This window comes from Rhinopithecus roxellana, chromosome 12 (genome assembly GCF_007565055.1).
Source record: "Rhinopithecus roxellana isolate Shanxi Qingling chromosome 12, ASM756505v1, whole genome shotgun sequence".
Taxonomy (NCBI): domain Eukaryota; kingdom Metazoa; phylum Chordata; class Mammalia; order Primates; family Cercopithecidae; genus Rhinopithecus; species Rhinopithecus roxellana.
Window position 1 is genome coordinate 118,999,718 of NC_044560.1, and position 128,558 is coordinate 119,128,275.

Sequence of the window (128,558 nt, forward strand, 5' to 3'; positions counted from 1 at the left end):
CTGGGATTACAGGCTTGAGCCACCGTGCCCGGCCTGCATCTACAAATTTTGTGCTTTTATTTTCATTTAGCTCAGGATGGTCGTAATTTCCATCATCATTTCATATTTGATCTCAATTTTATTTGTAAGTGGTTACTTAATTTTCATGGATGTGGAGGATGTATGAATTTCTTCCTGTTATTGATTTCTTATTTAGCTCTGCTGCCATTAGAAACAGGGTATATGTTATTTCAATTTAAAAATTAATGTTTTCTCAGGCCGAGACGGGCGGATCACGAGGTCAGGAGATCGAGACCATCCTGGCTAACACGGTGAAACCCCGTCTCTACTAAAAATACAAAAAACTAGCCGGGCGAGGTGGCGGCGCCTGTAGTCCCAGCTACTCGGGAGGCTGAGACAGGAGAATGGCGTAAACCCGGGAGGCGGAGCTTGCAGTGAGCTGAGATCCGGCCACTGCACTCCAGCCCGGGCAACAGAGTGAGACTCCGTCTCAAAAAAAAAAAAAAATGTTTTCTCTATGACCACATATGTCTACTCTGACAAATACTCAATGTGCATTTGAATGTGTGTGTATGGCTGTTGGGTTAAACTGAATACACAGACGTATAAATTTTAAATTATTTAAACTTTTTAAATATACCGTTGATTTCATATCCTATATAGCCATTTCCTGTTTTATCGATTGCTGCTATAGTCTTCATTGTTTCTTTCCATCTACTTTGCAGCTGAATAGATCTTAAGTAACAAAGTGGAAATTAAGATCACTGATGATGGTATTTTCTATTTGATTAAAGTTTGTATTAGTGTAAGTTTCTCACTCAGCTTCAACTGCACCTACAAATTTTGTGAATTTTACTTTACTTCAGCTCAGGATAGTTGTCATTGCCATTGAAATTTACTATTTGATCACAATTTTATTTAAAACGGTTAATTTCCATGGATTTGGAGGATTTATGGATTTTTTCCCATTACTGATTTCTAACTTAACTCTGTAGCCATTAGAGAAGGGGGTGTATGTTATTTCAATTTTAACCTTAATGAGTTTTGTCTGTGATCCCACACATCTAACTCTGGCAAACACTCAGTGTGCACTTGAATGTGAGTATTCAGTTGTCAGGTTAAACTGAATACATAGACATATATATATATATATATATATATATATATATATAATTTTACTGTAGTCAAATAAGTCCTTATCATTTGAAAATCAGTTACTCTGTTGGTTCACATTCAAATTATTATTTAGTTCATAACTTCCATAATACATAGTGCATTGATCTTGCAGAAAATAGAGAACATTGGCAAATGAATCTGAAATTTCAAAACATTTATTGAACAGAAATACAAACATAAGCCCCAAAGAAAACAACATGACAAACTTTAAGTAAAATGTAATTTTCCCCTAATTAATATAACTGCTTTCTGTTCATGGTTTGCAGAATGATGGATCTTTCCTTTCTATCCCTTTGTACCTATGTGTATCTAGCAGAAAGGTTCTTAGTTCTGGCTATGGGCGCACAGAAACTTCCTATAGATGATTATGTTCAAATGTTTATTTACTTTCCCCAGAATAAATTGGGGCACTGGCACTGTCTGGGTGGATCACAGGACAGATACTCAGGAAGCTCGGATCATCTTGAGTTTCAAGTTTATGAGAAAAAAATGGACGCAGTGGCTCGCTAACAGGAATTTTGTTGAATGTGTAAATATGGCACCCATCACTAACATTGTAAAAGGAAATGGACCTCATACCTACATCCAGAAAAATCCCCACTCTGCGCAATTGGGGACTCACCCAGAGAGGAGTCAAAGGCATAGTGCTGGCGGCAAAGACCTTTCCTTTTCTGCAACCCACAGTCCAGAAGCCGAGTTCTGAAGAAAGTACAATGTTCCCCTGTCGATTCACAGATTCCTTGCACACGCCCACATCCCACACTTTGCTGGTGCCCACGTCCACCTCCCAGTAATGGCGGCCGGAAGTGAAGCGAGGGACGCCCAGGACGCACAGTGCGGAGTCGAACCTCTCAGCTTGCTCCTTCCTGTTCTGTCTGAAATTCCCACACCGGACACGCCTCAGGTCTTCAGAAATGATGAGATAGTTGTTGACTGTGTCCACATCCAAGGTCATATCCACTGTGGAAAGAAGACCCAGTAGTTCAGCAAAGACACACACTAAAGGCTCCCTCCATCCCTTTACTGCAAACACCTAAATATATTATTAACTTTTACTTCCTTTATTCTACTTTCCCAAATCAAAGTTTTCCCGTCTAGCCACCTGATGAGGTCAAGTTTTATGTACAGAAAGTTCGAATATAATAATTGTAACAAGTCCACCTTATTCATAGTAGAAATTCCTTTCGAATTAAGTTAGTGGATAATTTGATAAGCATTTTTTTTCATTTAGCACATAAGATACATGAAGAAAGACAGTAGCTTGCTCTCCAAAGTATTGTACAAATTTGCACAGATTCCACGAAAACCTATACACAAAGGCGAGAACTGTTGTTTGTGCAGCATAGAATATTTAGATGCCAGATTTCTGCTAATGCTCATATTTTAAAAAACGGTTGAAAGCTGTTTTTCCAGTTCCTTTTATGGGCTATAGCACGTCATATAGATTCCTTACCTTGAAACTTCCTCATCTTTGGGTTCATTGTTAGAATAGATTTCAGCTTGGGCTCTAGTTCCTTGATGATGGAAACCAGCGCCCTCAGCTTGTACTTGGGTTTGATGTCATTCTTCTGAGACACCACAGAGCAGAGGCGGCACAGTAAACCTTCCCCATCGGGCTCCTTCTGGAGTGAATTGAGGCATTGGAGGCAGCAGACATATCCACATTTCAGTTGCACGGGTTCTTCAAGATCTTTTAAACAGACAGGACATCTAATGATTTGTTTGAAGTGTTCAGCCATGGCAAATGTCTATAGAAAAAAAATAGGCATGGTATTTAGAATTTCTGTGAGCCAATAGTGAATAGCCAGTAGTACTTGGGACCTTTTTTATCTTTACATGCATAGAGATGGCTTTGCATGATATTTACAATCACTACTACTAGTGATGAAGACGTAACATAAATACAAATATAAATGATTTGGTGCGCTGAACTTCTAATATTTGTAATACCCATTGGAATAAAGGGCATGATTCACTGAAAGACTTTGAATTGACGTAGTGAAGGGGTCTACACCTGAGCTTTTTGATATGGTGGCCACCAGCCACATGTGATTAGTGAGGACCTGATTTTGTGGCTTATCTGAATGGAGTTGTGGTGTGAGTAAAATACTCTTATTTTTGAGACATAGTAAGAATAAGAGAATGTAAACTATCCCCCTGAGAACATTGAAAATTGATTACATGTTGAAAGGATTGTATTTATGAGATAAAGTTTGTTAGACTTGTTTCATTATGCTTTATTTGACTACTAGGAAATAAATGTATAATTACCTGTGTGGGTTATCATTCTGTTGGACAGCTCTGGACCACATTTGAAAATTCTCTACTTTCCCAGCTGTCCAACCTGGATGTCACTTTAAGAAAACACTATAGCATGACATCACATCCAGAGCACAAGACACAAGCATTAATAAATAAGTTTTACTAGGTAAGAGTGAAAATATTCTGCATAGCAAAAAACAAAGCAATGAAAGCAGCAAAATGTCAAGGCCACCTGCAGAATGGGAGAAATTATCTGCTACCATATGGATAAAAATAAATTAGTATCTAAAATACGTAAGGAACTTATTTAAGGCAATAGCCAAAAAATTCCAATATTTAAATGGGCCACAGACCTGAATTGACATTTCTCTGAAGAACAGATACAGATTGCTAACAGGTCCTTAGAGTGTGCTCAACTTCAGTAATCATCAGATTCATGAAAACAAAAACTGAGACAGGAATTCTGGGCAGTCACAGGAGAAACAGGTATCAATTACTAATTTCACATAACAGCAAGAAAGGAGCTGTTAAATTAGCTATAAGGACAAGGAGGAGCTTTGGTCTTAACAAACAGGATGGAGCTAAGCAGGCTGAGATGGGCTGGGTCCAACATGGTGTTTGATTTGACTCAAGCCCTACCCCAGATCTAATTATCTGCTCATTACCACACTAAATCACTCACCCACCAGCTCCAGGATAGGTCTGAGCATGCTGACATTTAGTATGAAAATGGGTGGCACCCCAATTCTAAGAAATCTCTGCCTTTTCCCTAGAAAGTCTCCTGTTTATTCCATCCCCTACTTAGAAGACCTCATAAAAATAGAAAGCCCAAACGCTGTTGGGCTCGACTCATTCTCAGGAGCACACCCTCCTGCACTTCTCTCCTAACTGTGTACTTTTGCTCTGGAATAGAGCTTCTTGCCTTTCACTTCATCCTGACTAGTCCCTGAATTTGTTCTACGGACACCATTAAGAATCTGGAAACAGGCTGGCATCTCTGTGGCATCCAGAGATCCTCCTGAGCCCTCCAGCAACAAAACCGTGATGAGATACTACCTCCCCTTGCTAGGATGGCTATGATCAAAAAGACAAAACGTAAGTGTTGGTAAGGAAGTGGAGAAAGGGGAACCCTTGTGTACTGTTGGTGGGAGAGAAAATTGGTACAACCACTACAGAAAATAGTAGGGAGGTTTCTGAAAACATTAAGAATAGAACTATGTTCCAGCAACCCTACTTCTGTGTTTATACATGAAAGAAATGAGGTCAGCATGTCAAAGAGATATCTGCACTCTTAGGTTCTCTGCAGCATTATTCACAATAGCCATGGAAATAACCTCAGAGTCTGTGGGAGAAAAAAGGATAAAGAAATGGTGATATATACAATGAATTATTCCACCATAAAAAAGAAGGAAATCCTGGTATTTGCACCAATGCAGATGAAGGCTGAGGGCATTATGGGAAGTGAAATAAGTGAGGCTGAGGGAAGTAAATACTGTATGATCTCAGTTACGTGGAATCAGAATTGACTGATCTCATGGAATCAGAAAATAAGAGTAGAATGGTGGTTGCCACGGGTTGTGGGAAGGGCAGAATAGGAAAACAATACGAACTCCATAGGAACATTGAATAAGCCAGTGGCTCCACCTCCATTCACCATTTCATAAAATCTGTCAAATTCTGATGAAATTCAAAGAAATGAAGATTATCATTTCTCTAGTCTTGGTATCAAAAATCTAAGTCTTATCTACTGCTGCCAGGGAAGGGGTCCTAGTGTCCCCAAAACATACCGTGTGTATGTTACATAGTTAGCATCACACCACACTTGTGGAATCAAGAGATGACTGCATTCCCTCAGAATCTCATATCTGCCCTTTGGAAAAATGAATTCTATAAGATTGAACTCACTTCTTCTTCCCAAGCTTCTCCCTCTGCTTCCAGTGGCTTCTGCGGACAGCTCAGATGCAGAGTGAGAGCTCACTGCTATGGGCTTTTATAGGAGAGGGTCTCTCCACCCACCTTAGCCACACCCTCCCCCTCCAGCGTAAGCCAATCGGATTTTGATTTAATTCTGGCATCAGTGAGATTGTTACTATTGGTATAGAGTTTTTACCAGAAAGGGAGAAGATTGTATTTTAGAGTTATTTTTTAACTAATAAGGAAAAATATTGCCATATAATCATTTTAGTTCAGATCTTGAATGTTATGCCTATTGATGGTAAGACTTGGAATTAAGATTAATTGAAATTTTAAAAATTGGGGTGATATTTAAAAATCTTTTTAAATAAATGGTGCTACTTTCAGTTTTTCATTATAAATGTAAAATCTTTTCACGTTTCTGCTGAAAGAGTGAGTAAACCTATTCAGAAGCTGTTACTAATAGCACATTCCAGAGATCACACTCATTTCTCAAAAGTTTTTCTCCATAATGTGAAGATTCTAATTAAGACAGTTAATGAAGAAAGCCCGAGACTGTTTCCCATCAGCCAGTGCAAGCCCCGTTTTTTCTTTTTTAGTTACAGGCATCTAAAATAAAAGGTAAAAGATACTGTTATCTTACTATTTCCCATACAGTCACAATATGTGTAAAACGAGATTCATTTCTTTTTTAAAAAGTGTTCAAAAATGGATTCCTTAAGTATTAAATGTAGCATGGGTGATCAGAGTTGATGGATAAGAATGCAAAATTGGGAGACTGGAGGTAGGGTGGAAAAGGATCTGATTACATCAAGATGATTACGTTAAGTGATCTTTAACGTAATCATCTCCGCAGCAATCATTCGAAGGTGATTGGTGCACACTCTGCTCATTTCACATTCAAGGCCAAGGCAGCTCTCAATTCCTTTTGTCTCACGCAGGCAAACTGAGAAACAGAAAACTATAAGTTGTGATGAATGTCTTATTTCAAATTCTTGCGCATGGCATTTCTTCATTGATTGCGAGCTGCAATAATCTGCCACGTGTATGTCTAGATATACACACACATATCATATTGTGGCAGGAGAACAGGGAACTGGGGTGACGGGGGGGAGGGGTTCAGCAGGTGCAGCCAGCTTGTATAAGTAAAAGAAACAGCAGGTGCTGCCAGTTCCTACAAGCAGGAGGACAGCAGGTGCAGCACACAGGCTACCTTCTCCCTCCCACGATAACAAGCCATTTCAGCCTCTGACTGACTTCAGGCTGAGTCTCCACTTTGGCCCCTGATTGCTCGTGGACCAATCCTTCACAGCCAACTGGAGGCCTGTAAATGGCACTGAGGGGTGTTGGCAGGTTCCTTTCGCTTGATAGAAACCCTAATGAGGGTGGTTCCTGAGCTGCTTGCTCAAACCCGCTCCTACTCTGTAAATTGTCTTCAATAAATCTGTGCCCACCCCGTGGCATTTTGTTCGATTCCTTGTCCAATACACCAGGAACCTGGACAACTCACATGTAGGGCCTTCTACTGGGTAGCGGTATCTATACATACACATACATATAGGAGATCATTATTTCTTCTTGCATAATTCTAATAATCTTTCTTTTACAAATCCTTTTAAAATATACTCACAATTTGGGGGCTAGCAATTCTCTGGCTTGTAATTTTATTGACTCTTGCTCACGCACCACTCTTCTCTCACATTTTTTCCTTTTATTTACTTTGAGCAAATCATGAGAGAAACATATATTGTCTTTGGGAACACCAGATGGACTCAGTTGGGGAAACCAGCCAGCCCATTGGTGGATCAATTTACCTCTGGAATATTCCGCCAAAATATCCTTCAGCCTGGAATTACATTTACGCTCATGTCTTGGGTGAGGAATTCTTCCATGAAGAATTAGAGAATAGCAGCCAGGCGTGGTGGCTCACTCCTGTAATCCCAGCACTTTGGGAGGCTAAGGCTGGTGGATCACCTGAGGTCGGGAGTTCAAGACCAGCCTGACCAACATGGAGAAACCCCGTCCCTACTAAAAATACAAAAAATTAGCCGTGTGTGGTGGCTCATACCTGTAATCCCAGCTACTCGGGAGGCTGAGGTAGAAGAATCGCTTGAACCCGGGAGGCAGAGATTGCAGTGAGCCAAGATCGTGCCACTGCACTCCAGCCTGGGCAACAAGAGTGAAACTCTGTCTCCAAAAAAAAAAAAAAAAAAAAAAAAAAGAATTAGAGAATAGTATATTGGGATTCCCAGCACATTCATGGGGTTGAGCCCTGGAGGTCAAGGTTGTAGTGAGCTACAGTCATGCCAGTGCACTCCGGCCTGCGTAACAGAGCAAGACTCTGTCTCAAAAAAACAAAACAAAACAAACAAAAACCACAACAAAACGCTGCCCAATTTTTAAAATTTCATTCATTCCCGATTCCAAATGTTATCACCAACAGGCACAATATTTAAGATCCAATCTAGATGTTAATATGGCAAGATGTTGTCCATAATAATTAAAACAAAACAATCTCAGGATACAACCATCTCTTTTATTTGTGGCAAAACCTCTATACCAACAGTAAAAATCTCACTTGTGCTGGAATTAACTCAAAATCTGACCCGATTAAAGAAGAGAGGCAGGATGTGAATAAGACGCTCGGGGAGACCCTCTCCAATAAATGCCTTTGGAGGCAGATCTCGCTCCTAGTATGAGCTGTCTGTGAAAGCCAGAAGAGAACCTACTGGAGAAGAGGTGTGGAATTTATTTTTACTTTTCAAATTTCTACAAAAGGGCAGAAATGAGAGAGTAAGTTCTGGGAGTAATGTATTCATTCGACAAGTGTTGTCTAAGGTCAACTCTATGCACACGGTACGTACTTGTGGACACGGGGTCTCTGCCCCGGCGGCAGTAAGTAAAACTTAAAATGTCAATACACAGGATACAGAAATGACAATCTTTGTTTTCCTGAATAGAACAAGAATGCTGGTGACTTGATGGTGAAGAGCATTTCAGGCACTGACTTACCCAACATCTCAGGTTCTGCAATGGGTTTATTTTTCCCGTATGCTGTGGGTTTTGTTTTCCCATTTTCCACCTTTTTCCACCATTGGCAACCACCATTTGAATTCTACTCTATTTCCATGTGTTCAGTCTTTACAGATCCCTCATTGTTGGGGAACAGTCTCAACATCACCCATAGGGTATCTGAAGTCTGGTGGCGATAAAGGAATGAGAAGAGACTGGTTAAGATTTCATAAAGGTGGGAGCCAGAGGGCAACATGGAGACTGCAAAAGGCCCCGAGCTGTGATCTCCACACTATTTATTGAGTACAATCACTTAGATCTAAGAAGCAGATGTTCAGGGCGAAACAGTGAAAGGGAGGCGGTGGGTCATAGGTGTAATCCATAGCAATGGAGGTTTAAATGAATATCCTTTGTGCTCAAATAGCATATCTTTAACTTATCCGAGAGTAGCTAGTGGGAGCGGGCTTAACTAGGAGACTGCAGGTCAGTTCACATTCCAATGCTTCAAAGGAATGTCTTTCTCCTTGAACACAGTGTTTATAGATAAGACAGCAGGTCTCGCTCCGAGCCTGGGAACATCATGGCAATTAGGGAAATAATGGCTTTCCTCCTCAGAGCCCTCTTGTGGCTTTCCACAACGTATTGTCCCATGTTTTTGTGGCCAGTTTATACAGGTACCCCACAAGCCCTTTTCCCACCCCAACGTGAGTGCGATCATACAGTATTTATCTTGCTCTGTCTGATTTATTTCATTTAGCATGATGCCCTCAAGGTTCATCCATGTTGTAAATGACAGGATTTCCATTTTTATATGCCTCAATTTCTTTATCCCTCTGCCAACAGACATTTAGGTTGTTTCCATGTATTGGTTATTGTGAATACTGTTGCCATCAATGTGAGAGTGCAGATGTCTCTTTGACAAAATGATTTCATTTCCTTGGTATTTATACCCAGAAGTGGGGTTCCTGGGTCCTATGGTGATTCTATTTTTAATTTTTTGAGATTTGTATTCTTTTCTGTACTGGTTGTACCAACTTATATTCCCAGCAACAGTCTCTGAGAATTGCCCTTTCTACACACCCTCACTAACTCTTCTGTCTTTTTTATCATGGCCATCCTAACAGATGTGAAGTGACATCTCACGGTGGATTTAATTTGCATTTCCCTGGTGATCAGTGAAGTTAAGCACTTTTCTGAGTACCTGTTGGCCATTTGTGTTGTTCAGAGCCATTTTGACTCAGGTTCTTTGCCCATTTTAAAGTTTAAATTTGCCCAATTGAAAGAAAGTTAGTTGTTTTTGTTTTGTTTTCTTTTCGCTATTGAGTTGTATGAGTTCCTTATATATTTGGATATTAACATAATATCAGATATAGGTTTGGAAATATTTTCTTTCATTCTCTACGTGCTCTTTCCATGCTGTTGCTTATCTCCTTGGCTGTGCAGAGGCATCTCAGTTTGAAACAGTCTAACTTATTTGTTTTTGCTTTCAGTGTGGTATCATGCTACAGGTTTTGTGCCACATCTTGTTGGACAGCTGCGGGAGTGGAGAGTCTACAAATCCAGGCCAGAGACGTCCATCTGAAACATAACATGAACGACATATGTAATTATAAATGTATTTTCTAGTAGCCACGTAAGGAAAATGAAACGAGTCTAGTTAATTTTACTCACACAATGTCACCATTTCAACATGCAATCTAGTTTTAAAGGTTTTCAAAAAGATAGGTTACATTTTATTTTTCTCATTATGTCTTCAAAACTGAGTGGGCATTTTATGTTCTTAACACATTTTAATTCAAATAAGCCTCATTTCAGGTGCTCAGTAGCCACATGTGGCTGGTGGCTGTTACATTGGGCACCTCAGGTATAGACCCTTTCACCAATGCAAAGCCTCATGGAATCAAGTCCTTTATTCTAGCTGGTCTTTCTTTTCTTTTCCTTTTTCTTTTAAGACTTCGCTCTTGCTGCCCAGGTTGGAGTGCAATGGTGCGATCTCGACTCCCTGCAACCTCTGCCTCCCGGGTTCAAGTGATTCTCCTGCCTCAGCCAACCGAATAGCTAGGATTATAGGCCTGTGTCCCCATACCTGACTCATTTTGTATTTTTAGTAGAGATGGGGTTTCTCCCTGTTGGTCAGGCTGGTCTCGAACTCCCGACTTCAGGTGATCCAGCTGCTTTGGCCTCCCAAAGTGTTGAGATTATAGGCGTGAGCCACTGTGCCTGGCCTGTAGCTGGTCTTTCAAATATTAGAAGTTCATGAATGTAAGTCATTTATATCTGTACCAGCCTGGGCAACATAGCCAAACCATGTCTCTACAAAAATTAAAAAACACTACCCAGGCATGACGGTGCATGTCTGTAGTCCTAGCTACTTGGGAAGCTGAGGCAGGAGGATCGCTTGAGCCCAAGAGTTCAGGGTTACAGTGGGTTATGACCATGCCACTGCACTCCAGCATGGGTGACAGAGTGAGATCTTGTCATTAAAAGAAGAAAAAGAGACGAAGCAAAATAAGTATTGGAGAGAACTGGGGAAATGGAGACATTGTACCCTGTGAGGAAAAGGAGGCCGTTGTATTCTTTTGGTGGAAATGTAATTAGTGTAGCCTATTAGTGTAGTGTAATGTGTACAATTACATAATTAGTGTACACTAATGTAATTAGTGTAATTAGTGTATGGAAAACAGTATGGAGGCTTCTAAAAAAATTAAAAATGGAATTACCATATAACCCAGTGACTCCACTACTGAGAATATATCAAATGGAAATTAAACCAGTATGTTGAAGAGATGTCTCTTCATGTTTATTGCAACATTATTTGCAACAACTAAGATACAGAAACAGCCCAAGTGTTCATCAATAGATGAACGCATAAAGATTATGTGATATGTGTACACAATGGAATATTATCTTCAAAAAGGAGAAAATTCTGTCATTTACAACAACATGGGTGAATCTAGAGGACATTATACTACATGAAATAATCAGACGCAGAAAGACAAACACCACATGATCGCACTCATATGTGGAAAGCAAAACAAACAAATAAAAAGTTCATTTCATAGAACCAGAAAGTAGCTTGAGGTTCCCAGGGGGTAGAGTGAAGAGGAACATTGGGGAGGTGCTGGTAAAAGCAAACATCCCTGCAAGCATTTATCCTTTGTGTCACAAACAACCCGATGACACTCTTTACATTATTTTAAAATGTATAATTCAGTTATTATTGATGTTAGTAACCCTGTTGTGCTATCAAATAGCACATATCAAATAGGTCTTACTCATTTTTTTCTATTTTTTTTTTTGGTACCCACGATCTGTCCCCACCTTCCCCAAATTCCCCTATCTTTCCCATCCTCTGGTAACCATCCTTCTACTCTCTAGATCCATGAGTTCCATTGTTTCAATTTTTTAAATTGCTTTCTTGAAGCTTTCAGTGGAATCACTTCCTTCCTCAATTTTAAATAATTCTGGGGCTGGGCGTGGTGGCTCATGCTTGGAACCCCAGCAAGCTTGTAACCCTCAGCCTTTGGGAGGCTGAGGTGGACGGATCACAAGGTCAAGAGATCGAGACCATCGTGGACAATATGGTGAAACCCCGTCTCTATTAAAAATACAAAAATTAGCTGGGTGTGGTGGTTCACACCTGTAGTCCCAGCTACTGTAGAGGCTGAAGCAGGAGAATCGCTTGAACCCGGGAGGTGGAGGTTGCAGTGAGCTGAGATTGCACCACTGCACTCCAGCCTGGGTGACAGAGCCAGATTGTCTCAAAAAAAAAAAAAAAAAAAAAAAAAAAAAAAAAAAAAAAAAAAAAATCTGATGTTATTGCTCTATATTCCCAATTTATGGGACTATTTTCAGAATATTCCTTCCTCTCTTTTCAGAAATGCTTCCTCTGAGTGCAAATTATCCAGAATAAAGAACGGAAGTCTTCCTCCAAGGACAGGCACAGAAGGGAGGGCTTCATATAGACAAATTAGAATACACCTGTGAAGGTTGCAGACATCAGGGATATCGGAATTTTGAGGTGGGGAAGATGGCTTCAAATGGGGGTGTTTTCCAGACTAAAAAGACATAGGGTCCAAAGTAGTCAGAATGGTTGAATTTTAGATCATGGGATGACAAGACTTCTGATGGAATTATGATGGTCATTATTTGGAAATACGACACAGCACTGAGAAACGTGCCCAGTTGGAAACATAGTAAAGAGCACCCATGACCTCCCTTCAAGTTTTTATTCCACAGCTGATTATGACTTTGATTCTGAAGTTATATTAAAAAAAACACACATAAAAACTTTTAAAGTCAGCTCTTTGGCTACCCCATCAGGATCTTCACATAATTGCCAGAAACAGTCATTCCTCACCAGAAGTGGCTGGGGTGTTTTGCAGTAGGGATACAATGTTTTCCTCGTCGGAGAAGCCCCAGACTGTCATGTAGACGATTTCACTGATACTACAGATGCCGTAATACTGCCGTCTCAGGCCCGGGAACCCTCTCCCTGTAACTATCAACTTGGCTTTTCCTGACTGACGCTTCTCTACACAGCGTTTGTTGCCATGACCAGCCAGGTGAGTGCTTCCTTATGGTTAGGGCAAAAAAAAAAAAAAAAAAAAAAAAAAAAAAAAAGAGGGGTTTCACAAAGGAGAGCTCCTAGATTTGGTCAAGCAATCACATTGGGCTGGACAGGGCTACCCTGCCCAGTTCTGAGCTACCCCACCCACGGCCTGGCTGGACTGGCAGGGGGCCATGTGCTGGGGAGTGGTCAGAATGGGGCCAGAATGTTCAGGTTCACGGCCAATCTCTGTGCCCTAAAAACGCTGACGTTGAGAGAAAGAAAGATGGGTTCTTCTTATAAACTAAGCCAAACGTGGGTGGTGAGAAGCACTGAGCTTCTCTCAGCTGTTAAAGAGGCGTCTGCTTGTGACATTGGACGGGGCCCTGGGATTGGAAACCACTGGTGCTAACCATGTAAGCCTTGGGTTCTATGACACACGTGTTGGGACAGGGCATGGAGAACGTAGCCTTCCTAAGTAGGATGCTGAAAGACAGGTTCCTTCACACACAGAAGGCCCTTAAATTACTGAACTGAGAATGGGCCAGGAAAACCTTACCACAGTCCCAAGGGAAGGCAGCAGAGCTACTTTCTGGGCAAGGATCCAATTGGAAAAAATGTTAAAAGTAACTAACACCCGAAATCAATCCCATGAGTGTGCTGGGAATCCTAATATGCCATTCTCTAATTCTTAGCAGAAGAATTTCTCACCCAAGGCATAGGCATAAATGCAGTTCCATGAAACGGGGTATTTTGGGAGACTTTGCTCGAGGCAAATCATTCCACCGGGTTAGAGTTTTCCGCAATCGAGGTTCCTGCTGTTCCCAAGGAGAACATAAATCCTGCTCATGATTGGTTCAAAATAAATACATGAAAGAAATGTTAGGGATAAATGTCCCTTGAACAAGAGTCCACAGAGTTGACAAATTGGAGAATAACCCCTCCCAAAACTGTGAGGACATTTTAAAAGGATTTGTAAAAAGAAACTAATCAAAATAATGAGATATGAAATAAATATCTCATATATGCATGTGTTGTGTGTGTGTGTGTGAACACAAACATATGGCAGGTTGCTATAGCTCCCAATCAATAAGCAAATGTAATGTGCAAGGATTTGTAATAAAATATGGGTCACAACTTAGAGTCGTGTGTTTTTACATTTGCCTTATGAGACCAAAGGAATTGAGAGCTGGGAATGTGCCTTGGCTTAGGGTTCAAAATAAGAGTTTCTAGCAAACACCAGAAACGATTCCTGAGAAAATGATTAAACGAAAGACCAATTAATTTAAACACCTAAATGTAACCAAGTCCCCTTCCATATTACCCCCAATAAGCTAATTTTGCCTTCTCACTGGTCAAAGTCTGAGACTCATGTAATATCAGGAACATTTTTGTACATTTTTCAAAAGAGAAATGAATCTAATTTTACATATGTGGTGATGTATGCAAAGTAGTAAGATTATAACTCTATCTTTTACTTTAATGTTGGATAATCTCAGTAACAGAAAAAACAGGACTTTTATTCGCCGACTGATGGCTAGTCAACAGTTTTGGAGTTTTCTTATCAGATTTCTAAATAAGAATTTTCACACTATGAAGAAAATTGCTTTGTGAAGGAGTGTGGTCTAGAAAGTGTGATTTTCATGAAGGTTTCTGAACAGGTTTAACTGACTTCCTTGATTGAAATGTGAGGAGATTTTGCTTGATGATTAAAAACTGACACTAGTCCCATACATTTTAGAAGAATAATGTTGCTCAATGTTAAAAATTCCAGTTGCTTCTTACCACCAACAGACATAATATTCAAGATCTAACCTAAAAGGATTATATGGCAGTATTTTGTTTATATTAGTTAGGAAAAAATCTCAAGATACAATCATCTCCTTTCACTGTCAAGAAAATCTGATGCCAAAAGCATGAAAAGTTCTCCCTTATGCCAGAATTAAATCAAAGCTAATTGGATTAAAAAGGAGGGACAAGGTGGGAATAAGGTGGGTGAATAAACTCTCTCCTATAAAAGCACCGTGTAGGGCATTCTGTCTCCACATTTCGGTTGTACCTGGAAGAATTTGGAAGCCAGAAGGGACCTTATAGGGGAAGAGGTGAGTTCAAGCCTGTGGAATTTATTTATACGACTCAGATTTCTGCAAAGGACAGAACGAAGAGAGTAGTCTGGGAATGAAGTCATTTCCTAATTAAGTGTTGTCTGAGGCCAGCTGCATGCCACGAACATTGTATAAACCTGGGGACGCTGGGACCTCTATTCCTACCGCAGTAGGTAGGACTTTGATTTTCTCTACCTGGGCTCAAAGAAATGACAATCTTTCTTGAATGTCATCAGAATTTGGTAGACTTCATGAGATGGTGCATAGAGTTTCTGCCACTGACTCATTGAACCCCCAGATTCTGCTATGGATTTTATTTTCCAAACGTCCCCTCCCTCTGGCGTCTGGGAAGCACCACTTTGATTCCACTCTCTGATTTTATGACTTCAGTGTTTTTAAGTTCCTAGTAAGTTAGATCATTCAGTATTTATTGCTTTCTATCTGACTTATTCCACTTAGCAAAATGCCCTCAAGTTTCATCCATTTTTAAGGATGTATAATATTTCATTGTATATATAGCACAATTTCTTGATCTATTCTTCTTCCAACATTATCGAGTAAAAGGGATTCGCTGTCCAATGCTCTAGGAGTGAATAGGATGACATGGAGATTTTTGAGAAAAGAAAAGCATTACATTGAATTCAAATCCTAGGCGGACAGGAGTCGAGCTCTAATCTGTCGTCTCACACTGGCTTCAAATCAGCATTTATTATAAAACGTTCAGAGGGCCTGGCATGGTGGTTCATGCCTGAAATCCCAGCAATTTGGGAGGCTGAGGCAGGCGGATCGCTTGAGCTCAGGAGAAGGAGACCAGTCTGGGCAACACAGCGAGACTCCATCTCTCCAAAAACACAAAAATTAGCTGTGTGTGGTGGTGCAGGCCTGTGGTTCCAGCTAGTCAGGGAGGCTGAGGCAGGAGGATCATCCGAGCCCAGGAGGTTCCAGGCTGCAGTGTGTACAACATGCAGTGGAAATTCAGGCTGTGATGTCAGCAAGCTTGTTCTGCACAGACTCCAGCTGGCCATATTGATTCCAGTCAATTTCAGCCAGTTCTTTTGTTTCCTAAACAGCGGGAGTTTCAGTGTTTCAGCAAAGTTGTTCCTTTTCTTTTTTTCTTGTGAGACAGGGTCTTGCTGTTGCCTGGGCTGGAGTACAGTGGCGCGATCTTGGCTCACCGCAGCCTCTATCTCCTGGGCTCAAGTGATCCTCCCACCTCAGCCTCCCGAGTAGCTGGGGCTACAGGTGTGCCACAATGCCCGGCTAATTTTTAAAATTATTCGTTGGACGGGTCTCATTATGTTGCACTGGCTGGTCTCGAACTCCTGGGCCCAAGCAATCCTCCTGTCTTAGCCTCAGAAAGTGCTGGAATTTGCAAGTGTGAGCCACTGCAACCAGCCAAGTTGTTTCCCTTCTTATCTGCCATCCTGCACACTCAAAAATTTCTGTTAGTTACTGGTTTTTTTTTTTTTTTTTGAGACGGAGTCTCGCTCTGTCGCCCGGGCTGGAGTGCAGTGGCCAGATCTCAGCTCACTGCAACCTCCGCCTCTCGGGTTTACGCCATTCTCCTGTCTCAGCCTCCGGAGTAGCTGGGACCACAGGCGCCCGCCACCTCGCCCGGCTAGTTTTTTGTATTTTTTAGTAGAGACGGTGTTTCACTGTGTTAGCCAGGATGGTCTCGATCTCCTGACCTCGTGATCCGCCCGTCTCGGCCTCCCAAAGTGCTGGGATTACAGGCTTGAGCCACCGCGCCCGGCCGTTACTGGTTTCTGTAACACTGCTTTTTTTTTGAGATGGAGTCTCGCTCTGTCACCCAGGCTGGAGTGCAGTGGCGCGATCTCAGCTCACTGCAACCTCCGCCTCTTGGGTTCAAGCGATTCTCCTGCCTCAGCCTCCTGAGTAGGGACTACCGGCGCCTGCCACCACACCTGGCCGTTCTTTAACTCTTTGGGGCACAATTTCACCAACAGAAACTTGGGTCCTTTCCATGTTTTGCATATTGGAAATAATGCTGCAATAAACATGGGAATGCAGATATCTTCTTGACATAATTGACTTCATTTTCTTTGTGTGTATACCCGGGAGTGGGATTGCTTGATCATAGGGTAGTTCTATTTTTTAATATTTTGAGGAATCTGTTTTTTATACTTGTAGTACTAATTTACATTCCCATCGATAATGTACCAGGATTCCCTTATGTTCACCCCCTCAGCCACACTTGTCTTTTGGATCACAGTCAATTTAACAGATGTGTGGTAATATCTCATTGTAGTTTTCATTTGCATTTTCCTTGTCATGGGTGAAGTCGAGCACCTTTTCCAGCACCTGTTGGTACATACAAACACATTCAAATGTGTTCTTTACAGAAATATCTATTTGGGTCCTTTGGACATTTTTGTTTTGAGAGACATAATGTCAGTCTGTCGCCCAGGCTGGAGTGCAGTGGCATGATCTTGCCTTTGCTCGTTTTATAATTGGAATGTTAGTGTTAGGGTTTTCTTTTTTTTTTTTTTTTTTCCTAGTATGAGTTCCTCATATATTTTGGATATTAACCTAATATCAGATATATAATTTGCAAACATGTTTTCCATTCTGTAGGTTTTCTTGTCATCGTCTCCCTTGTTTCCTTCACTATGCAGAACATTTTTTGACATAGTCCAACTTATTTTTGCTTTTTGTGTAATATAATGCTGTAAGTTTCATGCCACATCCAGGTGGAACAAATACTATGCCATGGGGGTTTTCGAGAAAAGAAAAGCTTTATATTGAAATTCAACTCCCAGGGAGAGTATGAGGAGTCCAGCTCTAACCTGCTTCTCATACTGGCTTCAAATCACCATTTATTAGAAAAGGTTCAGAGGACCTGGCATGGTGGCACGTGCCTGAAATCCAAGCACTTTGGGAGGCTGAGGCAGGTGGATTGCTTGAGGTCAGTAGTAGATCAGCCTGGGCAACATAGTGAGATCCCATCTCTCCAAAATACAAAAATTGGCTAGGCTTATTATGGAGGTTGACGGTCTCCAGTGCTGTCCAATATAAGCATAATGTGATCAACATACATAAGGATAAATTTATTGTCTAACAGCCACATAAATCAAGCAAAATGAAATAAGCCTAAGTAAGTTTAACAAAATATAAGCATTTCACATGTAATACAGTTTTAAGATTCTCTAACAGATAGTTTACATCTCCTTTAGGTCTTCAAAATTTAGTGTATATTTTATACTCACCACACATCTGAATTTAGATAAGCCCCACTTCAGATGCTCAGTAGCCACATGTGGCTGGTGGTTAGCATATTGGATAGCTCAGCTGTAGACCTTTTGCCACTCAACTCAAAGCCTCATACCAACCCATGGCCTTCATTCTAGTGAGTATTTCCAACATTGGAAGTTCCGGGCCCTGATCATTTATATTTGTACTTATATTGTATCTTCATTCCCTAGTACTAGTGCTTTACGAAGAGTAGGCGAGGATGTCTTCATGCAGGTAAAGATGAAAGTGTCCCAAGAAATTTACATGAGTCCCATTCCACTCATGTAAAATCTAATCCCATGTCTATTCCCAGGCAGTGGCCATGGCTGAACACTTTAAAGCAGCAAGCAGTTGTCCTATCTGCCTGGATTATCTTGAAAACCCCATGCACCTGATATGTGGATACATCTGTTGCCTCCGATGCACGAACTCACTGCGGACGGGGCCCGATGGGAAGGGGGTGCTGTGCCCTTTCTGCCCGGTGGTCTCTCAGAAGAACGACATCCGGCCCGCTGCCCAGCTGGGGGCGCTGGTGTCCAAGATCAAGGAACTAGAGCCCAAGCTGAGAGCTGCTCTGCAGATGAATCCAAGGATGAGGAAGTTCCAAGGTAAGGAATCTGCACTACCTGCTCCAAGCCCAGAAAGGGCCTTGGAAAAAGCAGCTTTTAAATGTTGTTCCTTTCAATACGGGCATCAGCTGAAGTCTGCAACCTACGTTTGTGATCCCAAACATCAGCGGTTGTCAGCGCTCAGTATATTCACAGGATCTGTGCCAACTGATAATTATGAGAGCAAACTATCGTCTCCTCCTTCATCCATCCTATGCACTAAGAGGGAGAAAAACCTTTAATCAAAATATTGAATAACTTTAACAAGAATTTTTACTATGACAAAGGTGGGCTTGTTGCAATTCTATTCATACAGTCTGTACGTAAAATTTGACTTAATCGGGGGGCCAGGGAAATTCCTAAGGAAAAAATAGGATCTGAGAATGAACGTGGAACAAAAGAAATGACAATGAATAAAATCTTTGGGTCTGTGCAGTAGAAGGGCAGAGGGAGTCTTTAATGTACGTCTTTGCTGAACTACTGGGTCTTCTTTCCACAGTGGATATGACCTTGGATGTGGACACAGCCAACAACTATCTCATCATTTCTGAAGACCTGAGGCGTGTCCGGTGTGGGAATTTCAGACAGAACAGGAAGGAGCAAGCTGAGAGGTTCGACTCCGCACTGTGCGTCCTGGGCGTCCCTCGCTTCACTTCCGGCCGCCATTACTGGGAGGTGGACGTGGGCACCAGCAAAGTGTGGGATGTGGGCGTGTGCAAGGAATCTGTGAATCGACAGGGAAACGTTGTACTCTCTTCAGAACTCGGCTTCTGGACTGTGGGTTTGAGAGAAGGACAGATCTACTTTGCCAGCACTAAGCCTCTGACGGGCCTCTGGGTGAGCCCTGGTCTACACAGAGTGGGGATTTACCTGGATATAACAATGAGGGTCATTTCCTTCTATAATGTTGGTGATGGGTCCCATATCTTCACATTCACTAAAATTTCTGCTACCGAGCCACTACGTCCATGTTTTGCTCATGCAGATACAAGTCGTGATGATCACGGATACTTGAGTGTGTGTGTAATTAATAATGGCATTGCCAGTTCCCCAATTTATCCTGGGCAAGGCAACTACACACTTGAACACAGAAAACATCCACAGTAAGTGGCCGTGTGCTCGTGACCAAAGGCGAGAACTTCTCTGCTTAGTCCACTTATGGTTCAAAGGTATGGAAGAAAAATGTGGGTCTTTCAATGAATTCTGAGCTCTACTTGTATTGCTGATGAAAAATTGCATATGAAATATAAAGTAGTGTCTTTTTTTGTAATTCATGCTTATGTTTCTTTTACAATAAACGTTTAAAATTTTCAGATGAATTTGCAAATGCTTTTCTTTTGCTTTGCTGTAAGATCAAGTAAATGTGTTATGGAGGTTATAAACTATATAATAATATAAATGTGACCCCCCCAAATTAATTGACTTTCTAAATGACAAGGAAACACTGCCTGTTAAACTGGTAAAAGTATGTGCCTGTATGTGTTCAGTTTTACCCAACAACTGGAAAACACACATTCATCTCCAGTACACATTGAACATTCGCTAGCATAGACAGATGTGGCCATAAGACAAATCACATTGACATGGAAAATTGAAATAATATACACGCTGTTCTCAAATGCCAACAGAATTAAATTAGAAATCAGTAACAAGAAGAAATCTGTAAAATCTCCAGACATGAAAATTAAACATCCACTTCAAAATAAAATACAGATCAAAGGCAAACTTATAAAGGAAATTATAAAATACCTTGAGCTAAATGAAAGTAAATGCACAATATCACAAAATTTGTAGATGTAGCTGAGGCTTAGAGGGAAATTTATAGAAATAGACACTGATAAAATCAGAGAAAATACCATCATCCGTGATCTAGCTTCCATTTTTAAGTGAGCAAATGCAGTGACAAATTAGGTAGAAACAATACAAAATGAAAACAAAAGACCATAGTAGCAATCAATGAAACAGAAAATGGATATATGTTATGTAAAATTAAAAAAATTTAAGACATGTTTTTTCAGGATCAAAGTAGTAAATCTTCTGTTAGACTGAAGGAGAGAGGAAGGGATAAATTAAAACAATGAGTAAGCAAGAGAAAAGGAAGACAGGGCAAAATCAAAGAGGTAGAGAAAGAAGAGACAGAAGCCCTTTGTGATGGCTCAGGCCTGTAATCCCAGCACTTTGGGAGGCCAAGGAGGGAGGATTGCTTGAACTCAGGAGTTTAAGACCAGCCTGGGCAACATAGCAAAACCCCATCTCTACACACACACACACACACACACACACACACACACACACACACACACACACACACAATAGCTGGGTGTGTTGGTTTGCACCTGTGGTTTCAGCCACTTAAGAGGCTGAGGTGGGAAGATTGCTTGAGCCCCAGGAAGTTGAGGCTGTAGGGAGCCACGATCATGCCACTGCACTCCGGCCTGCGTTACAGAGTGAGACCCTATCTTCAAAAACAGAAAAGAAAATGTGACATATATACACAATGGAATAGTATTATCCATAGAAAAGAAGAAAGTCCTGTCATTTGCATCTACAGAAATGAACCTGGAATACACTATGCTTCGTGAAACATACAGCCACAGAGAGAGATATCACATGATCTCATTCACATGGAGAATCTTAAAAAGTGATCTCACAGAACTAGAGAGCCAGACTGGGTGCAGTGGCTGATGCCTATAATCCCAGCGCTTTGGGAGTCTGAGGCAGGTGGGTCACCTGAGGTCAGGCGTTCAAGACCAGCCGGCCAACATGGTGAAACCCCACCTCTCCAAAAAATACAAGAACTAGCTAGGCATGGTGGTGCACACCTGTAATCCCAGCTACTCGGGAGGCTGAGGCAAGATAATCGCTTGAACCTGAGAGGTGGAGGTTGCAGTGAGCTGAGATTGTACCATTGCACTTCAACCTGGGGGACAGAGTGAAATTCCGTCTCAAAAAAAGGAAGAATAAAAAGAACTAGAGAGCAAAATGCTGTCACCAGGGGCTGGGGCAGTGAGGAGGGAGGGTTAGGGAATGGTTGGCCAAGATACACACAATTTCAGCTAGGCAGGAGAAATAAATACAACATGGCAACAATAGTTAATATATTGTAATATTCTTGAAAAATGGTAAGGGAGGCAATTTTCAGTGTTCTCATAAAAAAGATGACAACTTTTCGAGGACATGCATATATTACCTAACTAGATTTACCCATTTGGCAATGCATCTACATTGCAAAACACCACGATGTACACAATAATTACATATAATTATTCTGACAATTTAAATAAAACAAAATAAGAATCAACGTTTACATGTTAAAGATGTTCCATTTTACCTCAGTGAGATCTCAAAAATTGTAATAAAAAATAGTTCTGTTGAAACTCTCTCGTGAATTTTCCTTTCAGTTATTGTACTTCATTGCCCCTAAATTGCTTACTGGTTCCTTCTTAAATTTTCTCTTTATTCATATTCTCTATTTGATGAGGAGTCATTCCTCTGGTTTTAGTTCTTCTGCCCTTGGTTTTCTTGAGTTCTTTGTGCACATTTAAGACAATTGAGTATTTGGAGAGGAAGCCCAACGTCTTGGCTTGCTCATAGTGTTACTTTTTCTTACGACTATTATACTTCCTTGTGTGCGCACCTCATTTTTGTGTGAAAAAGTGGACGTTTTGTGTGGCAAACCCTGGAAATCAAATTCTGTCCCCTGAGCAGGCTTTTTTTGTTGCTGCTGGTTGTGAGTTGGAGTCTTGTTTCATTTTTTGTTTTGTTTGAACCTTTGTAAACTCCCGTGTAAAGGTTTTCCTCTTTCTTCTGCATGGCCACTGAAGTCTTTGCCTTCTGGTCTATTAACAATTTGATGGAAATAAAAAAATGCCTGAGCCCAAACCCAAAATTCTCTCAAGCTCTTTGCCATGGGATCCCTCTAGGGGGCCAGGATTTTTTCTGGAGACGGAGTCTAGCTCTGCTGCCCAGGCTGGAGTGTAGTGGCGCGATCTCGGCTCACTGCAAGCTCCATCTCCCGGGTTCACTAGCCGGGATTTTTACAACTCAGCCTTCATTTCCTGCTTGCCTGGAGCCTCGGGATCATCAGGGGTAAAACACAGGGTTTCTCAGGTTTTTATAATCTTGCATCCAGTAGTGGGACATGCGTGATGAACTCAATCCTCGGTATTCCTCAGTGCTTTTCAAAGCCCTTATTATCTCAGGTAATTCTTCCCCCAGATTCTTCCTTAACAGGCTCTTCATTCTGCCATCTGTTTTCCCCGTTAGCCCTTACCTAGGCAACTTCAGCAAGTCTGTTTGTCTTTAAGTGCTTTTAATGACACTGACACCCCCAAGAAACCGGCTTTCGTCTGTGTAGATCTGAAAAAGGTGGCATAAAGGCAAGCCCTTGTGCCAACCCTTCAAGGAACCACTAAAATAGATGGAGGCACACAACCACAATTCTTTGAGAACAAAGATCCTTCATCCTGTGGCATCAGCTGGCCTGGGAATGAGGGACGTCATGTTCTCAGCAGCCATCAAGCTTCAGAGTGGGCAAGAGTAGGCGGGTGAATTAAAATGCCACAACTCAGCCGGGCACAGCGGCTCACGCCTGTAATCCCAGTACTTTCAGAGGCCGAGTTGGAAGGATCGCTCAAGACCAGCCTCGGCAATATGATGAGACCCCTTCTCTACTAAAAGTACAAAAAATTGGGGGGGGGGGGCATGGTTGTATGGATCTGTGGCCTCAGCTACTGGGGAGGTTGAGGTGGGAGAATCACTCGAGCTCAGGAAGTCAAGCCTGTAGTGAGCTGCGATTAGTGCCACTGCACACCGGCCTGGGTGACAGAGTGAGACCCTGTCTCAAAAAAAAAAAAAAAAAAAAAAAAAAAAAAAATTGTGATGATCTTATTTCAAAAACATGTCAGAAAAATCAAAGAATATGCCCAGTTGAAACTACAGTAAGATCCTTTGATTCACCTTCAAGGTTTCCTTCCACAGCTGATTATGACTTAATTCTGAAGTCAGAGTTTCGAAAAGGAACATAGAAAACTCTCAGCCCTTTTCTTATCAGGATCTTCACATCATGTCCAGAAGTTGCATTTATCAGAAGTGGCTGAGGTTTTGCATCGGGAATAAAATATTCTCATCAGAGAAGCCCCAGACTCACTGAGGTAATGTCACTGAATACTACAGATGACAGGATCATGGCATCTCCGTGGAGAGATCAGGTCCAGGAGCCTGTCTCTAACTAGGGACTCAGGTGTCCCAGCTTATGGTGACTGACACTTCCCTGTACAGAGCTTTTTGCCAAGACCACCCCAGTGAGTGCTTCTGTATACTTAGAGCAAAAGGCAGAACATAAAGATCTCAAACAGGAGAAGAGCTCAGAGCTGAGGATGAGCAATAGCATTGGGCAAAATAGGTTTACCCCTGCCTGGCTCTGAGCCACACCATCCATGCCCCGGCTGGACCAAGACAGTGGCACATTGAACCAGGTGCTTGCCTTGAGCTCCTGGCTCAATGTGGGACCAGAATGCTCAGGTTTACTGTATATCCCTGTGTTCTAGAAACACTGTCAAAGGAATAAATTAGGACAGTCTCCTTAGAAACTGAGCCAAGAATCACTTGAGGTCAGGAGTTCAAGACCAGCCTGGCCAACACGTTGAAACCTCATCTCTACTAAAAATACAAAAATTAACATAGTGAGGTGGCGGGCGCTTGTAGTCCCAGCCATCCATTCCCCACATGGCTGAGGCAGGAAAATTGCTTGAACCCGGGAGGCGAAGGCTGCAGTGAGCTGAGATCGCACCACCGTACTCCAGCCTGGGTGGCAGAGCAAGACTCCATCTCAAAAAAGATTTTCAGCACGTAAAGACCCTAAAACCTACCCAATCTGAGTACGTATCCCCTCACCTATGGAGGCCTATTAGGTACAGCCACCAGATGCTTAGCCATGGGGCATGGTAAATACAGTGTCAGGGTTGGAAACATTATCAGAGGATGCCCAGTTCGACTCCCTGTTCTGAAAGAAGGTGAAAAGGAGAGGCTTTTTCTGAGGCCACACATCTCTTACATTTCTCCACAGCTTAGAGAAGTCACCCTTCACCCCATGGAACACACACAAGTTTGTGAGCAAAGCTGGCTGAGAGAGAGGGAGATACGGAAACGAATGCCAGTTATGGCGTTAGGTAGATCCGGGATGAACATGGTGCAGCAGGACTACAAAGCCAGGAGAGAAGAAGAGATAAGGATTCCATTTCAGAGGATTCCTAGAGATACCTTCTAACAACTCTCCCTAGACCAAAACAAAAACAATAACAAAAACCAAAAACCAAACCAACAAAACCACCAAAAACCAGAACAAAAAACAAGCAACCAACAAATCATGAAAGGATCCTAGTTTCTTTCGTGTTACTCCACAATGCCCACTGAGAAAAGAATCATGCCTCACACTTTTTTCCAATGCATTTTCTCATTTATTACGTTATATAATCCTTTAAATACTCTTGAGAGAGTGTAGGAATTTTAAGAAATGGTTGACTGGATCAAGGTCACACACACACACACACACACACACACACACACCCCAAACAGGAAAATTATACCCTTAATTCTCTTTCATTCCAGTCACAGTAATAATTTATAACAAATACGGTTTACATAGAACATGATCAAAGGCGTTGCCTGGATGCTGTATTTGACATTCTCATGGCTGTAGACATTCTGGGAAATTTAAAAAACATGTAATCCAAATTAGAATTAGGTATTACTGAACCTGGCTGAGAAGCAGGTATCACACCAATTTCTCTGCCTTCCTTTACAGACCAAGTTTCAGACAGAAAGATCAAATCGGGTTTTCTTTCCTTGACAGTCATCACCATCTGCTGGGTTTCTGCGCTCACGTTGTTTAACGGAAGCCTGAGGGAAAGCAGAGGGCGAACTCTATTAATGCTCCATGTGAGGTCTCGGGTTTGTGGCATCAATGACTAATTCCCCACATGGCATCCTTTGGGCATTCTTGGGAGTGTCTCAAGCCATCTGAGGAAACAAAAATCTGCTCCAGACTAAAAACCCTGAGAACGCGATTTCTCCGTTAAGTATTAGAACGTAAGGCAAGATTTCCATTGGGAGAACCGTTTGAAGTCATATTAGCAGTAACCAACACTACTGTGCGCTCAGTGCTTTACATGCATCTCACATTACATCCTCACAATGGGGAATGCCATCCAAGACTTTATAGGTTCCAATACTGAGGGATCAAAGTTTCCAACTGAAATATGTTTACAGGCTGGACCCAGTGACCCACATCTAATCCCAGCAAGTTGGGAGGCTGAGGCAGGCAGACTGCTTGAACTCAGGAGTTTGAGACCAGCCTGGGCAACACGCCAAAGCCCCATCTCTACCAAAGATATAGAAACTTAGCCAGGTGTGGTGGTGCGTGCCTGTGGTCCCAGCTATTTGGGAGGCTGAGGTGGATTACTTACACCTGAGAGGTCAAGGTTGCAGTGAGCCATGATCTCACCACTGCTCTCTAGCCTGAGAGAACAAGACCCTATCTCAAAAAAAAGGAAAAACAAAATTTGCATAGCTAGAGAACAGAAGCACACACCACCGCCTATGCTCACGTTTCTTTCTCCAAATCGAAGAGGGGGATTCAACCACTTATTTTGTGCCTTCTTTATATGTGAGTGTCCCAATTAGCACGTAGGTACAAATACCTTTATAACCTGAAATACAGTCATTTCTGCAGTTTACTTTTGAGCACCTATAATATTGAAACAAACATATCCCTGGCAACATGGAACTCATGTTCTAGTGGAAGGAATTAGATAATAGAACAAATGCATTATACATTTGAAGGTGAAAAGAGCCCTGGGGGAAAAAATAAAGAGAATAAGCAATTTGGAAAATTTGTCATGTTGATGGATTTTTCCATGCATCTGAAAGTTGGACTCCATATCCACATTTATGAAAAAAATCATCATTTGGAGATGACAAGGGAAAATAACTCATCATAGGGTCTCCAGCATATTGAGTCTGTGATCTCATTTAAGCTTTAAGAGTTCTGAGATAATTATCCCCGTTTTCCATTGAGAAAAATTGGATATGAGAGGGAAATGAGTTACCCCGCCTGTATTTTATCAATGGGTCACCAGGAAGCTTATACTTCGTCTCGAATGCTCAGTCACCTGAATATGGTTTTCCTTTAATAAGGCAGGGAGAAACAGAATGCTAGATATTGCCAGATGTTTCTACATATGTGGACAGTGTGAATGGAAACTGATAGGCAGCTTCTAAATGGCTTCTAACAATCCTCACCTTATGTCAATCATACCCTTGTATCAGCTTCCCCTCTAGCGTAGGCAAGGTCTGTGATTTGCTTCCTTTGAGAAAGAGTGTCGCTCTGTCGCTCAGGCTGGAGTGCAGTGGCGTGATCTTGGCTCACTGCAAGCTCCGCTTCCCAGGTTCAAGTGATTCTCCTGCCTCAGCCTCCCGAGTAGCTGGGATTACAGGTATGCACCACCATGCTGGGCTTTTATATTTTTAGTAGAGATGGGTTTTCACTATGTTGGCCAGGCTGGACTTGAACTCCTGACCTCAAGTGATCTACCTGCCTCAGCCTCCCAAAGTGCTGGCATTACAGGCATGAGCCACAGCACCCGGCCATATTTGCTTCTATCCAATAGACAAATACGGTGAGATGTCACTTTTTTGGCAGGCCCACATAGAATTGCTACTTCTGCCTTGCTAACAAACTCACTCTATTGCCTTGAAAAACTTGACAAAGAGTTGCTGTTCGAGAGTTGGAGAGCGAGTCTGTTTGGTGTTTCATTGCCGATAACTGAGGGCCTCTTCCAGCCAACAGCTGTCAAGGTACTAAGACCCTTAGCCCAACAGCACTACAGGAACTGAATTCTGCCAACAACTACATGATCTTAGAAGCACGCTGATTTTTCCTTTCCCAAATAGACCTTCAGATTTGACCCTAGCCTTGGATGACATCTTGGCTGCAGCCTCATGAGAGATCCCAAGGACGACCAGCTAAGCCGGGATTGGAGTCCTGACACTCACATAGACTGAGATAATCTGTCATTTAACCCCCAAGTTGGTAACATACTTGGCGACAGTTAGCTAACACAGAAAGGAAGAGGACTTTTCTTTATGAGAGGAATCTAATGGATCTGGAAACATGAAATAGCAGACTGAGAACTGCCTATTTTTCTTCTCTGGTAATGAGGGGCACATCCAAATGGAGGAAAGCAAATAGAAAATATTCAAACATAGAACCCTTTTTGTCTACGTCAAGTATAATATCAATCGTCATCTTTTACTCATCATTGAATATGCCCTCTGCTGTAAGAACTAGCCATACATTTTCAGTCTCCCAAAATGAAAGACTTTTTTTTTCTTTTTTGTATTTGAAGTTGGTAAGAGGGTTTCTCATCATCTCATAAGTCCTAGACCATCTCAACACATAATCTTCCCCATCACAGCTGGGCGTGGTGACTCATGCCTATAATCCCAGCACTTTGGGAGGCCAAGGTGGGCGGATCACAAGGTCAGGAGATTGAGACCATCCTGGCCAACATGGTGAAACCCCATCTCTACTAAAAATAGACAACATTAGCCGGGCGTGGTGGCAGGCACCTGTAGTCCCAGCTACTTGGGAGGCTGAGGCAGGAGAATCACTTCAACCTGGGAGGCGGATGTTGCAATGAGCCAAGATCAGCCTGGGCAACAGAGCAAGACTCAGTCCAAGGAAAATAAGCAACTTACCCAATTATCTGAAGTACACAGTCTGGGAGGATCAAGCTCTCAAGAAGTTTTACAATTCCTTCATCACCTAGTTGATTTTGAAGTATGTTGAGTCTTTCCAGTGTTTTGTTGGTGGTAAGAACAGAGGCAAGAGACTCACAGCAAGCACCAGTTAACATGCACTCTTCTAGCCTGTAACAAAGATGCACAGGTAAGATGGGGCCAAATCCTTGAGGAAAAACAGCAGATGAGATGGGTGAGAACCGGACGTCTACTAAATCCCTCCCCTTACAAGTTTTGGGCAAAAGAACTAACTGTGCCATAACAGCCCCATTTCAAACATCCGAGGTATCGTATTTCCCAATCCACTTCCTCTTATGCTTTACTTCAGCTGTTCCTAGCTAAAAACAAGGATCTTTCTCCACCAGGCACCTACCCAATATTCACCAACATACAGTCGGGATGTCTCAAACCACCGCATAGCAGCTGCATTCCTGCATCTTCTATGCTGTTGCTGCCAATCTCCAGGCTCCTTAGTGTTTCATTAGTAGCAATAACTATGGCAATATATTGACAGATATCGTTGGTAAAGAAACAGCCAGACAGACTGCAAAACAGAAACATGAGCTCGAGTCATGACCACCTGTCTCCAAAGGTTTATTTCACAGAGTGTTAAGCATTTTTGGACCCGTCTTGTGACATTCATGACTAAGGGACTGGTTACAGAAACAAGAGCAGTGTTAACATCTGCGGGTCACTTATAACATACCAGGCATTATTCAAAACTCCTAATGCACATTAAACTCACAATGACCGCAAGGCTCTTATCCTGCTTTTACAAGCAAGGAAACTGAGGCCAGGATGTTTTAAGCATTTTGCCCCAGAAAGCCACACACATTCAACCCACACCTTTGCGATACTGAGCTTGAATTCTGAAGAATTATGTTAGGCAACCTCCTCTGAAATTCACATTTCTACCTTTCAGTACTCATGTCAAAAATCCAACATTGAGGAGGGCTAAATACATTCTTTCTAGAAAGAGAATTTTACCAAATGGTCCTTCCTCTCAAAGCAAGCAAAGTACTCACGATTGTCCATGTTCTCCCATGTGACGTGTCATCTTGTTTTTCCATTCACATCTCCCCCATTGTCTGCTCCTACAATCCTACTTCGTTGCCTCACCACACTGGCTGGCCTTCATGCTGATTCTCGAGCATAGTTGGCTGTTTCTATGTTAACAGCTCTGCACTGACTATTCATTCTGCTTGGAAGCCTCAGTCTAGTGATCTGTATCACTCCATCCACAACCTTCTCCCAGTCTTTGCTCAAATGTCTCCTTGTCAATGAGGTGACATTGACCTTGCTTAAAGATGGCCACACCCTACCCTCGCACTCCCGATTACGTACCCCTAGTATTGAATAAAAAGTTTCCATAGCACTTTTTACTGCCTGATACGGGAGTTGACAACCTTTTTCTATAAGGGGCCAGATAATAGTTTAGGCTTCACGGGCCATGGTGCCTCTATCACACCTGCTCAATTTTGCCACTGCAGCACAAATGCATTCATGAAACACATGTAGATGAGTGGTTATGTTCCAGTAAAATCTTGATAAAAACAGACAAAGGGCCAGATCTGGCCCCGGGTAATGTAATTTGCTGACCTCTGGCCTAACAATAGGTAAGTTTCTTATGTCCCCTAGTGCCAATACAAGATCCATTAATACATGGATATTTATTCTGTTCACTGAGGCATCCCAGCCACCTAGAGGAGCGCCTGACATTTAACATACACTCTACTTTTGTTATAGAATGTATATTAAATACTGAATAATCAGAGATTAAAGCAGATTCCAGAAAATCCTATTTTTCATTGAGTAGTTATGAAAGCTGGGTGGTACATGCCTGTAGTCCTAGCTACTCAGGAGGCTGAGACAGAAGGATCACTTGAGCCCAGCAGTCAGACTGGCCCGGGCAATATAGCAAAACCCTGTCTGTAAAATATATAGGACATCAATGATGTGCCAACCACATCCATACTTTCAAACTTAGAGGAAAATAAAGGCTGATAAATAATACGGGGCTTCACCTGCCCTATGGGAGCTCATAGAGAGGGTCCCTATCCAGGTTTGGGTAGGTAATAGACAAAATGGACAGTTATACTTAAGATAATTCTTGAAGGATGACAAAAGAATGTATTTGGAGTCTACAGCAAGGTTCAAACTATGGTCTGAGAGCCAAATCTAGACAACTTTGTTTTTATAAATAAAGTTTTATTGGAACATAGCCACACCCACTTGTTGACATTTTTCATGGCCTCTCTTGAGCTATGGGAGAGTTAAAAATAGTTATGACAGGGACATTATGGTCCACAAAGCCTAGAGTATTTACTGTCTAACCTGTTATAGAAAAAGGTTTCTAACCCCTATTCTACAGTATGAGTGAATTTGTCTCAACCTACTAAGTACAAACTAAGGGCCATGGGAAAAAAAAGGAGGGTGGGTTATATTATTTTCCCAAAGGCAGTTTTCCCTAAACTACCTTGCCAAAGGAAGCAAGATTCTAGAAAGAAGAGATATCCCTAGAATTTCCTATTTCACCTGCCCATTTGTACCAAATGACAATGGTAACAAGGATTTAACTTATAACGAGACAGAAATAAACTTAAAATAAGATACCATACTGCTGAGCATATTCTTATACAGTCTCGTAAGCACTTCAGGAACTCACAAGCCATAGTGTTGCTATTTTATAAACAGGAGATGCTTTTAGGATATCAGTTTCTTGTATTTGAGCCAAAAAAATAAAAAGACATTTGAGGTAAAACATTTTCAAAAGAGTCCAAATTAAACAACTCCAACGAATTTTTTAAACAATTTTTTTTCAGGCAAGTGGGAGGCTCATTACTTCTGAGAAAATATGAGAAGTTTGATTATTCAGCATCATTGATGAGGCACACTCAGAAAGCTGTAGTGACTTGTTACATATTTTTTTCTGGAAGTTGCACCAGAAGCCATTGCATCATGCCTAAGTTAGAGGACTTTGGCCAGTACCAGGGGCTTGGATATGGCCACCACCCCCAGTGCATCCCTTTTCCAATAAAGCTATTTCCCAACAAAAAGATGCCCCTATGATCGCCCACCCCAAAAGATATTCACTGCCTCAGACATTGTAAGCCAGGCCAGGGCGGGATCTTTGGGTCCCTTCTTCTGTGGCATTTTCCCATACTATGTCCACCTGGGAGCATGGGGAGGAGCCTGGTCCAGGCACCCTTCTCTATGTGATAAGGATCAGAGATTTTGTGAACTCTGCTCCTTCTGAGCTAAATGGTTTCGCTAATGAATCTTAGCGTGCTTTCATATCTTGGAGAGCCCATGCTCCCATACCCCTCTCACCCATGATGCCATCATTGGAATCTTATCCCTATCACCAACCCCACCACCCAAGGCCTTACTGCAGTAGAAACACGGTCATCCAGGACAACTGTGGGAGACTTACTACAGCTCCTCTAACTGACAGGTTGGAAATATCAAGGGAAACGTCACATGCAACACTCCGTAGTTTCGTAAGTGATTCACACACAGGTCTAGTTGTTTTAGGGTTGGGCTGAGCAGCAGCACTCTTCCAAGGGAGCTGCAACATTTTTCAGTGAGACAGCAGAAGACTAACCTGCATGGGGACCACACACACACAGAAGAGTGAGTCAGTAACGCAGTGTGAGTGCCAGACAGGGGAGCACCCGAGACCACCCACCCCACGCCCACGAACGCCTCGATGCCCTCTGTTACCATTGCCCAAAATCTCTACCAATGACTTTCTTATTTGGAAAAGGAGATTAACAGTACCCCAAAGAGTGCAGAGGACAACATATAGAATGGATAATGCAGAATAGGACATGAGAAAAATCGAACTCCAACTTCCACTAACAGAATAACCTTACAGAAGTTACTTCTAGAACTTGGATTCTCCCATTGTTTGATCAAGTATATTTGGATCAATTGAATCCTAAGATTTTTCAGTTTAAAAACTCACATTGAAAGAGTTACTTTGTTATTTATAAGTGAATATAGGAACTGTTGAAGATTGTTTAAACCAGGAAAAAGTAAAGACAGATAACACACCAGAAGCCCTTTTGGAAGCCCATTTTGTGGTATCCTGTTTTGTCTGTCCAGGTTTAGCTTGTTGCCAATATATGGAAGTTTATTCAATCCTAATCTGGATTTCCAGCTTCTATTTTTTTCCATTATTTATTTTTAAATAATTTTTAAAATAGAGATGGGGGTCTCACTGTGTTGCCCAGGCTGGTCTTGAACTCCTGGGCTCAAGTGATCTGCCTGCCTTGGCCTCCCAAAGTGCCGGAATTATAGGTGTGAGACACCATACCTGGCTAATCTATTTTTTTTAAACCGTTTTCTGTTTGCCCTGGGAATACTGCATTTTTCTAAACATGGAGAACATTTTTCTAAAATGCAGTGAGCTGCATTTTTTTCTAAACACGGGACAGGCTAAAAAGTTGGAAATAGGCCAGGCATGGTGGTTCATGCCTGTTATCCTGGCACCTAGGGAGGGGAAGATGGGAGGATCACCTGAAGTCAGGAGTTCAAGACTAGCCTTCAACATGGTGAAACCCTGTCTCTGCTAAAAATACAAAAATTAGCCAGCATGGTGGCACACGCCTGTAGTCCCAACTGCTCTGGAGGCTGAGGCAGGAGAACTGTTTGAACCAGAGAGGCGGAGTTTGAAGTGAGCCAAGATTTCACCACTGCACTCCAGCCTGGGCAACTCTGTCTCAAAAAAAAAAAAAAAAAAAAAAATTGAAAATAACCAATTTATTGGTTGGAAATACTGAATCTTGGCTCTGGTATGGGAAAAGGGTAGACTAGACCAGAGGTTGGCAGCAGACCAAACCTAGTCCCTCCCTGCTTTTGCATAGCTGCAAGCTTAGAATGGTTTTTGTGCTTTAGAATGATCGGAAAATGTATATGTAATTCTATTAATTTGGGTTTGACAAGTGAAATGAGCTATGTTTCCCTTTGTATACTAATGCGTGCTTATTTTAAATCAATATGTACAAGTTAAGACTAAGAATGAGCTAGAGAAGTTTCCCTGTTGTCCTCGTAGAAACCAGTACTACCAACTCATTTGCATACTATTTTCCAGCTGTCAGATTTGGTCGCGACCATAAATTTGGCCTTTTACCGGCATTTTCCTCAGACTACTGATTTCTTTCATGTTTAGGCTTAGAAATTCCTTGCCTACTTAAAATATGTTACCAAAACCAACATTTTTTGCTTAGTATATCGGGATTATTTTAAATACAGGTATGAACTACGAAAATCTCCACACCCAACAATCTAAGGTGATGAAGATGTTCTAAAAGTTATATCGTAGTGTTGTGCAACTCTAAATACACATTAAGAAAACATGAAATGTGTACCATAAGTGGATGAATTTTCTGATATGTAAATTATACCTGGAACCAGTAATAAAAAAAGACAAAATCTAGCAGGTTTTGTCTTGTAGATGTGAAATGAAACTTGTAGATACGAGATGAAAAAAAATACCTACTTGGAGTCTGATTATTGAGCCAATGGTCTGTCCTTTTCATGAGATCTTTTACAACAAAATTAGCTCATATTGACAATCACTTACTGCATTCATCTAGGGCCAGATAGATCCTAGAACAATTTGAGATTTTAAAAACACGGCTGGGACTCTGTCTCAAAAAAATTAAAAAAGAAGATAAAAACATATATAATGCGATATTATATAATATGAACAGGAGTTTGTGGTGTTACCCTGCAATCAAACAAGTATTTTTACAGAAAATATATAAAGAATATTATATCAGTTTGTGTGTTTTAGAATCTAGCAAGTCCTAAAAAGGGGCTAAAGGGGGCCAAGAAAAACACGGGCCAAAAAAGGGCAGAACAAAAACAAAAGATGACCTACTGCATTCTTGTCTTTTTGGAATTTGGAAGCGTGAATGGGGAATCGTGTCCTTAAATACACTGAACTGCTTACTCCGTTTTGTTTTCTGACCATGTTTTACAGATCTCCACCCTTCGTTTTTGTACCTTTATGCCTCACTTGTCCCACTTTTGTGCTGTCTTTCATTGTGTTTGCCTCGCCCGAACCTTCTGGAAGACTGCCTTTCTAGCAACTTTCCCAGAGCAGAGACAGAGCTTACCTACAAGTAACCCACAGGAGGCACAGATGCAGGGAGAGCCTGTCTTCCACCTTCTTGAAAGGAGACTCAGGAGAAAAAAAAAATCCTATTTCAAGGCAATCTAGCATCACACCTTTCCTTTGCTTTTCGTCCTTTTCATCCTTGTGTTCTCAGTTACGTCTCATCCCACACGACACCCAGTTCACGTGTTCATTGTGAGAACAATATAGGTTCCCTGCTCTTAGAAAGTCAGTTGCTATGGCCTAGGTGCTGTGTTTGGAATGAGGTGACTTTTTTTTTTTGAGACAGAGTTTTGCTCTGTCACCCAGGCTGGAGTGCAGTGGCGCAATCTCGGTTCACTGCAATCTCCGCCTCCCGGGTTCAAGCAAGTCTCCTGCCTCAGCCTCTCAAGTAGCTTGGACTACAGGCACCTGTCACCATGCCCAGCTAAATTTTTTATGTTTAGTAGAGACAGGGTTTCACTGTGTTGGCCAGCCTGGTCTTGAACTCCTGACCTCGTGATCTGCCCGCCTCGGCCTCCCAAACTGCTGGGATTACAGGTGTGAGCCACTACGCCTGGCTGTGACCACCATTTTTAACTCTCTCTCCAAAGATGGACGTTTGGTTGTGTTATGACCCCACTGTCCAGATTGAGAAACTCAAACTGAAAAAAAATCCAGACACATTTCTGCCAACGTTTCACAAATCAACTGTCAACCCAGAGGATGAACCCAGACCTACTGAACTCCAAAGACCATGCTTTCGGCTGCTTTCCTGTCCCTTTCCCTGCCACCGCTCTTTGATCGTGTGTTTAGACAGTCAAGTCAATCTGAGCTGCTACGTGGTGAGCTTGTCTGAGCCAACTTACGCCAGGGATGTAAGAGTGCAGTTGGGATGGAGCAAGGCATTGCACAGGATGTTCACCCCATCGCTCCTCAGCGGATTGTTGGTTAAAGTCAGTTTTCTCAGACTCCCGCCGTTGACAAGGAGCGAGGCGATTTCTCCGCATTCGCTGGCTCGCAAGTCACATTTCATCAAGCTGTAAGAGGAATCCAGAGATGAAAAGAGGCTCCCCCGTTTAAGCCATCCCCTCTTTTAAATTAAAAAAAAAAAAAAAATCAGACCCAATGAAGCGAGATGATATCTACTTGGAAATCAATAGGTCGCTCTGCTTCTAACCTTCCTCTCCCCACGCCGGTTCTCAGAGTTCACCTTTGGGCGAGGTTACAGATTCAAGAAGGGCTTTGAGTAGGCAGTTCCTTCCTCTTCCGCATTCGTCTCCACGCGGCTTCCAGGGTGATGGTTCAGAACGGGAAGTCAGGGATCAAGCAGCCCCCCGACCACGGGATGTGGGTATGATCACATTTAGAAATCTGATCGAGATCCTCAACTTACCATCACATTTACAAGGACTTCTGATGTTTTTCTGCATAACCTTGGGTGCCCCACATGCTCTGGTTCTCAACTATCTGTCTACTTTTTTTTTTTTTTTTTTTTTTTTTGAGATGCACAGATACAACCCAGGCTGGAGTGCAATGGCATGATCTCGGCTCACTGTAACCTCCGCCTCCCAGGTTTAAGCGATTCTCCTGCCTCAGCCTCCAGAGTAGCTGGGATTACAGGCATGCATCACCACACCTGGCTAATTTTTGTATTTTTAGTAGAGACCGGGTTTCACCATGTTGGCCAGGCTGGTCTTGAACTCCCAGCCTCAGGGGATCCACCCTCCTCGGCCTCCCAAAGTGCTGGGATTACAGGCATGAGCCACTGCACCCAGCCTAACTATTTGTTACTCATTCTGTACCATCCTCCCTGATCTCCTCACTCTCCCTCAAGTCCACAAGCACATTTTTACTTTAGTGTCTAGTACCCTCATTCTCACTTAGTGATTTTCCCCGTGGGACCCTCTTTCAAAAAAAAAAAAAATTTTTTTTTTTTCCTTAAATTATCCAGGAGTGGTGGTGCACATGACTGCAGTCCCAACTACTTGGGAGACTGAGGTGGGAGGATCTGTTGAACTCGGGAGTTCGAGGCTGCAGTGAACTATGATCATACTAATGTACTCCAGCCTGGACAACACAGCAAGATCCACTTCTTAAAAAAAAAAAGAGAAAAAATAAGTAAAATAAAAATAAATGATCTTTCCCCAGATAGCTGCATGGTTTGCTGTCTCGCTTCCTTCAACTTGTCACTCAATATTCTCTTCTTTAATGAGGACTTTGCTAACCATCATTCAACTAATATTGTCTACCATGTTTCAGGCATTGTACGAAGTTCCTGGGATACAGCAGAGAACTGGAAGAAATACGATGGAATTCCAGCATTGTAAAGACAGGGCTGAACGTATAATGTGCCTAGTAGATGATCAGTTCTTTATAGAAAGTAAATCAGAGTAGGTCAGAGAAAGAAAAGGATGTATTCTACTTCCTCACGGGTCAACCGCTGAGAGAAGTCTGAACTCCTGTCTCACTGAGCCATCGTACCTGGCCTGTGTATTCTATTTTGAATGAAAATGGAAGCCATTGAGGGTTTGAAGATTCGAGGACAGAAGAGGCACAAGATCTGACTTAAATAAGGTAGAATTTTAGCAGAAACTTGAGAGAAGAGGGCAAGCTCTGAACCTCTACGACAAGAGAATTTCTGTTAGAGGAAATGAGTGGAAAGCGTCTGAAACAGGAGGTTTGGTGTTTTAGACATCTACCACAGACAGTGCAGCTGCAGCACGGTACATAGACAGGAGATGGGGAGAGGGTTAGCCGGGGCCACCCAGTGTGAAATGGTCTATTCTACATTATTTTTTGAGACAGAGTTTTGCTCTTGTCACCCAGGCTGGAGTACAATGGTATGATCTCGGCTCACCGCAACCTCTGCCTCTTGGGTTCAAGCAATTCTCCTGCCTGAGCCTCCCGAGTAGGCATGCACCACCACGCTTGGATAATTTTGTATTTTTTTTTTGAGACGGAGTCTCGCTCTGTCGCCCAGGCTGGAGTGCAGTGGCCGGATCTCAGCTCACTGCAAGCTCCGTCTCCCGGGTTTACGCCATTCTCCTGCCTCAGCCTCCCGAGTAGCTGGGACTACAGGCGCCCGCCACCTCGCCCGGCTAGTTTTTTGTATTTTTTTTAGTAGAGACGGGGTTTCACCATGTAGACCAGGATGGTCTCGATCTCCTGACCTCGTGATCCGCCCGTCTCGGCCTCCCAAAGTGCTGGGATTACAGGCTTGAGCCACCGCGCCCGGCCAATTTTGTACTTTTAGTAGAGACGAGGTTTTGCCATGTTGGCCAGGCTGGTCTCAAATTCCTGACCTCAGGTAATCTGCCCGCCTCGGCCTCCTGAAGTGTTGGGATTACAGGCGTGAGCCATCGCGCTGACCTGTGTATTTTATTTTGAATGAAAGTGGAAGCCATTGAGGGTTTGAAGATGAAAGGACAGAGTCATAAGATCTGACTTAAATTGCCATTATCCTTAGCAAACTAAGGTAAGGACAGAAAACCAAATACCACATGTTCTCACTTATAGATGGGAGCTAAATGATGAGGACACATGGACACAGAGAGGGGAACAACACACACTGGGGCCGACTTGAGGGCTGAGATTCAGAGAAGGGAGAGGATCAGAAAAAGTATCTATGAGGTACTAGGCTTAGTATGTAGGTGATGAAATAATCTGTACACCAAACCCCCATGACACAAGTTTACCTACGTAACAAACCTGAACATGTATCCCTGAAGCTAAAAGTTAAGTAAACTAAAAATAGTCTACCCTTGTAATAAAGCTGCTATATCAAAATATAAACCTATGTTTTGCTTCAAACACAGACACACACACCCCCAAAACAAAACAATACAAACTAGATGAGAGTTGCTCTTCTACACTCTCTTTTCCATGTAGCAAGCAAAGGTACGGACGGGTAGGAAGTTCTGAAGTACTGCAGGTAGGTGGGAGATGGGCTGGTCTACCGTGCTTAGCAGTAAAGGAAGCAGGAAGGAGTCAGATGGATCTACTCTCACAGACCTAGAAAAGGTGTCTAAGCCAAGCCACAAGAAAATCTGTATTTGAAATGCCTATTTAAATATCAAAGTAAGAGGCTGAGGCGGGCAGATCACATGAGGTTGAGAGTTTGAGACCAGCCTAGCCGACGTGGCAAAACCCTGTCTCTACTAAAAATACAAAAGTTAGCTGGGTGTGGTGGTGCACCCCTGTGGTCCCAGCTACTTGGGAGGGTGAGGCACAAAAATTGCTTGAACCCAGGAGGTGGAGGTTGAAGTGAGCCGAGATGGCCCCACTGCACTCCAGCCTGGGTGACAGCAAGACTTCATCTCATAAATAAATATCAAAGTTGATATCTCTACAAGTACTTCATTGAGTCTGAATCCAGGAGAAATGTTTATAAATAAGCACCTGAGAGTCTTCATCACACAGAGGCTACTTAATGCCATGAATAAGAACACGTAGAAGGGGTATAGAGAAGACATTTAGAACCACTTGGAAATACCGCAAAGATCAGAGTCCAGGAAGATGAAAAATAAGCAAAGACAGCTGAGGAGGAACAATCAAGGTTTGGCAGAAACCAAAGACCCAGAGGAAATGTGTTCCAAGATGAAAGGAGTTTGGGATGGGGAGGCATTGAGGTAGGGGAGAAGTTACCTACAAAGTGGCAAGAGTTGGGATTTAGCTGGGAGAATGTGATATGGAGAAAGGATGCTGAGTGAGATGGAAGGCAATGACTCTCAAGAACCATGGAATCTGAAATATGTCAGAAAGAAAGTGAGGGGCTGGGTGCAGTAGCTTCCAGCACTTTGGGAGGCTGAGGTGGGTGGATCACTTGAGCTCAGGAGTTTGAGACCAGCCTGGCCAACATGGTGAAACCCCATCTCTACTACAAACACAAAAATTAGCTATATGTGGTGGCAAGCACCTGTAATCCCAGCTGCTCGGGAGGCTGAGGCAGAAAAATCGCTTAAACCCAGGAGGTGGAGGTTTCAGTGAGCTGAGATCACACCACTGTGCTCCAGCCAGGGCAAAAAGAGTGAAACTCCATCTCAAGACAAAAACAAAAACAAAAACAAAAACAAAACAAAACAAAAAGAAAGGGATGAGGGAGGTGAAAGGGTGAGAAGCTGCTGCTCAAATGGCGGAAGGACCCAGTAGGATTAAAGGGTGCGAAGATTTGCTTATAAGACAAAGTAGCTTGAGAATACAGGAGGCGCTGTTAGAGCATGAGGTCCTTGAAATTGAGAGGACAAGCGAAATGCACTTATTGGAGATGAGGTCTAGCAAGTGGCATTATCCAATATTGAGTCACTAGCAAATAGTTACTGAGCACTCAAAGCGTGGCTAGCACGACTGAGGCACTGGATTGTTAGTTTTACTACATTTACATTGGTATTTATTATTTATTTATTTATTGAGATGGAGTTTTGCTCTTGTTGCCCAGGCTGAAATGCAGTGGCGCCATCTCAGCTCACTGCAACCCCCGCCTCCCGGGTTCAAGCGATTCTCTTGCCTCACCCTCTTGAGTAGCTGGGATTACAGGCACCTGCCACCATATCTGGCTAATTTTTGTATTTTTAGTAGAGGCAGAGTTTCACTGTGTTGGCCAAGCTGGTCTCAAACTCTCGAATTCCTGACCTCAAGTGATCCACCCCCTCTGCCTCCCAAAGTGCTGAGATTACAGGCATGAGCTGCCAGGCTTGGCTAGTTTAAATTTAAAGGTTGATTTCAAATTATTGGAAGACTTAAGTACGTTTAGGACATGGGCATGTGAATTAGTTCTCTCAATTGTAAATTTTATGAAATCCATATGGAGGTCAAACAATTCTGATGAAAATGTGCCTGAGTGGTGATGTTCTCTGAAATACTGGGTTCTGCAGCCTTTATACAAAACGGAATATAAAATCACATCAATAGCTTTTTGTACTAATGACATATGGATATAATTTGATATGCTTTGTTAAAATACTGTTAAAATTAGTTTCAAGGCTGGGCATGGTGGCTCACACCTGTAACCTCAACACTTTGGGAGGCTGAGGCCTGTGGATCACCTGAGGTCAGGAGTTCGAGACCAGCCTGACCAACATGGAGAAACCCCCGTCTCTACTAAAAATACAAAATTAGCTGGGCATGGTGGTACATGCCTGTAATCCCAGCTACTTGGGAGGCTGAGGCAGGAGAATCGCTTGAACGTGGGAGTCGGAGGTTGCGGTGAGCTGAGATTCCAACATTGCACTCTAGCCTGGGCAACAAGGGTGAAACTCCATCTCAAAAAAAAAAAAAAAAAGAAAGAAAATTAGTTTCACTTGCTTCCTTTTACTTTTTAATGTGGCTACTGGAAAATTTCAGTCTGTGGCTTGAATAATTTCCACTGGACAGTGTTTTAGGGTTTGACTAGTAGTCTGTACTTCAGAATGACCAGAGGAATTAGATCATTAGAGAAATATCAGTCAAGGGAGGGAGAAGCCATGTTATATGAAATATCAATGTAGAAATTCAACTCAAAAGACAGGAATAATGTTGGTGAGAGAAATCACATGCTAAAAAAAAAAAAAAAAAATTGAGGAATGAATGACATGAAAAGGTAGGAGCAGGTAGTGTTATTGAAGGGGCACCTCTCTCCACCAACACCCAGCCATTCCCCTCACATGCACTGAGGTTTCAGCCGAGCAACGCCTCACCTCAGATGACTTATTTGGCATGTGGGCTTGTCCAGGATCTCACGCAGAAGTGAGAACATATTTAAGGAAATGGACGTACAGTTGAGGCCCAGGTATATCACGCTCCGGTTACGAGCCAAAGCCTTGAGTAACTCTTCAAAACCGGAAGCAGTCGAGATATAGGACAACCTGTGGAAGACAAAATAGCAGGAAAGCACCAGTGAAGGTTCAAACATCTTCTCTGCAATTTCTCCTGCCTGCCTCACTTCCTTCTGTAACAAAGATTCTCAGTGGATTACGTCCTCACACGTGGCTCCCGATCTTAAATTTTGAGTCAGGTCAGAAGACTAGTGCTAATTCCAAGGTCAGCTTGTTGACTTTGAAGTAATCCCCTGGGTCTTTACTGCTGTGTTCACCTCATGACCTTTCTGAAGCGGGACCCACAAGTGGGATACTCAGAATACATCCACATGCACAAAGATACTAAGATACATCCACACGCACAAGTTTAACCATGTTTTTCTATACTGAGAGCAAAAGCCAAAATATGCTGATGGCTGATACAGCCACAGGATCAACCACATGTAAATTATTCAGTTTCAGCAGTTCTAGCCAGAGCAATCAGGCAAGAGGAAGAAATAAATGGCATCCAAAAAGGAAGAGAAGAAGTCAAACTATCCCTGTTTGCAGATGACATGATTCCATATCCAGAAAACTCCATAGTCTCGGCCCCAAATCTTCTTCAGCTGATAAACTGCAAAAGTTTCAGGATACAAAAAGAGAAAAATAAAATCAACATACAAAAATCACTAACATTCCTATACACCAAAGACAGCCAAGCTGAGAGCCAAATCAGAAGTGTAATTCTATCCACAATTGCCTCACAAAAAATACCCAGGAATACAGCTAACTAGAGAGGTGAAAGATCAAAAGGAGAATTACAAAACACTGCTCAAAGAGATCAGATGACACAAACAACGGAAAAAGCATTCCATGCTCACGGAGAGAAGAATCAGTATTGTTAAAATGGCCATACTACCCAAAGCAATTTACAGATTCAATGCTATTCCTATCAAATTACCAATGATATTCTTCACAGAACTAGAAAAAACTATTTAAAGTTCACATAGAATCAAAAAAGAACCCCAATAGTCAAGGCAATCAATCCTAAGCAAAAAGAACAAAGCTGGAGGCATCATGCTACCTGATTTCCAACTATACTATAGGGTTATGATAACCCAAACAGCATGGTACTGGTACAAAAACAGACACATAGACCAATGGAACAGAATAGACCGCCCAGAAATGAGGCCACACAACTACAACAGTCTGATCTTCTACAAAGTTGACAAAAGACAAGCAATGGAGAAAAGACTTCCTTTTCAACAAATGGTGCTGGGATAACTGGCTAGTCATATGCAGAAGACTGAAACTGAATGCCTTCTTCACACCACATACAAAAACCAACTCAAGATGGATTAAAGACAAAATGAAATGCAAAACTATTAAAACCTTGGAGAGGCTGGGCACAGTGACTCATGCCTGTAATCCCAGCATTTTGGGAGGCTCAGGTGGGTGGATCACAAGGTCAGGAGTTGAAGACCAGCCTGGCCAACATAGTGAAACGCTGTCTCTACTAAAAACACAAAAATTAGCTGGGCATGGTGGTGGGTGCCTGTAGTCCCAACTACTCAGGAGGCTGAGGCAGGAGAATCGCTTGAACCTGGGAGGGGAGGTTGCAGTGAGCCAAGATCATGCCACTGCACTGGGGAACACAGCAAGATTCTGTTTCAAAAAAACCCAAAAAACCAAAAAAAAAAAAAAAAAAAACCAAAAAAAAAAAAAAACAAAACAAAAAACAAAAAAACAAAAACTAGGCAATACCATTCTGGACATAGGAATGGGCAAATATTTCAACCTGAAGATGCCAAGAACAATTGCAACAAAAGCAAAAATTGATAAATGGAATGTAATTAAACAAAAGTGTTTATGCGCAGCAAAAGAAACTACCAGAGTAAACAGACAACCTACAGAATGGGAGAAAACCTTTGCAAACGATGCATCTGACAAAGGTCTAATACCCACATCTATAAGGAACTTAAATTTACAAGAAAAAAATAACCTCCTTAAAAAGTGGGCAAAGGATGTAACAGTTTTCAGAAGGTGACATACATGCAGACAACAGGATAGGAAAAAGAACTCGATATCACTGATCATTAGAGAAATGCAAATCAAAATCACGAGATACCATCTTACACCAGTCAGAATGGCTACTATTTAAGAATCAAAAAATAACAGGCCGAGCGTGGAGGCTCATGCTTGTAATCCCAACCCTTTGGAAGGCCAATGTGGGTGAATCACTTGAGGTCAGGAGTTTAAAACCAGCTTGGCCAACATGGTGAAACCCCATCTCCACCAAAAATACAAAAAATTAACCTACTTGGTGGTGCATGTCTATAACCCCAGCTACTCAGAAGGCTGAGGCAGAAGAATCACTTGAACCTGTGAGGCGGAGGACCAGTGAGTCAAGATCGCGCCACTGCACCCTAGCCTGGGTGACAGAGCAAGACTCCACCTCAAGAAAAAAAAATATATGTATATATATATATGTGTGTGTGTGTGTGTGTTCTATAAATAAAACTGATCCTGGCAAGGATGTTCCCATTGTTGGTGGGAGTGTAAATTAATTCAACCATTGTGGAAAGCAGCGTGGTGGTTCCTCAAAGAGCTAAAAGCAGACCTACCATTTGACCCAGCAATCCCATTACTGGGTGTATACTCAAAGGAAAATAAATTATTCTACCAAAAAGATACATGCACATGAATGTTCAAGCAGCACTAGTCACAATAGTAAAGACATGCAATCAACTTAATGCCTATCAACAAGATTGGATAGATGTGATACATACATACCATGGAATACTATGCAGCCATCAAAAAGAGTGAGGGCATGTTTCTGTTTTTTTTTTTTTGCCGGTGGAGGGGGGGCAGGAATATGGATGGAGTTGGAGGCTCTTATCCTTAGCAAACTAACACAGGAACAGAAAACCAAATACTGCATGTTCTCACTTGTAAGAGGGAGCTAAATGATGAGAACTCATGGACCTGAAGAGGTAAACAACAGACACTGGGGTCTACTTGAGGGGAGGAGGGAGAGGATCAGAAAAAAAAATAGGTACTAGGCTTAGTACCTGGGCATACAGTCTTACAGTCTATATACAAAATATGTATGTCAAACCTGTGACCCGAGTTTACCTGTATAAACAAACTTGCACATGTACCACTGAACCTGAAGTTAAAAAATAATTCATGGCTGGGTGGGGTGGCTCATGCCTGTAATCCCAGCACTTTGGGAGGCTGAGACAGGCGGATCCCAAGGTCAAGGAATCGAGACCATCCTGGCTAACACAGTGAAACCCTGTTTCTATTAAAAATACAAAAGTTAGCCAGGCATGGTGACGCGCACCTGTCGTCCCAGCTACTCGGGAGACTGAGGCAGAAGAATCATTGGAAGAGTCAGAGCAAGACTCTGACTCAAAAAAATAACAAATAACAATTCACAGTTTCATTGAGGAAAAAAAAAGTTGTCCTAGAGCCCCCCCACCACCACTGGCTCTCACTCCCCACCCCGGAAGAACGTTTCTCATCACTCCCTTGGAGTTGAAGCAGGACATCAGGGCAACAGCTTTGGTCATTGTCTCTAAGGGCCAGCTAGAGAAAACAGGAATCTCCAAGTCAACATTAAAGGAGACAGACAGGAAGGGAAATGTGGAAGCTGGCCAACCCTTGGAGGAGTAACTGAGGACTGAGGATCCTATGGTAAATCCAGACGTAGAACACATGGGCAGCCCTTTTAATTTACTTCCAAGCCTATGTGGCTACTTGGTGGAAGACTGGATGTTTTCCATGTTGCTGTATTTCCAGAGTCCTTTACCCAGTGATTCTCTTGATCCCTATTTTACACCAACAACTTCTCTCCCATGTCTTTGCCCTGTGTTGCAACAAAACTGTTTAAGGTTTTTTTAAAAACACACACACACACACACACACACACAAAATGGAGTCTCACTCTGTTGCCCAGGCTGGAGTTCAGTGGTGCAATCTCGGCTCACTGGAAACTCCGCCTCCTGGGTTCAAGCGATTCTCCTGCCTCAGCCTCCCAAGTAGCTGGGATTACAGTTGCATGCCACCACACCTGGCTAATTTTTCTTTTTCTTTTCTTTTTTTTTTTTTTGAGACAGAGTCTCGCTCTGCCGCCCAGGCTGGAGTGCAGTGGCCGGATCTCAGCTCACTGCAAGCTCCGCCTCCCGGGTTCACGCCATTCTCCTGCCTCAGCCTCCCGAGTAGCTGGGACTACAGGTGCCCGCCACGTCGCCTGGCTAGTTTTGTGTATTTTTTAGTATAGACGGGGTTTCACCGTGTTAGCCAGGATGGTCTCGATCTCCTGACCTCGTGATCCACCCGCCTCGGCCTCTCAAAGTGCTGGGATTACAGGGTTAAGTCACTGTACCCAGCCTAAAATTCTTCAGTTCTCCTCTCCATTTTCAAGTAGGCTTTGCAGCTCTCACTATCCTTCCAGAACTGTTGTTGGCCAACAATGACTTCCACCTTGCTAATGTCATTCGTCAATTCTCAGTCTTCAGTCTCCTTGAATAAGGACCACCATCTGACACAGTTGACCTTTCCTTCGTTAGTAAACGTGCCTCACTGGGATCCAAGGATACCACACGCCGTTTACTTTTCCTTCTAGCCTAATGACTCCCTCAAAGGCTTTCTCTAGTTTCTGCTTTTCTCCCCAACCACTTCATGTTGGAGAACTCCGGGCAACAGTCTTGGGATCGTTTTGCTTCCTGAGCAACATTCCTATCCTTGGTGAACTCAGTCCTTGGCTTTAAATATACATGTGTGTCATACACATGTATCTATGAATGACACTCACATTTTACCTTCAGTTCAGAAACATTCCACACTGCTCTTTGGACACCTAATAGACATCGCAACTTTAGCTCAGACAACTTTAGACTGACCTTACTCAAATTCTTGCTCCCGCCATCGTTTCCCATCTCAGCGGCAATTCTCACGTGGCAGTTTCCAAAACAAAGATCTTGGGGCCATTCTTCTATCTCCTAGTCTAGATTTAATCAAGGAATTATCCTTTGTCAACATACGCCCCGGAGTTGGCACCTCACCAACCTCTACTATTCATACCCTCAGAGGCACCATTGATCCGTACCTGGCAAACACCAAGAAAAGGAGCCTCCTCTGAGCTTTCAGATTCTGTCCTACGGTCCCTGATTGGCCATTTTTAAACATAGTATCCAGAATGAGCTTCTTAAAATACAAGCTAAATTATGGCGTGTCTGCTCAAAACCTCTCAAAACTCCTCACCTCTCTCCAGAAAACCCAGTCCCGACACTGATTTACAACACCGTGATCATGCCATACATACTTGTGAGCCATTTCCGTCATACCCTTCCTGCCTCACACTGGTCTAACCACATAGGTCTCTGAACACAAAGCCTTAGTTTCATGGATCCCCACCCCTCCCAGGGGATGACCAACAGTTTATTTGGCTCATTCTTTCACCTCATTCAAGCCCTTGCTCAAATCTCACATTCTCTATGGCACTTATTTCTACGGCTTGTACCCTCCCATACCCCTGAATACCCATTTATGCACCCTGACCTTGCCATTCTTTCCCCATAACATCGTTACCCTAAAATACTTTAAAATGCATGTACTTATTATGTCAGCCTATATTCTGTCTCATCAGATAGCAAGCAAGGAAATTTGTCTTTTTTCCCCATCGATATATCCTAGTGCTTAGACAAGCACCCCAAACAAAGTATGCATTCTTCTCGAATGAAAATAAAGCTAACTCCTGGGCTTCCGGAATCCTAAGATCATATATGTTGATGTGTACTGAATAATTTAGTGACATTTCCTATAGAGCTATTATAAACTCAGATAAATACTCATTTTCCCAATGACTGTTTAGGCAAGTACAGCTGTTTTTCACCTGATTCTAATGCATTCCCTAGGAAAGAAACTGCTAGACTCCTACCCTGACCCATTTTTGCTTTCTTCCTTAGGATAAATCCAGTTGTTACTATTTCTTCCTGATTGCAGGAGACTACTTTCCCAGTCCACCTTTGCAGTTATATGAAGCTGCGTGAAGACAAGGTAAACAGGTCAATGAGATGCAAGCAGAAGTGATACAAGAAAGAGTTTTGAAAAGGCTCCATCAAGGAAGCTCCTGAAGCTTCTAGATCAACCTTTCCTTCTCCCTTCTGTTGCTTCCTGCCTTGAAGGCAGCCATGATGACTGGGACCTCAGATGCCATTGTGGCCCAAGGTCATCTTTATCATAGACACACTAAAGATGGCTGAGAAGTACAGAAGGAGCCTAGGCCCCGAAGAGCCTGACCTGAAAGTGTGTTTTGTATATTATCTTCTCCCAGAGAAAGAAAAAGATCACTGTTATTCCTGGGGGATCCTCTAAGGCAGAAGTTGATATAGTACTTACTTGAGTGTGCGAAGTTTACAGCTAGAATGCCCCAGGGCTTTAGAGAGGGCAGAAGTTGATATAGTACTTACTTGAGTGTGCGAAGTTTGCAGCTAGAACGCCCCAGGGCTTTAGAGAGGGCAGAAGTTGACATAGTACTTACTTGAGTGTGCGAAGTTTGCAGCTAGAACGCCCCAGGGCTTTAGAGAGGGCAGAAGTTGACATAGTACTTACTTGAGTGTGCGAAGTTTGCAGCTAGAATGCTCCAGGGCTTTAGACAGAATCCTTTCTGAAATATCATTAAGGTCACTGTCAAAAAGATGCAGCTCCCAGAGGGTGTCCATTGTACAAAAAAGAGAGCAGATCTCTCTCCAGTAGACAAGGCTCTTCATTTGACTACATAAAAGAAAAATTGAGTTTTCCAATGGAATCGATTCAACTCCAGCAATTTGTAAAACACGTATCTTTTGAGAGTGTCTGTTGTCTGACCCAGACTTAATACCAGGCAGCAAGAAATAAAGTAGGGTCAAGCATGAAAAAACAACATTCAGATCCACTAAAGTAGTTGGTGACTCCATATTCAGGTAAGATACATCTGAGTGCAGGGCCTTTAAATACAATACTTTAAAACTTCAATATTAAAAATCAATGTTGCATGTTTTGTGCTATCATGAACATTCCTATAATGTAACAATACAAGGTTTATTTCTGTTTAATCTATACAACAGATCTGAAGAAATTAGGTTAAACCACTGGTTTGCAATGAGGCAATTCTGCCCCTCAGCCAACATTTGGTGATATAGATTTTTGTTGCTGTCACAAGTGGGGAAAAAGGGACCCTACTGGCCACAGGAGAGACCAGAGATACTGCTAAACCACTTACAATGCGCAAGATAGACCCCCCCACAAAGAATAGCTGGCCCAAAATGTCAACAGTGCTGAGGCTTAACTCAAAGTTTGAGTTTAAACAGAAGCAGAGAGATTTAAGTCACTGGTCTAATTAGAAGCGCGATTGGAAATGAAGTTCTTCATGGCACTGAGTTTGTCTTGTTCTGGTCGACAAGCTCTAGAATTATGGGCAGGTCTTAGGAGACAGAAAAGAGGATTTATTTTTTAAAGACTCACCTAGCAGTTGGCCTTACAAGTGGCTCTTTGTATTCAAAGATGCGCTGAACACTCAACTTAAATGTCCTCAGGTGACAGCAGTACTCCAGACAGTATAATGAGACCATCATATCCTTGTTTGATTGAAGGTAAACGGTAACCTCCTTGAGAGGGTTCACAACCTTCTTCACAAATTCTTCTTCCTGATTCTCAAAGAGACAGTAAAACAAAGACCCATGGTGCGTCAACTTTTCCTGGTCTCGGCCCAAATGCTTCATGTATTCCACCGAGTACCTCCTGAAGCTCTCTACCATGGGTAACTGGTAGCCAAAGGTTGTCTCAAGAATCTTTCTCCTGTTTTCATTTAGAAGACCAAAAATGAAAGTAAACACTTGATTAAAGTCACAGTATTGTTCTCTCTTCTCTTTGTACTCTCTGCTGCCCGAGGGGATCAGACAGTTGGGTACTGCCATCAGAAATGCAATGGCTGCACAAAACTCCTGGACGTTCAAGTGTATGAACTTGTAACGGTCTTTATGCGTGCTGCTTGGCAAAAGAATATTCACGGCCTGCAACACAGAGACATCAGCCTCGGTAAACCCAACACATCTGAAGTCTTCACCACTGAAATTGAGGGTGCTCAGAAACAGTCCTCCTGCAGCCAGCAAACACAGACGTTTTAGGAGACCTAGGTGATACTGATTGGCAGTGAGTCTAGCCTCTGAGGTCAACGCATCAGCAAGAAAGTGGGCATGTAGATCAGTGGGTGTTTCACAGCAGTGTTGGGGGTCATGCCCCTTGTCCATCTGCCGATTCAGGACAGTACATGTGATCCAGCATAGGATGGCGACTCGGCACAGACTCGTGAGTATTTCATTGTCATGTACAAGCATGAGGGCTGTCGACGCTCTCTGGCGGTCGTTAAAGAAAGAGTGAAAATATAGCTCCCTCTTCTCATTTGACAACTGCAAGGTCACGTAGCAATCTGTGGTTTTCAAGAACACTTTGATGTTTTCCTCCCTCGTGGGCCTTGAGGAGATGAGGAACCAGCAACCTGGAGCCATTTGTCTCTTCAGCAAACTGACCAGGAGAATTGGAATTGGAACTTTCTGGGTGCTGTTACTACACAAAGCATGTTCATTGACATTTAACTCGAACCTTAGGTTGTCCACGTCCTCGAGGATGAAAAGGAGTTTCTTGGGATCAGACAGGATGTCTGCAATGGGAGCCTGGCCGTCAGGCCAGTCCTTGGCGATCAGCTCAGCCAAGCTGCTGTCGGTCATCTGGTTTATTTCGTGAGAAGTGAGGTGAACGACGTACGAGATCATGTTCTGCCACATCTCGCCGTTGATCCACTTCATCACAGCCAGGTTTATAGTCATAGTTTTTCCAGATGCTCTATCTCCCATCAGGAACACATTGAGATCGTTGGCTGAATAACAGCTAGTAGAATCATAGGCTAATTGAAGGACATAGAACACATCTGATGCAACGTTACAAAAAAATTTATAATGAAATTCTCCAAAAGTGTGATTTTCCCATTGCAGGGTGACTTTTCTCCTCATGAGAGCCTTGCATGCCTCCTGATTACCTAATCCAGTGAGTATGGGGCAGAAAATAGAACAAAGATAGAAGTTCAAGATGTAACAACAGTTTTAGCTTCTTTTCATGTTTATAGGAAAAGTGTAGTAGAAATTTTTTACTTACTATATCACAAAGATATAGGTACAAAGATATTTACTATCATGTTGATTTGTTTTTGAGATGGAGTTTTGCTCTTATTGCCCAGGTTGGAGTGCAGTGGCACGATCTGGGCTCACTGCAGCCTCCACCTCCTGAGTTCAAGCGATTCTCCTGCCTCAGCCTCCCGGGTAGCTAGGATTACAGGCATGCACCACCACGCCTGGCTAATTTTTTGTATTTTTAGTAGAGAGAGGGTTTCGCCATGTTAGCCAGGCTGGTCTCGAACTCCTAGCCTCAGGTGATCCACCTGCCTCGGCCTCCCAATGTGCTGGGATTATAGGCATGAGCCACTGCACCTAGCCCATGTTGCTTTAAAGCAAAAGGGTTGAATAAAACCTATTCAACCCATACAATGGAGTTGACAGATCAGTTTGAGCATTGCTCTTTATCCTGCAAGGGCTTTCCTCTCGTATGTTGGCATCAAGGACATATTTCTTTCCTTTTTGGGGGTTCCCTAGCATTTTATGTAGCCTTCAATTATAATGTTTCATTTCACAGCCAGTTTTTCCTTTGAGGCAATAACTCGAGTTCAGGGACTGTTTCCTGGTATGTATTCAGCTCAAAGTATCTACCTATTACATCTTGGCCTGTCAGTCATGAGTTACACATTCATCTTTCCTTCTATTTTCTTGTTTACGCATATTATTACTTAAATCCAGATCATTTAATGAACTACTTAAGATAAATGAAGTGATATATGGAATAAAGTTAAAATGTATCATAAAGGGAGTCTTATTTCTTGAGAACACACAAGATTACACTCCCACTGCAAAAACAAAAATGTTAAGACATAAGTATAAAGCTATCATAGAGGTATGATACAGAAATGATCCAAATAAATGAATTCCTAGAAGAAGATGACTTCTTCCTCAGTGAACAGATAACTGAAAATGTTTTTATCCCTGGGTAAGGGCAGGCAGAAGAGGGAGCCTGGCAGCCTGGAAGAACTTTAATGGGATAAATAAAAGCCAGCGATTAACAGCTGCAGCAGGGCTGGTGTGGTGGACCCGAATGTACTGGAATGTGACACACTAGCTCCCCGCCGCGGAGATGAGCCTGATGGATAAACGGACCTGATCCCACCCTCAAGACTACCAGGGCTGCCCAGTTCCGATTCATCACATCCCAACAGACTGGCAGACACAGGACTTTCTCCTTACTGTTTTTGTATACGATGTTCAATATACAATAAAAAACAGATTCAAAGCAGAAAACCATGATGATGATGGTGAATATTGTTCGTAATTATAAACCATGATTTATAATCAAGAAAAAAATCTTTGGAAGATGTCTATTTAGGTGTTTTTTTTTTTTTTTTTTTTTTTTGGGCCAATTTACTGATTGGGTTATCTGTTTTCCTGTTATTGAGTTCCTTATATATTTTGGATATTAGTTCCGTATCATACATAGTTTACAAATATATATTCTCCTAGTCCAGGGGTCTTTTCACTCATTTCCTTTGCCATTCAGAAGCTTTCCAGTTACACACACACACACATACACACACACGAGAATAAGTATGTGAGACAATAGATTTGTTAGCTTCATGTCAACATTCCGCAATGGAAGCATATCTAAACATCACATTGTCCCTTATAATTATGCATAACTATTTGTCAAAAGTAAAATAAAAACTGAATAGAAGCATACGTACATATAACCCAGCTTTCGGAATTAGGAGGTAATAATTTTATAAGTTTCATAATATATTACATATATATCCCCATATATTATGTATATAGAGTATAAGAATCAGATGGATGCTCTGTAACTTAAAATATACACTCTGCAAAACAAAGAATTCACTGGAATGGTTGAATGGCAGATGGCACACACAGAAGAAACGATGAGGGGCACCAGCACAGATCAATAGAACTGACCTGACAACCACAGCGGAAAAACAATCACAAAACCAATCAGACCATCAGGGAACTGTGATACAGTATCAAAGAGTGAGTATAAAATACACGTAATTACAGTCCCAAAAGGAGAGGAGATGAGAAGGTATTCAACATCACGAATCAGAAATGCAAATAAAAATCACGATGAAATATTCCCTTCACACCTGTTAGCATGGATATTATCAAGAAGACAAAAGGTAAGTGTGAGTGAAGATGTGGAGAAAAGGGAAGCCTTGTGCACGGTGTGTGAGGCACTGTCAATCAGAGGAGTCATTACGAAAAATGATGTGGAGGTTCCTCAAAAAATTAAAAATAGAACTACCCGATGACCCTGAAGCGCTTTCCTGAGAATGCTTTGTGGTCAGAGAAGCCTGTCAAGGACCTTTGTATTTTCTACAAACTTAGTTCAAAACCTTAAGTTTATTCTTCAGTCCATTCCTCCCTCGTCACTTTTTATGATGAACAAAACCACCACCACCAGGCTGCATCTTTATTCTCTCCCAAAATCTCCTTATCTTCTAGTTCATAAATGTGCATTTTCTACTGTTATTTCGGGGAACAACCTTGCTAAACTTTTCACCTGTTAAGGTTCCCACCTGATCAAGTCCACTGAAGGTCAAAGGCATGTTGAAAACTTATTAAAATGGTAGAGGATGGCCAGGCACAGTGGCTCACACCTGTAATCCCAGCACTTTGGGAGGCCAAGGCGGGTGGATCCCTGAGGTCATGAGTTTGAGACCAGCCTGGCCAACATGGTGAAACTCCGTCTATACTGAAAATAGAAAAATTAGCCCAGCATGGTGGCAGGAACCTGTAATCCCAGCTACTCAGGAGGCTGAGACAGGAGAATCACTTGAACCCAGGAGGCGGAGGTTGCAGTGAGCCAAGATTGTACCACTATACTCTAGGAGAAAAAAAATTCTAAAAAGCAGAGGAAAGAAACTATAGGTGAAGTAGTTTCTTGACCCGTAGTTTCCTCTACCCTTTAATTACTTGACTTGTAGTTTCTTTCCCCATTTAAAACTTCGAGGCCCATCAGGCATCTACCAATTCCCTGTCCCACATCCAAGGCTCCATTTGAGTTGTTTTTCCACTGGGAGCAATCTATGTAAGTACTAAGACCTTTTGTATTTACTACTGCGATATGTGAAGCCACCCCAGAAGAGGTACTGGGTTAAGAAAGTGAAGAAAAGAAACCACATCTGACATTCTCTTAAATATCTGCAATTTGAAGAGTAGTAAACAGAGCAGGTGAACATGTACCTCATGAGGAAGTGACAGCACAACAGTCTTGAGAATAAGATCATCAAGAGAAGCAGGAAGGATTTCTATTTTCTCAGGGCACTGGGCAGAACAGGAGGGGAAGGGCATTGCAATGTCCATGGAATTGAGAAACTCACTGAGTGGACTCAGCCCTGCTATTGACATTTAAAGGGTCTCCATGGAGGACACAGCCATGGTCTCTAGGAAAGACATCTCTCAAACTCTGGTTCACTTCCCCCTGCCATTGACACCCTCAGCAGATAGTGGTAAAAATGTAAAGGGTAACAAGAGATTACAATGTGGCCTAGGAAGCATGTTCAGGAGACTTTACGCCAGACCGATATCAGCCTGTGGCCTGTTAGGAACTGGGCCCCACAGCCGATGGTGAGTGGTGGGTGACTGAGCCCTCCTCTGTATTTACAGCTGCTCCCTATTGCTCACATTACCACCTGGGCTCTGCCTCCTGTTAGATCAGCGAGAGCATTAGATTCTCACAGAAGAGTGAACCCGATTGTGAACTGCACATAGGAGGGATCTAGGTTGCACTCCCCTTATGAGAATCTAATGCCTGATGATCTGTCACTGTCTCCCATCACCCCCACATGGGACTGTCTAGTTGCAGGGAAATGAGCTTATGGCTCCCAGTGATTCTACATCATGGTGAGATGTAGAATTATTTCATTGTATATTACAATGTAATAGAAGTATATGATAAATGTAATACATTTGAATTATCCCCAAACCATCTACCCCACCCATTCTGGTCCATGGAAAAATTGTCTTCCTTGAAACTGGTGCCACAAAGGTGGGGGACTACTACTTTACACTCTACCAGGACATGCTGTACATTTTGGACACAGTTGTCCTTGATAAGCTTGAGCTAGATAAGAAAAGAGAAGTGAATGACAGGATAACCGTGCAACATAAAAGTAAAAAGCTACGAATTCTGGAAGAAAACACTCAAGGAAGGAAAACAAGTTTACCACCACGTCGAGGTACTTAATTTTTAAAATATCTAAAATATAAAGTGAGGCATGGTTAGAGAAGATGGTGGACCAGAAGCTGGTAGCATGTACCGCTCTCACGGAGAGAGAATAGAGTGGCAATACCAACTGTTCTACTGGATTATCTAGGACACATGAGATTCATCAAGGAAGCCACACAACCCATGGAGAACAGAAGAATGAGACAGGACAGCCACCAGCCCAGGACTGGCACACAGCCCAGGAAGGCCCCCGACCACAGGGAGATGGTGGGTGAGCAAGAATCCCCATGGATCGTTATTTTACAGTATATATCAAAACATCAAGTTGCACAACTCAAGTGTATGTAATTTTTATTTGCCAATTACATCTCAATAAAGCCAGAAGCATGTAGGTATGGAAGGAAAAGGTCCAAGAAAATTGTATGGCCTCAAAATAGAGAATATAGACAGAAAGATCAAATTCAGGTTACAGGAAAAAAAATCCTTATAGAGTATATAAATATGGGTGACAAGTGTTTTAAAAAAGGAGACCATCCTGGCTAATATGGTGAAACCCCATCTCTACTAAAAGTACAAAAAAATTAGCTGGGAGTGGTGGCGAGCGCCTGTAGTCCCAGCTACTCAGGAGGCTGAGGCAGGAGAATGGCGTGAACCCGGGAGGCGGAGCTTGCAGTGAGCTGAGATTGCGCCACTGCACTTCAGCCTGGGTGACAGAGCGAGACTGTCTCAAAAAAAAAAAAAAGTCACATTGTCTACCTGCTACTACTAATAACCTAGTTGATGTTTAGGAGTCTAGTTAAATATTAATTCTAGTTATATTTTGAAGGTGTGGTTTGAAATGATCTTTTAAAAAGATTTGTCGTAGGTATTTGAGGTTTATAACATGGTGTTATGGGGTATGTATAAATGGTAAAACAGTTACTGTAGTGGGATACGTATAGATGGTAAAACAGTTACTGTAGTGGGTGAAGCAAATTAGCATTATCGCAGTTACTTTTGTGTGTGACAATAACTGCTAAAGGATACTTATTTAACAGAAATCCCTAATACGATTTTATTAACTACTGTCCTCATGTCTTACATTAGATCTCTGGACTTGTTCATTGTACATAACTGCTACTTGTTGGAATGACCAGTTTAATGAATCCTTGTTTCTTGACTTATTAAAATACGGAGCCTGTAGTGCTTTACATTAGAAGGCATATAAAAAGCAGCTTTGCCAAGGCTCCATACCTGTTAAACACAGCTGGGGTTCGAATGCCAGTATAGGCAACTCATGTGTCTGTGCTCTTAACCAAGAGAGTGTCTGAGCAGCATCAGGCAGAGAGGTTCTTGGGTTCTCTCCTTTTCCCACCACTGACCCTACCCAGGAAGCAGGTAATAGAAAGTGTCATTTGAGGCACTGGCCTGTCACCATCCACACTACATGGGGCTTATGGCCTCACCCTCAGGAAAATGGAGTGTATCAACCTGAGCAAATTGTAGAGTTCAACAGCTGACTCTTCATCCGAGAAGACACCTGACTTCAATGAGTCCCCAGACTCATTGAAGCAAAAAACAGTAACAACAACAACAACAACAACAACAACAACAACAAGCACCAGGTTATCTAAAAGGACTTACCATGTGAAGGTTTTTATAGATCATACCTCTGTTTCAGTATCCTTTTTTTTTTTTTTTTTTTGAGATGGAGTCTTACTCTGTCGCCCAGCCTGGAGTGCTGTGGCATGATCTTGGCTCACTGCAAACTCTGCCTCCTGGGATCAAGCAATTCTCCTGCCTCAGCCTCCCAAGTAACTGGAGCTACAGGCACCCGCCACCACGCCTGGCTAATTTATTGTATTTTTAGTAGAGAAGGGGTGTCACCGTGTTAGCCAGGATGGTCTCTATCTCCTGACCTCGTGATCCACCCGCCTCGGCCTCCCAAAGTGCTGGGATTACAGGCTTGAGCCACCGCGCCCGGCCTCAGTATCACTTCTTTATCCATTATAGATTACTTCTTCCATTCCAATTGTTCTCCTATCTAGATATGCTGATATAACTCACTTGTAAAAACCTTGGACAGATACCCATGAAAACTCATAAATCCTTACTCCTTCAGCAGGAGCCCCACAATAGGGATGGCTTAAGATGTTTTTAACCTTATCCAAAAATGCTTAGGTGAAAATTTGATAAATCAAAATGGGCCTTAGTATAGAGTGTGACTTTTTTTTTTTTTTGGATACAGGGTCTCGCTTTATCATCCAGGCTAGAGTGCAATGGCGCAATCATATCTCACCACAGCCTCTGCCTCCCGGGTTCAAGCAGTTGTCCCACTTCAGCCTCCCAACTAGCTGGGATTACAGGCACATGCCACACCTGGCTATTTTTAAATTTTATTTGTAGAGACAGGGTCTCGCCATGTTGGCAAGGCTGGTCTCAAACTCCCAGCCTCAAGCAATCCACCTGCCTCGGCCTCCCAAAGTACAAGCGTGAATCACTGCACCTGGCCTGACTATTTTTACACATTTGTATCTGTGACTAGAAAGTTCCTGAAGGAGATAGCTATTAATGTTAGGTATAGCTCAAGGTTGTGGGATTCCAGGTGACTTTAGTTTCTTTTTTTGTACTTTTTGAATACTGTATGCTATGTAATATATTTTTTCTGGTTGTAAATTTATATGGGAGAAGATGTGAAAAAGCAGTTTTCAGCTTTCAAATAAGGTGGGTAAGTGAAGCATGCTAGCCAAATTTCCCTACTGCTCACTGTATTCTGCCTCAGACTCTGTATCCTCTCATTTTGTGCTGGAGGTTTAAATCTGGGACCAAACCTGGACCTGGTCCACGAGATGGTTTTACTTAAATTTCAAGCCATTTTTTAATTTGGAAATAGCTGCCAACCATTAAATGTTAAAAAGAGGCAGACACTCCAGATCTCTGGTTTCGCATCACATCAGAAGGGCTGGTAGTCCTGGGGCCTCAGTACCATTTTCAAATATCAACAGCAGTTTAGTAGATGTTCAATCATTTGTTTTAGGCTATGACTGGAGACAACCTGAAATCTTTTTCTCCATATGACCAATTAAGGGACAGTAGTAAACCTGAACATATATTTTACCTAGAGCTGGGCAGCCACTTTGTACATTTTCAGTACCTGCCTGGCTAGTTCCTATGAGTCTTTCTAGATGGCTAGAGGATATACAATGGATAGGCCCAGGCAGAGTGGCTCATGGGGTCAGGAGTTCGAGACCCGTCTGGTCAACATGGTGAAACCCCATCTCTATTAGAAATACAAAAAGTTAGCTGGGTGTGGTGGTGGGTGCCTGTAATCCCAGCTACTCGGGAGGCTGAGGCAGGAGAATTGCTTGAACCCAGGAGGTAGACGTTGCGGTGAACTGAGATCAGGACACTGTACTCCAGCCTGGGCGACAGAGCGAGACTCATAAAAAATTATATATATTTATGTGTGTATATATTATATATGATATATCATATAAATATATATGTGTATAAATATGCACATAAATATATATAATTTTTTACATACAAATGTATACATATACATTTATATACATATAAAAATATATAAACATATAACTATAAACATATATGTATATATGTATATTTATATAAACATATATGTATATGTATTTATATAAACATATAGAAATATATATTAAGATATAAATATAAATAGATATATAAATAAAATGGGTAGAAAAGACATGACAAGACAAAAAAGCCTGGTATTTAAAGTCAGTTATGTCCAGGCCTGGTGGTGTGTACCTGTCATCCCAGCTACTCGGGAGGCTGAGGCAGGAAGATTGCTCAGGCCCAGGAGTCAAGGCTACAGTGAGCTATGATTGCACCACTGCACTCCAGCATGGGCAACAGAGAGCCTGTTTTTTTTTTTGTTTTGTTTTGTTTTGTTTTTGTTTTTTGAGATGGAATCTTGCTCTGTCGCCCAGGCTGGAGTGCAATAGTGTGATCTCAGCTCACTGCAACCTCCACCTCCCAGGTTCCAGGTTCCAGCAATTCTCCTGCCTCAGTCTCCCGAGTAGCTGGGATTACAGGTGTGTGCCACCACGCCCGGCTAATTTTTGTATTTTTAGTAGAGACAGGGGTTTCACCATGTTGGTCAGGCTGGTCTCAAACTCCTGACTTCAGGTAATCCACCTGCCTCAACCTCCCAAATACTACTCTCCATGATCTTTACACAGAGCCCCTACTTTTCTGTAGCTGGATCTTATGGTAGGAGGGTACCCGGGGTGCTAACTCTCCATGATCTTTACACAGAGCCCCCTACATTTCTACAGCTAGATCTTATGGTTCTAGGACAGAGCTCCATGCTGGGAAATCTGCTCTAGCTTAAGTACCTTGAGTCTAATCCTTTGGCTGGCTACTTTCACATAAGCTGGTTAGCATAATAGAAAATAAAGGTAGAATCAGAAAGCCACAAGATAGAACACGACCCTCATCCAATCCATCCCTGGTCCCCATGTGACTTCCAGTTCTGAAGACAGGTTCTTTGGGCTGGAAAAGTCATGTATCAAAACCACCAAGCTAAACAATTGCATCAGCAAGTAGACTAAGGACAAGAATAGATGCTTCTCAAAAGAAGATACACAAATGGCCAGTATCTGATAGTCCTTGAAAAATGAATATGAAAAAAATGCTCAACATCACTAATGATCAGGGAAATGCAAATCAAAACCACAATGCAGTCCCGCCTTACTCCTGTAAGAATGGCCATGATAAAAAACAATTAAAAGATAGATGTTGGTGTGGATGTGGTAAAAGGGAACCTTTTACACTGCTGGTGGGAATGTAAACTGCTATGAAAACCAGTGTAGATATTCCTTAAAGAACTAAAAGGAAAACTAACCATTTGATCCAGTAATCCTACTACTGGGTATCTACCCAGAGGAAAATAAGTCATTATACAAGAAAGACATGTGCACACACGTTTATAGTGGCACAATTTGCGATTGCAAATGTATGGAACCAGCCCAAATGTCCATCAGTCAACAAGTGGATAAAGAAATTGTGAACACACACACACACACACACACACACACACTACTCAGTCATAAAAAGAAATGAAATAATGGCATTTGCAGTAACCTGGATGGGATTGGAGACCATTATTCTAAGTGAAGTAACTCAGGAATGGAAAACCAAACATTGTATGTTCTCGTAAGTGGGAGCTAAGCTATGAGGATGCAAAGGCGTAAGAATGATACATTGGACTGCAGGGACTCAGCGGGACGTGTGAGAGGGAGATGAGGGATAAAAGACTACACACTGGGGACAGTGTGCACTGCTCGGGTGGTGGGGACACCAACATTTTAGAAATCACCACTAAAGAACTTACTCATGTAATCCAATACCACCTGTTTCCCAAAAACCTATTAAAAAAAAAAAAAAGGCCCAACACCCAGCTTCCTGTGAAGTGCCCCGATTTCTACCCACCCTTCTTATGACCCCACTCACGATTTCGTCTGCCAATGATCTTCATACAATGATCTTCCTTACGCATCATTAGAAATATGCTGTATAGCATATTCCATATATACTGTCCCTCATAAGAGATTGGCAACAAGTTAGCCAGTTCTTCTTTTGTCGCCCTTAAATTAATCAGTGGAACCTGTGGCAGTTTGAAATCCAGAATCTTGCGTGCCAGATACTTCTTAAAACTCTGAAATTCCTTGTCACTGAGATTCTCCAGATACCACAGCAGGTCGAAGTCAGTAGAATTCGATTCCGCCATCTTGGTTCTCCAGGGAAGGCAGACTTCAGAGAGAAGGGGTTTTGAGTCGCCAGAAACAGGAGATCTAAAAAACAGATGTGGAATCAGACAGTCAAACCACATGGTAATGCCAATTCATCCAAAGCTGACATCCTAGAAAATTCCTGTGGTGTGATAGAAGCTCCTTTCTGATAGACCATCAATGATAGGTCTGAACTCTTTCTGTCTGGGTCAATGGCCTTGTCAATCGATCTTGGTAAATTTCTAGGTTCTGTTAAGGTAGAATATCAGTTGTGTTAGAAGGCAACATTCTTATGGTAAAAGTTATCCCTGATTAGCAAATAGCATATAGGTTGAAAATTGAGTATCATATAGAAACTTTGGAGGGTGTTTCTTTTGAAATTGTCACCCCTGTGCAGATTGGAAATCTATGCTTATGGTCTGTTACAAGATAGGCTGTTGTATATGAAACTGCTCTATGCTAGAATAATCTGTATAGCAATCGGCTGTATTTACAATGACTATACTCCTTGGAGGAATGTCATTGATACAGATAAGGACTCCTAATGAAGAGGCAACTGTTATAATAAGCAAATAGGCTGTTTGTGGTCTTGTATGCTGCTGAAAAGAAATCTAAGTTATGATGTATTCTGTTCTGTCTCGTTACTATATAAATGAGGCAAGGACAGTCCCTAGGTTATTTTTTTACTGTAGGCTGAAACCTGTTAGCGCATAAAGCCCACTGGCTTCAAACTTTTTTTATACATCCAATTGTTTCAAACACAGCCCAAATAAGCAGATTTTTAGTCATGTACAGCCTGCCTGCTTTGCATACCTCACAGAACTGCTCCCAGCATCTGCCAGCAATAGGTAAGTCCTCAGGGTCAAGATGACTGCAAGGTGTCCTGCCCTTTGGAGCTCTCGGACCCAGGAGCTGCTCCTCCCCACTGTACTGAGTGGTATCGCCTACACACAGACACACAGACACATACACACACAGACACATACACACACAGACACATACACACACAGACACATACACACACAGACACATACACACACAGACACACCCACACAGACACCCCCACACAGACACCCCCACACACACAGACACACACAGACACCCCCACACACACAGACACACACAGAGACACACACACACCACACACCCCACACACCCCACACAGACACAGACACACAGACACAGACACACGCACAAACACACACACACCCACCACACATGGACACACCACAGACACACACACACACACAGACACACACACAGACACACACACACACAGACACGCGCACACACACACATGCACACACAGACACACATACACAGACACACAGACACACACACACACCAGACACACACCAGACACACACACCAGACACGCACACACACACACGCACACACACACGCACACAGGTCGCCTCTCCAATTCTACCCCACCTCTGCAGGGGTTCCCCATCTTCCTCTCCTTCTGAGTAGGGACCCACACACTGCAGTCCCTGGACAGGCTGGGGACATGCCCCACACACAACCTGTGAAAACGCCACCCAAAAAGCATGTGTGCAACTGCCACCTTTGGTTATCTTTTCCCTTGACCAATTTCTAAACCCTGTGAGCCTCCTACACCTGTAAGTTTCAATGTCAGTCTAATCCTGATATCATTACACTCAGTTATGAGAAGTTGAGATTGTAGAGTTGTGACTGAAGAATCCATACCAGAGCCTTGACCCAACACTGTCAAGGCACTCAGTTGATGACGAAGGTGGAGAAAGAAGATCTGATCAGATATGAGTGGATGTGGATTGGCCAACGTCTCCATGGGTTTACTGCAAATGCTTTGACGCAGAGAACAAGGGATAAATAGTCCCTTTGGGGGAGTAAATGCCTTTTGGAGAATGGCAGGTAACTTCGAGGCTAGACTGCTCCATCTCCAACCACGAAATAAACCTAACTATATACTCAACCGTCACTAGGTTGTTGGATGTAAAGAAATCGCCGGCGAAGCTGATAAGATGTACCAAATACAAAACAGAGAGTCAGTGGTATTGTAGACACACTCAATAGTGATGCCTACCTGAAGGGGATAAGTAGGCACATTAAGCTTGCAGACCTCACATACCGGGTACCGTGTTAGAGGATAGAGCCACTGGGTTGGATTGGACTCCACCGTGGCCATGAAGTACCTGGAAAGATACTCATGATCCGCCAATAAAGGGGTAAAAAAATGAGCCTATGGCACCTGAGTTTTGCAGCAGGGCTATGCAAATCCCCAGTGCCCAACAAGGTAAAAACTATGACACCATCATTCCGGAACATTTTCACGTCCCCTAAAGTAGGGCCTGTAACTAGTAAGCAGTCACTCCCTGTTTCCCTCTCCTCCCCTAAAGGAGCTTTTAAATGCATGGTTGAACTGGCAGAAAAAAAGAAGGAAGTCAATGAGTTTCAGAAGGCAGACATGCACCCAGGGAGTTGCTTTAATGTTAGGTCAGGTGAAGTCGAGCAAACTTTGGCAGCCTAGAGCTCAGTTTTAAGAAATCATACACAATTCTAGGGCAACCCTGGGGCACACTGAGGTGGGAGGACAGATGAAAGACCACCACTCGGTGGCAGGGGAGAGACAAATGAGAAGGTTAACTAGAAAATCCCGCTGAACAGAGGGTGGTGTGGAATTCTTACTCTGTTCAGTATCGGGTCTGAGGAGGAAAGGGCAAACAATGGTACCCTTTGAGTTCCTAAACCTGAGCTGGACTTCGGAGAGTCATCATTTCATAGCTTTTCGTCTCAGGTTTATTTTTGTATTTTGGACCTAAATGCACAAACATGCTAAGAAATCTTCCCTAAACCTTCGTTTTCCAGAAATGTCTTCATCTCTCAACTCTGAAAAAAAAAAAAAAAAACATTACATGAATAAAATGGAACATGAAGCCATAAAGACTGGTCCTAGGTCTGTATTTGCTGGACCCAGAAAGATATTTATAATACACTATTAAGATGAAAAGCAATGAATGGGACAGTTACCCTGACATATGTACATACAGGCGTCATGTCAGCTGAAGCCAGGATTTCAGGGTATACAGAAGAGTGTTAACATGACAGGTCTGAGACTGCTGTCTTTAGATCTGCCTGCTGCATTGGCCACTGGCTAGAATCTGGAACGTGGATGTGGAGGGCGCCCTCCACCCCCATTCCCAGAGCTGATAAGAGTAGCTCACATGCCTGTATGGCTTATACAGACAACATGGCTTATGCTAAAGCTTTGCTGTCCCAGAAGCCTGGAAGCTTGCGTTTTCCTTCCATCTAAACAGTGAGCCAATTTTCTCAGCACCGTTTAACGCATGTTTTGGAATATGCTAGGGAGAGGATGCCTATGTGACCAGTTCTCTCTCTCTCTCTCTCTCTCTCTCACACACTCACACACACACTCACACACACACACACACACATCCGAGCACTGAGTTTGTAATGATCTTCCACAGCAGACAACATCTCATGTGTTTTTCACCACTTGCTGCTGGGGGAATTCCGCATGTCCTGGGTGACTCTGCCGGGAGAGGACGCTCGGGAGCCTGGTTTCCTCTGGATTTTGTCCCACGTGCCTCTTCGCTTTGCCAATTCTGCTTTGTAGCCCTCACTGTAATAAGTCACAGTTGTGAGCAGGACTGTGCCAAGTCCCAAATCATCCCACCTAACCCAACTAGGGGATGGCATTCAACACCTGACACACAGGGTAACAGGAAGTAACCTCACAACATTGAATGACGTCCTCCTAAACTCACATGACCATCTCTTACCTTGCAGCAGGCAGTCCCATTAACGTTGTTAGTTATGGGAGATTTGCTTTCAGGTCTAATTACTCCCTTAAATTGAAGTATCCATCAGGGCAGGGCCACTGTTTCTCTTTCTCCCCAGTGTTCTCAGCCTCTGCATCCATAATTGACCCTTAGCATATTTGCTAAGAGGTCAGTTCTTTTCATGCTCATATGGTTAACAAGATTGCCTTAGTTGGCCGGGCACAGTGGCTCACACCTGTAATCCCAGCACTTTGGGAGGCTGAGGTGGGCGGATCACCTGAGGTCAGTAGTTCCAGACTAGCTGAGCCATCATAATGAAACCCCATCTCTACTAAAATTACAAAAAATTAGCCAAGCATGGTGGTGGTGTGGTGGGCACCTGTAATCCCAGCTATTTGGGAGGCTGAGACAGGAGAATCACTTGAACCTGGGAGGCAGAGGTTGCTGTGAGCTGAGATCATGCCACTGCACCCCAGCCTGGGAAACAGAGCAAGACTGTCTCAAAAAGAAATAAAAGATTGCCTTAATAGTCTCAGTGGAATTTCTCTTCTCTCTCACCCTGAAATGATATCTTTATGTCATGACTGAAGATAAAGAAAAATTTTGGAACTGAGGCTTAGAATTTTATCAGACTGCAAAATTAATCATTAAGTCAATTAAAGTAGATCTGTACTCATGGAGAATACTCATTGCAACAAATTTTAAATCCCATGAGAGCTGCTATGTGTGCACATGTGTAAGGCCACTGCAACCCCAATTAAGTACATAATAATTATGGTATCACAAATCCACACTGATATGAAATATGCATTAAATGGTGCTGAGAAAATGGGCTCACTGCCTAGATGGAAGGAAAATGCAAGTTTTCCATCACTATGCAAACAAAATTCAGTAAATAAGATTGGGTGGTATTTTTTAAGGTATGATTGGGACTTAATATTTAACTAAGAAATATTTAATCATGCCCTTGTTTCTGATTTTATACTTATAGAATAAGGAATGTTCCATAAGCTTTATGCGTCGTGACTCTGGGGCTTAATGAAAACAGATGTGTGTCTGACCTTTGAAGAAAAACATGTAGACAGAATCAAGGGATGAAGATAACGTAGAAAAAGAGACAAGGTTTTAAAGTTATTGGTTTAAGAACTCGGTTCACAATCATTGAGGAAATAGCAATTAGATATAAAACTTTAAGAGACAAGAAGTTATAAATGGCTAACACGTGTGTGTACAATACTGGCACCTTGGAGTTCAGTCAACAGCAACTTCCAGCAATCAATTTAAGAAGCATTACACTGTGGTCAGATGAGGTTATGAAATGTTGGTGTAAAACAGTGTTTTACCTTTTGGGAAAAGTAATAGGAGCTTTTAATACACACTGACTCAACATTGCTTTTTTTTTTTTTTTGGAGGAACCTATGAAGCAGAGTCACTAGGCATAAAGCTCATGGAATACTCTTTAAATTATCCTATATAATAGTATAAAATCAAAAACACCTGAAGCCTGACAAGGGCATGATTAAATATTTCTGGTGCACTATTATGTATTATCAACCCACTTAAAAATCATTCTTTAGGGCAGGCACGGTGGCTCACGCCTGTAATCCCAGCACTTTGGGAGGCCAAGGCAGGCGGATCACGAGGTCAGGAGATCGAGACCATCCTGGCTAACACAGTGAAGCCCTGTCTCTACTAAAAATCCAAAAAATTAGCTGGGCGTGGTGGCACGTGCCTGTCATCCCAACTACTTGGGAGGCATGAGGCAGGAGAATCGCTCGAATCCCAGAGGTGGAGGTTGCAGTGAGCCGAGATTGTGCCACTGCATTCCAGCCTGGGCAACAGAGAGACTCTGTCTCAGGAAAAAAAAAAAAATCATAATTTAAAGAACACAAGAAAAAGCTCATACAACAGTGTTTAGAGAAATGTGAACTGTTTGAGTCTAAAGGTAACTCCACTTTCTTAAACATATTAGAGGGAAATAAAGTTGACTCCTGAACTCAGAAGTCAGTGGTGCCAGCCCCGAGGCAGCCAAAAATCCAGGTATAACTTTTGACTTCCAACACTGATAGGCTACTATTGACCAGAAGCCTTATCAACGAAGTCAATTAACACATCAGTAGACGAACATCTGTATTGTATGCGTTCACGACATATCTGACTTTAATTTTTTAAGTATTTCTAGGCTGCCTGGTTCATCTACAAGTTGTCATACATCTCCCCCAAAATTCTCCAATATATTTATTTTTGAAACTTCATGTATAAATGGACCCGTGCAGTTCAAACCTGTGTTGTTCACGGGTCCACTGTGAATCCGTTAAACACATTTGTGTGACACAAGTGTTTTCTTCTTTTAAATCTTGTGTTGGTGTTTTTGCCCCCTAAGTGAACACAAGTAGATTAGGGATTAATAAGCCTCACCAAGTCCAACCCTTCCCCAGATTCTTCCCTCCTTTGACTTCTATTTCACCATTGCCTTTCTCTGAGGCCTGTCCTTGTAACCGAGACTTATTCTGAGACACTTCTGAGTTCAGGAGTCAACTGTATTTCCTTCTAGTGATATGTTTGTCTAAGAAACTGGAGATACCTTGAGACGCAAACAGTCCGTATTTCCCTAAACACTGTTGTATGAGCTTTACTTGTGTTCTTTAAAGTAGGATTTTTAAGTGGGTTGGTAATAATGCACCAGAAATATTTAATCATGCCCGTCTCAGTCTTCCGGTGTTTCTAATTTTATACCATGACATAGGATAATTCAAGGAAAATTCCAGAAGCTTTATGCCTAGTGATGGCTTCATAGCTTCCAAAAAAAAAAAAAAAAAAAAAAAGCAATGTTGAATCAGTGTGTGTTAAAAGCTTTCACTACTTACTTTTCCCGAAGAGCGAAACACTGTTTATGCCAACATTTCCTACACTCATCTGACCACACTGCAATGCTTTTTAAGTTGATTGCTGGAATTTATTGTTGACTGAGCTATAAGGTGCCAACTGAACTATGAGGTAAGCTTCAACACCTGCACAAAAGCTGCCACAAGTCGGCATTGCATCAGAATAGCTGATCACCGCACAGCTGGACACTTCAAGCACCTTTGACCAGACCTTCTCAAGCACTGAGACACAAGGGAATCACCTGGGGAGTCCTCAAAAACCCCAGTGTCTGGAAATACAGACACTGATTAGAGACTTTGAAGGTTGGGCCCAGGAATCAGTAGATTGTTTCAGTCCCCACTGTAAATTCAGCACACGAAGTTAAGAATCAATTTGTAAACTAAAAATAACATGTTAAGACCTCCCCATTCCCCCACCCAACCAACTGAGTGGACCCCCTTCCTCCTGGCCAAGGGGACCTGAGAGATACTTGAAAAACAGAATTATTGACCACGGCAGGAAGGGAGGTCAAACCTCCTCCCATCTCTTTCCTTTGATAGCCAGCACAACTCACGGGCATTAACATTAAAATAGACCTCAGGGCCAGGTGCGGGGGCTCACACCTGTAATTCCAGCACTTTAACAGGTCAGGAGTTCGAGACCAGCCTGGCCAATATGGCAAAACTCCATCTCTACTAAAAATACAAAAATTAGCCAGGTATGGTGGCGTGTGCCTGTCATCCCTGCTATTTGGGAGTCTGAGGTGGGAGAATCGCTTGAACCTGGGAGGCAGAGGTTGCAGTGAGCCGAGATTGCACCACTGCACTCCAGCCTGGGTGACACAGCGAGACTCCATCTCAAAATAAAATAAAATAAAATACAGCGCAGAAGATGGACAGAATAGATTCTTTGTGGCAATAAGATACCAGATTATAAACAAGACCTAAGGCAATGCCAGGCAAGGATTAAGTCTTTCTCATGTGAAAAAAATCTCATGAAATGGCTAAGAAGAAAAAAACAAGAAAAACACCTAGTGTAATGTGGCTTATGTTCCAACCTGACTCTGGTATCACATCACATGACAGACAGCAGCCCAACCCCCTGCCCCAACTGAAGCATTCCTTTCTACTGACTCCAAGTCTCTGGACAAAGCTTAACTCTTTCAACCAATTGCCAGTGAAAGAATCCCTGAACCCCCCCATGACTTGTAAGCCCCCACTTCGAGACATCCCACCTTTTCGGGCCAAACCAATGTACAATCTCCATTTACTGATTTATGACGTTGCCTGTAACTTCTACTTCCCCCAAATATACACAAATAGTTGTGACCTGACTGCCTGGGGACCATTTCCTCAAGGCTTCCTGTGTGCGCGTTTTTCCCTGGGCCACGGTCGCTCACACTGGCTCAGAATCAACCTCTTTAAAGTATTTTACCGAGTTTGGTTTTTCTGTTAACAAATCAATACCTTAGAGTTGAGCATTCTTAAAAGCAGGGAAGCTACCTGAGTGATTAAAGTAACCTTTCCTCCCGCCATTTGCAGCCACATGGGTGGAACTGGAGATTATGATGTTAAGTGAAATAAGCCAGGCACAGAAAATACATGTTGTGTGTTACCACTCATGTGAAAGCTAAAAACGTTGACCTCATGAAGGTAGAAAGTGGATAGTTACCAGAGGCTGGAAAGGATGTGAGGACGCAAAAGAAGTTGGTTAATAGGCACAAACATGCAGTCAGATAGAAGGTTCTAATGTTAACAGAGAAGGCTGACTATAGTGAAGAATGTATTATTTATTTCAGAATAGAGAGAAATTGAAATGTTTCCAACACATGGAAATAATACTTGAGGTGATGGATATTCTAAATACCCTGACTTGATAATTACACATACTATGCCTGTAACATCCCATGTACCCCATAAATATTATGTATCAATTTACATTTAAAAAAATTCTTGGCCAGGCCTGGTGGCTCACACCTGTAATCCTGGCACTTTGGGAGGCTGAGGTGGGCAGATCACGAGGTCAGGAGATCAAAACCAGCCTGGCTAACATATTGAAACCCTGTCTTTATTAAAAATACAAAAAAATAGCTGGGCGTGGTGGCGGGCACCTGTAGTCCCAGCTACTCGGGAGGCTGAGGAGGAGAATGGTATGAACCCGGGAGGCGGAGCTTGCGGTGAGCCGAAATTGTGCCACTGCACTCCAGCCCGGGCAACAGAGCGAGACTCTGTCTCAAAGTAAATAAAAAATAATAAATAAAATAAAAACATTCTTTTTGTCTCTAACACTTTATACATCACATGGAAGAATGGCATCTATATATAAGGCTACGATGATGAGTTAGCTACGTTTAACCACTCCACCCACGGCGCACATACACTTCAAAACACCATGCTGCGCACGATACATGCAATTTTATCTGTCACCTTAAATAAGTTTGCAAAAAAAAAAAAAAAGCATGACACAAGTTTTCCCATGTGAACTTGAAAAAGGTCAAACAGCTTGGCCTGCCCTTAATAACTTTAGTCATTGTATTCCCCCACCATATTATTTCCAGCTCCTAACCAAAGAGAAAGCTAAAGAACCAATATAATGTCATAAAAAAGACCTTAAAATTCAAAGAAACAAATCGGCCAGAAAGGTAACTCACCAACCCTGCCACCAGGTCTCCTTGGCTGGTCGAAAGCAAACAAGCCAGGAAACGGGAAGAAAAAGGCAGTGCCTGCCCTGTGATTAGCCAGCTGGTTCCTCTCTTGATTGGTCAAGGTGGGTTCTTGATGACCTTTACGATGGAGGGGAAATACTGCTGCACCTGCGTGTTTCTGCCCCAGATGCCCCAATTACCTTTCTCCACCCAGGACTAAACAGGGTCTGCTGATTAGAAGACAGTGCAGACCCCGTTTATGATGTTGGAGCTCATGGGGCATCTGACCAAGAACCTCCAAAACAATTGATTTAGGCAGTGCCGGGGGAAAGAAGTTCTCCACCAATAATCTCCATTTTGGATAACCATCTACACAATAAGCTCCACGAGGGGAATACGCTGTTTAGTCTACACCACCACCTGGCAAGGATCCTTTCAAATCTGAGGGAGGCCATAAATATTTGTGGAATGAATGCAACCAAAGGGATGTTTAACAGGTGATAGAATTTGCAGAGACACTTCCTAGATCCTCCACCCAGGGGGCCCGTCTTGGCGGCCTATTGGAATCACCTGGAGGCCTTTAATGATTGCTAACTCACTGCTATGTACAGGTATCTGCTTTGGTCAGGAGGGAGAATGCTCTGGGTATGACTGATCAATATAGCTCCTCATATTGAACAGATTAAAGAAAAACAGGGGCATCTTCATAGGTGCGAAAGGGGAAATATAAAAGAGTCTACATCTCTTCATGCTTTTAGATAGTGTCTTTGTAAATTAGGAAATAAAAACATTTCCTTCACCCAGTAAAGCATTCCAAAGAAGCAAAAGCCACCAAAAATCTCATAATGGATGGGAAAATGATGAAAGAATATCTTTTACAATAAGACGCAAAACAACCCGGCCTCCTTCCCCACTCTTGTTTCGACATAGTGCACCTGTTCACTGGGACAAGAAAACGGATCTGAAAGAAAGAGGCGAAATTATCATACTGGAGATAATTTGAATATCCATGCAAACTCTCTCCCCTTAAATCTATTGATAGGCTGGGCGCGGTGGCTCAAGCCTGTAATCCCAGCACTTTGGGAGGCCGAGACGGGCAGATCACGAGGTCAGGAGATCGAGACCATCCTGGCTAACACGGTGAAACCCCGTCTCTACTAAAAATACAAAAAAAAACTAGCCGGGCGACGAGGCGGGTGCCTGTAGTCCCAGCTACTCGGGAGGCTGAGGCAGGAGAATGGCGTGAACCCGGGAGGCGGAGCTTGCAGTGAGCTGAGATCCGGCCACTGCACTCCAGCCTGGGCGACAGAGCGAGACTCCGTCTCAAAAAAAAAAAAAAAAAAAAAAAAAAATCTATTGATAAATTGTTAGGATTCAAAGCAGATTTGGTGAATATAAATCAACATACAAATCTGATGGTATTTCTCTGAAAAAAACTAATTGGAATTAAAAATTTTAAAGGATGCCATGTGCAGTTCCAAGAAAAATATAAACTAGAAATAATTCTTATAAGAGATTGTAAACCTTAATGAATGTGATATAGAATGTTACTGCCATATACAAGATCCTTATAAATGAAGAATAGCATTACATTCTTATACAGGAATTATTATTAAGAAGATGTCAATATGCTCCCAAATAGACCTTTATATTCAGGAAAACAATAAAATCCCAATAGAAATATTCATATCAAAATATAATTCTGAAATGTATGTGGAAAATAGAAGGGACTAGTACAAGCCAAGAGACGCCTGAAGAACACAGGTGGGTGGGAGGTGGGAATGTTGATTGAACTGGATCCACCCTATAAAGATTTAATTAAAAACTATGGTAATTAAGACTTATTGGTTAGCCAGGCACGGTGGCTTATGCCTGTAATCCCAGCACTTTGGGAGGCCGAGGCGGGCGGATCATGAGGTCGGGAGATGGAGACCATCCTGGTTAACATGATGAAACCCCATCTCTACTAAAAATGCAAAAAATTAGCCAGGCGAGGTGGCAGGTGCCTGTAGTCCCAGCTACTCAGGAGGCTGAGGTGGGAGGATTACCTGAGCCCGGGAGATGGAGGTTACAGTGAGCCAAGATCATGCCATGCACTCCAGCCTGGGCGACAGAGCGAGACTCTGTCTCAAAAAAAAAAAAAAAAAAAAAAAAAGACTTATTGGCACATAGATGAACAAATAAATAGTGATACAAAACATAGAACCCAGAAACAAATGTAGGCAAATATGAAAAGATGGTTTATAACAGATTTCTGGGCAGTAGAGTAGGTGAACCGTTCATTAAATATTTCATTTGTATTTAAATGGCAAAAAAAAAAAAAAAAATGGATCCCTTCTCCCTACCTTAGAGAAAAGTCATGACAAGCGACTTAATATTTCTGTGTGAAATTCAAAACTCGATCCTATTTTAAAAGACAATATTAGATATCATCATGAGTTAGAGCAGGGAATGATTTTTGTCAACAAGGCCCTCACATTTATAAAACATGAAGTACATTTGGATCAATTTGATTTCATTTAAAATAAAAACTGTTCAGTGAATGGTTTTTACGTAAAGAAAGCTACAAACCACAAACTGGGAGGAGATATATGAAAATACGTAACTGACCACACCACTCTTTCAGAATATGTCAAGCACTTCTGCATGCAAATGAAAACAGAAAACAACCAATAGAAATATAAGGAAAACAATGAAAACGTATTTCACAAAAGAGGCAACAAATGGCTCACAAACACGAGAAAAATGCCCATGTATATTAATCACATAAAAGCAAATGAAAACAACAAAATACTTTTTCCAACCAATATTTGGGGACTACTTTAAAATGTTGACAACATCAGGAGTAGGCAGTGAGGTGCAGCTGTGGGAATATTCACCTGGGCCTGATGCTAATATAATTGGTGAAACCACTTGTGAAGAGGCAACTGAAGTCACCTGTGCTCAGGGACCCAGCCATTCCACTCAAGTAATCCAAGAGTCCTGTGGGCTCACGGATGCATGCAAGAAGGTTCAAAACAGCCTTGCTCATATTGGCAAAAACTGAGAAATAACCCAAACATCTATCAGTGACAGAATGGGTCATTAAATGGTGACCGATTCATACATTTAAATACTGTGAGGCAAGACCTAGAAACGAACCGCAGCTAAAACAAATTACCATTGATTAATCTCAAAAACATAGTCAAAAGAATCAAGTCACAGAATGATACATCATAATTTGAAGATGAGGAAAACAAAACATATCTCTTAGGGGAACGTATATCACTGGGAAAAATAAAAAGAAAATCGAAGGGAATGAAGTTCACTTCACAACTGGAAATTCACTTTGGTGGCAACGCCCGAGGGTGGAACGGGTATGCTGTTACGGCTACAGGAGTCTGCAAAGGTCCCCATCATGTCCACTTCTCAATCTAGATTCTGGATCACGAAGACTTGTGTTATGATTACGGTAATTCCTTAAAGTTTTCATTACGTTTTTCTACACTCCTTGATGTGTATATTTCAAAACCAGGGTCATCACGATCATCATAACACTGAACTCAGGATTCTTACAAGGAGGAAGTAAACTTGTGGTTGTAAAAGGATAGCTCCTAGGACACTGAGGTTTGGCACGAACTCAGATGACTGTAATGATTGTAGGGAAGCTGGAATAGAAGGAAAACCATGCCCAAGGATGAAATGTTAACCTCGTGTCTAAAAAACTTAGCACCTGTTCTGCCTATGCAGAAAGAGAGTAGCCGATATCCATTAAGTTCTTCTTGCAGGCCAGGCACAGTGGCTCACACCTGTAATCCCAGCACTCTGGGAGGCCAAAGTGGGCAGATCACTTGAGGTCAAGAGTTCGAGACCAGCCTGGCCAACATGGTGAAACCCTGTATCTACTAAAAATACAAAAATTAGCCAGGCATGGTGGTGGGTGCCTGTAATCCCAGCTACTCAGCAGGCTGAGGCAGGAGAATCTCTTGAACCCGGGAGGTGGGGGTTGCAGTGAGCCAAGATCACACCACTGCACTCCAGCCTGGGCCACAGAGTGAGACCGTATCTAATAATAATAATAATAATAATAATTTCTTCTTGCACGATAGGTTTAGTTACGGCAGAAAGATGTTGTGCCACATGGACATCCTTCAAGGAGTTTAGGATGTAGGAAGGAATTAAGCATTTAAATTATGAACCGAGTCACCTCAACTCTCCAAATGAACCATTTTGGAGAGATTGGTGGAGCATATCTGCAGTCGGGAGCCCTGGGAATCCTAAATAGGAACCTCAGCCTGAAACATCCCCCGCTCTAGAGGACACCAGGAGCCAAGGTCTGGAACAGGCCCTCAAGGGGCGGTGGGAGTTTCGCTTCACGTCTTTTCTGGATCTGTTCATCAAAAGCCCTCCTGAGCCAATGGGAAGGGAGCAATTCATTGGCCAATCAAATGGCACCAGCGCTCTTTTCCTCCCGCTTCCAGCCGCCAATCATTAAGACCAGGAAGGCGTGGAGCGGTGAGTCAGCGCGTCGTGCTGGGCTGTGCTTCTCCTATTTTCCTTGGTTACTTTGGGTCTTCCTTTTCTTTCTCCTTTTTCCCCTGTCTCCTGTCTTGATCCTGACTGAGCACAGCCAGGCCTCTCCATCCTGTTTACCCAGCATTTTCCTTCTCTGCGGTTAGTGGGGTAGATGAACGCCCTGTATTTATAAGGTGCCTCCCAGTGGAGCCTGAGACCTGGGAGAAGAACGGGGAGTGGAGGTGGGGGAGACTCGTCACGAAGGGAGACCTTGGAGCTTCGAGAGTGGGAATGTTCTTATTAGATTCTTCATCTCTGTTGACACAAACATGTAGGAGAAGCTGGAGGACATAGACGGGGATGAGGTAAGGGGGGCCCTGCCCATGAACGGTGAGACCCAAGTCCACTCTGCTCTTGTGAGCTTGCTGTCTGACCTAGGGCAGCAACATCTTTGATACTGTAATTCCAGGATGTGATTTAAAAAGGAAATCACACTTTTAGTTGACTCACACTAATTGTGTATATTTATGAGATGCAGAGTGATGTGTTGGTACATGTATACGTATCATTAAATCAGGGTAATTAGCATATCCATCTCCTCATGTATCGTTTCTTTGTGTTGGAAACGTTCAGAAACCTCAGGTGGGAGGAGGGAGAGGGTCAGAAAAACATAGCTGTGGGGTCCTATTCTTAGTACCTGGGAGACGAAAAAAATCTGTACACCAAACCCCTGTGATACGAGTTTACCTATGTAACCGGTGTACATGTACCCCTGAACCTAAAATAAAAGTTAGAAAAACCCTTGAAAAGGCACAAGATATCATTAACTGTATGCAACCTACCGTGCTACAGAACACCAGCGCCCATTCCTATCCCCAGGTGTAATTTGGTATCCATTAGCCAACCTCTTTTCATCCCCCTTCTCCAAGGATGCCATTTGTTTAGACTATGAAATAAACGTGTATAGAAAGAGTATCTATCTTTCTATATCAATAAAAGTTGGTTTTTACTGTTAAGGGTTGAATTGTGTCCCAACCCTGAAAACACACACACAAAATCAAAAACAAAAACTAAAGTCCTAACGCCTTCATAGGGTGACAAAATAAGGTTGTTGCAGATGTTATTAAGATGAGGTCATACTGGAGTGGATAGGCCCCCTAACTTAATGACAGGTGTCCTTGTGAAAATGGCCACATGCAGCTGGGTGTGGTGGCTCACGCCTGTAACCCCAGCACTTCGGGAGGCTGAGGTGGGTGGATCACGTGAGGTCAGGAGTTCAAGACCAGCCTGGTCAACATGGTGAAACCCTGTCTTTACTGAAAATACAAAAATCAGCTGGGCGTGGTGGCAGGTGCCTGTAATGCCAGCTACTCACGAGGCTGAGGCAGGAGAATCGCTTGACCCAGGAGGCGGAGGTTGCAGTGAGTCGAGATTACATCATTGCACTCTAGCCTGGGTGACAGAGCGAGACTCTGTCTCCAAAATAAAAGGAAAAATGGCCACAAAGCTGGGCGCAGTGGCTCACGCCTGTAATCCCAACACTTTGGGAGGCCGAGGCGGGTGGATCACCTGAGGTTGGAGGTTCAAGACCAGCCTGACCAACATGGTGAAATACAAAAAATTAGCCAAGTGTGGTGGCACAACCCTGTAATCTCAGCTACTCGGGAGGCTGAGGCAGGAGGATTGCTTGAACCTGGGAGGTGGAGGTTGCAGTGAGCCAAGATTGCGCCATCGCACTCCAGCCTGGGAAACAGGAGTGATACTCTGTCTTAGAGAAAATGGCCACATGAAGATAGAGACAAGCAGAATGGTATGTGACAGTCAGAATGGAATTACATAGCTGCAAACCAAAGAATGACACAGATTGCCAGCAAACCACAGAAGCTGTAAGAGGCAAGGAAGGGCTCCCCTGGGTTTCAGAGAGAGAGCACTGCCCTGCCAACACTTTGATTTTGGACATCTAGGCTTCAGAACCATGAGGCAGTAGGTTTCTGTTTGAAGTTACCTAGTTTGTGGTACGTTGTCATGCCAGCCCAAGGAAACTAGTACACTATTAAAAAAAAGTGGGGTGATTTTACCCTTAGAGAACAGCTTCGAGAATATATCCTTTACTTAGGCTCACCAGATGTTAAAGGTTTACCTTATTCAGTGTCTCTCTACACTTACGTGTTTTTCCTGATCCGTTCAAGATGTGTACACATTGTACAAATTTACACCTAGTACTTTACCCTAAATGCTTCAGGGTTTATGTTCTAAAAGTAAAAATAAAAGTAAGCTCTTTTGATAACCACACTATATAAAACAGGAAATGAATAGTACATTATCTAATGTACAGATCTTACACTTAATGGACTTTTTAAAATTTTTGCATTTGTTTTCACAAGTGGACTTAACATGCAAATTCTTACACTAAGCCTGTTGTGTTTTGTTTTAAGTTCTGGGATACATGTGCTGAATGTGCCTGTTTGTGACATAGGGATACATGTGGCATGGTGGTTTGCTGCACCTATCAACTCATCATCTAGGTTTTAAGCCCTACATGCATTAGGTGGTTGTCCTAATGCTCTCCCTCCCCTTTCCTGCCCCTGCCACAGGCCCCGGTGTGTGATGTTCGCCTCCCTGTGTCCGTTTGTGTTCTCATTGTTCAACTCCCACTTATGTGTGAGAACATGTGGTGTTTGGTTTTCTGTTCCTGTGTTTGCTGAGGATGATGTAAACTTGTTTTCATTATCCCACCTATGCCTCAGTTTGAGACTGTTGCGTTCTGTCTCACGTTCCCACACATACACGTGCTTATGCTCTCTCCCATACCCACACCGTGCTCTCTCTCTTAGATTCTGGAAAAAAATAATTTTTATTTAAATTTTGAAATAATTTGCTGATGAAGACGTTTGAGCCTGAAGTCTTCTCTGGGGAAAGGATTTCACATGGTTTTTGTTGTTGTTGTTTTTGAAATGGAGTCTCACTCTGTCGCCCAGGCTGGAGTGCAATGGCCGGATCTCAGCTCACTGCAAGCTCCGCCTCCCGGGTTCACACCATTCTCCTGCCTCAGCCTCCCGAGTAGCTGGGACTACAGGCACCCGCCACCTCGAAGCTTTCACAACTTCACACACAAAAAACAGATGAAAGTTGTCATTTTCTAAGAATTTATATATTTGAAAAAAATTATCAGTTTTATTGGCATAAAAATGGTAATAGGCTCTATTTTTGATATCTGTAGGATACACAGTGGTGTCTCCTCTTCTGTTCCTGGTATTTGTCGCTCATGTCTTCTTCATCAGACTTGTTGGGGCTTACCCAGTTTGTATTGTCAAAGAATCTACTTTTGACCGAGTCTTGTATTTTAATTTTTATTTCATTGATTTTTTTCTACTTTCTTTTGCTGTGTTTTGCTTTTTAGCTCAATGTATAATTAGCTTATGAATTTACAACCTTCCTTATACCTTTGAAGTAGCACATTTTTCTAGGTCCTGATTTAGCTGCATTTCACTCACTTTATATGTAGCATTAAATATTTAGTTCAAAACCTTATATTCGATATTTTCTCTTTATTCATAGGTTACTTAGAAGTATGTTTCTTAATTTTGGAATGTCCTTCTTTTCATTGTCAATTTCTGACATAAACTGTGATCCAGAATATTCTGTGTAACTTACTTGAAATATGTTGAAGCTTGCCTTGAGGATCAGCATATGGCTGACATTGGTAGATGATTCATCTGTCTTAATGTATTTTTTCCATTCATTGGATGAAAAGGTCTATGTCCACAAGGTAAAATTTATCCATTGTCTTTAAACCTTTTATTTTCTTTTTAACTTGTTTATTTAATTATGAGAACAAATTTATAAAATATCCATGATTAGGGACTTGCCTAATTCTTCTTATGGTGCTGATGGTTGGGGGGTGTGTGTGTGTGTGTAGACATATACACATATACACATACACACATACATATACTCATATATACATACATACACATGTACATACACATATACACACATATACACACATATGCACATACACATACCCACATATACATACATATATGCATACATATAAGCGTGTGTGTGTGTGTATATATATATATTTATTTTGAGATGGAGTCTTGCTCTGTTCCGGGCTGGAGTGCAGTGGTGCGATCTTGGCTCACTGCAGCCTCCGCCTCCCAGGTTCACACCATTCTCCTGCCTCAGCCTCCCCAGTAGCTGGGGTTACAGGTGTCTGCCACCACGCCTGACTAATTTATTTTTTATTTTTAATTTTTTTTGGTATTTTTCATAGCGACGAGGTTTCACTGTGTTAGCCAGGCTGGTCTAGATCTCCTGACTTCAATGATCCGCCCACCTTGGCCTCCCAAAGAGCTGGGATTATAGGCGTGAGCCACCACCATGCCCCGCTGACCATTGGTATATTTTAAGGCCATGTTATTGTTGCATGTATGGTTGTAATTGTTCTCTCTTCCTGGTAATTTGAGCCCTGTGGTTATGCAGCATCTAGATTTATCACTAATGTTTTGGTTTGGGGTCTGCTCTTCTCATATTAATATTGTTAAAACAGATTTTTTTTTTTAAAACCTGGAATAATTTAATATTTTTTGCCTCTAATTCAAGTCATGCAATAAATGGAATGGATAGAGCTTGGTGAGTAAGGTTGGTTATAATACCTTATGCATGCATGACATGCTATTTTGTTCAGATTTCCCATTTAAAAAATTTTTAAATTGACACATAATTGTACATATTTATGGGGTACGGTGTGATATTTTGACACATGTATCCATTGTATAATGATCAATTTTGACGTATGTATCTATTGTATAATGATTATATCTGTTTCTTGAGACATTTATCATTTCTTTGTGGTGATACTCAAAATCTTCTAGCTATCTTGAAATATCCACCACACTGTTACTTGCTTTAGTTACCCTGATGTGTAAGAGAACGCTAGGACCTGCTCTTTCTAACCGTCAGTGTGCCTGTTGACCAGTCGCTCCTGGTCTCCCCTACTCTCCCATCCCTTCCCCAGCCTCTAGTAACCGCTATTCTACTCTCTACTTCTAGAAGTTCTTTTTAGATGCCCCACATAAATGAGATCATATGGTAGTTTTCTTTCTGTGCCTGCCTTATTTTACCTCATGTCCTCCACGTTCATCCAGGTTGCCACAAATGGCAAGATTTCATTATTTTTTATGGCTAGTATTCCATTGAGTCTATATACCACATTTTCTTTATGCATTCATTTATTGACGGGCACTTAGGCTGCTTCTATATCTTGGTTATTAGTGATAGTGCTGCAGCCCGGGCACGGTGGCTCATGCCTGTAATCCCAGCACTTTGGGAGGCCGAGGTGGGTGGATCACCAGGTCAGGAGATAGAGATCATCCTGGCTAACACGGTGAAACCCCGTCTCTACTAAAATTAAAAAAAAAAGAAAAAAAAATAGCTGGGTTTGGTGGCGGGCGTCTGTAGTCTCAGCTACTTGGGAGGCTGAGGCAGGAGAATGGCGTGAACCCGGGAGGTGGAGCTTGCAGTGAGCCGAGATCGAGCCACTGCACTCCAGCCTGGGTGACAGAGCGAGACTCCATCTCAAAAAAAAAAAAAGTGCTGCAATAGACATGGGAGTACAGATATCTCTTTGACATCTGAATTTCCCTTTTTAAAGATATATATACCCAGCAGTGGAATTACTGGGTTATATGGTAGTTCTATTCTTAATTTTTTGAGAAATTTCCATACCGTTTTCCATAGTGGTTCTGCTAATTTACATTCCTACCAGTGGAATGTAAGAGTTGCCTTTTCTCTGCATCCTTGCCAACATTTGTTATTATTATTTTAGTAGTAGCAGTTCTAACTGGGGTGAGTTATGCCAGATTTTTTTAGGTTCAAATTTGCTTGTTGTTTAGTCTTTCAACTTTTGTTTTTTTGTTCTTAGTTACCTCTTTAAAGAGCAATTATTTGGTTTTTGTATTTACTCTTACCAGCTTTGCCTCTGTACCATTGAGGCAATTATTTTGTGTAATTACTAGTAAGAGTTTAAATTGACCATCCCTTTTTTATTTACCCTATATGTTCTAGGTTCTTATTTCTGTCTTTGTTATTTTTTGGATTAGTTTGACATTTTTCCTCTTTATCTACTTTGGCAGGCATACTTTTTTATGGTTCTATCAGAATTCTATCAGTGGGTGTATCAGAATTTCATATCAAAGTTTTACTTCTGTCATCTTCCTGGAGAAGAACATTAGATCTCTTGATGTCCTTTTTATCTTTTTTTTTCATTTTATTTACGTTCCAGCTGTGATAAATTTTAATTCTATTTTCTGTCTCACAAGACTGACTCCATAAAACAACTTTTCTTCTAATTCACTGTGGCATCTCTTAATTTTCACCTGGAATAATTTTCCTTTTCTCCAGTGGTCAATTTTCAGAATTTCCTAGAGTGTAAGTCCTCTGTTAGAAAATTTGTCATTTATATGCAAATACCTATTTTTACTTACTTTATTTTTGAGACGAAGTCTCACTCTGTTGCCCAGGTTGGAGTGCAGTGGTGTGATCTCGGCTCACTGCAACCTCCGCCTCCCGGGTTCAAGTGATTCTCCTACCTCAGCCTCCCGAGTAGCTGGGACTACAGGCACCCGTCACCACGCCTGGCTAATTTTTTAGATTTTTAGTAGAGACGAGGTTTCACTGTGTTAGCCAGGATGGTCTCAATCTCCTGACCTCATGATCCACCCGCCTCAGCCTCCCAAAGTGCTGGGATTACAGGCGTGAGCCACTGCGCCTGGTCTTATTTCTTAAAGATTATTTTATTCTGGTTAGACTTGAGTCGGCAGCTATTTGTTTTGGGCACCTTCCATGGTTTGCTGCTTTAGTTTCTTCTTTCTGTAGTATTTGATAGGTCAGCTGTCAACATAATGGCACAACCTTTCGAACAAATTATTGCCCTCCCCTTGCCTTAACCTCACTCTGGAATGCTTTCAAAATTTTCCCTTTTGTCTAATACCTTTATGTTTTAATGTCATTAAGTTTCCCTGTAATGTGTCTAGGTATGGGTTTGTTATTGATACTCTTGGACTTTATTGGGCTTCTTAATTAGTAGATTGATTTTTTTAAATTGGTTAATAGAAACATCCAGGTCAGGCACAGTAGCTCATGCCTGTAATCCCAGCACTTTGGGAGGCAGAGGCGGGTGGATCACCTGAGGTCAGACGTTCGAGACCAGCCTGGCCAACATGGTGAAACCCCGTCTCTACTAAAATTACAAAAAAATAAGCCGGGCGTGGTGGTGGGCACCTGTGATTCCAGCTACTTGGGAGGCTGAGGCAGGAGAATCACTTGAACCTGGGAGGTGGAGGTTGCAGTGAGCTTAGATTGTGCCACTGCATTCCAGCCTGGGCAACAAGAGTGAAACTCTCAGTTGAAAAAAAGTTATAAAAAGAAGCATCCTAGTAGCAATCTTACATTAGGTTGGTGCAAAAGTAATTGCAGTTTTTGCATTATTTTTCATGGCAAAAACCACAATTACTTTTGCATCAACCTAATAGAACATACTACATCTGGTCCACAGTCTCTTCACTCCTTTTGGGGAGCCAGTAACAAGTGTTAGCCCTTTTCATCCTCAGTCTCTTGTCGTCTTTTATGATTTTAGTCTTTTTTCTCTAATTCTCCTTGGATGACTTCTCTTTACTTGTCTTCTAGACCACTAATTATCTCTGTCAAATCTGATACTAACACATTGTATTAGTTTCCTGGGACTGCCGTAACAGTGTACCACAAAACAGCTTGTGCAACAGAAACTTACTGTCTCCCAGTTCTGAAGGCGAATAAGTCCACAATCAAGATGGTGGTGGTGTAACTCCTTCTGAAGACTGAGAGAGAATCAGTTTCGTCTTCTCTATTAACTTCCACTTGCTTTAGGTGTGCTTTGGTTAGTAAGTGGCATTTTCCCTGTGGCATGATATCCTCTTCCCTCTATTCATATGTGTCTAGATTTTCCCCTTTTTTATTTTTTGAGATGGAGTCTCACTTTATTGCCCAGACTGGAGTGCAGTGGCATGATCTCGGCTCACCGCAAGCTCCACCTCCCGGGTTCAAGTGATTCTCCTGCTTTGCCCTCCCGAGTAACTGGGATTACAGGTGTTTACCACCACTCGGCTACTTTTTGTATTTGTAGTAGAGACAGGATTTCACCATGTTGGCCAGGCTGGTCTCGAATTCCTGACTTCAGGTGATTCGCCCACCTCGGCCTCCCAAAGTGCTGGGGTTACAGGTGTGAGCCACTGCGCCCGGCCAGATTATCCCCTTTCAATGAGGTCACCAATCATATTGGATTGGGGGCCCACCCTGCTTTAGTATGACTTCATCTTACATGTTCCAGGACAGCTAATTACATCTACAAGGATGCTGTTTCCAAACAAGCCCAGAGTTCAGTTGCACTTGATAACCTCCAGTGTGGCTCATTGTATCTACAAGGATGCTATTTTCAAAAACTTCATACTTCAGCATGTAACTTTTGCAGGGGGACACACATTGGATGCAGAAAATATTCCCTGGGGATTTTTGTTGTGGTGGTGGTAGAGGAGTGTGTGTGTGCACGCATGTGTGCACGTGTGTGTGTTTGGGGGAATATTGAAAGTGCGATCTGTAGGAAATCTGAATGCAGTCTTTCCCTTCACTTTCAGAGGATCTCTTCCCAGAGCAGGAGGTATCAATATTTCAGCCTGTGGCAAGAGGCTAAACTCTGATCTTGACACTGTCTGCACATCAAGAAAAGTCCAGCTCTAGTTGCCTGCTTCTCCAAGACGGTTTCAGAACAAAGCACTAGCAATGTTCTTGCCCAACGTCATTCTTTAAGTCAGTGGTTTTCAAACTTGGGCATGTGTGAGAATCAACTGAGGGTGTAACAAATGGCTCTGCCCTACCCTCAGCATTTAGTATGTCTAGGGAAGGAACTGGGGATTTCCAAAGCAAGTTGCCAGTTGGTGCTGATGTTGTTTGGAGAAGCATTGCCTTAGGCCTTGCTCAGTGGTGGCCTCAGGACTCAGATACGTGTTCCTATAATTAAGATTTTTACTAAAAGTAGGCTTTAAAAAACTATTGGCAAAAGCACCCAGAGGAGAAGCCATGAAGGTCACCTTTCCATCATCGTATTCTCATTCTGAATACTGCTTAATCATTTTCCCTAATTTTTGTTTGTTTTTTTTTTTGTTTGTTTCTTTGAGACAGTCTCGTTCTATCATCTAGGCTGGAGTGCAGTGGCGTGATCTCAGCTCACTGCAACCTCCACCTCTCAGGTTCAAGCGATTCTTGGGCCTCAGCCTCCCAAGTAGCTGGGACTACAGGTGCCCGGCTACTTTTCTCTAATTTCTGGATCTTAGATGCTATTAAATTGTTTTTTAAAGATTTTCTCCAAATTGCCTAGTTTATTCGGGGCAACATTCTGCCTCATGGCCACCCATGAATAAAACAGTTTTATTTTTATTTTCCACTGTATAACTTACGCCTTTTATTGACTTTACTACTGATCTCTAATTTCATTGCCTTTAAGACAAAAATGACCTCGCTACTGTTGGCTTTTTCTTTTTGAATTATGATTTGCTTTACAGCTCAGAGCTCAATTGATTATCATGAATGTTCCACGTATGCTTGAAAAGAATGTGCTATTGTTTGTATAAATATCCATAAGATAATATGTTGATTTTTTATTTATTTATGTATTTATTTATTTTTTGAGATGGAGTCTTGCTCTGTCGCCCAGGCTGGAGTGCAGTGGTGTGATCTCGGCTCACTGCAAGCTCTGCCTCCTTGGTTCACGCCATTCTCCCTCCTCAGCCTCCTGAGTAGCTGGGGCTACAGGTGCACACCACCACACCCGACTAATTTTTTCTATTTTGGTAGAGATGGGGTTTTGCCATGTTGGCCAAGATGGTCTCAATCTCCTGACCTCGAGATCCACCTGCCTCGGCCTCCCAAAGTGCTAGGATTACAGGAGTAAGCCACTGCGCCCGGCTATACTATATTGTTTAAAAAGTCTCTATGTACAACCCACATGATATGGTTTGGTTGTGTCCCCACCCAAATCTCATCTTGAATTGTAGCTCCCATAATTCCCACGTGCTGTGGGAGGGACCAAGTGGGAGATCATTGAATCATGGTGGTTTCCCCCATACCATTCTCACAGTAGTGAATACGTCTCATGAGACCTGATGGTTTTATAAGGGGAAACCCCTGTCTTTTGGTCCTCTCTCTTGTCTGCCGCCATGTAAGATGTGCCTTTTGCCTTCCGCCATGATTGTGAGGCCTCCCCAGCCACATGGAACTGTGGGTCCATTAAACTACTTTTTTCTTTATATAAATTACCCAGTCTTGGGTTATGTCTTTATCAGCAGCGTGAGAGCAGACAAATACACCACACTTAAGAGGTGGGGAGTTATACCGCACCTCCTTAAAGGGGAAGAATCCATCCAGCTAAGCTACTTGGAATTCTTCTTGCTCAGGTTGTTACAGTTTTAGCTATTGGAGGCTCTTTCAGCCTGCGCTGGGTTTCTGTTGTTAGGAAGCGGTCTTAGAAACCAAGATGTGATCTGGACACTGGGTGTATCGATCGCCACTAGGGTATCTGTTGTACTTCCAGGCCTCTGCATGAGTGTGACCATAACAAAGTACCATAGATAAGACTGTACTTCCAGGGATCATTTCTCTAGTTCACTACAAAATACTGCAGACTGGATGGATGACCAACAGAAATGTACTTCCTCTAGTTCTGGAGGCTGGAAGTTCAAATCAAGGTCCAGCAGAGTCCGCTCCTGATGAAGACTCTTTCTGGACTGTACACGGCTGCCTTCTGTGTCCCCACGTAATAGAGTCAGAGGAAGAGATGGGGAGAAAGAGAGCTAGGGAGGGAGTTCTAGTTGTTCCAGCACTGTTTACAGAAGAGACAATCCTCCTTCCCTCCTTCGTTGTGCCTTTGTCAAAATCAGTTGGCTACATTTGTGGGGCATGCCTTCTCTATTGTTTACTGAGAAAAATGTAATTTCTATATTTACAATGTAATTTCTATATTAAAATGTAAAAATGTAATTTCCCTATTTACAGTGTAATTTCTATATTTAAAAGTAAAAATGTAATTCCCGTAGCTACGGTGTAATTCCCGTGGCTACAGTGTAATTCCTGTAGTTACAGTGTGATTTCTAAAAATGTAAAGTCTATATTTGCCTGGATATTGAGGCTATGTCAGGTGACTATAGGATTCTCGGATCTTCTAGATTATTGGATCTGATTCCCCCATCTATTATTGAGACTTTGCATGACCATTTCAATGAAAAGGTGAAATGAACCTAATAACGTTCTGCCTTCATCACCATGCCCCCAATACTAGCAAGATACTAGATAAGAAAGCGGTGATCTTGATCCATTTATTTTTAATAATTTGGCACTATCCTGAATTTTCCACAGGTTTTATTTATTTATTGTTCCTGGTCACTGTCCCTTTGAGGATTGGTATCGCTGCTCCGGACAAGATGGCAGCCTCTTTCTTCTCTGATTTTGGTCTTATGTGGTATCTAGAGGAGCTCAAAAAGGAGGAGTTCAGGAAATTTAAGGAACACCTCAAGCAAATGACTTTGCATCTTGAACTCAAGCGGATTCCCTGGACTGAGGTCAAAAAAGCATCCCGGGAAGAACTTGCAAACCTCTTGATCAAGCACTATGAAGAACAACAAGCTTGGAACATAACCTTAAGAATCTTTCAAAAGATGGATAGAAAGGATCTCTGCATGAAGGTCATGAGGGAGAGAACAGGTGAGGGAGTCTGGGAAGGGGGCAAGGCCTTTTTTTTTTTTTTTGAGACGGAGTCTCGCTCTGTCGCCAGGGCTGGAGTGCAGTGGCCGGATCTCAGCTCACTGCAAGCTCCGCCTCCCGGGTTCCCGCCATTCTCCTGCCTCAGCCTCCCGAGTAGCTGGGACTACAGGTGCCCGCCACCTCGCCTGGCTAGTTTTTTGTATTTTTTAGTAGAGACGGGGTTTCACCGTGTTAGCCAGGATGGTCTCGAACTCCTGACCTCGTGATCCACCCGTCTCGGCCTCCCAAAGTGCTGGGATTACAGGCTTGAGCCACCGCGCCCGGCCTGGCAAGGCTTCTTATAATGACTGTGTCCTAATTTTGGTAAGTGGTCTCTGCCTGTCTACAACAGGCAGAGTGTGCTATGGGAAAATATTAGTCGGATTTTCTTTTTTGTTTGTTTTTGTTTTTGTAGACGGAGTCTCACTTTGTTGCTCAGACTAGAGTGCAGTGCAGTGCAGTGGTGCGATCTTGGCTCACTGCAACGGCAACCTCCACCCCCCAGGTTCAACCGATTCTCCTGCCTCAGCCTCCTGAGTGGCTGGGATTATAGGCACCTGCCACCATGCCTGGCTAATTTTTGTATTTTTAGTAGAGATGGGGTTTCACCATGTTAGCCAGGCTGGTCTTGAACTCCCGACCTCAGGTGATCCACCCACCTTGGCCTCCCAAAGTGCTGAGATTACAGGCATGATCCACCACACCCAGCCTGAAAATACTGTCCTTATAGGCAGGAAATGGTCTCTTAGACCTGGTGGTTATATGTGGGTAAAATGTCAGTGGCTATTGTGTCCTGACCTGTATTGTATCTTTATCTGGGTCACCAGTGATGTTTTACCCTAAGTTGAGAACTTGCAGCCAAGCCAGAAACTCTCTGAGGTGAAGTTGTAGCGTAGGAACTATGCACTTGACTTATTTGCAAGAGCAACCAACACCTGCGGCAGAGGATACAGTGAACTGAGGCTGCCTGTCGTAATCATGCGTTTAGCCAAAGTTCACATCAGAGAAGCTGTGATCTATAAGCAGTGTGGCTTTTAGAGTCACATTTATATTTATCCTGGCATGAGGTATTAACCGTGACTTTGCAGATTTGTGATATCAATGGCAGGAGATAGCTCTTTTGACTTGACTGCTAAATTGTTTCTCTTTGTCGTTGTTCAGTGTTTTACTGTGATGTGCCTGGATGTGGTTTTGTTTTCATCCCGACTGGGATTCTTTAATATTCTTGCAACTGAGATTCAGTAACTTTCTTCAGTTCTCAATTTCAGCCATTGTCTGTGTATTCCATTCTTCTGTTTCTTCTTCTGGGACTCCAGTTACACCTACTGGACTTTCTTGTTTGTTCGAGATAGGGTCTGGCTCTGTCACCCAGGGTGGAGTGCCGTGGCGTCATCACGACTCCCAGCAACCTCAACTTCCTGGGCTCCAATGATCTCCCACTTCAGCCTCCCAAGTAGCTGGGACTACAGGCGTGTGCCACCATGTTTGGCTAATTGCACACCTGGCTAACTTTTATAAAAAAATTTGTAGAGATGAACTCTCACTATATTGCCCAGGCTGGTCTCAAACTCCTGGGCTCAAGTGATCCTCCCGCCTTGGCCTCCCAAAGTGCTGGGATTACAGGCATGAACCACCATACTGGCCTAGACTCTTTATGATTATGATTATGATTTTTTATACAGAGTATCACTCTGTTGCCCAGGCTGGTGTGTAGTGGTGTGAACTTGGCTCACTGCAACCTCCACCTCCCAGGTTCAAGCAATTCTCCTGCCTCAGCCTCCTGAGTAGCTGGGATTACAGACACCCACCACCATGCCCAGCTAATTTTTTGTGTTTTAGTAGAGACAGGGTTTCCCCATGTTGGCCAGGCTGGTCTCGAACTCCTGACCTCAGGTGATCTGCCCACCTCAGCCTCCCAAAGTATTGGGATTACAGGCATGAGCCACCGTGCCTGGCCTTGATTTCTTTTTCTTTTTCTTTTTCTTTTTTTTTTTTTTTGAGACAGAGTCTCGCTCTGTCGCCCAGGCTGGAGTGCAGTGGCCGGATCTCAGCTCATTGCAAGCTCCGCCTCCCGGGTTCCCGCCATTCTCCTGCCTCAGCCTCCCAAGTAGCTGGGACTACAGGCGCCCGCCACCTCGCCCGGCTAGTTTTTTGTATTTTTTTAGTAGAGACGGGGTTTCCCCGTGTTAGCCAGGATGGTCTCCATCTCCTGACCTTGTGATCCACCCGTCTCGGCCTCCCAGAGTGCTGGGATTACAGGCTTGAGCCACCGCGCCCAGCCTGATTTCTTAAATTTAGTTCACATGTTTTATTTATGCAGTTTGCCTTTTCACACACTTCTGTTTTTTCTCAATATTTATTCCATCTTCTATTTTATTGAGCGTTTTAAATTACTTTAAAATCTGCCTGAAGATTTTAACATTTACAGGTCTCTTTCTACTGTTCCTTTTTCTCTTTATCTGGTCATACAGTCTCCCAGTATATATGGTAATTTTGAGTGCCAGATTTTGACTATGAGACGTTGAAAAGATTGAGGATCTGTAATATCTCATTCCAGTGAAATTGGAATTGGTTCTGGTAGTAGTTGGGGGGGAAGTTCCTTAATAGTGAGGAATTAAAATAATTGGTTCGAAATAAGATAATTTGAGAGTTTCCATTTTTGGTGATGCTTAGCCTTTTTTGTACAGTTTCTTGATTTGGAACATTACTTGGAAAAAACCCTTCCCAGTCCAATTTTTTTTTTTTCCTTTGAGACGGAGTTTCACTCTTTCACCCAGCCTGGAGTAAAGTAGCATGATCTTGGCTCACTGCAACCTCACTGAGCCCCCCAGGTTCAAGTGGTTCTCCTGCCTCAGCCTCCGGAGTAGCTGGGATTATAGGCGCTGCCCGCCACCACGCCCAGCTAGTTTTTATATTTTTAGTAGAGACGGGATTTTGTCATGTCGGCCAGGCTGGTCTTGAACTGCTGACCTCAGGTGATCCGCCCGCCTTGGCCTCCCAAAGTGCTAGGATTACAGGTGTGAACCACCGTGCCTGGCCCCCCAGTCCAAATTTTTAAGCAAATTCCCCCATGTTTCCTGGAGTGTTTTGGTGTCACATGCTGCAGTCTGAGCTACACTGGAAGCTGAGGCAGGAGGATCACTTTAGCCCAGAAGGATGAGGCTGCAGTGAGCTGTGATCCTCCTGCCTTGGCCTCCCAAAGTGCTGGGATTACAGGCATGAGCCACCATACTGGCCTAGACTCTTTTTTTTTCATCATTATTATTTTATACGGAGTCTCACACCACTGCACTCCAGCCTGGGTAACACAGCGAGACCCTGTCTCAAAAAAGTAATTTATATAAAGAAGAACATTCTTTGCACGTGGAACTATTTTAGAATATTGCTAAAATAAAATGTAAGCAGGTCTGAAGATAGATCTTCCACTGGGTACTTATGCCTCTATCTCTTCACAGTTGGTTTGAGGTTGTACCCACTTAAGGTAGCGTTACCTATAGTCACACCCAGCAGTCTATGGGCATTGGATTATATCTTTCACCTGCATCCAATCAAATCCGTAACCATTATGCAGGGGCATAGGGAAAATTTCTCACCTACAACTGCCCCCCACATCTCCAGTCCATCAGCAACCACTCGCCTGCAGAATATAAACATCATACTAGTTATTTAAGGAACAGATAACTGTTAAGGGAGTTTTCAGCCTGGCTAAAGGATCTGGCTCTAGGCTGGTGCTCCAGAGATGACTAAGAACTGTAGCACCAGGGAGCTGCTACCTCTCCTGCAGCGAGGAAAGAGGGAGATGGGAAGCCCACTGTTAGAACTGTGACTTTAGAAATACACCACAACAGCTATGATTCAGAAATTGGGAAGCTCACCAGTGCAGCAGCTGCCTAAAATCAATGACCACAGAAACTGGTTTTTGTTTTTGAGACAGTCTTGCTCTATTGCCAGGGCTGGAGTACAGTGGTGTAATCTCTTTTCACTGCAACCTCCACCTCCCGGGTTCAAGCGATTCTCCTGCCCTGGCCTCTCAAGTAGCTGGGATTATAGGCCTGCACCACCACACCTGGCTAATTTTTGTATTTTTAGTAGAGATGGGGTTTCACCATGTAGGCCAGGCTGGTCTCGATCTCCTGACCTCAAGTGATCCACCTGCCTCAGCCTCCCAAAGTGCTGGGACTACAGGTGTGAGTCACTGCCCAGCCAACTACTGCAATTGGAGACAAGGCTTCTGTTACAGAAGAAGCCAGTGTCTGTGTGTTCATGGAAGCTGGCAGCAAAACAGGCAGAAGATAGACTTCACTCTCCTTCTCCTTCACGAGAGTGAGGGCAAATCGCAGAACTTAATCTGTACCTTGATCTTAGCTACAAGGGGTTGTGGGATGTGTAGGGCTTGGTCATATTGTTGCTGAAATTTTTTTTCTTTTTTTTTTTGAGACGGAGCCTCGCTCTGTCGCCCAGGCTAGAGTACAGCAGTGCCATCTCAGCTCACTGCAACCTGTGCCTCCCAGGTTAAAGTGATCCTCCTACCTCAGCCTCCCAAGTAGCTGGGACTACAGGCGCCCGCCACCATGCCCGGCTAACTTTTGTATTTTTAGTAGAGACGGGGTTTCACCATGTTGGCCAGGATGGTCTCGATCTCTTGACTTCACGATCTGCCCACCTCAGCCTTCCAAAGTGCTGGGATTACAGGTGTGAACCACCACACCCAGCCTGTCGGATTTTTTTGCTTGTATTTTCTTTTGAGAATTCTGCCATCAAAAGAAAGCTCACTGGCATAAAGTTGGAATGGATGCGAGGTGCCATTCTATCCTATCTACTGCACCTTGTCTCTCTTCTAGAGGCAACTGCCTAGGTCAAGTCCTTCTTAGGTAGACTTTCAGATCTAGTCCCTATATGTGAAACCTATATCTGTATCTAAATCCCTCATTGACACAAATGAGTAAATGCAATAGACACTGTCCTGTTATTTATCCACATGAAGAGATTATTCCATACTTTTAATATCTGTATAATAGTTTGTATAATATCTGTATAATAGTTTGTAGTTTCATAGTTACTTTCCAGTTATTTTGCTATCATAGTAGCAATGAATACCTGTGAAAGTAGAAGTTGTCAAACTTTACATAGTAGCAGTGAATATACGTGTGTGTGTGTGTGTGTGTATACTGAAAGAAGTTGTCAACCTTTTTTGTGTAGAGGACCACACAGTTTTCCATTTTAGCCTTTGTGGGTCATGCAGTCTCTCACAGCTATTCAGCTCTGCTATTCAATCACGAAGGCACCTGTAGACAATACACCGTGAATGGCGTAGTGAGTTCTCGGGAAACTTTATAAGAACAGACTGACCAGGTTTGGCCTGGGGGCCACAGTGTGTAGACCCCTGGGAAGATACATCCTTAGAAGAAAAAAATTTTCAGGGGCAAAGAATATATACAGGAATGCTTAACTTTGTGGGTTTTTTTTTCTCCTCTTGCCCTCACTGACTCAGGATACACACAAACCTATCAAGCTCATGCAAAGCAGAAATTCAGCCGCTTATGGTCCAGCAAGTCTGTCACTGAGATTCACCTGTACTTCCAGGCGGAAGTCAGGCAAGAAGAATGTGAACATTTGGACCACCTTTTTGCTCCCACGGAAACTGGGAAACAGCCGCGTACGGTGGTCATTCAGGGACCGCAAGGAATTGGGAAAACGACACTCCTGATTAAGCTGCTGATGGCCTGGTCAGACAACAAGATCTTTCGGGACAGGTTCCTGTACACTTTCTATTTCTGCTGCAGAGAACTGAGGGAGTTGCCAGCAACGAGCTTGGCGGACCTGATTTCCAGAGAGTGGCCCGACCCCGCTGCCCCGATAACAGAGATCGTGTCTCAGCCGGAGAGACTCTTGTTTGTCATCGACAGCTTCGAAGAGCTGCAGGGCGGCTTGAACGAACCCGACTCGGCTCTGTGCCACGACGTGATGGAGAAACGGCCGGTGCAGGTGCTTCTGAGCAGTTTGCTGAGGAGGAAGATGCTCCCGGAGGCCTCCCTGCTCGTGGCCGTCCAACCCATGTGCCCGAAGGAGCTCCGGGATCGGGTGGCGATCTCAGAAATCTACGAGCCCCGGGGATTCAATGAGAGCGATCGGTTAGTGTATTTTTGCTGTTTCTTTAAAGACCCGAAAAGAGCCCTGGAAGCCTTTAATCTTGTAAGAGAAAGTGAGCAACTGTTTTCCATATGCCAAATCCCGCTCCTCTGCTGGATCCTGTGTACTTCTCTGAAGCAAGAGATGCAGAAAGGAAAAGACCTGACCGTGACCTGCCAGAGCACTACCTCTGTGTACTCCTCTTTCATCTTTAACTTGTTCACACCCGAGGGTGCCGAGGGTCCCACTCCGCAAAGCCAGTGCCAGCTGAAGGCCCTGTGCTCCCTGGCTGCAGAGGGCATGTGGACGGACACGTTTGAGTTTCGTGAAGACGACCTCCGGAGAAATGGGGTTGTTGACACTGACATCCCTGCACTGCTGGGCACCAAGGTTCTCCTGAAGTACGGGGAGCGTGAGAGCTCCTACGTGTTCCTCCACGCGTGTGTCCAGGAGTTCTGTGCTGCCTTGTTCTATTTGCTCAAGAGCCACCTTGATCATCCTCACCCGGCCGTGAGATGTGTACAGGAATTGCTAATTGCCCATTTTGAAAAAACAAGGAGGGCACATTGGATTTTTCTGGGGTGTTTTCTAACTGGCCTTTTAAATAAACAGGAACAACAGAAACTGGACGCGTTTTTTGGCTTCCAGCTGTCCCAAGAGATAAAGCAGCAACTTCACCAGTGCCTGAAGAGCTTAGGGGAGCATGGTGATCCTCAGGGACAGGTGGATTCCTTGGCGATATTTTACTGTCTCTTTGAGATGCAGGATCCTGCCTTTGTAAAGCAGGCAGTGAACCTCCTCCACAAAGCTGACTTTCATATTATTGACAACGCAGACCTGGTGGTTTCTGCCTACTGCTTAAAATACTGCTCCAGTTTGAGGAAACTCTCTTTTTCCGTTCAAAATGTCTTTAAGAAAGAGGATGAACACAGCTCTACGTGAGTCCATCCTATGACTTGTTATCTCCTTTCAGAATCTGTCTGTATTTCTGAGTGGGTTTTGCTGATGGAGTGTTTAATATAGGATCATGGTTAGAAACTCCCTTTTTCTATTACAAAACCTCAGCTCACATCCTGGCCCAACCCTTTAGGAGCTCTGTGACTTTGTGAGCCTTGCCCTTCTGTGGCCACAGTTGCCCCATTACAGACATGGGAACAATAACACATATATTGTGAGAAGTGAATATGAGGACCTGTGTGAAGTGTTTCCCACGTTCTCAAGTATTAGCTGATCAGTGCTGTAATTGATATTATTTCCATAGCACCACACGCATGTGTCTTGACCTCTTAGCTGCAAATTACCTTTGAAAACTTACTGTAAAAAAAAAAAAAATGATACAGCCCAGGTGTGGTGGCTCATGCCTGTAACCCTGCCACTGGGGGAGGCCGAGGCAGGTGGATCACTTAAGGTCAGGAGTTCAAGACCAGGCTGACCGACATGGTGACACCTCGTCTCTGCTAAAAATACAAAAATTACCCAGGTATGGTAGCACACACCTGTAATCCCAGCTACTTGAGAGGCTGAGGCAGGGGAATCACTTGAGCCTGGGAGGCAGAGGTTGCAGTGAGCCGAGATGGCACCACTGCCCTCCAGGCTGGGTGACAGTGAGACTCCCATCTCCAAAAAAAAAAAAAAAAAAAAAAACAAAACAACAACAAACAAACAAAACTCTACATAAACAATACTATTTTATTTTATTTTTTTTTTTTGAGGCTGAGTCTTGCTCTGTCCCCCAGGCTAGAGTGCAGTGGCAAGATCTCGGCTCACTGCAAGCTCTGCCTCCCGGGTTCACACCATTCTCCTGCCTCAGTCTCCCGAGTAGCTGGGACTACAGGCACCTACCATCACACCCGGCTAATTTTTTGTATTTTTAGTAGAGACAAGGTTTCACCGTGTTAGCCGGATGGTCTCAATCTCCTGACCTCGTGATCCGCCCTGCCTCAGCATCCCAAAGTGCTGGGATTACAAGTGTGAGCCACCCTGCCTGGCCGAATCATACCAATTTTAACTTATGGCTCATGCCTATAATCCCGACACTTTGGGAAGCTGAGCAGGAGGATGCTTGAAGCCAGGGGGGGCTAAGACCAGCCTGGGAAAAATAGTAGGACCCCACTTCTACAAATTTTGTTTTTAAACTAGCCAGGTGTGATGGGACGTGCCTATAGCACAGCTACTTGAGGGAGGCTGAAGTAGGAGGATTGCTTGCTTGAGCCCAGGAGTTAGAGACTGCAGTGAGCCATGATCGTGCCACTATGTATCCCAGCCTAGGCAACAGAGCAAGACCCCATCTCAAAACCCAAAAGAATCACGTGTGGTGGATCCTATTATCCTGTTACAGGTGAGGAAACTGGAGGTCAAGTGAGCTGCCAGGATCTCATAGTTAGAACGTGGAGAGTTTTAGGGCTGAGTTTAGGGCTAGGCTGAAGATGTCAACTTAATGGCTAGGCTGTGCTGCCTCATCATTTATTATAAACCAGCCTGGCCAACACGGCGAAACCCTGTCTCTACTAAAAATACTAAAATTAGCCAGGCATGGTAGTGGGTTCCCGTAATCCCAGTACTTCAGGAGGCTGAGGCAGGTGGATCACCTGAGGTTAGGAGTTTGAGACCAGCCTGGCCAACATGGAGAAACCCTGCCTCTACTAAAACTACAAAAATTAGCCAGTCATGGTAGCACACACTTGCAATCCCAGCTACTCAGGAGGCTGAAACAGGAGAATCACTTGAACCTGGGAGGTGGAGGGTGCAGTGAACCGAGATTGCACCATTGCACTCCAGCCTGGGCAACAAGAGTGAAACTCTATCTCAAAACAAAACAAAACACAACCTGTTTTGCATATAAGATAGGGTTTCTCAACCTTGGCACTGGTGATGTTTTGGGGGCTGGCTGTCCTGTTACAGTGGGGGGCTCTCCTGTGCATTGTAGGATGTTTAGAAACACACCTGGTCTCTACTCACTAGATGCCAGAAGCACTCCTCCCTCAAGCTATAACACCCCAAAAAGGCCTCTAGACATCCCCAAATGTCCCCTGGGGGAAAACGTCACCCCAGGTTGAGAACCACTAACATAAGTGAGCTTACCTGAAGGATCTCCTTCTGACTGAAGGAGGCTCTGCCTCAGACGTCTTCTGTTTGAGAAGACAGCGTAGTGCGTGTGCATGTTACGAGTGGCTTGTGTTGACCGCCTGCCCGTGGAAAGCTCGTCCTTTCTTCACCGCAGGTCGGATTACAGCCTCGTCTGTTGGCATCACATCTGCTCTGTGCTCACTACCAGTGGGCACCTCACAGAGCTGCAGGTACAGGACAGCACCCTCAGCGAGTCGACCTTTGTGACCTGGTGTAACCAGCTGAGGACATCCCAGCTGTCGTCTTCAGAGGCTCGGGTAAGTGGAGAATCGACCTTGACTTGAGTATGTCACGGAGATGACATATTTATCTCACCTCTAGCTTTCAGTCGAGGCTAACTGCACAAGCAGAGAATTAACACCCAGAGCAGCTTCTCAACCTCAGCACTTCTGGACATCTCATTGCAGCTCATTCTTCATCATAGGGCTGCTCGGTGCATTGTAGGGTATTAAGATGCATTCCTGGTCTCTACCCTCTAAATGCTAATAGCTTCCCCTTGTCCAGATAACCGAAATAGTGTCCAGACACTGCCAGCTGTCCCTCGTGGGGCCAAAATCCCTCAAGTTGAGAACCACTGAGCTGTGTCTCTGGGCTGTGAAATCAGAATGAGTTCATTACGGATGATAAGAGACAAACATAGGTGTGCAGGCTGTGCTCCCGTTAGATGCGACTCATCCAAACTTTTCTTTGTTTTTGCAGAATAAATAATGTTTCCTTTTCTGGTCCGAGTGGTCAGCTCTTTGAGGTGCTTTTTTATCAGCCAGACTTGAAATACCTGAGCTTCACCCTCACGAAACTCTCTCGTGATGACAGTCAGGTCCCTCTGTGACGCCTTGAACTACCCAGCGGGCAACGTAAAAGAGCTAGCGTAAGTCTCCGTTTACTGAGACCACTGATGCGATTTCAGAGAAGACTATGCATTTCTTTTGGTGGGGAGGGGCTGCGTAGTTTTCACACATCCACCTTTCCCTTCTAGGATTTGTGTGCAAACGTAGTTTCCTGAGAACGTGAATAGGGAGGTTAAAGTTTCTCAATGGATGCAGTCCTTTTGGAAAACTGGGTGTTTGTCTTCAGCCTTCATGGATTCTGGCAGATTGTGTAACCCAGTAATTCCACCTGGAGGTGGACAGAGGGACTGTCTCAGTTTGCTGAAAGACAGGCACTAAAGCATTCCCAGCAGGCGTTCGTAATCTGTGAGAAGTAGAAATACCACTGACAGTAAGTTGGATGAGAAACCCATGGTTACATGCTCCTGTTCCGTGAGAATGAATACTCCCGGCCACATGCAAAAACTGGGATGAATCTCAGACATTGTTGATGGCAATGAACCAGACTCAAGAGTACATCCTATGGCTTTAGGCCTATGAAGTTCAAAGATGGGCAAGGCTCTGGCTTTATGCCTGTGAAGTTCAAAGATGGGCAAGGCTCTGGTGTTGGAGGTTCGGGAAGTGTATTGCTCCATTCTCGTGCTGCTATAAAGACATACCTGAGACTGGGTAATTTATAAAGAAAAGAAGTGTAATTGGCTTATGGTTCTGCAGGATGTACAGGCTTCTGCTTCTGGGGAGGCCTCAGGAAACTTGCAATCGTGGCAGAAGGCAAAGGGAAAGCAGGCCTGTCTTACGTGGGGGAGCAGGAAGAAGAGAGAAAAGGGGGAGGTGCTACACACTTTCAAACAAGCAGCTTGCATGAGGACTCTCACAGGAACAACGCTAGGGGATGGTGCTAAACCATTAGAAACCACCCTCATGATTCTGTCATCCCCCCAGACCCCTCCTCCAACACTGGGATTACAGTTCTACATGAGAGTTGGGTGGGGACACAGCCGAATCATATCTGACAGCAGTTACCTTTGTTAAGATCATGACCGGAAAGGGATACAGGAGATGATGAACCCACTCTGTTTCTTCACATGCTGGTAACTCAAGTACCTTAAATTCATGACAGTCCGTTGGCTGGCACTTAACCATTGTGTGTGCTTTCCAGTATGTATGTTTTAATTCAAGCATTTTTTTTTTTGCAATTAAATAAGGGTTTCCTCTAAATACTTACCCTCTACTTATCTTTGCTGGTACTCACACATTCAAATACTTCTCTATACTAGTCTTTGGCGGCCATTTTTCTGAGCTTGCATCAACCAAACACAAAAAGACCCAAACCCCTTTTTTTAAAATAACAGCTTTATTGTGATATCCACATACCCCAAAACATACTTTTAAAGTGTGTACTTCATATGCTTTATACTTTAAAATGTGCTTTTAAAGTATAATTATATATTTTAAATGCTTTTAAAGTATAATTGTACACTTTATACAGTTTAGTGATCTTCATATATATTCATGAGGATGTACAACCATCATGACTGTCTGATTTTTAGAATGTTTTCATTATCTCAGAAAGAAACCCCATACCCGTTAGCATTCGCTCCTCATGCCCTTATCTCTCTGGTCCCTGGGAATTACTAATAAACTTTCAGTCCTATTGGATTTTCCTATCCTAGGCATCTCATATAAGTTGAATCACATGTGGTCTTTTGTGAATGGCTTACTTTCACTTGGCAGAATGTTTTCAAGGTTTATCCCAATTGTACCATGTATCAGTACTTCATTCCTTTTCTTGGCTAAATAGTATTCCACTGTACAGATATTCCGCATTTTGTTCTTCTAGGCATCTAGTGATGAACACTTGGGTTGTTACCACCTTTTAGCTATTCTGAATAGAGCTCTATGAACACTCATGTTTGAACACCTTCTTTCGCTTCTTTTGGGCTTGTAACCAGGAGTAGAATTGATAGGTTATATAGTAATTCCATATTTAACTTTTAGAGAAACCACCAGGTTATATTTTCCTCAGTGACTGCACAATTCTGTATTCCCACCAGCAATGTCTGAGAGTTCTATTTTCTCCACATCTTTGCTTATTTTTTACTTATTTACTTACTTTTTTTATTACTTTATTTTTTTATTATACTCATCCTAGTGGGTGTGAAGGAGCATCTCATTGTGGTTCTGATTTGCTTTTCCTGGATGACTAATGATGTTGAGCATCTTTTCCTGTGCGTTTTGATTATTTCTATATCTTCTTTGGAGAAATGTATTTTGAAGTCCTTCACACGTTTTTAAAAACTTTTATCTTACATTCAGGGGTACAGGTACAGGTTTATTATATAAGTAAACTGCATGTCATGGAGGTTTGGTATACAAATTTTTTTGTCACCCATTAATAAGCATAGTACCAGATAGGTAGTTTTTTCTTCCTCACCTTCTTCCCACCCTCTGCTCTCAAGCAGGCCCTGGTGTTTGTTTTCCTCATGTCTATATGTACTCGGTGTTTAGCTTCTACTTATAAGTGAGAACATGTGATATTTGGATTTCTGTTCCTGCATTAGTTTGCTAAGGATAATGGCCTCCAGCTCCATCCATGTTGCTACAAAGGATTTTCTCTTACTCTTTTTTATGGCTGCATAGTGTTCCGTAGTGTATATGTACCACATTTTCTTTATCTAGCCCACTGTTGATGGGTATTTAGGTGAATAGTGCTGTGATGAGCATACAGGTGCGTATGTCTTTATAATAGAATGATTTATATTCCTTTGGGTGTATACCCAATAATGGGATTGCTGGCTTGATGGTAGCTGTATTTGAAGTTCTTTCAGAAATTGCCAAACCGCTTTCCGTCATGGCTGAACTAATTTACATTCCTACAAAAACGTATAAGTGTACACTTTTCTCTGCAACCTCACCAGCATATATTATTTCTTGACTGTTTAATAATAGCCATTCTGACTTGTGTGAGATGGTGTCTCCTTGTGGCTTTGATTTGCACTTTTCTAATGATTAATGAGCATTTTTCATATGGTCGTTGGCAACACCTTTGCACATTTTTAATTGGGTTCTTTATATTTTCTGATGGCAAGTTATATATGAGACATGCTTTGTGAATCTTTTCTGCTATTCTGTGAGTTGTCTTCACTTTCTTAATGGTGTCCTTTTGAAGCACAAAAGCTTCTAATCTGAGATACGCTTTATTTTTTTATTTTGTCTCTTGTGCTTTTGGTGTAATTGCTACAAAACCATTGCCTAACCGAAGTTCATTAAGATTAACTTCCTTTTCTTTTTTTTCCCCCCAAATTTGAGATGAGTCTCACTCTATTGCCCAGGCTGGAGTGTAGTGGTGCAGTCTCAGTTGACTGCAACCTTCACCTCCCGGGTTAAAGTGATTCTTCTACCTCAGCCTCCCGAGTAGCTGGGATTACAGGTGTGCACCACCACGCCCGACTGCTTTTTGTATCTTTTTTTTTTTTTTTTAGTAGAGATGGGGTTTCACTATGTTGACCAGGCTGGTCTCAAACCCCTGACCTTAGGTGATACGACTGTCTTGGCCTTCCAGAGTGATAGGATTACAGGTGTGAGCCACTGTGCCTGGCCGTTTGTTTTCTTTTAAAAGTTTTGTTTTGCCTCATATATTGAAATCTGTATGATCCATTTTGAGTAAATTTTTGTGAATAGTGCGAAGTAGGCCACATTGTATTTTTTTCACTCCTTGAAAATAATACTGGGTTGGTGCAAAGGTAATTGCAGTTTCTGCCATGAATGGCAAATTACTTTTGTACCAACATATATACACACACACACACACATATGTGTATATATGTGTGTGTATATGTATATACATATATGTATATATGTGTGTGTATATGTATATACATATATGTATATACACATATATATGTGTGTATGTATATATGTAGAGAAAGTTGTTGTTTTTGTTTGTTTTGTTTTTTAGAGGGAGTCTTGCTCTGTCACCCAGGCTGAAGTGCAGCATTGTGCTTTCTGCTCACTGCAAGCTCAGCCTCCCGGTTCAAGCGATTCTCCTGCCTCAGCTTCCTGAGTAGCTGGGACTACAGGCGCCTGCCACCACGCCTGTCTAATTTTCATATTTTTAGTAGAGACAGGGTTTCACCATGTTGGCCAGGATGGTCTCGATCTCTTGACCTCGTGATCCACCCTCCTTGGCTTCCCAAAGTGCTGGGATTAAAGGCTTGAGCCACTGCACCAGGCCGCACCAACCTATATCTTAAAGCTAGAAACAACATTAAAAGCATGCATGGCCACAGAACCCTCCTGCAGAGGCGTGAGGAGCCGTGGACTTGGTGACTTGCCAATTCCACGTTTATTTCTTGACAACTCCCATGATGGCTTTCATCTTTATTCTGTTGTCTCTGAGTTTAGTTTATTTTTTTGTGGCAACCAGAGGTAAGGAGTGTGGTTGAGGTAATAGAAAACCACAACTACTGGCAACACAAATCAACTCAAGCCACCAAAAAAGGAGTCCTGGCTGGGCGTGGTGGCTCAAGGCTGTAATCCCAGCACTTTGGGAGGCCGAGACGGGCGGATCACAAGGTCAGGAGATCGAGACCATCCTGGCTAACACGGTGAAACCCCATCTCTACTAAAAAAATACAAAAAACTAGCCGGGCGAGGTGGCGGGCGCCTGTAGTCCCAGCTACTCGGGAGGCTGAGGCAGGAGAATGGCATGAACCTGGGAGGCGGAGCTTGCCGTGAGCTGAGATCCGGCCACTGCACTCCAGCCTGGGCGACAGAGCGGGACTCCGTCTCAAAAAAAAAAAAAAAAAAGGAGTCCTATGGGACTCAGGTTCAAGGCTTCTTCCATGTTGAGGAGGTATTACTTGAGCAAAGACCTGAATGATAAGGATGTGTCTAACCACAGGCCAGAAAAGCATTCCCCTTGGGGTGCACACATGCACAATAGTCCAAGTACGGTAAAGGAGCCGCTAAAGATGAGTTTGGGGAGGATCAAACATGAATAATACCTTAGAGAATGAAACTGGTGTTGTCAAGCAACTGAAGAGAACCAGGGTGACTGGGACACGGGCTTGGGAATGGGTAGGACCCTCATGGATCATGTTGTGTATTTTGGGATTTTCTCCAAGTGCAGTGAGATAAGTTACTGGGGGAGGCTAAGCCAAGCATGCATATAACTGAGATGGTGCGTCTCAGGTTGGCCATCTCTGTACTCCAGAGACCGTAAGCCAAGCATGTGTATAACCAAGACGGTGTGTCTCAGGTTGGCCGTCTCTGTACCCCAGAGACCGGGTTGACAGGGATCAAGAAAGGGGTTGAGAGGCAGTGAGTCTCTGAAGGATGGCAAATGTGGGCTTCCCGACTCTTACAGGATTAGCAAGAGGAACGAGTCCGGGAACTAGAAACCAACAGAATGTGACATTTTCCCTTTCCTGCAGGCTGGTAAATTGTTTCCTCTCACCCATCGATTGTGAAGTCCTTGCCTTCCTTCTAACCAACAACAAGAAGCTGACGTATCTGAATGTGTCCTGCAACCACTTAGACACAGGCTTGCCTCTTCTGTGTGAAGCGCTGTGCAACCCAGACACGGTCCTGGTATACCTGATGTGAGTGGATGTCGGGGGAGGCGGGGGGCCATGGCAGCAGTTCAAACCTGGGCCTATTGACAACAATCTGCTCATTGATGGAGGCCACATAGCAGAGGTTTAAAAGCTCGTGCTTAAGAATCAGAAAAGACTTGAGTTCTATTTCAGGATTTACCACGTATGCACTGTCTTCTTGAGCAAAATATTTAACTTTGAATGGAGGGAGAGATCCTGTCTTAGAGGTCTTATGGCTATCAATTGAGATTGTCTATACAGAACACGTACTACGTTTCAAAGCTGTGAGGAGGTTGGATTAATGCACCCGCAGCACACATGGTACTTCCTGTGTTGATAACGGTTACTTCAGGCATGTAGAGTGGACTCGGTAGGTACTTGGGACAGTAGCAGAGCAAAATGTCTGTGGGCCTCTTGACCCCAGTTAATACTACATGTGAAGTTCTTGCAGTAATTGGATGAGAAGAGACTATTCAAGCCAGTTTTAGGGTACGCAAAAAAGAGAAGGAAGACAGATGAGTAAAGTGGTAAAGGCCAGTTGATTTACCGATTAATGGAATTCTAATATCTTTAGGCGATACTTATAAAAAAAAAAGAAAAAGCGGGGGAGGACAGAAGAATATATATGCATTTGTCTTTTTTTTTTTTTTTTTTTTGAGACGGAGTCTCGCTCTGTCCCCTAGGCTGGAGTGAGTGGCGCGATCTCGGCTCACTGCAAGCTCCACCTCCTGGATTCACGCCATTCTCCTGCCTCAGCCTCCCGAGTAGCTGGGACTACAGGCGCCCGCCACCTCGCCCGGCTAATTTTCTGTATTTTTAGTAGAGGTGGGGTTTCACCGTGTTAGCCAGGATGGTCTCGATCTCCTGACCTCGTGATCTGCCCGTCTCGGCCTCCCAAAGTACTGGGATTACAGGCGTGAGCCACCGCACCTGGCCCTTTTTTTTTTTTTTTGAGATGGAGTTTTGCTCTTGTTGCCCAGGCTGGAGTGCAGTGGCGTGATCTTGGCTCACCGCAACAACTGCCTCCCGGGTTCAAGCAATTCCCCTGCCTCAGCCTCCCGAGTAGCTGGGATTATAGGCATGTGCCGCCATGCCCGGCTAATTTTGTATTTTTAGGAGAGATGGGGTTTCTCCATGTTGGTCAGGCTGGTCTCAAGTGTGTCTATTTTTTAATACACAAATATCATTGGAAGAAATAGTATAATATAGGCTGCCTGTGAGAACTAGAACTGGGAAGCTGGGAGATAGGGGAGGATGGAGATTTTTCCCTCTTTATACTTCTGGGCATTTTGAAACATGAACAACATGAAAGTGAGACTGTTCTGAAAATGTCAAGAAAATGAGAGGATGGACACCTCAAGCTAAAACAGAGGGATGGGGACAGGACTTAACCTCCCACCCAAAACAGCCAAAAAGAACCAACTAAAGAAAACAACTGTTTAAGACCTCAGACATCAGGCAATGAAGGACAGTGACTCCTGAGCGATGAGGGGCAACCACGTGAGTCTTGTATTTGTCCTGGGTTACTACCTGGGGAGAGATTTCAGGATGCAGTTCAGGAAGGGGAACCCAGACGGAAGTGGGTAGACTCCCAGAGTTGGTGAAACCCCGTCTCTACTAAAAATACAAAATACAAAAATCAGCTGGGCGTGGGGGTGCATGCCTGTAATCCCAGCTACTCTTGAGGGAAGCTGAGGCAGGAGAATCGCTTAAACCTGGGTGGCAGAGGTTGCAGTGAGCCAAGATCACACCACCGCACTCCAGCCTGGGAGACAGAGCAAGACTCTGTCTCGAAGGAAACGATAACAAAAGCCACAAATGCCTGGATATGCCAGAAAATTGAGATCCACGGAACAAGCAAGCTGGGTGAGGCCTGCGTGGAAATGCAGATCTTGTGTCTGTCGGCAGGAAGCAGTTGCCTGTTCTGTCCTAGCCTGTTGGATTTCCACGTAGGAATGTGACTCCTTATTGCCAGATAGCCCAGTTTTCAACAGAGGTTGAAATCTAGATTTCATATAAAATGTCAATGATGGTTCTATTAGATTGCCAACTGATTTTGTTAAACACGAAAATGCCAGAAAATTTAAATATCTGTAGGCCATGTGTGGTTCATTCATCACTAGCTTTCACCCTCTGCTTTTTTGTTTTTCTCTACTCCACATTTTTTTTCAAAGCAAACATGGATCCTTAAAAAAAAAAAAAAAAATTCATAAACTGGCTGGGAGTGGAGGCCCCCACCTATATTCCCAGCACTTTGGGAGGCCAAGGCAGGTGAATCGTTTGAGCCCAGGAGTTCAAGACCAGCCTGGGCAACATGACGAAACCCTATCCTGACCAAAAAATAAAAAATGTGCTTGGTGTGGTGGCACACACCTGCAGTTTCAGCTACTCAGTAGACTGAGGTACTGAGGTAGGAGGATCCCTTGAGCTCGGGAGGTAGAGGCTGCAATGAGCTGTGATCATGCCACTGCACTCCAGCCTAGGTGACAGAGCCAGACCCTGTCTCGGGAAAAAAAAAAAAAAAAAAAGTTTTGAACCTATTATTATTTTAAAGAATAATGAAATTGAAAAAGTTGAGGATACTACACACGAGGTCATCAATACACTTTACCAGTCCATGAGAGAACAGTCTCAGAAGGCCCATGTCTTGTCTAAGGACATCATCAGATGAAGAATTACAAACAAAATTAAAGCCCTATTAGAGTATTAGCTATGCCATATAACACAATACTTTTTCCTTCTACCTTACCCTCTTTCTAATTCTTCTATCATGCAAGTAAGAAGAAATGAGAGGGTCAGACGCGGTAGCTCATGCCTCGTAATCCCAGCACTTTGGGAGGCCGAGGTGGGCAGATCACCTGAGGTCAGGAGTTCGAGACCAGCCTGGCCAATATGGTGAAACACCGTCTCTAGTAAAAATACAAAAATTAGCCAGGTATGGTTTTGGGTGCCGGTAATCTCAGCTACTTGGAAGGCTAAGGCAGGAAAATCACTTGAACCTGGAGGCGGAGGTCGCAGTGAGCTGAGATGGCGCTGTTGTACTCCAGTCTGGGTGATGAGAGCAAAACTCTGTCTCAAAAGAAGAAATGAGAGAGGGTGTTTTTAGATAATCCAGAAGTTCATCTCAGTTGGGGAGTTTGTAAGATTATAGAAATACTACCCTCAATATGAGATTAAGCAAAGCTCCCTGAGATGACACATCCTTCTTCACTCTCCTTTTCTTCTTGTGGTTTTGTCCCCATAGGCTGGCTTACTGCCACCTCAGTGAACAGTGCTGCGAATACATCTCTGAAATGCTTCTGCATAACAAGAGCGTGCGCTATCTAGACCTCGGCGCCAATGTCCTGAAGGACGAAGGACTGAAGACCCTCTGCGAGGCCTTGAAACGCCCAGACTGCCGCCTGGATTCGCTGTGGTAGGTGTTTTGCTGTTTCTTTGAAGACCAGGCCGTCTTTTCAAGGGCATGCGCTTCTGAAAATAGGGCACCTGGAACTGAGGAAGGCCATAGTGTCTGTGCCTGGGAATGTGAAGGTTTAAAAAATAGTTGCCTCAGATTCTTGTAGAGACGTTCATGTAAACAAATCTGCACCCTGACTTCTGTGTCACAGATTTAATATGTTGTAAATCGTTCTCCAGAGGCCTAAGAGAGCCAGAATTAGGTCTGGGACCTGAGGGGCAATTTTATGGCTAAGACGATATTTGGTGTGTGTTCTACAAGATGAATACAACTTCATCAGGTGCAAAAATAAAGCCAAAATTCCAGGAAGAAGGGTAAAATGTGAAGGCGGGAGATCCAAAAATACACGTGAGTATTAATGTGTGTAACAGATAATGCTTTAGAAGAAGACAAAGGGTAGCATGAGATCAGCAAGAAAGGAGATAGTGCAAAGACTTAATTTCGTGTTATCACATAGAGAAATATCTGAGTAACCCCTGTAGCAGCAGTGGCAGTGTTTCAGAGTTACCAGTTAGGATAACATGGTACGCTCTTTCCCTGAAAAATAGACTTTTGAAATTTGGCAGCATGATTTTTACCTAATCCATTAGGAAATCAGAGTTTAGAGTTTGTATTCCTCACTTAGAGTGTGTTAAATAACATAACAAAAACACATAAATGCATTCATTCTTTCCCGATGGTGTGTTAGGCTATCTGGGCCAATCATTGACCCTAAAAGACACCAAAAATGTCAGATACAATATTAAGAAAAAATTTAAAAGCATCTAGAAGCTAAACAGAAATATTCTTTTTTTTTTTTTTTTTTTTTTTTTTTTTTTTTGAGACAGTCTCACTCTGTCACCCAGGCTGGAGTGCAATGGTGCGATCTCAGCTCACTGCAAGCTCTGCCTCCCGGGTTCCCGCCATTCTCCTGCCTCAGCCTCCCAAGTAGCTGGACTACAGGTGTCTGCCACCACACCCAGCTAATTTTTTTGTATTTTTAGTAGAGACAGGGTTTCACTGTGTTAGCCAGGATAGTCTAGATATCCTGACCTCATGATCCACCCGCCTCAGCCTCCCAAAGTGCTCAGATTACAGGTGTGAGCCACTGCACCCAGCCTAAACAGAAATATTCTTAAGTAACAGGCTAAGTAGATAGCACTTAAGGCTCTCCAAAAATCCTTAAGACATATTTTAAAAAAATACAACATAACCTTAAACTAGTACTGAACCAGACACCTGAAAGAAATAAGAGCAAATTGTCTCTGGAGGTAGGTAATAGGATGACATGATCCTTGACCTTGGCTTATTCCTAAAAGGAATTTTTAAGGTCAGTAAATACCACACAGTTAAAATAACCCAAACCACAAGGAAATAAAGCACATTGAGCCGAGGACAAGCCAAAATACAAACACCTACCAAACTTTATCTAATTATCTATAAAGCAATTATACTTACTATGTTTACAGAAACATAACCAGTTTGAATCTTAGGGGAAAAGGAGATTAAATGAGCAAATAATACAACTAGAAATTATAAATATAATAACAATATATGGGGTGAATAGTAGATTAGACATAATTAAAGAAAAAATAGTAAAATAGAAGATAGGTTATAATTACCTAGAAAGCAGCAAGCAAACACAAAAATAGGTAAACTTAGAATTAGCTTATAAGACTTAGATGATTAAGACATTCTAACACACTGACTGGGAATCCCAGAAAGATAAAATATTTTAAGGCTAAAATTTTTCTATAACTGATGAAAGATTCCAGTTCAGATTCAAGCATCCAAATAAATGCTTAACAGGATAAATAGTGGAGAAACTGCAGAACACCCAATATAAAGATGTTGGCCTGTAAAGGTTTAACAAGGGGCTGGGAGCTGGGGGAAATGATCTACAAGAAAGGACAGACAGACTTGGGTGTGAGGATCAAACACCTTTTCAAATAAATACCAATTTCTTACCACCACATCCTTCCTAAAAGTAATTCTAAAGACTGTTTCTTAGACGAAGTTAATCATTCCAGATGGAAGAGAGACAGCAAAGAAAGTGGTAGATGTCTGGATAAATCTAAACAAAATGTGGTTTGTGTATAAAAATAATACAGTCTTGAAGATTTAATAGAAAAAATACACACAATCACCATAATAAAGTATAAAGGGGTAGATTAAAGTGAATACTCAAGTTAGCAGAAAAGAAGAGACAGAATGATTAAAAATATTCAATCCAAAAAAGGGCAAGGAAACAAACATGGAAGGAACAGATAAGAAAATAGAAAACAAGGTATCTATTTGAACTCAAATATACTAGTAATTAGAGGTAAACAGATGAGATGCCTCAGCTAAAAAAAAAAAATGACCACATTAAACATAACTAATGTTTACAAGTGACTTATTAATCTGTAAGCTCATGGCTGTGCAACATTGTGAACTGTAGTAAATGCCACTGAACTGTTCACTTAAATCTAGTTAATCTCATGTAAATTTTACCTCAATAAAACGATGAAAATGAAAGGATAGAAAAAAAGACCATGCAAATATTAAACCAAAGGAAGCTGATGAAACTGTATGAATCAGACAAAATAGAATTTAAGACAAAGTATTATCTGATTCATTATTTGGTTCCTGCTAATTTTTAAATTATCTTCCTACTCAATTGAACTTTACATTTTATGAGGTGAACATAATTACTTGCCATATGCAGTCCAGGAATCCAAGGAGAGAAATCATAATGGAAATTAGAATGTATGTTGAAATGAAAAGAGAATATACTTTGCAGCAAACTCAGATGGAGCTGTAGTACATGTATATATTTTAAAAGGAATCTAAAGAATAATGAACTTAAGGTTTTTTTTTTTAAATGGTAAAATAAACCCCCTAAAGGACAGAAGGAAATAAGAACAGAAACTAATGAAACGAAAATCTCAATGGAAAAGATGAGAAACCTGCAACGTGGTGCTTTGCAAAACCAATTTTTGTTAATGCCATCCTATAGCGTATAATGCAAGCCGCACGTGTAATATTAAATTTTCAAGTAGTCATATTAAAAAATGAAAGTAAATATTTGAAACTGATTTTAATAATATAGTTTATTTAGCCGTATATCAAACTTCAATATGTAATTCATATATCACTTCAATATGTAATCAGGACAAAAAATTACCAATGAGATTTTACTTTTTTTGTATTAACTCTTTAAGATTCACTGTTTTATACTATGGCACATCTAGATTCAGACAAGCTACTTTCCAAGTGCACAGTGGTCACACGTGGCTGGCTATCACGTTGAACAGCGCAGGTGTATATCAAGAATGGGCAAAGAAACGTTTCTACAAATGCTACAGATATTAAAAAGATTCAATATGAGCAACTTTACACAATAAACTTGAAAATTTAGGTATTTTCAAGACTCAATAAGCTTCTAAAATGTACTCCAAAGAAAAATGTATCAATCAAATCTTTTTATATAGAAAATTTCAGACTTAGATGCTTTCATTGGTGATTCTTACCAGATTTTCAAAGAATAAATAATTCCACTCTTAGAAATCAACTTTTTCAGGATCAGAAGAGAAGAAACTCCCCACCTTTTTTTTGTGACTAGCATAATCTTAATGCCAGAAACCAATAAGAATTTTATCAGTTGTAATATAATCCTTACAATTTTTGTAAGAAAGCAGAATTAAAGGCTAGTGTCTTTCATGAAATGCAAAAGCACTAAACAGAATATTAGCAAGCAGAATCCATAAATGTATTAAAAGAATAAGCATAATAACTAAGTTGGGCTTATCCCCAAAATGTAAAGTTGCTTTAACATTAAAAAGATTAGTAAAAAAATCAATGTAAATCACTTTACCGGTTAAAAATAAAAATCATGATCTAAAATGCAGAAAAGTTTGAATTAAAACATATAACTCTTGAAAAATTATTTGGGAACTTCCTTGATGATCTAAAGATTATGTTCAAAAAAATCTAAAACAAACATTTGTCTAATGATAGAAAAGCTTTCTCTTCATTATCAAGAAAAAGATAAGGATGGTGGCTATAATCACTTCTAGTTAACAATGTCCTGAAAATCTTAGCAAATGCTTCAAGGTAAGAAAAACACTAAACCTGTAATCCTTGAAGAAACACCTAAGTCTATGCAGATGATTTGAATGAACATAGAAACATCCAAGAAAATCTATAGCTAAATTATCAGAATTAGAGTCTAACAAGCTTGCTGGAAACAATACATCAGAAACGGTTACCCATATATCAACAAAAAGTAATAAGCTAGTGGAATTAAAGTACCATTTACAGTAACATAAAAAAGAAATGACCTAGAAATAGCTACTGTGATATATGTGAGACTTTTGTAGAGAATATGAGCAAATTATGGCATAAAACAATATTATATTCAAAGATTGAAATATTCAACATCTAAAAAGTCAGTTCTCCTTAAGTTGAATTCATTTGCTTTCATGAAATCCCAGTGAAAATGCAATATTTTTGTTTGGCGATTGAATTGAACTTGAAAAGTAAATTTTACAGTGTGTATGGAATTTGCAAGAGGCCAATAATACCTAAGAAATACCTAAAATATAAAAAGTAGGGCCGGGTACGGTGACTCATGCCTGTAATCCCAGCACTTTGGGAGGCTGAGGTGGGTGGATCACCTGAAGTCAGGAGTTGGAGACCAGCCTGGCCAGCATGGTGAAACCCCATCTCTACTAAAAAAAAAAAAAAAAAAAAAAAAAAAAAAAAAAAAATTAGCTGAGTATGGTGGTGGGCGCCTGTAATCCCAGTTACTCAGGAGGCTGAGGCAGGAGAATCACCTGAACCCGGGAGGCAGAGATTGCAGTGAGCCGAGATTGTGCCATTGCATTCCAGCCTGGACAACAGGAGTGAAACTCCATCTCAAATTAAAATAATGTAGGAGCCCTTGCTCTAAATGTATCAAGACTTTCTAAAGTTTTAGAAATTAAAGTGTGAGATTCACACAGGGATAAGCAGATAGACCAGAGACACAGAATAGAGATCTCAGAAACAGACTGATCTACGTGTGTTCAGATGTTGCATCATGAAATAGTTTATCACTGGTGCAGAGAGAGGACAGACCTTCAGTGAACGATGCTGAGGCAATTCCAGTTGTCCCTCCACATCTGCAGGAGGTTGGCTACAGATTTCCTCTGAGGATTCCAAAATCTGCAGTTGCTCAAGTTCTTTATGTAAAATGGCATGTGTTTGTTTTGAGACAGTCTCTCACTTCGTAGCCCGGGCAGGAGTCCAGTGGTGCCATCTCAGCTCACTGCAACCTCTGCCTCCCGAGTTCAAGTGATTCTCCTACCTCAGACTCCTGGGTAGCTGGGACTACAGGCACACACCACCATGCCCAGCTAATTTTCTGTGTTATTATTATTAATTTTTTTTTAGTAGAGATGGGGTTTCACCATGTTGGCCAGGATGGTCTCGAACTTCTGACCTCAGGTGATCCGCCCGCCTCGGCCTCCCAAAGTGCTGGGATTACAGGCGTGAGCCACCGTGCCTGGCCCATAGTGTTTGCATATAACGTACAGGCGTCTTCCCATAATACTGTAAATCGTCTCTAAGTTACCAGGATAGGTAATACAATGTAAATGTTGTGTGAGGTGTTGTTATACTTGATTGGTTTTTTCATTTGTATTTTTTATTGTTGTGTTATGTGTTATTGTTTTAATTCTTGAATAATTTCAATCTGCCTGTAGTTGAATCTGTGGATATGGAGGACTGACGGTACCTATCCACATGAATGACAAAGGCTGTCATGCTTTGGTGTCTGTTTTCCTGATATTAGACTGAGGTGCGATAGCCTTTCAGCATGGTACCCTTACTCTTTTGCAGTTTGGTAAAATGTTTTATCACTGCTGCTGGCTGTGAAGACCTCGCCTCTGCTCTCATCAGCAATCAAAACCTGAAGATTCTGCAAATTGGGTGCAATGAAATTGGAGATGTGGGCGTGAAGCTGTTGTGTGGGGCTCTGATGCGTCCGGATTGCCATTTAGAGATTCTTGGGTGGGTATTGCCGAGCTCCTGGTTATGTTTTCATGAGTGGCAAAGATGGAGAGTGGATGGGAAGAAAGAGAAAGAGGAAGACTCCAACAGGACCACATAGCAGCTAGCCGTGGTTGCATAAGGAACCAGCGTGAAACTTCAGGGCTTAAGGCAATGAGCAGTTAGATTGCTGCTGGCTCTGCTTGTCTGGGCATCGCTGACCTCAGCCAGGTGTGCTTAGGAAGCTGGTTAACTGAGGGGACTGGCTGGTTTGGGTTGACCTTGCTATATGGTATGGAGGTTGGCTGGCTGGGCTGGCTGTCCCCTTGGGGATGACAGGTGTAACTGAGCCAGTCATCTAACTGGTTGGTCTGGGCTCATTGACATGGCATCTGTATCAGTTTGCCGGGGTTTAAAAAGTACTATGGACTGGTTGGCTTAGATAACAAATTTATCATTTCACGGTTATGGAGGCTGAAAGTCTGAGATCAAAATGTCAGCAGAGTTGGCTCCTTCTGAAGACCATGAGGGAGAATCTGCTCCAGGCCCTTCTCCTTGTCTTGTCGATGACTGTCTGTCTCCTCCCTGTGTCTTCATGTTCTCTTCCCTCTATGTGTGTGTCCAAATTTCCTCTTTTTTTTTTTTTTTTTTTTTGAGACGGAGTCTCGCTCTGTCACCCAAGCTGGAGTGCAGTGGCCGGATCTCAGCTCACTGCAAGCTCTGCCTCCCGGGTTCACACCATTCTCCTGCCTCAGCCTCCCAAGTAGCTGGGACTACAGGCGCCCGCCACCTCGCCCGGCTAGTTTTTTGTATTTTTTAGTAGAGACGGGGTTTCACCGTGTTAGCCAGGATGGTCTCGATCTCCTGACCTTGTGATCCGCCCATCTCGGCCTCCCAAAGTGCTGGGATTACAGGCTTGAGCCACCGCGCCCGGCCCCAAATTTCCTCTTATGAGAACACCAGACATATGACTAGGGCCCCCCGCACAGTGTCCTCATTTTAGCTTAACTGCCTCTATAAAGACCTTGTATCCAAATATGATTACATTTTGGGGTACTGGGGGTTAGGACGTCAACACATAAATTTTGGCAGGGACAAAATGGAGCCTATAGCATCTCAGCAGTTGAGGAGATGAAGTATAGAAAGCATCCAAGATCACCAGGTGTGATGGCTTATTCCTGTCATCCCAGCACTATCGAAGGCTGAGGCAGGCCAACAGCTTGAGCCTAGGAGCTCAAGACCAGCCTGGGCAACATAGTTGAAACCCCGTCTCCACAAAAATTAGCCAGGCGTGGTGCATGCCTGTAGCCCCAGCTACTCAGGAGGCTGAGGTAGGAAAATTGCTAGAACCCAGGAGGTCAAGGCTGCAGTGAGCCATGATCATGCCAGTGCACTCCAGCCGGGATGACAGAGACCCCATCTCCAAAGAAGAAAAATATCCAAGACAGTGGCTCAGAACTCTCCTAACCTTGCTTCCGTTGTGTTATATTATCCAAATCAAGGTATGAAGCTGGCTCAGATGTTATATTATCCAAAGCAAGGTATGAAGCCGGAAACAGACTCTCTTAGTGGAATGAGCTGCAAAGTCACACTGCTGTAGGCAGGGCTACAGAGAAGAATGGACAGTCATGGCCACTTTTACCACCTACCCACAGATGCATGATCTGATGTCATAAACACTGGGCTGTGAGATATTGCACTTGAGGCAATGGGGTGTGCCTCAGCTAGACTTCTAGCTCACATCCCATCCTATCTCCACCCTGAGGCTGGAGTCACTTCTTGTCATGTGTCTTTTTATTGCAGGTTGGAAGAATGTGGGTTAACGAGCACCTGCTGTAAAGATCTTGCGTCTGTTCTCACCAGCAGTAAGACCCTGCAGCAGCTCAACCTGACCTTGAACGCCTTGGACTACGCAGGGGTGGTTGTGCTCTGTGAGGCCTTGAGACACCCAGAGTGCGCCCTGCAGGTGCTCGGGTGAGCTGGGGTCTGTTGTGCTCTATGGGCTAAGAAGGGATTGGCTGGGACCTGCAGTGTAATCACATTGCATTTAAAGTGCAAATGATGTTCCTTGTCTCAGGGTTGTTGCAGGAGTAAGAATCAAGCAGGTGAGTATAAAACTCTGACCACAGTAAGTGGTGAATGGTGAGTGCCCAACAAATGGAAGCATTTGTGGAGTGGCCTCATTGTCTGGGGTAACACCCGAGGTTCGTTGTCCCGGGGCCGTGGAGATCCAAGGACGCAGACACACAAAGAGTGAGGTTAAGATAAGTTTAATAGGCAAAAGAAAGAAGAGCTGTCTGCTACAGAGAGGGTCTCAGAAAAATGGATCGCAGGATCCATGGTGAAATGCAGAGAGTTTTAAAGACCAGCCAGTGGGGAGGTGGTGTCTGATCGACATAGGGCGTGAAAAACTGTTTAGGACCAGGTGTGCTATTGGCACAGGGTGTGAACTTCTGGCAGCCCCCACCCCAGTCTTTTTATTAAGCAGGCAGGTTCTCTGCCTGAGCTGCACCATGTTGCCCATTTTTTTCTTACTGTACCCATGCTAATAAAAAAGGGAAGATGGTGCTTTCATGGTGAACAGGCCTGGCCCCCAGGTAGCTCTTTTCACTGGTGCAGCTGCTGGCCTTCCCCCCGTGCAATCTTCCAGCTCCCTTATTTATGTTTGCAGCTCAATCTTTCAGGATATTCTTTATTAGAAAAGAAATGATTTCTTGGGCTGCTTTTTGTTAGAAGGGAAGCTCTGCTGAGGACTCTTTGGCCCTCACTATCTGCTTAAATAATTTTTTACCTGCTGTATCACTTGTTACTATTATGATACAAATTATGATACATAAATATTTATATTTTAAATATTTATTTGTAAATACAAGTTATATGTATATTTGTAAGTATAACATTTATAAATATAAACATTTTTATATAAACATAATTTATATTTGTTGTTATATTTATAATTACATATAATCCCACAAACATTATTTTACTAGATAACTATAGAATCCTTCCTTAACACTTATTTTTCTCATTCATTTTCCCCTACTGTTTTCAAACCAATATGAGATGAAGGCAATCATAGGCAGTTATTGCTAGGCTGTTCATTTCCAGGAAAGGGAAATATAATGGGTTAAAACTGTTATAACTCTAACACTAAAGAACATTCACTGATTTTTTTTTTCCCCTTTTGTGAAGATAGTTTTGTTTTCTCGAAGTCTGTCCTTATAAATCTCCACCTGGAAAGGCTGAGTGCTCAACATTGTTTCCTTTTCTTTCTTTCTTTTTTTTTTTTGAGACAGAGTTTCCTTTTTGTTGCCCAGGCTGGAGTGCAATGGCTCCATCTCGGGTCGCTGCAACCTCTGCCTCCTGGGTTCAAGTGATTCTCCTGCCTCAGCCTCCTGAGTAGCTGGGATTACAAGCAGGGGCCAACCATGCCTGGCTAATTTTTTGTATTTTTAGTAGAGATGGGGTTTCTCCATGTTGGTCAGGCTGGTCTCGAACTCCCGACCTCAGGTGATCCGCCCACCTCGGCCTCCCAAAATGCTGGGATTACAGGCGTGAGCCACCACGCCTGGCTCTTTTTCATTTTAATGTTTGCTAAAGATTCAGAATGTAGACTACCAAAGTAGACACGTGATTAAGGGGAAGGACCCGATTGTCTGCGTTCTGAGTCATGGAGGTCTGTGTTTGTCTTCCAGCCTTGCCATGTTTGACCCTGTAACCCAGGGCAAAGCATTTGTCCTCTTTGATTATCAGCCTCCTATCTAAAAAATAGGGGTGATTATTTGGCATGGTAATTATGAAAGTATGCATCAGATAATGTGATAAATAGGACAGAACTAAGTGAGTTTTCATCTTCCTCCAGCCCCCGACCATAGATCCTCTCACAAAGATGTGTATTAAGATACATAGTTGCACTAAAGAACATAGCTTACCCCAACAGTGTGGGACAGTTGTAGGCAAACAGTTGCCAAATGGAGACGAGGTATTATCCATGGTGATACTTAATCCTGGTGTGTGATTCAAAGCAATGATACAATGTATGGGGGCTCCAGAAACAAACAGCTCGAATTTGTATCCAGACTATCACCATCTGGTTTTGTGACCTTTTAACATTGTTTATTCTCATTGTCTTCATCACAAGTTAGGACAATTATGCTACCTTATAAGGCAGTTGTGAAAATTTAATGAGAGGTGCATGTAAAAGCCTTAGCAGAGGGCCAGGACCCAGGTACTCAGATAATGGAAACTATCAATAATTTATCTTTGAAAAAAATTGCTTTAGGCTTTCTCCCTAACGCTCACTGACTTCTTGTTGCAAATCCAAATGTTTATGTGGAGTTCATGCTCTCTCTAACCAATTCTGGACGCTTATTTCTGTCCAGTGACATGCTGGAGCCAGCTCCTACAAGCTGGTGAGAGCCACTTGTGTGTGTACCTGTCTTCTGTAACTCTGTTTAGTGATAGCAAGTGGGCAGCTCGAAATTGGCCATGATTGGCGTGGAGAATTTACACCACAGAAATTGGCAAAGCTATAAATTGGGACTTTTAAAATTTATTTGTTTTCTGGAGATCCAGGGGTAACATTTATGAGCATACCACTGCATTTGATATGTATGTCTTTCCTCTTGGAGGTAACACCAGGGTTTCCTAGGCTTGTCCTGGGATGAATTAGGGAGAAAGATGAGCTGCAAAAAAGGGAAAAAAATATGTGGATTAAAAATAGAACCTTTTAAAATATTTTACCAGGCTGAGAAAAACTGATTTTGATGAGGAAACCCAGGCACTTCTGATGGCTGAGGAAGAGAGAAATCCTAACCTGACCATCACAGACGACTGTGACACAATTACAAGGGTAGAATCTGATTGCGAGGAACCTGGGCTCTGACTCGAACACCTGCAAAGGACAGGGACTGGGGCCCTTACGTTACGCTGCACCCAGGAGGTACAAATCATGGACACTCTAAGTCGTGAGATTTCTGGCACCCCATTCATAGATTTTATGATATATGTGGTTTTTATTTGCTCTGTGGCCTTGGACGAGCCACTGAAAGGCCTTCATGGTCTCTCCGTCTCACAAGGACATCTTAACCCCTCAATAAAGTGTTACATTTCTAAACATTGGAAAATCCTTTTTTGCCTTATTTGTATACATTTAAGGGGTTTCAGTACGTGTTTTGTTACATGTATATATTGTGTGGTAAAATCTGGGCTTTTGGTATACCTATCACACAGATGGTGTACATTGTACCAATTAGGTCATTTCTCAACCTGCACCTCCCTCTCACCCTTCTGAGCCTCCGATGTCTACTGTTCCACACTTTTTTTTTTTTTTTTTTTTTTTTGAGATGGAATTTCACTCTTGTTGCCCAGGCTGGAGTGCAATGGCATGATCGTGGCTCACTGCAACCTCCGCCTCCTGGGTTCTAGCAATTCTCCTGCCTCAGCCTCCCAAGTAGTTGGGATTACAGACATGGGCCACCACGCCTGGCTCATTTTGAATTTTTTTTTTAAGTAGAGACAGGGTTTCTCCATGTTGGTCAGGCTGGTCTTGAACTCCCAACCTCAGGTGACCCACCTGCCTCAGCCTTTCACAGTGGTGGGATTACAGGCGTGAGCCACTGCACCCGGCCACTCTTTATATATTATGTAGCTGTCACATACAAGTAAGAACATGCATTATTTGACTTAGTTTCTGAGTTATCTCACTTAAGATCATGGCTTCCAGTTCCATCCATGTTGCTGCTAAAGACATGATGTTATTCTTTTTATGGCTGAATAGGATTCCATTATATACAAATCATGTTCTCTTGATCCACTCATCTGCTGGTGAACACTTATGTTGATCCCAGGACTTAGCTATTGTGAAGAGTGCTTCAGTAAATACATGGATGCAGGTATCTTTTTAGTATTTCTCTTGCTTTGGGTAGAACTCGGTAGTGAGGTTGCCGGACAAAATGGTAGTTCTATGTTTCATTCTTTGGGAAATCTCTATACTGCCTGGAAAATCTTGAAACGGTGTTTGCTACTGGTGAATGCCTGGCATAGCAGTGCAGGTTAAAGAAACTGTGGCCCCTCCCCATGTTGACCTGGAAAGACGCTGGGCACGCTGAAAGCACTAGAAAGGCTGGTCTGACTTGGGCACCCTTCCTTCCGTCGGTCCTACTAGGATTCCAGCTTGGGCTCTTGATCTGTGCTTGGCTGAGGAAAGCACCTTTTTTATTGGTACATAATAGTGGTATGTACTTCGGGGTTCATGTGAATGTTTGGGTAATTTCCATGGCATTGCTAATATTACCTCTCCTCATGGTCTTGGCTTCTCATTATTCTTCCCCAAACTCCCCTCTGGCTCTCCTTTCCTCACTGGGCCTCTTGAGTTCTGAGGCTACCCTGTCTCGCCTCCCATTAAATAAAGATCTCTTGGGAGTGGGAGCTGAAAGGAAATTTTAGGAATGGGGATATTTCACTTCTGAACTTTTTAGTTTATTATATATATTTGCTGAGGATTTTTTTTTAAATTAAGTTCTAGGGTACATGTGCACAATGTGCAGGTTTGTTACATATGTATACATGTGCCATGTTGGTGAGCTGCACTCATTAACTGGTCATTTACATTAGGTATATCTCCTAATGCTATCCATCCCCCCTGCCCCGACCCCACGACAGGCCCCGGTGTGTGATGTTCCCCTTCCTGTGTCCAAGTGATCTCATTGTTCAATTCCTACCTATGAGTGAGAACATGCGGTATTTGGTTTTCTGTTCTTGCGATCGTTTGCTGAGAATGATGGTTTCCAGCTGCATCCATGTCCCTACAAAGGACACAAACTCATTTTTTTTTTTTTTTTTTTTTGAGACTGAGTCTTGCTCTGCCACCCAGGCTGGAGTGCAGTGGTGCAATCTTTCCTCACTGCAACCTCTGCCTCTCAGGTTCAAGCAATTCTCCTGTCTCAGCCTCCTGAGTAGCTGGGATTACAAGCGTGTCCCACCATGCCTGGCTAATTTTTGTATTTTTAGTAGAGACGGGATTTCACCATGTTGGTCAGGCTGGTCTCGATCTCCCGACCTCGTGATCCACCCGCCTCGGCCTCCCAAAGTGCTGGGATTACAGGCGTGAGCCACTGCACCCAGCCTCGTTTCTGAACTTCTATGCCACTGATTTAGGAGTGAAGATTGAGAAAATAAGCAACCTTGAATGTCCATCAATGGATGAATGGATAAATAAAATGTGGCATAAAATGAAATACTGAGTCTTCAAAAGGAAGGACATTCTGATGTATGACACAACATAGATGAACCTTGAGGACATTATGCTAAATGAAACAAGCCAACACTAAAGAACAAATACCATATATTCTCCTTCTATGAGGTACTTACAGTAGTCAAATTCATAGAGGCAAACAGTAAAATGGTGGTTACCAGAGGCCAGGGGAAGGGGGAGAAAACAGTTATTTAATAAGTACAGAGTTTGTTTTGCAAGATGGAAAAGTTCTGGAGATGGATGGTGCTGATGGTTGTACAAGGTGAGTGTGCTCAATGTCACAGGGATGTACACTTTAAATGGGTTACAATGGCAAATTTTGTTCTGCATGTTTTACCACAGTAAAAAAAGTGGGGAGGCTAGGTGCATTGGCTCATGCCTGTATCCCCAGCACTTTGGGAGACTGAGGCAGGTGGATCACCTGAGGTCGGGAGTTCAAGACCAGCCTGACCAATGTGGAAAAACCCTGTTTCTATTAAAAATACAAAAAATTAGCCGGGTGTGGTGGTGCATGCCTGTAATCCCAGCTACTCGGGAGGCTGAGGCGGGAGAATCGCTTGAACCCAGGAGATGGAGGCTGCAGTGGGCAGAGACTGTGCCATTGCACTCCAGCCTGGGCAACAAGAGCTAAACTCCATCTCAATAAAAAAAGTGTGGAAAGAAAAATAAGGGAAAGAAACAGGAAAATTTGGAAAGTCATTTAGTCTGTCATCTGTAAACTGGTGATGATTAAGGACTTCCCATCTGGGTGAGATAGATGTGATAAAATATACAAGCAGCTTGAAGAACCAAATAACCTATTCTCCCAGCCACCTTAATTATGTTCACGAGATATCCACTTCCACCCCCAGAAGGAACATTAACATTTTCTCCTAACAGTTTTCCCTCCACTAAAAGTAGAGGTCAGAAAAGAGGGAGAAGGAAGTGCTGACAGAACAAGCAGTGAGCTGCCAGGCACAGTGGCTCACGCCTGTAATCCCAGCACTCAGGAGGCCAAGTCAGGAGGATCACTTGAGCCCAGGAGTTAGAGACCAGCTTGGGCAACATAGCGAGACCCTACCTCTACTATATATATATATATATAAAATATTTATATATAATATTAATATATATTATATATAATTATATATAGTATGGGTATATATTACTATAATATATATTAATATATAAATAACATATTTAATATATATTAATATATAAATATATATGTAATAGAGGTAGGGTCTCGCTAGGTTGCCCAAGCTGGTTATATATATAATATATATATATACATATATTTTTAATTATCCGGGCATGGTGACTCATGCCTGTGGTCCCAGCTACTCAGGAGGCCAGGGAAGGAGGATCACTTGAGCCTGGGAGGTTGAGGCTGCAGTGAGCCACGATCACACCACTACACTCTAGTCTGGTGATACAGCAAAACACTGTCTGAAAAACTTTTTTTTTAATCACAAAAAAGAGGTACCGAGCTATAAAAAGTCTAAGTTCCAAGTAAAGAATCTTAATGACAGAATTGAAGGAGATAATTCACCTAAGAGCTATTAATACATTGACAGGTGCTTACCACACACTGAATATTTTATATGTGTTCTTTTAATTCTTGCAAAATCTCTGAGATTGATGTTATAAGACCCTTCTTGTCAGGGGAAACATTGGCTTAAAGGGTACAAGTAACTGCTACCAAGCTAAAAAGCTACCACTCTGGCTGCCCTCACCCTGGGAATCCTTTTCCACCCAAGTTTCCTCCATTCCTGGAATTGCATCTCTGTCTCTTCTTCAAAGGATCTCCTGGGCTGTTTCAGCATCGACCACCTCTGTCTCTTATCACCTGCGCTATGCACCAAGCTTGACTCACCTCAGTCACACACTAGTCCTGGGCACGTCTAGCCAAGCTTTTAACATTGCATGGTAGGCTGGGTGCGGTGGCTCATGCCTGTAATCCCAGCACTTTGGGAGGCTGAGTCAGGTGGATCATGAGGTCAGGAGTTCGAGACCAGCCTGGCCAACATGGTGAAACCCCATCTCTACTAAAAATACAAAAATTAGCCAGGACATGGTGGCACACACCCGTAGTCCCAACTACTCAGGAGGTTGAGGCAGGAGAATGGCTTGAACTCGGGAGGTGGAGGTTGCAGCGAGCCGAGATCGCACCATTGCACTCCAGCCTGGGCAACAGAGTGAGACGATCTCCAAAAAAAGCAAGGTGGTGGGTAAGTGAGGAAGTGAGTGTCGAAAAAGACAGCAAGCATGGTGGGTAAAAGGAGTGGGAGGAAAGGTGAGTGAAGCTGGAGACATAAATAATCCTTCTACCTTCCTCATAAACAGAGGCTTGAAGTTAGACAATTGGTCACAAGCTAATTGGTCTGTCTTGGTTCATGGGCTTCATAATTTGGAGGCAGCCTAGAAAAAAAGTTCAGCAGTCAAGGTACACTGGAATCCCTTCTATCTCATCTCTTCTCCTGAACCACCAATTATTCGTTCCAGACAGGCAAGACCTATTATGAACCCCCTGAGTCCTGCAAAGTAACATTGGCCTGACTGTACAGTGGCTTTGAAATCATCTGACTACTGTAAAAAAAAAAAATGTTGCTTTAAGATACTTTGATGTAACTGAATTCAAGGACGAACTTAGAAACTGTAGAACAACAACAAAAATCCCTAAATACAAAATTTAGTAATTGAGTAGATTAAATAAGATTGAGTTATTATTACTAAAAATTTAGGAATTGAGTAGATTAAATAAGATTGAGTTATTACTAAAAATTTAGGAATTGAGTAGATTAAATAAGATTGAGTTATTATTACTAAAAATTTAGGAATTGAGTAGATTAAATAAGATTGAGTTATTATTACTAAAAATTTAGGAATTGAGTAGATTAAATAAGATTGAGTTATTACTAAAAATTTAGTAATTGAGAATTTGTGGATTAAGCATTACACAGAGGATATCCCTGTGTTTTGTTTGTTTTTTGAGATGAAGTCTCGCTCTGTCGCCAGGCTGGAGTGCAGTGGCATGATCTCAGCTCACTGCAACCCCTGCCTCCTGGGTTCAAGCAATTCTCTTGCCTCAGCCTCTTGAGTAGCTGAGACTACAGGTGCCCGCCACCATGCCCAGCTAATTTTTGTGTTTTTAGTAGAGATGGGGTTTTACCATGTTGGCCAGGATGGTCTCGAACTCCTGACTTTGTTATCTGCCCGCCTCAGCCTCCCAAAATAGCTGGGATTACAGGCGTGAACCACTGCACCCAGCCATCCCTGTTTTGTTTTGTTTTGTTCTGTTTTTTCTCTGAGACAGAGTCTCGCTCTGTCACCAGGCTGGAGTGCAGTGGCACGATACCTGCTTATTGCAACCTCCACCTCCTGGGTTCAAGCAATTCCCCTGCTTCAACCTCCTGAGTAAGTGGGACTACAGGCACGTACCACCACACCTGGCTAATTTTTTTTTGTATTTTTTGTATTTTAGTAGAAAAAGGGTTTTACCATGTTGGCCAGGATGGTCTCAATCTCCTGACCTCGTGATCTACCTGCCTTGGACTCACAAAGTGCTGGGATTACAGGTGTGAGCCACTGCACCCAGCCCATCCTTGTTATTTTTAAAGAAACAATCGCGAAATCTTGGGATAGTCTTTATCTTGTCCGATTATCAGAAATAACATGGTTGGCCAGGTGCGGTAGCTCACGCCTGTAATCCCAGCACTTTGGGAGATCAAGGCTGGAGGATCGGTTGAATTCAGGAGTTTGAGAGCAGCCTGGGCAGCATGGCAAAACCCCATCTCTACTAAAAAAAAGAAAATCACATGGTGGCACACACCTGTAGTCCCCGCTACTCGGGAGGCTGAAGTGGCAGGATCCGTTGAGCCTGGGAGGCAGAGCTTGCAGTGAGCCAAGATGGTGCCACTGCACTCCAGCCTGGGCGACAGAGTGAGACCCTGTCTCAAAATAAAATATGGCACATTTTAATAGCTGGCAACTGAATATGAATCAATGAGATGAAGATTAAGGCAATTAAGCTTTTATTTTTAATCTTTATGGCCTTGACAACATTTTCTAAATTAGTTCACATACTAAATTAGTTTCTATCCCAGATTTCATCTCCAAAGGGCAGTAAAGAGAGAGAAAGGAAGAGAATGAAGTATTTCAAGGACTCTAGGTTTTACTATGTCTAATAGAACATGGATGAAGGATTACAGCCTTCAACTTATTGAAAGGTCCCACTGGGTGTTGTAAAGTGGGCCAGATCTTAAAATAGAAAAGTTGGATTTGTAGGTCAGTTTGACCTATCTCTGTAATCTGCTGTAAAGCATTTTCTTTCAGTGTCTTTGCTTCTAAATCAGTAAAGTAAGGCTGTCCTATCCTACAGGGCTTTGATGAGGATTTAGACCCTCTGGGAAGGTGTTTTATAAGCTACGAAATGCTAGATGGATCTCCAGCTATTCCGTAAGACTCCTTCTGATTGCGTCTGCTTATTGAATAATAGTACAAGAAAGACTCTTGGTGTTAGGGTGGGAGAGAGAAAATTATAACTTATTGAGATCTTATTCTTCATAGAGAGGTCCATCCGTGACACATCGATTTCACATACCCTGTGCAGGATACAGTTTTATATTTTCAGGTGAGTCAAGTACATTTTAGAAATGTTACACAGCCACAAGGCAGAAGTGAAAGCCAAAATTGGGTCTAATTTAATTACAAATGGTTTCTGCCCTGATCATTTTGAAGATGAGGTAATTAGGTCCAGAGAGGGGAAGTGACCCAAAAGTAACAAAATAAGGAATTATCCTGGGGTGTAAAGACAGTCTGTAGCCAGAGGCAGACCATCATATTTCCGTGCAAATGGGTAGGACAGAGTGGTGGTTAGTTTGTAGAGGAAGGACGGAAGACCACATCGTTGGCATCTAACAACCAAAATGATTAAGAAAAACTATTTCAGCCGGGCGCAGTAGCTCACACCTGTAATCCCAGCACTTGGGGAGGCCAAGGTGGGCGAATCAGAAGGTCAAGAGATCAAGACTATCCTGGCCAATGTGGTGAAACCCCATCTCTACTAAAATATAAAAATTAGCTGGCATGGTGGTGTGCACCTGTAATCCCAGCTACTCAGGAGGCTGAGGCAGGAGAATCGCTTGAACCTGGGAGGTGGAGGTTGCAGTGAGCCGAGATCACACCACTGCACTCCAGCCTGGCATCAGAGTGAGACTATCTCACAAAAGAAAATTTAAAAAATACATATATTTCAGATGGATAAAATAAGCAAAAGGGTGGTCCTTACTTTTGTATTAACCTGAATATTATGATTGCTGTAAACAGGGTCGTATTCTACTTCTATGTCCTGCACATCTGCAGAATAGAGAAGGAAGACTTTTACTTTCCAGAGAAAACTTATTTCAAGTCTTCTTGAGCAGCAGTCTTAAGTCTCGACCCGTAGCATCCAATCTTTTGTGTATCAGAGGGTTTGCCTCTCTTGCCCTGCGGTTAACTCAGATTGATACTTTCTATGCCTCAGAGCCTTTATTTTTGTCTCATCAGGGCACAGGTGCTGGTAGATGTGGCAGTGGGTACTTGTGGAAGATCCCGATTCTTATTTCTTGAAGAAAGATGTCAAATCAACTGAGTATGAACATAGAGAACTATGAGGAAGACAGAAGTTGAGTAGAACAGGTTAAACCAGGATGTAACGGTATCGTGAGTAATGGTAAGAAAACTCTTAGGATTAGTCATAAATTTAAGCAGGGTTGAACATCCTTCTTCAGTATGTTAGCATGTTCAGATATATGGATACAAGTGTGGAGTACCTAGAACACTGGAAAAAGTTTTGTGGTTTTGTTGAGTGCATAGGACAAAGTGAGAGGGGCAGGCAGAGCATGGAAGACGTTGCCTAGACAAATTTGAGGGGCTGTTTGGAGTAGTGTCAGCTAAATAGATAAACTCTAAGTGGGGTGAAGTATGACGAAAAGACAACTGTCTTCAGGAACTGAGAAGGGTTTGGGATTTTATTCTACTTAAGAGCCAAGAGGCTAGCCTGTTCTGTTTCATGGAAGCTAGCAGAAGATATGAGACTCCTGACTCAGAAACAAAGAATTTCATCCATGACAAAAGCATGAGTCAGTATGTCTTGTTGCTTTTAATCAGTTCCTCATACTTCCCAAGTCTCTCAAGTTTGGGCACCATAAGGGATCCGTGATGGATGACTGTACCTGCTATAGACTGGATTAAGAGAAGCACAGTGAACTTAGGGAATTTGCCAATTTTCAGTAAGAACAAGCCTGCTTTTTATCTGGGGTAGAAAGTTACCTTATCCCTCAAGTTGGCTCAGTGCAAACACAACCTGGCAAAAGTCCTTGGCAAGAAAACTAAAAAAAAAAAAAAAAAAAAAAATTAAAAGTCAGGGTTGAACATTTTTTGCATACCCATAAAGGTACAGGGGTGCTTAGGGCCCATGATAAACAGCCTCTTGCTACAGTATATCAGTGAGTTATCAATGGAATGTACAGATTAAACTGGTTGGAAAGAGCAAGTCGGGAAGATATGAGGTGGTGGTTGAAGAGGCCCAATACCAATTAAAAGTGAAACTCCAGGCCGGGCGCGGAGGCTCACGCCTGTAATCCCAGCACTGTGGGAGGCCGAGGCGGGCGGATCACGAGGTCAGGAGATCGAGACCATCCTGGCTAATACGGTGAAACCCCGTCTCTACTAAAAAAAAAAATACAAAAAACTAGCCGGGCGAGGTGGCGGGCGCCTGTAGTCCCAGCTACTCCGGAGGCTGAGGCAGGAGAACGGCGTAAACCCGGAAGGCGGAGCTTGCAGTGAGCTGAGATCCGGCCACTGCACTCCAGCCTGGGTGACAGAGCGAGACTCCTTCTCAAAAAAAAAAAAAAAAAAAAAAGTGAAACTACTAGGCTAGGTGCAGTGGCTCATGCCTGTAAACCCAGCACTTTGGGAGGCTGAGGCAGGCAGATCACAAGGTCAGATCGAGACCATTTTGGCCAACACAGTGAAACCTTGTCTCTACTAAAATACAAAAATTAGCCAGGTGTGGTGGTAGGTACCTGTAGTACCAGCTACTTGAGAGGCTGAGGCAAGAGAATGGCTTGAACCTGGCAGGTGGAGGTTGTAGTGAGCCGAGATCGTGCCATTGCACTCGAGCCTGGGCGACAGAGGAAGACTCTGTCTTTAAAAAAAAAAAAAAAAAAAAAAAAAGGAAACTACAAAATAATTAGTCATGAGTAATAATTTCTGGGATTTGAGTATGAAAGAGGCTTATATATGGCAGAAGATACTATCAGTGAAGATGCAGTCATGCAGGGATGTCTAATCTTTTGGTTTCCCTGGGCCACATTGGAAGAATTTGGGCCATACACTAATGATGGCTGATGAGCTAAAAAAGGAAAAAAGTCCATGCATACAAAAGTTTATAAATTTATGTTGGGACCTCATTAAAAGTGGCTCCAGGCCATGGGTTGGACAAGCATGGAGGTTAAAATTAGGTGTAAGGAATACAGGTTGAACATCCCAAATCTAAAATGTTCTTTTTGAACACTGAATGGATGCTCAAAGGAAATGTTCACTGGAGCATTTCAGAATTCAGAATTTTAGATTTGGTGTGTCCAGCCAGTAAGTACAATGCAAATATTCCAAAATCTGAAAAAGAAAAAAAAAAAAAAAAAGTAAAGTCCATGCATTTCAGATAAGGGATACTCAACCTGTACCACTGGATGGGCTGATGGCGGGGGGGCCAGGAGCTAAAGTCTTTTAACTGAAGTCTCGTTGGCAGTCTGGAAGTGGCTTTGGAAAACAAGGTCTAAATCTAAAGACATGAGGCTAGAGGCTGAGCGGGAGACAGAGGGGTGGGGAGAATGGTCACAGAGCAGCAGGGGATTAAGAGACCACCCACCCAATTAACCACTAGGCTCCCTAGACAAGACAACCACGCCCAAAAGTGCTGTAAGAGGAGCAATGTCCTCCGACGAGACGTAGGTTTCAGAGAGAAGATAAAAGGAATGTTTTCAACCTATTCTCTAAATTCAGGTTTGTTGGTTTCCACAGAGCACAGTGAGAAGGTTTCAGGTGAAGAAGGGTGGGAGATGGAATAAACTCAGAAAAGGACGTCGTAATGAGGAGTCGGAGCTAGGAATCAATGCGGGCTGGGCACAGTGGCTCACGCCTGTAATCCCAGCACTTCAGGAGGCTGAGTCAGGTGGGTCACTTGAGGCCAGGAGTTCAAGACCAGCCTGGGAAACATGGTGAAACCCCGTCTTTACTAAAAATACAAAGATTAGCCAGGTATGGTGGCAGATACCTGTAATCCCAGCTACTTGGGAGGCTGAGGCAGGAGAATCACTTGAACTCGGGAGGTGGAGGCTGCAGTGAGCTGAGATGGTACCACTGTACCACTCCAGCTGGGGTGACAGAGTGAGATCCTGTCTCAAAAAAGAAAAATAAATGCAGAGTCTAATACTTCTTGGGGGAATCAATATAAGTGAAAATAAAAGCATATTAGGAGTTCTAGATGTCTATGTGGCTTAATCCCAGTATAATAATTATGGAATTATAAACATATCAATCCCACTTCTCAATCCATGAGAAATAAGGCTTTGGGCTTTCCTGAGGTATTTTTATATCCTTTGCTTTATTGAATTCTCTCAACACCTCCAAGAATTAAAAACATACCAAGGAGGACATAGTCATCTTATGACCTTGGGACCAGACACAGTATTAGACTAGGATTCCAGACCTGGGTGTGTAATGAGCTGCCTCCCACAACTGTGACAAAGCCTCCTGCAGGGAACAGCTCAATTGTCCCCACAAACGGTGACATCAGAGTGGCACACAGGCCAGGATGTCCTGGTGGCGTTCCCCCAAGATCTATGGTCAAGTCATGTGACATCCAATCCACGGAATCACCACCACCACTTGTCTTCAAGGTCATTAAAATCCCAAGCACACTTGAGTTTCAGACAGAGCTCCTCCTGTGAGGTCTGTGTCTCCTCTCTCACGACGCTGTGCAAGTCTTTTGGAATCCTGCAGAAAAAAAGAAGTACTGAAGTTTAGAAGCAGTGAAGCAGTTTAGAAGCAGTGAAGCAATTTAGAAGTAATGATTTTTTTTTTTTTTTAAAGGTTGAGGGGAAAATGTGCAGGTTTGTTACCTGGGTCTATTGTTTGGTGTATGAACGATCCCATCACCCAAGTGAACATAGCACCTGACACGTAGTTAAACTTATTTCCCTCCCACCCTCCTCCCTCTAGTGGTCCCCAGTGTCTACTGTTAACACCTTTTTTTTTTTTTTTTTTTGAGATGGAGTCTCACTCTGTCACCCAGGCTGGAGTACAATGGCATGATCTTGGCTCACTGCACCCTCCACCTCCCAGATTCAAGCAATTCTCCTGCCTGTCTCCAGAGTAGCTGGGATCATAGGTGCCTGCCAGCACGCTCGGCTAATTTTTGTATTTTCAGTAAAGACTGGGTTTCACCATCATGTTGGCCAGGCTGGTCTTGAACTCCTGAACTCAGGTGATCCACCTGCCTTGGCCTCCCGAAGTGCTGGGATTATAGGTGTGAGCCACTGTGCCGGGCTACTGTCACCATCTTTAAATCCACATGTACTGACTGTTTAGCTCAAACTTGTGAGAATATGTGGTATGTGGTTTTCTATTCCTGCATTAATTCACTTGGGCTAATGGTCCCCGGCTGCATCCATGTTGCTGCAAAGGACGTGGTTTCATTCCTTTTTAGGGCTGTGTAGTAGTCCATGGTGTATATGGACTACATGCTTTGTGTTCCTCACAGCACTATTCACAGTAGTATTGACATGGAACCAACCTAGGTGCTCACCAACAGCGGACTGGCTGGAAGCAGTGAAGTACAGGCAGGGTG

General features: G+C 42.8%; 4 protein-coding genes across 5 annotated transcripts; 2 read left to right on the forward strand and 2 right to left on the reverse strand.

The window, feature by feature from the left end:
• Positions 1-1,555: 1,555 nt before the first annotated feature.
• On the reverse strand, positions 1,556-2,915 carry LOC104680971 (ret finger protein-like 4A). Its single transcript, XM_010387077.2, has 2 exons — positions 2,630-2,915; positions 1,556-2,136 (listed from the first exon to the last, which is right to left on the reverse strand). Exons 1-2 carry the CDS (start codon positions 2,913-2,915, stop codon positions 1,556-1,558), a joined length of 867 nt encoding a protein of 288 aa, XP_010385379.2.
• Positions 2,916-18,592: 15,677 nt separating this feature from the next.
• LOC104680970 (ret finger protein-like 4A) lies at positions 18,593-19,985 on the forward strand. Its single transcript, XM_010387076.1, has 2 exons — positions 18,593-18,878; positions 19,378-19,985. Exons 1-2 carry the CDS (start codon positions 18,593-18,595, stop codon positions 19,983-19,985), a joined length of 894 nt encoding a protein of 297 aa, XP_010385378.1.
• Positions 19,986-25,313: 5,328 nt separating this feature from the next.
• On the reverse strand, positions 25,314-70,111 carry NLRP11 (NLR family pyrin domain containing 11). 2 transcript variants are annotated; one of them, XM_010387057.2, is made up of 10 exons: positions 69,986-70,017; positions 60,408-60,748; positions 49,065-50,634; positions 48,174-48,335; positions 41,457-41,624; positions 35,652-35,822; positions 32,113-32,283; positions 29,053-29,223; positions 28,638-28,808; positions 25,314-25,778 (listed from the first exon to the last, which is right to left on the reverse strand). In XM_010387057.2, the coding sequence occupies exons 2-10, from the start codon at positions 60,682-60,684 to the stop codon at positions 25,532-25,534; spliced, it is 3,108 nt and encodes a 1,035-aa protein (XP_010385359.2). In that variant the 5' UTR covers positions 60,685-60,748; positions 69,986-70,017; the 3' UTR covers positions 25,314-25,531. The 2 variants fall into 2 exon arrangements, with proteins under 2 accessions (XP_010385359.2, XP_010385360.2); XM_010387058.2 differs by lacking the exon at positions 60,408-60,748 and having other exon boundaries at positions 25,315-25,778; positions 69,986-70,111.
• A 3,944-nt stretch (positions 70,112-74,055) lies between these two features.
• On the forward strand, positions 74,056-116,558 carry NLRP4 (NLR family pyrin domain containing 4). Its single transcript, XM_010387056.2, is given in 12 exon segments — positions 74,056-74,838; positions 85,922-86,266; positions 91,797-93,372; positions 95,655-95,787; positions 95,789-95,817; positions 96,260-96,371; positions 96,373-96,428; positions 101,823-101,990; positions 105,229-105,399; positions 111,283-111,453; positions 113,236-113,406; positions 116,179-116,558. Coding segments are annotated over 11 exon segments (3,006 nt in total). The 5' UTR covers positions 74,056-74,838; positions 85,922-85,986; the 3' UTR covers positions 116,318-116,558.
• The last annotated feature ends 12,000 nt before the right edge of the window (positions 116,559-128,558 follow it).

Coding starts and splice junctions, on each gene's coding strand:
- LOC104680971 (XM_010387077.2), bottom strand. CDS start 2,915: ATGGCTGAACACTTCAAACAAATCATTAGATGTCCTGTCTGTTTAAAA. Junction 2,137..2,629: donor AAAGATGAGGAAGTTTCAAG/GTAAGGAATCTA, acceptor TTCTTTCCACAG/TGGATATGACCTTGGATGTG.
- LOC104680970 (XM_010387076.1), top strand. CDS start 18,593: ATGGCTGAACACTTTAAAGCAGCAAGCAGTTGTCCTATCTGCCTGGAT. Junction 18,879..19,377: donor AAGGATGAGGAAGTTCCAAG/GTAAGGAATCTG, acceptor TTCTTTCCACAG/TGGATATGACCTTGGATGTG.
- NLRP11 (XM_010387057.2), bottom strand. CDS start 60,684: ATGGCGGAATCGAATTCTACTGACTTCGACCTGCTGTGGTATCTGGAG. Junction 35,823..41,456: donor TGCCAAATAAGTCATCTGAG/GTGAGGCGTTGC, acceptor TTCCTCTTACAG/CTTGATGAAATGTGACTTGC. Junction 32,284..35,651: donor TGCACTCTTACATCCCTGGC/GTAAGTTGGCTC, acceptor GTCCCCATGCAG/GTTAGTCTTCTGCTGTCTCA.